The sequence below is a fragment of the Primulina eburnea genome, chromosome 8 (genome assembly GCF_022965805.1).
Source record: "Primulina eburnea isolate SZY01 chromosome 8, ASM2296580v1, whole genome shotgun sequence".
Lineage (NCBI taxonomy): Eukaryota > Viridiplantae > Streptophyta > Magnoliopsida > Lamiales > Gesneriaceae > Primulina > Primulina eburnea.
Window position 1 is genome coordinate 7,429,399 of NC_133108.1, and position 109,558 is coordinate 7,538,956.

Genomic DNA, 109,558 nt, shown 5'->3' on the forward strand with positions numbered 1-109,558 from the left:
AAACAAATAACGAACCATAGAAATCGAGAAAAATAGGTTTCTACTTCGTACCTTTCTTCGATTTCTTCTTATATATAGATGTTTGGCGTTTATTCTCCGTTGTATCTTCTACCGATTTCTCCACGTTTTTCCTCTTTTCATGTGTCTGAGTCGAAAGATTCATTCTTCTTTGTCCCATTCTTATTTGACTTCGTCGAAATCGATTGTTGGGAAATGGAGAGAGAGATAATAATATAGATGTTATTATAATATTATACATGAGTATTATTGGGTTTTACTTAAAAATGAGGGCAATTGAGTATTTTGGTCTTCATCAGGGAGTTATCACAAATATATTGGTTGTCTTGAGTGTGAATAATATATTTTTAGTAGGGGACTGAATGCCAAGTATGAGGAAAATTTGGACAATTTGCTGAATATTTAACATAGAATATAATTACAGTAGTATCTATCATGTAAAAACTTGTATGAGACGGTCTCACGGGTCAAATTTGTAAGACAGATCTCTTATTTAGGTTATCCATGAAAAAATATAATTTTTTATATTAAGAGGTATATTTTATTGTGAATATTAGTATTGTTATATGTACTCCTATTTATTGTTTAGCACGCAATCTCCTTACAAAACTATTATCCATATTCTCACACTTTACCCGTGTTTGTTTATGCCAAAAAAGAAAAAAACAGAATCAATTTTTACTTTAATCTAGCTGCGAGGAAGCATAAAGATTTCGAATATTTTCCTCTCCCTGCCTCTGTTGTTGTTGATCTTGCGCTTTCCTGGACTATTCTACTTCTGCAGGAAGTGGGAGCAGTTGGGATTGCAGGAATTTGTGATGGCTTCGACGTTGGTGTTGGTGGTAGTTTTTGTTCTTGATTTGATTGCTTTTGCACTTGCTGTTGCCGCTGAGCAACGCAGGTCTTCTGTGAGTACAAATTTTCTTTATCTCGCGTCATCTTATTATTTTTTAAAAAATTAATTGATGGATTGCTTCTTTCTTTATTCCTATCACTTTTGTTTTAGATAATGCATGTGGGTTTGGATTTGATGTGTTACTGTGTGCGATTTATGTGAATTTTATGCAGATTAGCTGTTTTTTTTGTGGACATAATTTGGTCGGTCATTAATGGAACTTTAGCTCTTGTTTATTTAAATATAATTTTGATGTTCATATTCTTCCAGAGAAACGCTAAATTGATTTTTGGTTGGATGATCGAAGTTGTAAAGTACAATTGAGTGTACAGGTCTCATATGTTAATTTATGAAATACCTACATAACATTCTTGGGGTGATATAAGGCCTAGTTTGGTTTGGGATTTTCTTGGAGTATGGAGTTAGTTTCTAATAAGAGTGGCATGCTCTTGAATTTTTGACATCCTTTGGAATTACTTTGTCTAGATTATCCTTCAAATTAAGTAGTTTCAATTCAACATGGGATGTTTCTGCTCGACAATTTTGGAAGTATTTGATTTTGTATTTAATCATCATTTGAAACTCGAAACTGCGTAGTTTGTGTTTCACTTCCGAATTTTTATTATTCTCAATGGGACGTGGCCACTCACAGACTTCTTAAATACTTGATCATGGTTATTCATTCTTTGAAGCACGAAGGAAAACATGTAGTCTATAATTCACTTTGAAAAAGTTTTTATTTATGTTTCGATGTTTCCTTGCTCAGAGTTCTTGGATACTTGATTATATTTAATCAACCTTTGTAATAAGTTCAGTCAATCTAGAATTCATTTCATAGGCCAGCGCTCACGCATAATTTTTCATCATCTCGACAGGCCAAGATTGAAACAAGTGCAAATTCTAAATATTGTGTCTATGATTCGGACATAGCTACGGGTTTGGGTGTGGGATCACTTTTGCTCTTAATGGCTAGTCAGGTACTGATCATGGCCGTAAGTAGATGCTTGTGTTGTGGGAGAGCTCTTCGTCCGAGTCGTTCAAGGGCACGGGCAATCACCTTTTTCATCACCTGCTGGTATATTTTTCATTTAAATCTGTACTGCATTCAGAATGTAGCTCAAGAATTTGAAGTGGTTTTATTATCATTTTTATGTCCTAAAATACCTTTCGGGAAGACATTTGCTGATCCACACAATACAGAGTCTAGGTTCAAGGCACAATGAGACTCGGCCTTTGTTCTTAGGTGTGCATGCCAAGCCCACGCCTTTGCCTTGAAATACAAATGTTGGTGGCTATAAAGACTTGATGCGTCTTTTAAGTTTTATGTAGAGATGGTTAATTGCTGGTGAATTACAGAGTGATACCAATTTCTTTTTCATCTGAATTAATGTATAAGTTAAATAGTTTGGAACCTTACACATAGGTAAGGTTACATATATTGAAATATTTTTAAGATCTTAGATGCTAATAACTAATAAGCAATCCTTAAGTGTGTCTAACTTCGGCAGAGGGTGTGTCTTGGTTTGCATCTTGCACCTTAGCTCTACGATATCTTTGGTCTTCATGCACCTTTCCCCCTCTAATAACTATGACCCAACATGCATTCACAGAATTTGGTCTTCTATCAATTTATATGATGTTATTGTTGATAATACAGGGTGACATTTTTCATTGCCGAGGTGTGTTTGTTAGCTGGCTCGGTAAGAAATGCATACCATACTAAGTACCGGACCTTGTTGTCTGATAATCCTCCATCGTGTGAAACCTTGAGAAAGGGAGTCTTTGGAGCAGGAGCAGCGTTCATCATCTTTACTGGCATATTCTCTGAGCTGTATTATGTGAGCTATTCTAAAGCTAATGATGGATTCCTGCCTCAAAGTGGGGATGCTGGCATAAGGATGGGATCCATATAGACAATCCCCACTCGAGGGACAGATTTTTGTTAATTTTCATAACTACTTGCACTCCTCTAAACAAACTGGTGAAATATAGCACCACATACACACCATGCTTTGAAGTGAAATATTGGTCCTTGTACTTCTGGATTTAATTGAGGATCAAGTGAGATTATGTTAAAATAGTTAGATGTATTTTGCCTGGTTCGTTGTAATAATCTCTGAGGAAGATCCGAGAGCGCACCATATCTGACAGTGAAATGATATGGTATGTGCAAAGATTGTCTCTTACAAATCTCGGTTTCTTTATCCATTATATTGGATTTCAGTTCTTATTTTTTTCTAGATGTTGATTGAATGAATTTCTATTCATTCGCTGGTTTGTAGTTATTTGTAGTTATTACTGTGTTTTTTGGACTTAGCTTAAGAATCTAGTTATGCATTTGATTACATTTTGTGTTGAATACAATTCAACGCTCCGGGTAAAGTAAGTATATATATATATATATATATATATATATATATATATATATATATATATATATATATATATATATATAAGTGAGCGTGTGCTCTTTATTAATTGAAAGTATACCCCTTCATGATTATCATGTTTTGACCATTTCGAGTCGAGTTTGAACATTTCCTGCAGTCTCTTATTCACCGTCAGATCTGTCATGCTCCTGTCATATGCTCGTGTTTGCACGATTGTACAATGAATTCTTATAGCAACTATTTCATATTTGTCTTCGTATTTTTGTATTCGTTTTACGAATATGATTATTCAATTTGCTATAAAAGTATATTATAATCTCTTATAAATTATTTTAAACTTTCATTTTTTTTCCTATGATGGATGGGTCATCACAGATTCACAATCACAACCCTATTCGAAACTTGATGCACTAGCATTGATCTTGGAAGGAGTCTACTTGATGCACTAGCATTGATCTTTTTGAAGGAGCTAGACTCTGATATGCTCAAGAGTTGGTTCATCGTGGGGCTTATGTTCGTGTCTGCACAATGTATCCTTGTCGTTTTATGAAAATCATCAACCCAAATTTCTATGAAAATTGATTAACCCTTTATAAATTATTTTAATATTTTATGTTTTCCTCATGTGGGATGGGTATCACCGTTCCATGTATCACTCGTTTATGTCGGATTATGCAAACTATGAACATATAAAAATTTAACAGAAACCGTACATAAAATCTATACAACAGAAATACATGCATATTCACCAGAATCATTTCTCAATCACAAATCTAATTTACCCCAAGTAGACCCTCATAAAAATCCACCCCTGGTCTAACATAAAATACGTGTGCCAATGATTCTTTCTTCTTCAAGAAACTAAGCAGCACAGGGACAACTTACATCGGGAACCACATCATTGACGAAAACAAAAATCGTTCTACTTATGACTGTAGCCAGTAGTAATATTGTATCTGACGTCTTTTAGCCGTCCAAATATCATGTTTAGATCGGTAAGTGATATAACCACGCAGAATGGCAGATGCAATTCGTTGCTACCGACACAATTATAGACCTGAAACTTATACAATGGAGGACAAATTAAACAATTGGCATGTATGGACGATAATTACGCAAAGTTCGACAGCACAAACTACCCAAATTAAATGCAAATCAATGGATATTTACATAGAACTTACTTGAGACTAGAGCAACCACATTAAGATCAGATGGTGCTGGATTTATTTCAGTCTTGAAAAATGGCTTTAGTGTATGATCATTGTCCCATTCTATATTGATATCAGATGAAGTTGACTGCTCAATCTCATTTTTCCAAACACAACTCCAATAGTTTGGAAAGTCTTCTATACCAGTAGTTCTTGTGTCCGGGCCAGGCCATGGGATACTGCTAGTGCTAGTGGATGGAATATTTACTGTGGTAATGATTGATTCTTCCATGGATTCAAAACTACTGGGATAGTACTGATCATAAGCGTTTAACGACTGATAGGAAGTAGGATTCATAATCAAAGAAGAATTCATTTCGAATGTATTCAAACTCGAGAATATAAATTCGGTGTTCAGATTATGAGGCTCCGAGACATTCAAACCTCTTGTATTGTCTGTCCCATTTCTTCCCACTAAAAGCTTCGTGTTGATGTCATTTGTTGAATTATAGGATAAGGGAGACAAGGGGAGGATCATGGAATGATATAGAGCATTATACGTGAATTTCTGGTCAATGATATCGATAACTGGAGGAAATTTTCTGCAACTTTGCGCACTTGGGGCGGAAGTAGTGGTGGTGGAGGTGTTTGAAATCTTGGGCCGCTTGTTTTTCCGGACACCACCAACTGGAACGTTACGAAGAGTGCCACCTTTGGTCCAATGCCTTTTGCAAGATTTGCAAAAATGGCGAGGCTGAGATTTGTTATAGTTGTTGAAGTAACAAAACTTAGTGTTTATTGAACTACACCTCGGACACTTCAAGGATTCTGACAGTGGCTGATTTTGCTGCCGTAGTGGCGGTGGTTTTGGTAGCTCCACCATGCCTGACTGCAGCAAATTATTCTGATCCCAGTCTTCGTCTTGATGATCGTCGCAAACCTGTTTAGTAATCAATCCCATGCTCAAAATCAGATCTCACAAGAACCCAAGTAGCAAATCAAATCAAGATTTATGATTAAAATAGTATCTTTCTGGTACACTCTTTTATGGACGGGAAAACGACCTCTAGAGATTTGAGGTTTGTGTATGGCAGAATGGAAGATGGATACGTAAAACGATCAAGAAAGAGTACGAGGAGTAATAAATTCTCGATATATGAGGTGACGCAGGTTGGTTGTGAGGATATTACATAAGGGATTGAATGATTAAGTTAAAAGGGGAATTTATAGGAAGAAGGTGGCGAGAAATGGACATACTTGTATTTCTTATTTCTATACCTCTTTGGCCATCACTGTCTCTCTGTAAAAATAATGACATTTCAGGGCAAACCAAGGACACACGCGCTCGAGAATTTGGAGAATAACATTTTTTGGTGTTTAATTTATTATCTTAAATTGGTGTTTGATTTATGGGAGATTTTCTTAAATAAACTTCACATAATTACTATAATCAATTTTAATTTTCAATTAAATTAATTTATCAAAATAATCTTTTTATCATATCAAATTGAGTAGGTATCATGTGAGACCGTCTCACGGATCACAATCCGTGAGACGGGTCAATCGTACCCATATTCACAATAAAAAGTAATACTCTTAGCATAAAAAGTAATACCTTTTCATGGATTATCCAAATAAAGATCCGTCTCACAAAATACGACCCGTGAGACCGTCTCACACAAGTTTTTGCCTATCAAATTACATAGATATCCCTATCATTTAAACTCTATTCACCATCAATTTATTTATCTCAAACTCTTTATTTGCTTTTCGCAGTTTCTCGAATAATCTTATGAATTTCATGCATTTGGACATAGAGTGGTGATAATTTGATATAATTCTTTTGTTGAGTATCATTTTTATGCATTTTATTTTTTTGAAGGTTTGTTGTGCATACTCATAAACTGTTAGCATGAAATAAAGTAGAGACTTAATTGAGACCATCAGATTTTTTGTTTATATTTGTGTAAACTCAAATTGATGTAATTACTATGTTTCATAACCATGATGATTGGTGATTTTGTTTATATTATTTTAGATGAGCAACAATCGTAATTAAAATATTATAACCTTGGTGGTTTCGTATGCACTAATTCAAACTAACAAGTCATAATTTTATTAAAATATGTTTATTGATATAAGTAAGTAGTATTAAAAAAATTAATATATTATAAATTAAATAAAACAGAACAGATATCAAATAAATTCTTAAAGAGAAATAATAGATAAGTAAACAAATGAATCACAAAAGTGGAACATGTGTGTTCATAGAAAAATGGTATTTTAGGATATTTAATTAAATAAGACATAATGCAAAATGTGTAATAAAGAAAGTCATTTTTAAAATTATGACTTTGAAATAGACTAGAATAATCAATTTTCCTTGATTTATCGTGTGTGTACAATTTGTGTTTAAGTGTTTAATTTATTATGTTTGATTTATGGGTAAATTTATTTTAAATCCCAAAATCCAAACTTAACTTTACATTCAATACCTATCAGAAAAAAAATATATGTTCGCATTCCCTGATCGAATATAAATGTTTCTATACTACTTGGGCTCATAAGTTTTTTATCGGATGAAAGTCGATACAAAACTTTAAAATATGACATAATATATGATATTTGAGCATCAATTATTTCAAATATGATACTAATATATAATTTTCGAGTACTCAAAAGTGTATGTAATTATTGATATTGATGACACGTTTTTCTTTTTTTGGATGAAAATAAATTGAAAACATTGAAAATATGGTACTAATATATGATATTTGAGTACAAACTGTTTTAGATCCGGTACTAATATATGATTTGAGAACCCAAACATCTATTGCAAGTGTTGATTTAATAAATGTATTCAAAATTTATACTCAAAATATTATCTTTTGTATCATATCTAAACCATTTAGTGCTCAAATATCATTTGTTAATATCATATTTTTAATGTTTCGTACCATTTTCATCCGTGAAAGGACTTGTGGGCTCAAAGAGTGTAGAAATATTTTTTTGTGGGTCTGAGAATACAAACACATTTTTTCTGATTTAGGCTGAATGCAAATTTGAGTTTGAGTTTGGAGATTTACAGAAAATTTACCCTTGAGTTATTATATTTATTTTTTAGATTATTATTAAGTTTAAGTTTGATTTATTGTCTATGCCATGCACAATGGTTTTACATTTTTATTTTAAGGTAGTGTTTACAAGAGATTATTAAGTGATTTCATGCTTCAAGACAATGAAATATTTGAAAATTGTACATAGAAGCTAGAACGACAAACACTACTAAATAATTTATTCCCAAAAATATTAGTTTTATGGTTCAAAATTCACGAGTTTTAAATTTTTCCATCCATATTTGACACCAAAAAATGATAATTTTTATATTTGAATAGCATGATGTTTAAAACATTATGCATGCTCCAAACCTTATGATTTTTCATGATTTCATAGATGGTGAAGACCGATCGTTTTCTGCTAGAACAAAAGTTATAGGTGTTAGCTATTAGTTATATTATATTAGTAATATTATATTTATTAGTGCCTATGGATATTTTAGTCTATTTACTTTCATTGTAAACCTTACCTATATAATCTCTTTATGTTGTTTCTACGGTTCAATAAGAAACCCTATTCTTCTTCTCTGTATGTTATCATGGTATCAGAGCCGTCCTATAAATTTGTTTGATGTTTTGAGAGATTGTTAATTCAGTCTATAGTTATTGGGGATCGAATTACGTTTCTCGAATTTGAAAAGAAAAAGAAGAAAAAGAAGGGGATTTTTCGGATTTTCGGAATTTTCAGGAGCAGCAAAACTAGATTTGCGATTTCTCACGTTTCAGCCGTTGGATCGTCTTGAAATTTTGACAGTTGGTTTAGAACATATAGAGGTACATTCTGAACGGTGGAGATCGTTTTTTTTTCTAAGACTGTTCAGTTATGGAAAAACGAGACTGCAATTTGGGGTTCGGAATTTTCGGTTTTTCAGATTTTTCACTTTGATTTGTTCTCGCTTTGTTTGATTGGATTTTGTCAATATTTGGATTTTTCGACTCTGTTGATTTGGTTATTTGGGGATTTCAAATTCTGTTGATTCAAGGATTTCAGATTTGGGGATTTCTTCTCTGTGTCTCTTTTATTATGGCTAGTCGTAAAGATGATTACTACACGTATTGGAGCTATGTTATGAAGAATTTTTTGCGTGGAAAATCTATGTGGAGCTATGTTACAGGTGTGCGGGTTAAACCTACAGACGACCAGGCAAACGATTATGCGGCCTTGGTCGACAATTGGGAGGCTGATAATTCGAAGATTATTACGTGGATTAACAATTCTGTTACTCACTCTATTGGGGTTCAGTTGGCTAAGTATGAGACGGCTAAAGAGGTATGGGATCATCTGGCTAGATTGTATACGCAGTTCAATTTTGCCAAACAGTATCAATTGGAGTCAGATATTCGCGCACTTCAGCAGAATGATATGAGTATTCAAGAGTTTTATTCTGCCATGACTAATCTCTGGGATCAGTTGGCACTCACTGAGTCTGCAGAGCTGCGAGCATTTGAACCGTATATTTCTCGTAGAGAAGCACAACGTCTGGTACAGTTTTTGATGGCCCTTCGGAATGATTTTGAGGGATTGCGTGGAACAATTCTACATCGTTCTCCTCTTCCATCTGTTGATTCAGTGGTTAATGAACTGTTAGCAGAGGAGATTCGGCTTAAGTCTAAAGTAGATAAGGTGTCTGTCACAAATACGACTCCATCCGTCTTTGTTGCTCCTCAACATTCTCCACCTAGCAACCAAAACAGATCAGCTCCTAAGGTCTCTCTGGATGAATGTGCTTTCTGCAAGGGGAAAGGTCATTGGAAGGCTCAGTGTCCGAAATTGTTGAGTAAAGGCAAGCAACAGCAGCAACAACGACCACCGCAACAACAACGCCCGCCGCAGACTGCTCCATGGTCGTATCGCCCACCTCAGTCCAACAATGCAGTTGCTGCCCCGTCTTTGGATCCATATATGTTTGAGCAGTTTCAGCAGTTCCTTACTTCACAGTCTCATGCCATGTCAGCCTCTTCTCCTAAAGGTTTGTCTTTGTCTGCTAATTCAGGTAAAACGTCTCCCTTATGGATCTTAGATTCAGGCGCTTCTCATCATATGTCTCCTGATATTGATTTTTTTACGTCTGTTACTTCTGCTCCCTCTTTGTCTGTCATGACCGCCGATGGTACTCCAATGCCATTGGTAGGAATTGGCTCTGTTAGCACATCTCGTGTATCTCTATCAGATGTATATCATATTCCTAGTCTAACATTAAATCTTGCATCTGTTGGTCAATTGTGTGATTCTGGTCTCTCAGTTCTTTTTACTTCTACCAATTGTTGTGTTCAGGACCCGCAATCTCAGAAGGTGATTGGGACAGGCCGTAGGGAAGGGGGACTCTATGTTTTGGATGAGCTCCAAATATCAGATATTGCTGCTTCTAGTGTGGATTTGTCGTCTTTTCGTTTGAGTTGTTCGTCTTCTGATTTTTATGTTTGGCATTCTTGTTTGGGTCATGTTTCTGCGTCTCGTTTAAAGTTTTTGTTGTCTACAGGAGTTTTAGGTCATTTATCCAGTCATGATATTTCTGATTGTCGTGGTTGTAAACTAGCTAAATTTTCAGCCTTGCCTTTTTATAAAAGTATTTCTTTTTCTATTGCGCCATTTGATCTTGTGCATTCTGATGTGTGGGGACCCTCTCCTGTATCCACCAAAGGGGGTTCCAGATATTATGTTTCGTTCATTGATGATTTCACTCGTTATACTTGGGTTTATCTTATGAAACACAGGTCAGATTTTCTTACCATATTCAGTAATTTTAGAGCCCTTGTGAAAACCCAACATTCCTCTGTTATTAAACGTTTTCGGTGTGATTTGGGGGGTGAATACACTTCTAACAATTTTTCTCAGTTACTTGCTTCTGATGGGACTATCCACCAAACCTCGTGTACAGACACTCCTCAACAAAATGGTGTTGCTGAAAGGAAACATCGCCATCTTGTTGAAACAGCTCGTTCGTTTTTGTTGTCAGCCGAGGTTCCAAGTGAATTTTGGGGGAAAGCAGTACTTACAGCTGCTCATGTGATCGATAGAATTCCTATATCTCATAATTCCGGTTTGTCTCCTTTTGAAAAGTTATATAGTCATTCACCTGATTATTCATCATTGCGCGTCTTTGGTTGTACTTGCTTTGTTCTCCGACCACATGTGGAGCGTAATAAATTGTCTCCACGGTCCGCCTTATGTGTCTTTTTGGGTTATGGTGTTGGTCAAAAGGGATATCGTTGTTTTGATCCAGTTAGTCAAAAACTGTATGTCTCGCGTCATGTTGTGGACGATCCTCCTCTGCGTCAGTCTACTCCTACGACCACCCAGTTGTCGGATGAGATTGCGGACGATCCTCCTCTGCGTCAGTCTACTCGTACTCGTAAGTCTACTAAACTCCCTGATTTTGAGTACTCTACTTATTCTACTTCCTTTACTTCTTTTGTTGCCTCTGTTCATCGTCTTTCCGAGCCTTTGTCCTATAGAGAGGCAGTTCGTGATCCTCTTTGGCAGGCTGCTATGGCTGAGGAACTTACTGCTCTACACCAGACTCATACATGGGATTTGGTTTCGCTACCGTCCGGAAAACATACCATTGGTTCTCGTTGGGTCTACAAGATTAAAACCAAATCCGATGGATCTATTGAAAGCTATAAGGCCCGACTTGTTGCTAAAGGCTATTCCCAGGAGTATGGCATGGATTATGAAGAAACTTTTGCCCCTGTTGCAAAAATGACGACTGTTCGCACTCTGATTGCAGTTGCTTCTGTTTGTCAATGGAAAATATCTCAGATGGATGTCAAGAATGCCTTCTTGAATGGCGATCTTCATGAGGAAGTTTATATGACGCCTCCTCCCGGTGTAGCTCATCAACCTGGTAAAGTTTGCAAACTTCGCAAAGCTCTTTATGGTCTCAAACAAGCACCACGTGCCTGGTTTGAGAAGTTTTCTATAGTGATCACTTCGTTTGGCTTTCTTCCTAGTCACCACGATTCGGCATTATTTGTCAAGCGTACAACGGCAGGTCGTATTCTATTATCCTTGTATGTTGATGACTTGATAATTACTGGTGATGATTATAATGGTATTGAGTCTTTGAAGTCTGAGTTGGCACGTTGCTTCGCTATGAAAGATTTGGGCGTGCTACGTTATTTTTTGGGAATTGAGGTTGCCTATTCTCCAAAAGGCTATCTCTTATCTCAATCAAAGTATATCGCTGATTTGTTTGAACGTACTCGACTCACTGACAACAAGATTGTTGATACTCCCCTTGAGACTAATGCTAGATATTCTCCATCGGATGGCACTCCTTTGACAGATTTCAGTCTCTATCGTACCATTGTAGGCAGTTTGGTTTATCTTACTGTGACTCGCCCCGACATTGCGCATGCTGTTCATGTGGTTAGTCAGTTTGTCACTGCTCCTACTACAGTTCATTGGGCTGCCGTTCTTCGTATTCTCAGATACCTTCGGGGCACTCAGTTTCATAGTCTCTTGTTCCCTTCTACGTCTTCGTTAGAGTTGCGTGCCTATTCTGATGCGGATTGGGCTGGTGATCCTACGGATCGCAAATCGACCACTGGATTTTGTATTTTCCTCGGTGACTCGCCTATTTCGTGGAAGAGCAAGAAACAAGATGTCATATCTCGCTCTTCTACAGAAGCAGAGTATCGTGCCATGGCCTCGACTACCTGTGAAATCGTTTGGTTACGCCGGTTGCTTGCTGATATGGGTATTTCTCTTTGTCACCCTACTCCGTTACATTGTGATAATCAGAGTGCCATTCAGATTGCACACAATCCAGTTTTTCATGAGCGAACCAAACATATCGAGATTGATTGTCATGTCACTCGCTACCACCTACAGATCGGCACCATCACATTGCCATTCGTTTCTTCTCATCTGCAAATTGCTGATATGTTTACAAAAGCAATCTCGGCTTCACGCTTCCGTTTCTTGTCTGACAAACTCTCAATGCTTATCGCTGCAGCATCGTGAGTTTGAGGGGGAATATTAGTTATATTATATTAGTAATATTATATTTATTAGTGCCTATGGATATTTTAGTCTATTTACTTTCATTGTAAACCTTACCTATATAAACTCTTTATGTTGTTTCTACGGTTCAATAAGAAACCCTATTCTTCTTCTCTCTATGTTATCATTAGCCAATACACAACTTTATTTCTTCATCTTTGTGGCAACTCAGAGTGCACATACTTGACTACTAATGGGTCGAGATGTTAGGGCCATGAGTCCGAGAATGTGCGTGTCTATTTGCTGGTACTATATCATATCCCTTAGAGATCGGCCTGACCATTTCCCTATAGTCGGCTCTTTCCCTAGCAAAGACAGTATTATCCATTAAGATATGACGTCACTCTTTTATGGTTCACCTAGCCAACCAGATCAAAAGGCGCAACGTCAACAGCTTGAAGCGTAAGAACTTTACATGAGATGACTCATCCCATGAAGTATATTAATATGCTTGTTGAGAGACTTGAACTCGTGATCTTTTATCTCATATCAATTTTTGGACCGAACGCTTAACACTTTACGAAAAGCTATAGCCGGTGGTGACAGTGCAATTAAAATATTTTAAACTGCACTACGTACGGCTTAAGAGTCATGTTTCAATTGTTCTAACTATCAGAGACAAATATTGCACTCAACAGATGAGTTTTCAATTATCATTTTAACATTAAACCGAATTCCAATTAAAACTATATTTTTATTGATGCCATTAATATTTTATTTTTTCATTTATTATGATATTTTATTATTTCATTTACTGTAAATATATGTCTTTCTATTTTCCAATGTCCGTTTTTATTTTGTGATGCTATATTTTGTGTGTTAGGCTCTATTGTTTCATTGTTATGTTATTTTCGTTTTTGTCGTTGTATATGCTATGTGGGATTGGAAGTGGTCTTCATCGTCATGTACGGATTGCACATCTTGTAGTGACCATGATGATGAATTTCAAGGTTTATTTCCTTCGTTTTTTGTTTTTCCCTTCTACAATTTTTAAAGTTGTCAAGAGAACTCGTAAACTATCTATAGTGTTATTTAGATGGAAAATTCATGTACTCATGTTATTATGCTATGTGAGTTATTTTTTGGAATAAAAATTTTATGTTTTAGTGTTGATAAATAATTAAAGCAAAACTGAATTAAGTTAAACTGAACTTCAAATCAAAGAGAGCTTACTCAAACCAAACTAAAGTATCTCTTCTCATTCTATCAGTTTTCATGATTTAGTTTCAAGGACATTGGTTTACCTCTAGAAAATCTAAACTGGTGTTTGGATAAGTTTTTACATACAAAACTGACCGCAACAATGTATAATTGTCAGATAATGTTGTCATGGACAAAAGACAAGCCAACATACACCTTTTTTTGAATGGATCTTTTTTGAAACTCGAGACTATTGGATTTAGATACTATAAATAGAGAAGAACTTCAGTTTAGTAAAAAAAAACGACGCTCCTTTTTTTACAGAGATTCAAGCTTTCAAGTATCTGAGCTAAACCCAATCACTCTAGTAAATTGTATCTAATCATTGAGGATCATTAAGTTCTAGGAATTAACAGTATCTTAATTCACTGTATTTGATAACAATATGTATATTTTTATTCATTCAGTTGAAGTGTATTAGGAGATTTAGTTTGACAGTGTGTAATTCCAAACTTAAATGGGATCTTGCAAATTACTTGTACTTTCCAAAGTCTTATAGTATTAGTCTTCCAAAAGGAAGAATGGATGACGTAGGAACTTGAGTTCTTCGAACATCTAGAAATAAACCTGCGTACTTTCCACTTTCAGTTTACCTAACCAAGCCCTTATTTGAATTGTTCTAATCTGTCAGTTTGGCTTCTTTGCGCACTTATTTGTTAGTCAACTGACATTGACCAACAAGAATATATAATTCTTTTGTCAATCCTACTAAATTAATTTAAAGAAGTAAATTGCGTCTAGTGTTTATTCAACCCCTTTTCTAAACACTACCACTGATCTGATCAGTTATCTTTTTGTGTGTGTGCTGATTATGTACTTATTCTATGTGTTATTAGATGATTTGATTTATTCAAACTATGTTATGTCTTTTTAAAATGTTTATAGCCTTTTCTATGTGTTACTGTCTTATGTCCTCTATTTTACTAGTTTTTTTCCTTTTAAAAAAATTTAAATTCAGGAGAAAAAATATATTTCTATAATGGGAAACTTGAAATAAAATAAATTACTTGTTCATTCATTATTCTACCATAAAACTTGATTGTTGGTGCCATGAAGTTGCACGGGTAATGAACGACTCTTGGTAGGCTTTTAGGCGAAAGGAACATGAATGAACCGATCTTATGCCGGAAGGAAAGAGATTCTAAAAATTGTTCATGTATGAGACTATTCAATTGAGAAGTGCTTAAAAAATTTGATAGATACTACTCATATCAAGAAGGTGCATTTTCTTTTCGCTAGCTCATCACATAAGAACTCCAAGGTTAAGCGTGCTTGACTTGTAGTAATTTTGGGATGGGTGATCCTTAGGAAGTTTCCTAGCTTGAATGTGAGTGAGGGCATAAACAACGTGGAAACACTCTTCTTGATATAGTGAGGATAATCGTCGAATTTGGGGCGTTACAGTTGGTACAAGAGCCGATCTCTCCTAGTGCGGTGTGGTTCTGGGACGAACCAAGCGGAATCTGGTAGGTATGTGAGGCACTGGGCTAAAAAAGGCGCGGGTAGGGGGGCGATCGCAAGTTCCATTAGGTTTCAGGGACAATGAGCGGCTCTAACAGGCTTCTAGACAAAGGGTACATGAATGAACTGATCTTGCGCCGGAAGGAGAGGGACTCCAAAAATTTTTCAGGTATGAAACTGTGCAGTTGAGGAGTGCTTAAAAGATTTAATAGGGTACTACTCATATCAAGAAAGTATATCTTCTTTTCGATAGCTTCACACAAGAACTCAAAGGTTAAGCGTGTTTGACTTGTAGCAGTTCTGGGATGGGTGACCTCTAGGAAGTTTCATATGATGCATGTGAGTGAGGACAAAAGTATGCTGGAAAGACTCGTCTTGATACAGTGAGGATATTAGTCGAATCTCGGGTGTTACAGTTGGTATCAGAGCCGACCTATCCTAGTAAGGTGTGGTTCGGGGATGAACCAAGCGAAAGCTGGTGGGCATGTGAGGCCCGGGGCCGAAGAAGACGGGGGTGATCGTCGGTGTCATGAGGTTGCACGAACAATGAGCGGCTTTTGGCAGGCTTCTAGACGAAGGGAACATGAATGAACCGATCTTACGCCGGAAGGAGAGGGATTCCAAAAACTGTTTATATATATATATATATTAGATAATAGAATAATTTCATATGTGTTCAGTGAGCTAGAAAACAAGATTTTTTCGTATAATATTGAACTTCCTCAATATTATTTGTAAAACAAGAAAAAAATAATTGTGTGAAGAAAAAAAAAGAAATATTATTGACAGGTTAAATATCACAAATCCGATGAAATATGAATTATATTAGTTAATATTATTGTTTAAACATGTCAGATGACTTACTTCATTTGATTATTTGTTAATTGTTGTATTTCTTCAACTTTCAAAGATGATGTACATAGAAGAAGTCTATTATAATTAAATCATAGTACATTTAAATGCTTAAATGAAATTATATATGTCAAATGACATATATTGAAAAGACTTTTTGCATGAAAGAAGTTATTGTACAATTTCAAAACAAAACGGTTTTGCTAAGTTGTTGCATAAAACACAAATGACTATATAAGATGAATCATCAATGACCAAACACTTAGCAGTTGATTCCATAGATATAAACTTACAAAAAGTAAATGAAATTGGAAAACCATTTGGTGAGAAGATTGTTGTACTTGGAGGTAACTTCATGCGAGTTTTACCAGTTATTCCAAAAACAACCATTCGTGAAATAACTTATACGAGTTTAATAAAATCATATTTGTACCAATATAAGCGTTATTTTATTTTATCTATAAACTTGATAGTCAAGTCTGAATCAAGATGGTTAGAAAAAACATATTATTAAATTACTTTTTTTCTAGAAAACCATTAACGTATGTGTTCACTTTTAATTTATATTTAATGTTATCATTTGAAAATTGTACTGTAAAATTGTTTCTATAGTTTAGAAAAACAATACAAAAAAAATCATAGCATAAAAGGGAATAACAGTAACAAATGAGCTGTTTAATTATAAAAGTAATTAGATGGGTGCAACTACTTGTTATCTTATTTTTTTATGATGTGGGAACTCGCAGTCGCTACTATTCAGTGCTCATTGGGTAAATTCTCTGATTAATGCGATAGCTTGCGGACTTTGCTAGTCAATTAAATCGTATTAGGCAAGTCATGTGCAACATGCTCGCCCGAAGATGTTTCCAGGGAAAATTGAGCATTCACCTACTCCACCAACTCAAACATCTCTTAGAGGTAACTTCTTGTAATCTTGTTTTAGCTGAAAGACATCATAAAACTAACAAATAATATTATATCATATTTGTGTTATATATTTTTTTTATTGTCATCATGTTCAGTTATTTTTTTGGTAAAATCAATATAACTATAAGAAACTCTGTCGAGATACAGAGAGGTACACTAAAAGAGTGTTCATCTAAAACACTAAATGACATAAAAAAATATTAAACCAACTACGTTGACATAAAAATTTCTCCCATGTTCAACAAGTCATATTTACTAGTATTAAAAAAATGTAAGTTAAGAGATTAAAATTGTGAATTGACTTGTAAAATGACCAAAAACGAAAAATGTGCAAATTATAAGACTAAAAATATTATTCTCCCTTTGTTAACTTATTCAATGTGGAACAGCACGCCTTGATGTGATGTAGCCGATGAGTAATTTTAGAGAGTAAATTTTATATTTTTTTACAAGAAAATACACAACATTTTAAATTGTTTCCTTGAAAGAGATGACTTTTCTTGCTTGATTATTGTGTGTATTCATTGAGAGAACGTCATCACCATTTAATAGCGGGAGTAAATATTCTTTTTTTTTTACCGGGCAATAGAAGTTTCAAAATATATATATTATGATTTTATTATGATTTCAAGTTATATATATATATATAGAGTAGGTCTCATGTGAGACCGTCTCATATATATATATATATATATATATATATATATATATATATATATATATATATATATATATATATTCCACCGCTATATTTACTTGTTACATATATTATTATTATTTTTAAAATATATATATATATATATACACACACACACACACAAAAATTGAAGTAACTGAAAAAATATATTGATTCATGTGGACCATTGATGATATGCAGGATACATGCTATCACATGTGTGCACTTTTTTGGGGTGGGGGTGTGAATTAAGTTGCCTTCACTTTAGGTGTGGTATCCTATTCTTGTGATTTAGCAACTAGCTCTATCTAGTGTGATGGGGACTGATCGAATCCAAGAAATTTAAAATGAAATATTTGAAAAGAAGTTCAGATATTTCCCACAAATTTTAACAATTATTGTCACTTCGGCATAAAATTTAAACTAATGATAAATTTAAAGAATCAATCCAAATAAATTAGAACACTTGCGGTTTGTATATAGCTTCATGAATCTTGTGTTGGTGTTGGATTTTGGAATAAAGTAAAGAATTAAAAATAGAGAAAACTTAGTTCAATTTAGATAATTATATTGATTGGTAGATCAATAAGTAATAAGTCATGCTCAATAATATTATCTCACAAAAATTATAATATAAGCATAACAACAAATAATTAATTGTTTGTACGAAATTTCACAAAATTTTGGTGCAATTGAAGCTTATAAGATTTGCTTGAAGAGTAGGTATCATGCGTCGGGATAGAGCACCAATAAGCCTCATAGAAAATTTTCCAATTCAGTCTAATTCATAAAAGAACATTGTCTTTATATATGCGAAATTCGAATAATGCATAATATGTTCTTATAAAGAAAGTGTGAAATGTGGAAGCTACAAAACTATAAACTTGAAATCAAGGACTTGGACTTCATGACTCTCGATTTCTTCACCAGCACCAAAATTGGACTTATTCGGTTTCTTCCACTTGTTCTTCATTATTATCTGGGGAAGGACGTAAAAGGTGAGAGTTTTGGAAAATACTCAGTAAATGAGAGCCAATTGAATACCAGAATAACAAGTTATACATATACATATCCATAAAAGATCATTTTTCAGAGCAAAAGTTGAAAGTGGAACAGACAGAGTTTAGAACTTATAACGGTCAGATCATATCAAATAGAACAAAATCTTAACAGAACAAATTCTTATCAAATCAGAATCACATCGGAACAGAACCTTATCAGATCTTAAAGAACAAATCATGTAATGATCATGAGCTATCCTTGATCTTTGGCCTTCTATGAGGCATTTTCTTGTAAATAGACTCCAACCGGGAACTTTTCTTGTACCAGGATTTCTCTAAGGCCTTCTCCCATTATCAGACTCCTTTTGAGGTCTTTTACCTAAGGTTTTCTCGATGCACCATTATTCGAATCATATCAAACAGTTGTACCACATCGAAACGAAAAAATATAACGAAGTTGATGTATCAAATCAAAGCAAAATAGATATATTGACCCAAAAACGAAACGGACACATCAAATTGAAACTTATCAAAACAAGACATATCATAGCAACACGAACCGAGGAAATACGTATAGTATTCGATTGAATTTCAAATAATATATAAATTTAAAAAAATACTTAAGCTCACTTATACTTTGTTCAAATGTATGATTCAAACTTAACTGATACTTGAGAAAATTAGGTGATACACTGCCAGCCTTTCAGGCAAACTTGGGCAGAACCTCGACCATGATTTGGGCAACACTTGGTCATGATTTGGGCAACACTCGGACACAACTACAATGGCCAAATGCAGATTCTCTTCTTTGCTTGAAGTGGACAAAGCTAGATAGTGATTTGAGAGAATTTTGATGCAAGGATTTGTAAAAGAGCTTGCATGTATTTATAGGCTACATTGTGGCACTCCAAGATATGGTCTTGGCCGAAAACTTGATGCCCAACTAGTAAAAATTTCATTCACAATCAAGAGTCACCTTGGTTTACTCAAAGGCAATTTCTTGCACAATAAATTTGTCCAATCTTTTAGCTCTTCCCTTGACTATAATTTTGGTTTATTTTGGACATAAGAATGAGATTATTTGAGCTAAAGTTTCAAGTTCATGAGCTAGGAGTTTGCATCCTCGACATACTCGACTTCGATCTTGCGGTTTTGCGACATCCGCAGCTTTACTATGTTGAATCTTGCACACTTTGAAATGTTTCGTTCTTTGAAATTCCGGATCCTCACAGTAGGTGATTGAATCGTTTGGGGGATAATCGTTGACCTATAATAGCTCGTTCTTGAAATATTGAACAGTGAGAAATTAAATCGAGTTTGGTTTTCAAACCAAGCGGAAGAAACTCAAAATAATCCATCGCAAAAATCCATTAAACATTTTGAAAATTATTTAAAATATATGCAAGTTAAATGTATAAAAATATTTTTTGCTGCGATATTTTATCAAACACTTGATATGCAATATTTTAGGTAATTGAATAACACATAAAATGCTTAAAAATGTATCTTAAAAACAATAGCAATAATTAAATTGTATAAATAAATATGCATGAATTTGTTTATGGATATTCGAAGATTAACAACTCCTACTTCTCCCCTTCTTCCACATAAGAAGAAATTAGAAGACTTTGATTTATATAATCATTTGTAAAACTCATTTTAACTTAGAACTTATTTATTACCTAATTGAAATTTCTAGCATACTCGATTGCATGTCACAATCTCACAATCCGAATTATGTTTATGTCTTTTATGACAATATTTCAAACACAATTTTTAATGTCTTGTGTGAAGACTCCTTTATCTAAACTTTGAATATCGACTCTTATGTATATGTGTAAGTGATTTTGTGTGAGAATTTTATGGTGAATGTATATAATAAATGTATCCTCACATTTGAGCTTGCTCTCATTCTAGCTAATTTCTTCTTGTAGGATGCTCAAGTTTCGAATACACTTCCAAAGCTTGTATTTGATCTTCAATATGTTGCATTTATTGCCCCAATAATGATATAGACATTAGATAGAAGAATATGACCGTTTGGAAATGTTTTGTATAGATCCTGACATTGCAACGGGCAAATTCGTGTTTTTTGCCATTTTATGAAATTGAATTGTTATCCGATCGAGCTGATCAACAGTGTTGATTTGATATGGTCTGTTATGATCTTGAGATGTTGGCTTGACCTGAGTTGTTCCAAGTGAGCTGTTGTCGAGGTAGTACAAGTCGATCAGTTGAATTTGCTTTGTTATAGCTCTCGATTCGTCGATTTATGGGCAAAGTGATAAACATGAAAATGTATCTCTTTCTCTTAGCTTTACATGGAATTAAGAATCACTCAATTCCAAGTTTCTATGAGAAAGATATGCTTGACATATTAGACTATTAGCAATATGGAACTTGTTCTTCATTCAGTGTAGAACCAATAATTTCATCGTTATTTATCAGATTCTTATGATATGATTCAGACTTTGACTTGTGAATAGGATTTTTAGATCATTCTTATCTTTGTAACACATTGTATCGTTCCATTTGAATAATTGAGCTGAGATATATGACCAATATACTAGACCTAGTCAGATTGAGTTGGTGGTTGTTTCTGTTTCCGTCATCTCGATTTTGCGACTAATAATTTTCCTAGATAATCTTTCAACCAACCAAGCTGTAATGAGGTATAACTTGTGGAAAATCGAGTTTTCTATTCATTCGTTTTGGCGGCTTATAATTTGCACCATCGAGTTGTGCGATATCATTGAAAGACTTTAGCTCGCCAAATTTTCAGTTTGGTTGATTTTGAGTTTTAGATTCCAACTTTAGATAACAACTTCGCACTTGAGTAAATATATTAGAAACACAATAAAAAATATTTGTTATCATCAAAATCAAGATTTCTTGTGTTTCTCAACCCAACAGTAGGTCTCATATGAGATGGCTTCACAGATCTTTATCTGTGATACGAGTCATCTCGGTTCACATCCACAATAAAAAGTAATGTTTTTTTACATTAAAAATAACATTTTTCATGAGTCGCGTTCGATATCCGTCTCAAAACTTACAAAATTAATCTGCGAAACGGTTTTATACGAGTTTTTATGTTACTAGCACGATGCACGTGCGTTGCACGTAATATCAATTATATTATAAAAATTTGATTTTCTAAAAAATAATTTGAATAATTTTGTTGTTTATTTGGGTTTAATTTCTTATCATATTAGACGATTTATAAGAACTTATATAACTTACTTTCAAAATTGTTTCCAAATTAAAATTCAAGCAGTTGATTTTATGTTATATAATAAATTGTAATAAACATAATATATAAAACAAAATGAGCTGAAACAAATTTTTTAAAATATATATATTCAAACACCATGTATAAAGCATAATAACCTAAAAATCAATCAAATTATGGATTTTATCAATGTATAAATCATAATCTACAAAAACGAAGCATACTAAAGGCAAATATTTATCAATTTAAAATCATTGTGACTAACTCATAAAAACAATATTAAAACAAATGAAATAGTAATATTGATTGTAAAATATAACTTATAATAATTAATTTAACTTCCTAAAGAATTTTTTTACTTTTTATTTTTACAATTCTATATCATGATAATAAATTTTATATATCGATCTTTTGTAAATTAAAATTGATGACTATTAATTTTTTGTTAAATAAGTTTTAATATAATAAATAAATCAACATATGTAAATAAATGCACATTCAAATAAGATTATATGGTAAATATCAAATAAACTCATATCATAATTATTAAATATCGATTTTAAACTATTGGTATGATTTTCATCAATAAAATTTGAAATATAACAAAAGAAATATACTTTCATTAAAAAATGTTATTTTTGTATCTATTGAATTAATTAATTTGATTTTAAAATAATTAAATAAATATATTAAATATCATATGTAAAAAATTCTGATACTTTGACAAATGCTAATCAGTTATCATTATAATTAAATTTATTATAAGGATTATATCATATATATTGTTTTTACTGTAGAAAATAACTTAGAGTCTTTTTAGTTCTTATTAAATCTCTTTTCATGAATTACATATTCAAAATTTTGATTAATGATTGATTTTACAAGCAATACGTGTAATTTTTTAGTTATAAAATTGAATAAAATAATTATGCCTATGACATATATAATCTTTATAGATGGTTTTTTTCCATAATTTTTTTGAAATCGTACTATCTTTTAAAATCAAAATTAAACTCTTTACTTTCCATTCTTTGTTAAAAAACTCATAAAATATGTTAATTATTCAATTATTGCACATATATATAGTTATAAATTTTTTTATATATCTTTTTGTGATACTATAATTTATTACTTAATTAGAAATTGCACTAAAAATATAATTACAAAATATAAAAAATCATTAGAAAAAAATGTAGAGAGAAAATTAAAAAGAGAAAACATTTAAATATAGTATAAAGATGAGTTATTCGATAAAATTAATATATGAGGGAAATTAAAATGTTCTAAATGTCAATTAGTTATTAGTAATGATGAGGCATTTATGTCTTATTTTTATCTTTACATTACAATAATAATAGTTTTTTTGTCCAATTTTGCACGGAGGGTATTGTTATCAATTCAAGTTTGCAAGGAGGGTATTCTTGTCAAAGCACAATCGGAAAACAATGTGTATTATACACACTTTTATAGGTACAAGCAATACATGTAATTTTTTAGTTATAAAATTGAATAAAATAATTATGCCTATAACATATATAATCGTTATAGATGGTTTTTTTTTCATATTTTTTTTGAAATCGTACTATCTTTTAAAATCAAAATTAAACTCTTTACTTTCAATTCTTTGTTAAAAAACTCATAAAATATGTTAATTATTCAATTATTGCACATATATATAGTTATAAATTTTTCATATACCTTTTTGTGATACTATAATTTATTACTTAATTAGAAATTACACTAAAATATAATTACAAAATTTAAAAAAAAATTATTGGAAAAAAATGTAGAGAGAAAATTAAAAAGATAAAATATTTAAATATAGTATAAAGATGAGTTATTCGATAAAATTAATATATGAGGGAAATTAAAATGTTCTAAATGTCAATTAATTATTAGTAATGATGATGCATTTATGTCTTATTTTTATCTTTACCATTCAAGTTTGCAAGGAGGATATTTTTGTCAAAGCACAATCGGAAAACAATACACACTTTTATAGGTATATAGACTAGAAGTGTACACGGCCGTGAAAATTAAAGATTTAACTTTTTTAAAAAATTTGGCAACCCCTGATTAAAATTTACATCTAAAACATCACAAGATCCAACACCAAGTGACAGGGAAATTGTCAGTTGTCCTTTCTTGAAAACGCATCCACGTTTTAGCCATATTTGATCGTGTATGTATGAAGAGATAGCCCCTAGCTGTAGACTTCGTAGGTGCTACTAAAGTCGGCATTTAAGTCACAAAAAGAATCATCATCGGCCTAATAAAATGTCAAGAAACACGATTTCTTGATTTGATTGAGAAAGATTGCGATTGAAGCCAGAGCAACGTGGTAATTTGGAGTGTTGCAAACTTATACATCGATTAATAGAATGGGAGGACTTGACTATTTTCAAAAAACATAACACACATGCATTGTGTTCTTTCACAATAATTTCTTCAACTTTTTTTAATCTGTATATGGATTATGTTTATTTTTTAAAACAAAACACACAATGAATCATTCATGTAGTTAATTACTTGTCGTAACCAATTTAATTCATGTACTATTCCAATGTGCTAGCTTAGCTACATGAATATCATGTAGTCTGATCGCGATTTTTAACATTAGAATTGTGTTTTATGATCAATGGCTTATATTGAAGCCAATATCGTCTTATGTTTGGGATCATAAGTCTTGTTTGAGACCTAATTGTAACAAACCGTTTTTCAAACTAAAATTGAAAGAAAAAATAGAACCTCAACACGTACAATTAAAGAAAATGAACTTGACCATAATTAAAGATCAACCAAGTCATCATTAATAACATGTGTTCGTTGCGAATTATAATGTTAGACAAAATGATGACTAAGTTTACATGCACTTTAAACGGAATAGACAAAACACTAATTACCACTCTCAAGTGGGGTAATCTCTAATTAAGAATTACTATTAAAAAGAAGGAAAAAAAATTGGATTCTTGGGTCAGTTTGGAAAAGTCACTTTTATAAATTTTTCAATCGCAAGTTGTCCGAATCGAATAATTTTCGGACAGGTGGGACTTATTGTGAACCGTAGATTAATAATTGAGAATCATTAGGGGTAACAAATGATTATTTGAGATGAGAATTGATTTAAATATCCATCCAGTCCCTTTTAAAAAAATTGTAGTATTGGGCGACACATTCTTTACCACCCCTATCAGCATTTAAAAAGATTTTTATTATGAGAAATATGAAAAAATTCAATAGAGTGCACATGGGAGTTGGGACTAAATATTGCAAGATTTGATTAAAACATCAATTATATATAATGTTGGGTGTAATAATCGTCCAAAATTCTATCTATAATATATATGTCAGCTTTTTTGTTTAAATATAAACAAAACGAATCTACCCTTAGCAGAGAAGGGAACCTCGCAGAGATCTACCTGGCCTCGTATTTTTCTTCATCTGTTCCGCCCCTATGCTAGAGTAAATAATATGTAAAAAGAAATTGGTAAAAACAATTGAAATGTGATGTTTGAACTGATATATAGTTTAAAATATTTGAGTTTTTTTACCATTAGTTATAGTTTTTGGTAAAGTGGCGAACATTCGACCCTACATATATCTATACTAACTGCTTGATTCGTGTAATGAGTATGATAAATGATGAGATGATCAATTGAAATATAAGAATAAAATACATAATTTATTTAATTATTGTAAAATTTGAACAAAAAACGGGATGCTATAAAGATGTTGAATATCATCGTTTGCACCAAATTAACGGTATTATAGAAGGATGTATATCTTGTATATAAGTGACTTATTGTAATTTGCCATTAATTCAGGTATATAAAAATTAAAACGTAATGTATATATTCCTAAATTATCTCTTTCTTTCAATTCAATATAACCTAATCTATTTAGATTTAATTTCAATAATATTTCAAAGATACTGTTGAAAATTGGGTTTTATAATAAGCAGTACTTAAAATATGATAATTAGCTATTATTACACACACATATATGTATATATTATATGGTTTACGGTACGGTTGTAAGAATTATTTATTAGGTGTCTCGTGTTTTTATGTTGCAGGATGGAGTTTGGCTGCTATGATCTCATATATTTAACTAAGTGATTAACATTTATTTAACTGATTAATGATCCACCTACCAGGATAGTAGGATTATTTAATTTTGTTATGGGGATTCTGTATTATTTGATTATGAAAACACGAGAATTCTTGAAAGACGGTTTCACGGGTCAATTTTGTGAGACATATATTCTATTTGGATCACCCATGAAAAAATATTATTTTTATGCAGAAAAAGGCAAAAACTTGTGTGAGACGGTCTCACGGGTCGTAGTTGTGAGACGGATCTCTTATTTGGATCATCCATGAAAAAGTATAAGTTTTTATGCTAAGAGTATCACTTCTTATTGTGAATATGGGTAGGGTTGACCCGTCTCACAGATTAAGATCCGTGAGACGGTCTCACATGAGACTTACTCGCAGAAAAATATTACTTTTTATTGTAAAAATGTGCATTTATAATCTGTCTTACGAATAAAAATCCGTAATAATATTTCAAAAGAGACCTTATGAGAAATTCCCTCAAACTAAATTAAAATCTCGGCACGTTTTTTTTTCGAAATGAAAAATCTCGGCACGTTAGAACTTTTTGTGTTATTACTAAAAAATATAATCAATTAATTAAATAAGAAAATTTACCATTATTACAATTAACTATCATTACGAGCTTTTCACATCCACGTCTCATTATTAAATGTATTCGGCGGAAAATTCGATATCCAACTCGAATGGAGAAGGTATAGAAGAGACTTTTTAATTGATAAAATAAATAGGTAACCAAGTATGGTGATTTTCGGGTATAGATATGGAGGCAGATCTTACAAAATCTTATACGTACCCGACATGAATACCCGATTAATATATATATACCCGATTAAAAAATATATATTTTATATAATATATGATTTTTTGGCTACGATGTTAATTTTAACATGCTTTTGTTAAATGATATTAGTTGGATTAAATGAAGAAAATTATTATTATATGATTGATGTTATTTTTGTTGAATAATGATGTTAAAATAAATTGTTTATAATATTTTGTTAATTTTTTTCATAATTTTTATATTTTTTTCCTTATTGTTCTTAACAATTTAGTAAAAATCTATAGTTTAACCGAAATAATTCAAATTTAAGAAAATGCAATTATATGTGATAATTGGATAAGGTATGAATATCCAATCTTCAGACAGGTATGAGAATATAGATGAAATTAATTAAATATTCTATGAATATGAATATAACAAATGAGGATAAATCCGAAATGGCTTCCTTCATTTTCTTTTTAGTTTGCTCACCATTCCTTTAGGAAGACTTCAGACTCTCTTGGGAAATAACAATTATGTTGGGAGCATTAATAGTTTATACAGAAGCGTATCTAATTTGGAAATAGGATAGTGTTTGAAGTCTAGAGAGGCAATCATTAGATTACTGGAACCCAGATTTCCTCCCCTTATCTTTCTTGCTTCGATATCTTCTGTTATGATCAAACACGCTTACTATTAAGCCAAAAGTTATAGTTGTTCGCCAAGACACAACTTTATTTCCTTATATTTGTGGTAGCGCAGATTGCACCTACTTTGGTGTTAATGGGTCGGGTTGTTAGGCCCCTGACTCCGGAGAAGTACGTGTTTATCTGCTGGTATTATCTCATATTCTTTACAGATTAGTCTTACTATTTTCCTACCGTTGGTCCTATATCCAACAAAGACAGTATTACCCATTAAGATCTGGTGTCACTCTTTTACGATCCACTTAGCCAACCAGATCAAGCGGCGCAACGTCAGCAAATTGACGCACGAGAAATTCTCAAGAGATCATTCATCTCAGTACTACTATCACTCATACACGCTTAACCCAACATCTTCTCGTTTAACCAACAAAGTTATCCTATAATAAATAGGAATAAACATAACCAACCATCGGAACCGCAAATTATCAGATTGCATTCGATGATTTGGTGGTGTCGAATGCAGCTTCAACATCCATCATTTCCACTCTTGACCAGATGAAAATTCCTATATGCGACGTCGAGGAACAGGAGCTTGGCATTGGTATGGAAGAGCTAAGGTTAATTTTAGCCTTTTAAGTGAAGATTCATTACTCTCACAGCACTTATATATATGCAATGGGATTCATTTTGTTATTGTAGGCTATAAGCATATTGAAGGCCTCTCTTCCTTCAACTCGTGCTTTAACTGACGGTCTCAAACCATTCTTAAAGAAACAGCCAAAGCAGGAGAAGTGAAGCTCGCATTATCCGATCTATATATATATATATGCTACATTTATGTTTAGCTGTCGCGTACCCAAGTTCAAGTTTATTTGACATTTCATTTGTCATTTAGTAAACTTCATAACGTACATTTTCCTGGTGTTCTGTTCATAGGAAAAAAATGCATTTGTGATAATAACCAAGGATTGTGATAATAACGTAAATTTCATTACTTACAAATTCCAAATGAGGATTGAACTGTTTTCCCACACCCTAATAAGCATTATTATCTGTTAAAATTTCAAATAATAACCAAGGATTCTGTTTTCCTCCAAGAGCTTTCACAATCACCTCTAGTATATCATATCTCACTTTAAGATGACTTTAAACTTCTGAGTAACTTGTTAGCATGTAATAGAATAACACAAACATGAGAGAGAGAAAAGTTAATGGGTGGTCGACGATTCGAAGCAAATGTCAGGACAGATGCTTATGTTGTACCTGCTCTAACATGAAAAATATGACGTGTTCCATGATGCCTTAGAGAGTGCCCGGGTCTGGGTCATCTTTGGACTCAGGTGGAGTAAGAAAGACAGGGAGCCCAGAGCTGGTCCCGTTAATCCGATGTACTACTAGGAGAGAGCCAGCTTGAGTAAAGAAAGACTACTTTCATTCTCGGACGTACATCGACCCGGGAAGTCGGTTAGACCGATATATAAAATCGTAATTGTTTTTTATTTAAATTTGATTATATATAATTTAATAGAGATTACTATTATAGGAAGAAAATTAACAGTATTATAGACGATATTAATATACATTCATGTTATGTTATTATTAACACACCATTGTTATGGGGAGTCAAACTATATTTTAAATTTATATTAACATCTCACTAGTGCGATGCACATAGTATTACAATTAGTAAATATGAACATTTAAATAATTATTTAAAATTATTGATATAGTAAATATATTTAGTTATTATATAATTTTTTTATATCACTTGAGATCATATTCAAATCAAGATAACAATCATGTCATCAAATTAAATTATTTATCATTGCATTCAATACATTGATTGTAGAATTGTTACAAAATAGAAAAAGATATTAAAAATCATATTAATATCAAAATTTTAAAGAATAAATAAATATTTTTCAAAAAAATAATAATTTATTAGATGAACATTTTGATTACAAATTTTAATTATTTTTTTAACATTTTAAAAAATATTTATATTAAATTTCTGATTAAATTAATAATAATAATAATAATAATAATAATAATAATATTTGTATCGAAGTATGGATAGTCAGTATACCAAAAATTCATGATGTCATTCTTCACTAAAAAGCTGAAAAACGTATTATCGTATAAAATTTTTATAGTTTATTTAATATTTTATAGAGTATAGATAACTAAATATATAAAATAACACATATCCAAAACTGTAATCAAAATTAAATGAAATAATATGTCCGATGCAAATATTTAAAGGAGTGTTATTTACACTCCATTTTTTTAAATTGCACTTCATATTTATTTCTTTAGTCTAAAATTCCTAATATGTCCTCAAATAATATTTTAAAATATTGATATAAATATACAACATGTTTTATACACTTTTCTTTTATTAAATATAAAAAATATTAAATTTAATTAACAAAAACTCTCATGAAATTGTCTCATGAGTCAATTTGTAATACTTATCTTCGAAAAATATTTTTTATGTAAAAATTATTGTTTTCCACCCAAGAATCAAGATATGGACCGAGTCGACTTGTTCAATAAATATAGATCTGCGAGACCATTTCACAGGAGACTTAATCAAAACTAATTTAAGTAAATTAATTTTTTTCTACCTTGAGTAATTTTTCATAAATATGTAGACAAACGGTTTAATTAGACTATTGATTTCTAACATTTTTAAAGTATAATAACACAACTATTTATAATTGTCTCTATAGACGAAACTATCAATGTATAAAAGGTAAAAACTTATGTGAGACGGTCTCATGGGTATTATTTGTGAGACGGATCTCTTATTTGGGTCACTCATAAAGAGTATTACTTTTTATGCTAAGAGTACTATTTTTTATTGTGAATATGGGTATTGTTGACTCGTCTCACAGATTATGATCCGTGAAACGGTCTCACATGAGACTCACTCCAGAGAAAATATAAGGAAATAAAAGTAAAGTTATTGTTATAAATAATAGTATTTTTTATTCAAAAATATATCATAAGGAATTTTAAGATAATTTTTTTTTCAGATTTTTTTATTTAATATAATTAATAATAAAAAATTTGTAAATGCTTGTGTAATTCGTAATTATTGTGTATATCATTATAGATTTAAGTTTTTCGAATAAATTTGTATGTAGTGAAATAATAAATATTTATAGTCTTATCTTTTAATTATTTTTAAAATATAAATTAATTAATGATTTATTTTTTAATATATATTAAAAATAAAATATTATTAAATACAATACTTAACCTTTATTTTATTTTTTTAATATGTTATTTTTGACCAAACCTAATATATAAAAACAACATGGGAATATATATCACACATGACGCTAAAAAATTAAAATAACTCCACAAACGTTTAAAATAATTGTAATAATAATAACTCCACAAACAAAACGTTTAAAACAATAATTATTATTATAACTCCAAAACTAAAACACCACAAACGCACACCCAATTAAGGGTGTCAATTTGAGTGAGTTGGGTGGGTTGGATTTGGATTGAGCAATAATACTGTTCAAAAATTATTCAAACCAAATAGAGCTCGAACCCGAACTTGAGCAAACCCGAAAACTCTTAATCCGAACCTGAACTCGAATCAACCCGATCAATCCGATTAACCCGATTTTGAATTTTTTTAAATAAAATTAAATATAATTCAAAAAATAATAATATTTTAAATTAAAAACGTAATAACAGAATATCCCTCATATATATGATTAAATTTTAAAATCTAGTTGTAGAAAAATAAATTAAATTTACTAAATCAAATAAACAATTTTTTTAAAAATAAAAAAATGTTCAAAATAAATATAAAATTATGAAAATTTATGATATAAATGTACAATAAATATTTTTTCAGACATATAATATATAAAAATGTAGGCAATCTTTGTCAATTATATTTTTTAAAAATAAATTTAAAATTTTCGGGTGAACTCCGGTTGACCCGAACCCAATCCAACCCGATCATTTTTTCGGGTCAGGTATCAGCTCCAATATGATCTAAACCGAACCCAAAAACCTCAAACTTAAACTTTATTTTTCCGGATTGAACTGTGTCGAGTTGGAAGATAATGTCTGATTTTGACATCCTACACCGAACCCTTCTCCTCCTAGAACACGGCCACACTGATTCCTCCGTTCCTATGCTATTCTTCGATCTTAAACAATTAATCTCCTTCACAACTTAAAAACTCACGCGAGACTAGATTTAGAAGAATCTTAGCATCTGAAAATCGTGAAGGACCGCAATGACGTGAAGGAAATGGAAGGAAGAAGCGAAGTTGGTTTCGGGTGACAGAACGAATCAACTAAATGCTTGAATTTTATCGATTCCAGTGGTCTTATCGGCCTTAAACCTGAAATTCTTGAAGGTATGTGGGTATATGTTGGATTTATGTTTCAAATCTAAGAGGTTGTATTCAATGTAGGAGATTTATTGACTTTTAATGACTTTTGTAGATTTTAAAAGTCTAGACGTATTCAATTAAGACTTTTACAAACTATATAAAAGTCTAGTTGTATTCAAAATAGACTTTATAGAGTTTTAAAAAGTTAAGTGGTATTCAACATTGACTTTTAAAAACTCTATAAAAGTTCATAGGTATCAAATTTTCAGTAGACTTTTAATAACTTCATGGAATTCATTAACATACAAATATTAAAGCCTAAAGTATAACTATAAATTGTCAAAAATTGTATTTGGTTCAACTAAAGATTTGGATGGATTTTTAAAACTTCGAAATCATACCCAATATATTTATTTTTTTCTCTGTCGCTTCACATCACATCTCTTCTTATCTTTTCTCCAATCATCTATCTACATCAATCTCTCAAATTTTTGAAATATATCTCTATATATATTTTCATCTTTCGATATTTTAATTGATTGTTCATTTAATAATTTTTATTTTAATATCATAGGAAATTTTTAATTTTCGTATTGATTTTGTGATTTTTAATTTATGATTTATATAAATTAATGTAATATTCAATAATAATAAAATATGGTCCAAAAATATCACTTAATTCTTAATAATTGAATAGCCTCGCAACAATCATGCTTTTTTAAATTCTTTTTAGCATTTTTAATTAATATGTAAGCTATGGTATTTTTATACAAAATTATATCAACATAATGCAAAATAATATTATTCACATGTACATTATCAATTCAAAAACAATGTTACATATTAATCAATTGATGTGTTTTAAAAAATTTACAAACATGAATACAAACCCACATATATACACATGTTGAAAAACTATTTTTTACACAAGTTAAATTTTACACAAATTTATTTATTAATAAATATCGAAAACTATTTCAAACTGAATATGTTATATATGTCAAGTAATTATTGGTTTGAAAAAATAATAAAAAATGATATGTTATAAATTAAGTACAAAATTTATAAAATTCTATAAAAAAAATATTTCACAAAAGTATATAAAAATCTTGCAAAAAACTCTACATGAATCCACATAAATCTGTGATATTCTGTAAAAGTCAATAAAAATCTATCAAATCTATAAAATTCTATCATTTGAAAAAATTCAATAGAAGTCATCAAAAACTCTGATTTGAATACACCTCACTGCTTATTTGTGCATATGGCTTGAATTTAAGCTGAAACATACAGTTGTATGTTGTAGCAGTAGGAACAGAGCTTATTGGGTCTTTTTTGGTGTTACTGCGACTTTTACATATGGAATTTGAAGTTATGGTCTGAAGAAAGTTTGTAGTGCTCAGTGTTGCTTCGATTTGATGCCATTTTTTCACATCGTTTGGTTGAAAATTGAAAGAGATATGCTCATATTATTGAAACAGGTCCTAAATGAGAATCATGCTCGCTGCAGTGCCATGTGCTTACTGTTTTTTAAAATTTCGGGCATTATACTCTGGAAAATTGGAAATATGATTCCATTGAAAGTTGTAGAACATTGTCTTATCTTCAAAATCGAAATGACACTGAAATCACGTAATTTGGTTTAATGATGAATGAGATATACCCAATTTTCCAGAGACCGTGCAATCTCAAAGAAAGATGGCATACAAGATTAAAAGCGTGTTCTTGTGGACAAATTTAGGTCAGTTAAATGATTTTATTTGCACAAATTTGTGATGATGAATTGTTGGACTTTGAGTTTGCTTGAATTTCCAATTGGAATCACTCGATTTTGATCATGCATGAGAATGTTATGAGTTTTCTACCAATATGCGCCGAACATGAAAATGATTCCACCTTGCTTTGCATATGTGTGCTGGTTTGGGTTGTTTTCCGGCATTGTTAATCAATGAATTTCACTAATTGTTGAACAACTGAAATGTGCGGATTGAGTTAGCTTGCTAAACAAATTATAAGATTCAAAAGAACGAAAATTTGGTGAGTTTTGGTCAAGTTATGGGAAAATTCTGAAGGCATGTAAACTGAAATTTTATAATGAGTTGTTATAGACTAAGCAATTAGGCAAAAAGTTTGATATTGTTAAGGTATTTGGATGAATTAATGATATTATTGAGGATGTATCTCACTGGTAAAAGCTTGGTGTTGAGGATCGTGGAGACTGGCTATCTTGATGTATGATTTTCTTCTTATTGTTGATTTATGTGGCAATCATATGTTGAGTTGCATATTTCAGTTGGGTATCGATGTGCAAAATAAAATAAAATATTATTTTGTTACAAGATAGATTTTGGTTAGTCACATCGACACCACTGGACATTATGTTGAGTCTATAATTGGTTGATACTCATTTATATGTATTTTTGGTTGAAATCTATTGTAGTATGTTGTATGGATCTCTGCATACCTCGATTCTGTTCGACTTAGCTAGTTGTTGGCATCGAGAGTGGAGCCATCTCATGCATGGACTAGGTCGAGCATTATGTTATTGTTGATATTGGTCATTTGATTCCTCATATCGTGAGATTGCATCGCATTCATACACGACATGTATCACATATTCTATGTCATTTGTAATGATTTATTTGTTTTCTCGTATAGGGGTTCTCACTCCAGAGAGGAGGCTATCGTGTCTTTGTGCGTGGGCATGCCAGGGATGCTCAGAAGGAACTAAAAAAGTATCGGGCAGTACCAGAGCTACGTGAGAGCACATTTGGTTCTTACATTGTTGTGTTTGTTCCTAGATATCATCTATATCTACTATATTATAAAGCATGTCACCCTTAGAGTAACTTTTTTGGCGTCTTGTGTCACATTTGTGAAGTACCAAAAATACTTATATCAAACTGAAAATAAACTCAATTTTTATTTAATAAAAAGGGATAATTCCCAATTTAGTCACTCATTTTTTTGACTCGGTCCCGATTTTGTCCCTCATTTTTCAATTGACCCCCGATTTGGTCCTCAATTTTTCTTAAGTTTTGTACAATTGGCCCTTCCGTCCAATTTTGTGTTAAATTAGACGGAATGACTTGTATATCCTGTTGAAGCTACCCGATTCTAGTTGGAAACTAAAAGCACTCGCTTCATGGACATTTCGTCAAACAGTTACAGCCTATAGCTTATACAATGATTGCATGCAAGAGATCAGCGCGACCATGATTCTCTTCTCTCAAAATGTAACTTTCCTTTCAGTTGTCCCATGCAACCTTTTGATTGTGTAATTCAGGCAAAAAAACAAAGAACAAAAATTCCTGAAAAAATTAACCAAATCAAGAACGGAAGAAATTATCCTCAATTGAAATATGCCTTCAATTATCTCCCTTGTACAAAGTACAAACATTGAAAATAAAAAGTTCACAAACGAAATAAAATAACACAAACAATTGCATGCATGTCTAAAATTTGCGCAACAATTTAACACACAAGAAATTGATTAAAGAGGACGGGAGATGGATGAAGTGTGGAAGGACAAGCCGGAAGCAGCCAATTTTTCTTCCATTATTTTTGCTACTGTCTCTACCATGGAAGGGGTGAGATGATTCACCCAATCCCCTACTTGTGCTTTCGTGAACAAGTCCCTGTTCTCAAAATCAGCGATTGCACTATCCCTTTCTTGTTCACTTCCAGCTCTTTCATCTTCTCAAAGCCCCGTCCCGAATTCAGCGGCGAACTCACCGTTGAAGTTGATGGATTCACAGTTGGTGAGGCGATCCTCGGTAAGGGATGAGGAGTTTTTTAAGGTGGAGGGGAGATTGACGGAGAAAATTTCTAAGCTATGATACGGTCTGCCTACAGAAGTGAAGACGATAGTTCCGGTGGGTTCCATTGATGTTTGCAGAAGAAAATATTGAAGCTGGCTGTAGATCATTCGGCCTACACGGTGGCCTTATATCATTCGATCAAATTGAGGAGGAATGATAAGAAGATACGCGCTTTTCCTATCATTTATTTGATTTATATTTAGAGAGGATCAAAATATAATTTTAAAAAATAGTGAGTGATTATATTATAATTTTGATACATATATTAAAAAATAAATTGATAAATAAAAAAATAAAAAAATGACTTCGAGAATTGAATCTATAGATTAAATCTCAATAAACAATGATTCTATCTGCTAAATAACATATAAATTGCATTAAAATTTTAACATTTTATTAATATATATATAATTATTAAAATAGACCAGACACCTAAAATTAGTTACTTTAAGTATCTCAAATTTATAAGATAGTATAGATAGATGATCAAATTGGGAAATGAGGGATTAAATCGAGATCGTGTCATAAAATTAGGGACTAATTTGGAAATTATCCCAATAAAAAAATCATAAAAATTAATTTTAGTAAATTTATAATTTATCAATAACTAACATATTTTTTCTGCTTTCAAAAATCTTTTAAATTTCAAAAAATATTTATATATTATTATCTATATTTTAAATTTTTAGATGATTATATCACTTATCCCTTGTAATTATGATGGAAAAATATTAAATATCACTAATTTGAAAATAACAAAATTATTATGTTTATATAATTATTTCAACTATGTTACCTGAAAAGAGACAAGACAAAAACTTATGTGAGACGGTCTCACGGGTATTATTTGTGAGACATGATCTCTTATCTGGGTCACCCATAAAAGAGTATTACTTTTTATGCTAAGAGTACTATTTTTTATTGTGAATATGAGTATTGTTGACCCGTCTCACATATTATGATCCGTGAGACGGTGTCACATGAGACTCACTCAAGAGACAATACTATTGTTGTGTGTTTTCACTACCGCAAGTATACGGTGTCAAAAACTTGTTGCGTGTTTTCACTACCGCAAGTATACGGTGTCAAGTTTTAGTACTGTATGAGTACATATATCGATCCCACGAGGAGTAATTATTCAAAGTTGTATATTAATTACCATAATTGACATAGCTCAACTTTATTTAGACAAATCGAATGGTTGGTATGTAATCAATTCAAATAAAATAGCAATCACTGTAATTCTAGCACGCAGTATAGAATTCACTGAAGAAATAAATCTAGAGATATGATTTCGTCTGGCTTCCCCTATGCTAAATCGGCATTAACTAACATGTTATTAAATTGCATCGCATTTATAACCAAGAACTCGCAATGTTTCTACTCCCTCTGTCGAGTGATAAATAGAACTGTATTACCTATTACCGATATTAATATGTCTATTCAAAATCAAGCAATATGTAATAAATGCAACCAAGGTCCTCTTATGGATTCGTCAGAGTTATACGTCTTTTGCACGTTATAAATATCTAACGATATGATTTCTCATGTCCTAATTTCAATCTCATCTTTCGAGTGTTAGATTTTAATTATTCAATCAATCGAATTATGGCCAGTAATCCAAAAGCATTAATCACAAGAAATCACAAATAAACACGACGAATTAATTAGATGAAAAGTTAAAAAGTCAATAACATAGGTTCAACCAAGACTACATCAATCTCTAGAAAATAGAATTAGTTCATACTCGCAATTAAATCAATACAAAACCTGCTTGTAATCATAAAAAACGTAAAAGTAAGAAACCGAATTAAGAACGTGTTGGTAAGAGATGGAAGTGCGTCTCCGTGTCCGGATTCAGCGTCTTCTATCTCCGTTCTTCGCGTCCCGTGCTCCGTGCGCTCTCACTTTTTCTCCGCTCTGTCGAGTGGTGTGACGGCTGTGCTAAATAATATTTCGGAACCCTTTTAAGATCCACGCCGAACCCTTTTTATTTCTGAATCTCGCGTCGCGCCCATATGCGCGCCATGAGCGGCGCATATGCGCGCAGCTCTCGGCAATGTTCTTGGGGCAACTCTCGCGCATATGCGCGATCTTACTTGCGCATATGCGCGAGTCACACTGTTTGGGCCGCGCATGTGCGCGGATTTGGGAGCGCATATGCGCGACTCTTTCTGCCAGTTGCGTGCATGTGCGCGGGAATACGCCGCGCATGTGCGCCATTGCCTTGCCCTCGGCTCCTGTTTTTCTCACTTTTCTTCCCATGAGTACCATTTTAATGCATTTTCATGCCCGCGTCGTGGTCGTACCTAAGTTCCTGCACTCACACCAAAAATAACAAAAAAGCGTAATTCCGCCCGAAAAGACTAACAATCTATATGAAATATAGGACTAATATAAGTGCATAAAATGCACTTATCAACTATATTATTGTTGTGGAGTTTCTACATTTACCGGGGGTATGTCCGAGTAGTTGGATCATGTTAGTTGGCGTATTTCTGGAGTATGATATTGTAATATATTTGTTTCGAGTATGATGTTGAATGGTTTATTGTTGTTGTTGTGCCTGGCCGAACTTAGTCGTGGCTTAATAAGATACTATTGAACCGTCTTGTATAATATTTTTATAATTTATTTGATCTATTCGTTGAACTACATATAATTTGAATTAAAATTTTAATATTTTATAAATATATATAATTACTAAAATAGACCATGACATCAAAGTTAGTTATTTTAAGTATCTCAAATTTAATAAAATAATAATATAGAAGTATAGATATGTTGAGTACTTGATTTTTTGGTATGCGCTTGGGTCAAAGTTATGTCGAAATTTATTTGAGTGAGTCTCATGTAATATGTGAGACGGGTCAATCCTACACAAATTCACAATAAAAAGTAATACTCTTAGCATAAAAAATAATAATTTTTCATGAGTGATCCCAAATAAGAGATCCGTCTCACAAAAACTGACCCGACCGGCTCACACAAGTTTTTACCAATTTATTTAGGGTCCGAAAGGAAAATTTTAAATTGTTTTCTGTTTATGTAAATATTACTAACTGCATGTTATTAAATTTAAATTAGAATAACAGGGTCTCGCAACTTTTGTTGGCGGCGAAGGAGTGGAGAAATGGGGTCGGAGGGGGAGAATGGCCAGCTAAGCTCGCGGATTCTGGCATCTTGGCTAATTGGAGGGCTGGTAATTGGGTTGTCATTGCTAGGTTTAAACTTTGCCCTACCGAAGAATAGGAAGAAGAGGCCGATAAGGGTGTATATGGATGGGTGCTTCGACATGATGCATTACGGCCACTGCAACGCCCTTCGTCAGGCTCGAGCCCTCGGTGATCAATTGGTTGTTGGCGTTGTAAGCGATGCTGAAATTATTGCCAACAAAGGCCCTCCAGTCACGCCTCTTAGTGAGAGGTCTGGGTTAATATTCCCCTCTTCCTTTCCTCTCATTATATACTCTTCTTTTCTGGCGTTGGCGGCTTCATTTTATTGATGATTTTGTCTTATATTCACCCTCTTTTGCATACACACCGAATTTCTGGCGTTCTGCGTGATTATCAATTCTGTTGCGTCATGATTCGATTGAATCCCCAACCACCCAAATATCACAGCACCTTTCCACCCTCACAACGTGTAGAAGGCTTGGTTTGTAGATTACGACTAATCATAAGTAGTTGGTGAGCTATGCTGTTGACCTACTAATCGTCACTCACTGATTGTTGTTCATGGTAGCTTGATTGCTTTATGCTAGAAATTAATAAAGCGTTGTCTACATCTATTATTGCTACATAGTTTTCTGTCTTAACTAGATCACTATGTCACTTCTTTTATTTTGTTAGCTCATTACTCAGTCCAATTGCTTTTGTTCGTCAATCTTCTTGAGTAGCCTTCTGCAGTGCAGCTTTTCTAACCAACTAACTCCTGCACTTTGTGATTTTACTTGTCATAGGATGATCATGGTAAGTGCTGTAAAATGGGTGGACGAAGTTATTCCTGATGCTCCATATGCTATCACTGAAGATTTCATGAGAAAACTGTTTGATGAGTACAATATTGATTACATTATCCATGGGGATGATCCCTGCATTCTTCCAGATGGGACTGATGCTTATGCCCTTGCCAAGATGGTTGGACGATATAAGCAGATTAAGCGCACTGAAGGGGTCTCAAGTACTGACATTGTCGGTTCGTTCTTGCAACTTCTCATAGATTTAGTGGCATGTGATGTGACTATTCCATTAATATTTCCAAATCCATATATACATATATAGACGGGACTTAAGAGCACAGCGGAAGGTCTAATTTGTAGTGGTTTTCCAAGAAAACTATTTGTCACACATTGATATCACTTCAGCAGTCACTCTTTTAGCGCTTGTGTTTGGAGACTTCCCGTTTTTTGGTCAATTGTAAAACTTAACATTAGACTCCTAGATGCTATTAATGTAATTGTCTACGACTTAAAAGTATGTTTTTGTGGCTTTGCATAATAGGTCGTATGCTTCTCTGTGTGAGAGAGAGGTCAACTGGTGGCAGTCATAACCACTCTTCTCTGCAAAGACAATTCAGTCATGGTCATAGTCCACAAATCTGAAGATGGTGGTTCTGGTAGTGGAACAAGAATATCTCATTTTTTACCTACATCTCGCAGGATTGTCCAATTTTCCAATGGAAAGGTACTAAAATTCACCAAGGAGTGCCTTCCACGTAAACCAAATGATACTTCTATCTATTCACATTTGCAGGATCATTTTGAAAACTAGCCAAAGAAATGTAGCTCTAGCTATTGATGAAGTTCTCTATATTACCAAAATAATTCAAAATTATTTCTTTAGATTAAGCAAATATATTTTCTTTGCCTTCAACCATTACAGCTTTTCTCTGTCCATAACAACCAAAAAAAAATGACTTCATACTGCCGTTTTCCTTATCCAACTATCTGTCTTTTCTTGTATAAGCTCCAAGAAAGCAAAACTTTTCAGTTCAAATGGCATTATCCATTAGCCGGTATGAACCAAGCTGTAGTCTACCTGTTGTATCAAGAAATTATTCGGATATTAACACCTGAACTCACCCAAATTATAAGTGAAAAAAGGTAGCTCATAATTCTACTTGGGTTTTTGTACACAATTTGCGTCATCCGTTTAATTTCCCTGCTGCGTTCATTTCTAGCTTTGAATTTCACCTGGACTGATATGTTGAGATCCTGATTCATGCTAATATGTATCTTCCTACTGTATTGCATGATATTTAGTTCCACTCTGATTGCCATGTTGAATGATGTTGCTTAATATCTGAAGTTTACGACTTTTGACTTTTCAGGGGCCTGGACAAGATGCTCGTATAGTTTATATAGATGGTGCATTTGATCTATTCCATGCTGGACATGTGGAGGTTGGTGATTGTTATAACTCGATTTGTTGACTTGAAAAGATTTTGTTGTGGATAACAATGGTGAAATGCATGCATTTGATGGCTGACACATATGGCTATTTATTTTCTAACTATTGGTTATATCTTACCCGCCCTTTTTTTTTCAACATGTTATTAGTTTTTTTTATGCGCTTGAAGAGCTTGTTTATGCTTTTAGAAAATTATATCCCCCGTTCATGCCTACAGTTATGCATATAATTTGATAAAAGTGATGGTTTCCTTACCAAGGTTTTTCCATGTTTACTCTGTATGCTCATATTTACAGATACTTAGGCTTGCCAGGGGGCTTGGTGACTTTCTGCTTGTTGGTATCCATACCGACCAAACTGTCAGGTGGAAACATTTTTCAGATGCTTTATATTTTTGCCTTCCCCAATTGTCCTATTCCTCGAATGAATATGATTTTCTATCCCGTATTTCACTAAATTGATGACTTTTTGAGCCTTACAAATGGGCAAGCTATAGCTCAAGGCTATGTTATCGTGTCATTATATAAAAATCTACATTCCAGGACAAATGTACTAAGCCAATCGTGTTTGGTCTACTTATAGAGCTCTTTGTATCAGGTTCCCTAAATTACCTTCATTTCCTCCCAACAAAAGCCCCTGTTCATTTCTTAATTTTGCCAGGAAATTGATGATCCATTTCACATCAATATTTTTCGAATCTCTGTTTCTGGAAATGAGTACCGTAAGAACACTTCACTTGCTCTAGATGCTTGATCATTTGAGTGGCTAATTCAACTGATTAACATGTCAATTTCTATTCTTTTTGAAGGTTTTACACATACTTATGTCATTTTTCCATATACATTGGATCCATTTGTTTCATAGTTCTGTATATTTCTTTTCCATGTTCCTAGTATGATTTCTTTTTTCAAAACAACAGATTGTATTCATTCTCAGCATGTTAGCTTTAATACCAGGTAGTTGATGTATGGGGACTGGATCTTGTTACCTTGTTACCATTTATTGCATGTTAGTCTTGTCATCATTCTAATCTTTTACCTCGTGGCCTCGAAATGTGGTGTGGATATGTATCTTGTGAGGCAGTTTGAGAGTGTCATCTGGCTTCAACCTTAATTTTCTAATGCTGGAGAAAATTGATAATAACCTTTTAAGCTTTATTTGATGTTTTCTGTCGAATGCTTGAATGGGTGGTTTTAGATATAGTGGAAATGGAAGGCTAAATGCCTAAATCCATTTTTTGGTCTGCCTGGCTTTTGTCTTTGGTCACTTCTTCAATGTCTTAGGGTTTCAGGGAGCTCCTAAAGTTGAATTCTGAATCTTAATTGCTCTTCCTAATAGTTATTGATCTAATGACTATGTAGCATTTGCAAATGCTTTAAAAAAGTCAAGGTTCTAAAATTTGCTAGGCGCTAGTAGAGCGTTAGGCCGTGTCTAGGCACGACAGATTCCACGATATCAATATAATAAGATGAAGTTTGATGTGTTAGAGTAAGCTAACAAATTGCATTTCTTGTTGGACTTTAGTTTATGGTAAATAAAAAATTACTTTTCATTTTTTTTTATTTTGTTGGGTTTTTAATTTCTTTTTTTAAAAAAGAAAAAAAATATCATAGGACCACCTAAGGCCGCTTGGGCGTCCATGCTGCCTAGGTTGGCTGACTAGCACTTTTCGGTGCTGTCGGCCAGCACCTAGCGCCTCAACCTCCCTAGTCCAATTTTTAGAACACTGAAAAAAAGTTATCATGTATTTGTTCTTTATGAAAATTTTCAACCTTTGTAAAGAAAAAGTCCATAATCACTTTTTCTAAACAAATGCAAACAGTACCAATATTGCTTTGAGACAGATGGTACATTGTATTGCTATAATTAACAATCCCAATTTCCTTCAATTGTCTTCATTTTTGGTCGTTAGCTGAAGCCATATAAAAAAATTGTCATTATTCTTGTACAACTGGAGGGGTATTTTATGACTTATTGCCATTGTGACGTTCTGCAGTGCAAATAGAGGAGCACACCGTCCAATTATGAATCTACACGAACGAAGCTTGAGTGTTTTGGCTTGTCGCTATGCGGATGAGGTCATAATTGGTGCTCCATATGAGGTTTCAAAAGATATGGTGAGTATGGTTTATCATAATCTTGATAAATAGTTATCTTAATTGAAAGTATCTCTCTTGGTGTCTAATGTTGATTTGAGAAAACAAGAGTCTTCTAGAGAAAACAATGAGACCACCTATGTTGGAATGAAAGAAATGAGGAAGGAATAAAATAAGATTATTTTTAATAACTAAATCACTTTTTAATTAAAAACTTTGAGATAATAATTATTTGAGAATTTATTATTATCATTACTAGCACTCAAGCACACATCGTGTGTGCGAAATAATAAATAAATATAAATTTATATTCAATAATTTAATATTTTAGTATTTTTTTACTATAAATTATGCGAAGAAAAATTATTTTTATGTAATAGGAAAAAATTAAATTAAAATAAACTTAAAAGATGATGAATTATTTACAAAATAATTTCAAAAATAATTTCCTATTATTGTTGTGAAGTTATTTTTATTTTACAAGTCATATTAATATTAATTTTATTTCAGTATAATAATAATTTGTTTATTTAAAATAATTATTTTGCAATAAATTATTGTTAAATAATAATCATTTATTATTTATTTTTATATACATATATTTATTGGAAATACATTATTGTTAAAAAATTATTACTGATTTTTTTTATTTTTCTACATATCTATTAGCATGATTATTAGATTATTATTTTTTTTTATCATTTTTATTATTTATTTAGTATTATGATTGTTATTAAATTATTATCATTTCTACATTATTAAATATTTATTATTTATTCTTGTTATTTACATACTTAAAAACGAGAGCCGACGCATGACTTAGCCCAAGGGCTGTGTAAGGCGCAGAAAAGCGCGCCTTTTGGATGTATAAGGCGTGATACAGTTTAAAAGCCGAGCTCAACCAATTTTGAAGTCCAATTACTAAAGCCCATAACTATTTGATAACCGGAAAACCTTGACTGCATTTATTGACATGTCGACTCTTGATCTCCCCCAATCTCCCTCAAACTTCAAACTCTAATTACACCAGTAAACAACAGAAAATCAGAAATAGCAAGTGCAAAAAAACAGGTTTGATTTCTCGCTTTCTACCGATTCCAACAAGGCAGTCGTTAACCCTTATTGGAGTTTTATTTCTTAGCAAACTATGCACTTACGGGACGCTAATGAATTTGAGATGTTGAAGTTTTTCTTTTTATGATTTACTTTAGTTGATTTTTTATTTATATAGTTTGATATCTTTGTAAAATATATTTACTTATGTATTTATGACATAATTCACTATATATGTGGATTTTTTAAATTTATGTCAAATACGCTTGATTTCGATAAAACGTACGCTTTGCCTCGCGGCTCAGACCCCAAGGCACCCTAGCGTTTTAGTGCGTCTTGCGCCCCAAATAATTATAGTTATTTATAAGAATGATAATATCATTATAATTAAATTGTCAATGCGGTAAGGTTTAGATAGTTTAAAATAAATAGAAGAGAGAATCATTTTGTAAAATCGGTGGAATGACTATTCCATAAACATGGGAATAGCCATTGTCATGGGATTCCCATGGCATACAAAGTATTGGTATAGGGAATGAGTTAGGAATGTCATCCATTTCAGCTCCATTCCCTCGTACCAATCATGACTTGCATTTAGAAAACATTGACAATAAGGACGTGGACCTTCTGGTTTTCCCATATTGCTTCATTCCCTCATACCAAGCATGACTTGAGTGTAGAAAACATTGAAAATAAGGGCATGGACCTTCTAGTCTTGCCATATTTCTTGTTTGGATGTATAAGGCGTGGTACAGTTTAAAAAGCCAAGTTCAACCAATTTTGAAGTCCAATTACTAAAGCCCATAACTATGTGATAACCGGAAAACCTTGCCTGCATTTATTGACATGTCGACTCTTGATCTCCCCCAATCTCCCTCAAACTTCAAACTCTAATTACATCATTAAACAACAGAAAATCAGAAATACTAAGTGCAAAAATAGAGGTTTGATTTCTCGCTTTCTACCGATTCCAACAAGGCAGTCGTTAACCCTTATTGGAGTTTTATTTCTTAGCAAACTATGCACTTACGGGACAATAATGAATTTGAGATGTTGAAGTTTTTCTTTTTATGATTTACGTTGGTTGATTTTTTATTTATATAGTTTGATATCTTTGTAAAATATATAATTTATGCTTTTATGACATAATTCACTATATATGTGGATTTTTTAAATTTATGTCAAATATGCTTTAGTTCGATTAAACATATGCTTTGCCTTGCGGCTCAGACCCCAAGGCACCGTAAGGTTTTAATACGTCTTACGTCCCAAATAACTATAGTTATTTATAAGAATGATAATATCATTATCATTAAAATGTCAATGCGGTAAGGTTTAGATAGTTTAAAATAAATAGAAGAGAGAACCATTTTGTAAAATCGGTGGAATGACTATTCCAATTTTTTTTTTTTTTTGATAGGAAACAATATTTTATAAATGAAGTGTTAAAAATGATTACAACAGTGGACTAGAAATTCACTGTCATCAATTATAGAAGATGATGACTGTCCTAATATAGCATCCTATAGCATTAATAATTTACTAATACACATAATCCCACTGTCTTATCAAATCAAAAACTGAGACATTCTTGAAATCTTTGTGAATTCCAATCCACATGGCAACGTTAATCTTGATTTTCTCCCAGCATTTGTCGATATCCGTTTGTCTTTCTTCGAAGATTCTTTGATTTCTTTCCAACCAAACCGTCCAGCAAATGCAATGAACCACAACTTGCCAAAATATTCTTCCTCTCTTACCCGTGATCTGTCCCAAATCCATGCTGAATAAATCTTTGGTTGATTTAGGTGTTACCCAAACCAACCGCAGCTCCTGCAAAGCTTTAACCCATAATGAAAACGAGAATGAACAATGGATGAGAATGTGGTCCTGAGTCTCCGAATCATTTCTGCATAGAACACACCAATTGGGGCACAATGCAAGCCCGGGGCATCTTTTTTGAATCGTCTCCGATGTTGGTAGCTTACCTAGAGTTGATGTCCAAGAAAAAAGCTGGATCTTACTAGGAACAGGGACTTTCCAGATAGCATCGAAGAGTAGAAATTTTGGGTGAAAGTTATCTGAGAAAAAAGACTCGTAGAAAGAACTAACAGAAAACAAACCCGACGAATCCCCGCTCCACTGAATAAAATCGTCCACCCCCTCAACTAATCTAACCGGCTCTAAAACTTCTAATAACCCTGTCATAGTTAACAAGAATGTGAGCATTTCTCTTACCATCCGTTCAATTTCATCCATCTGATGATGAGCATATCGATAAGGTCTTATACTGATACCGGCCCACGACCTTCCTTTATACTTTATAGCATGATCTTGTCGCCTACTATGGGGTAATTCACGAGGTTCTTGGAATATCCCCTCATAGTTAACAAGAATGTTGTTCATTGCTTCCTCACCTTCCCTCTTGTCTGCCCCACCCTTCTCCATTCCTCTCCGCTTGAGTAATATTGCTCCGTAGAGTTCCACCTCACTCAACTTGGCGATCCCCTTGAAGGAAACCATGGACCTGCTAAGGGATTGATCCGTTTTTAAGATTACTGTTTGATCACGCCAGCTAAATCGCATCTCCATTTTATTCCAATTCAACAAGACTATCACCCAATGTACGAAGCCAATCAACTCAAATAAGATCAATACCTCATAACTCAAACAAATATCCTTCAATCTGAATTCGACATTGCCCCATATCCTACTCCAACTCTCTGCACACCCCTGACCCGACACCGGAAACCCATCCCCAAGACACAACCCAAAAAACACACTCTCGTCAATTACGATCCCTAACTGCGCTATTAATTTTTTTGAGACGAAGTTGTGGCTTGCGCCACTGTCCACCATTGCTACTACCTCTCGTCCAGCCACCTTCGCCCTCATTTTCAATGTTTGTGGGTGGTTTATGTCATTAACAGAATACAACGGTAACTCTAGAGTGTTGTATTCAGCATTGGGTTCCCCTGTCCCCACTGCTTCCCGCATAGCCTCCATTTTTTCCTCTAACTGGACTTGCTCTTACTCGCCGTCTTCTCCTTCCTCTTCTGCTTAAATCGTCACTCTCAAACTCTCGTTGGCACATCAGTGCATCGGGTGGTAGGGTTCTCCACATTTAAAGCACAATCCCTTTTCTCGCCTGTGCAAGAATGTTGATGAGATACAACCCTGCCATCAATATATTTTTGATATGCTATCCTTGTCGTCCCTCCACCCCGATCTCCTCCACCACTTCCTCCCGAGTGTCCCCCAGACTCACCACCGTAAGATTGCGGTGTAAGTGGATTTCATATCCTTTGCTCTCCTAGACTCACTGTCCCCAGACTGATATTGGGCCATGGGTAATTTTTGTTACATTCCCTATCATGCACTTGGGCATGATTGGCCCAGCCCACGTTAGTTACTGATTTTTGTGCATACCCCAGGCTCGATCCCAATTTATTTCTTCGCTGATCCACTGTCGTCCCATACAATTCCCTATCCATCCCCCTTGCTAACATCATCATGCGATCCACTGTTCGGGGTGCATGCACAATCATCCTCTGACGTATCTCCTCCCTCAACCTTCTCATGAAATTGCCCCAACATTGATCCTCCTGGACATCACCAAGCTGTGCAATCAACATCTCAAAGCGCTCGATGTAAGCGTTTATCAACCGCGGGCCTTGGTTTAGTGACGCCATTAGCTCGAAAGGATTGGCATCATATCCACCGTAGCGTTTGATTAGTTCCTTCACAAATGTGTCCCAATCCATGTTTGGGATCTTTACGTTCATTCATTGAAACCAATGCACCGTGGTACCATGCATACAAATGTAAGCCAATTTGAGAGTACATTCCAGTGGTGTATCATGAACTTCGAAGTACTGCTCCATCCTCCCCAGCCATCCCAACGGGTCCTCTCCTTCAAACCCAGTAATTCAATTTTTTTTAATGCTGCCCTCACTTCTTCAGCAACTTCTTCCCGTCCCCCTGCCTGGCGCGCCACGCTCTCATCCCTCTACCCCTTGTTTCTCTCCACCGTCATTGCTCATAACAGCCGCTCCCCCTTGTGCCTTGATTATATGTTCCGTTATTTCCCTCAGGCTTAGTAATCCCTCCACAGCCTTATCGATCTTATCCAATCTACCCTGCAATTGCGACATGTTGTCTTGCACCCCCATCAATGCCTTTTCCATGCACTTGCACCAATTGTGTTTACCATGAATCTATGTCAAAGTTGTGTACATGAGAAGTTTGTTAAGTTTTTTTCCCCTCTGAAAAAATGTTTGGGGTAGGAAAGGTGGGGAGGGGTTAAAATGGCTCAGTGTAATAAAATCCAGATGACATCTCTTCCATGGCATACACGCTTGTTACAGTTTCGATCTCATTTGAAGTTCTGGTTGCTGTAGATAACGACCTTCAATATCTCGTTGGTTGTGCATGGAACGGTGGCAGAGGATAATGATTTTCAGAAGGTATATTTATTGGACCCTATTGATCTCTGGAGGTACATTGTTAGTTACAAAAAGTTGTTTATGGTTGTTGATTTTATAGGAGAAGAGGAATCCTTATTCTGTCCCAATCAGCCTGGGTATTTCCAAGATCTTGGAAAGTCCTTTGGACATTACCACTAGCACAATAATCAAGAGGATTGTATCAAATCATGAGGCATACCAGGTTTTATTTCTGATATTGTTTTAAGAGAAGAAAGATTTCTATGAAATGTGATTCTTTAATGATGAAGCTGGCGTCTGGTTATTGCGCAGAGACGAAATGAGAAAAAGGCTGAAAGTGAGAGAAGGTATTATGAAGATAAATCCTTTGTTTCGGGTGATTGAGATTCACTTGACAATATTGGAGGTAAACACATGAAACCATCTATTTTTGCCACAATCCGGGAACTTTTGCTAGTGGTTGTGGTCCTTGTGGATCTAATTTTACCGTTTTTAGATTGCCGGTTACTTGATAATTTGGTGCTATCTGCTGCTGTGGCCTGTGAACATCTACAGATATTCAAGATAGTTCTTGCAGTTTTAAAATCTTCATTATTTTGTTTCTGTTGGAGTCTTAGAATACGCGGCATGTTAAACTCCTTATCTTTCGAAGAAGAATGCAAGGAAACTTTGAGTTTAATTGTTGAATTAATTTTCCTTTCTTTCTTTTTTTTTTTGGAGAAGACTAGGAAAAGAAAGGCATGGACAGTTTAGACTTTCTTTCTTTGATATAACCCGTACAATTTCCTATGTATTGTATGTTCTTTTTTAATATCAAACTCTAATCATTCAATTTTCTGATTTCATTCATGCGTTAAAATTTTAATATGTATGATTTAAACAGTGTGTGTGTGTGTGTGTGTGTGTGTGTGATATTTACCGAAGAACAATATTATATAACAAATAGGATAATGAATACTTGAGGTGTTTTTAATGTGGTTGATAGGAGGGTTATTGAATGCTTAACTTACGCCCAGCCCAGCATAAACGCCAAACACAATATAATTAATCATAATGTATAAATTACCTATATTATTTTTTCTACTGGTGATAGTACATAGGATATTCCTTTCGAATAACATGTTGGGTGTCATAATTGTCCTTGCTTGGTGGAGCGATCGAACCGTAGTACTTGAGTTGTTGTGGGGTTTAAAAGATTTGACTTGCACCATTATCACCAGCTATAGCTTTTGGTAAAGCGGCAAGCGTTCGATCCTACATAACATATATGGCCAGTTATGAATCTCATACTTCGATTATTGAATCGGAAATACATGTGGCAAGTTTTATAGTAAGGATTTTTTAATTTGGGAAAAAATTTGTTATAATTGACTATCGAACCATACAACATTATAAACCATCGACGATTCGACTCCTCATCGGGGATTTCTATCCCATTAATGAACTAACAAGTGACTTCAGGGAGGTGTCGTTCAATTTGACGTACCAGAATATTTCGACATTACATGATATTTGCAATATAATAATTGTTGAAGCTATGCGTTGGAGCGAAAGTATAAATATTCCTTTATTGAATCAGAAGAATTAATTGGATTGGACTACTGTACAAACACTATTTATAGGCTTACTATAAGTGGAAGAAACGTCAAGTCTACAAACACGATTATTAATATGCCTTCACTATACTCAACACTCCCCCCTCAAGGTTGCAACCCAAAATAACACAGCAACCTTGAGAGTAAAACATACAGAATACATGCAACCTTGAGATTAAAACATACAGAAAGCATTTCAATAGTTGCTGCAGGGTTGATGTAAGTCACGAACACCAACTTTGGAGATCAGATATGAATGTTGAGAACTCCCTAAAGCTTTGGTAAAAATATCACCCAATTGTTCAGTGGTTGGAATATGCGCAGTAGTTATAGTTCCATCTTTAACCCGTTCACGCACCAAATGATAATCGATTTCAATGTGTTTCGTGCGTTCATGATACATGGGATTAGCTGCAATTTGTATAGCAGCAGTGTTGTCACAAAACAGAGTTGTGGGAGCTGTCAACTTAAGACCCATGTCTGCCAAGAGACCAGAAATCCATACTACTTCACAGGTCGTAGAAGTCATCGCATGATACTCGACCTCTGCAGAGGACCTGGAAACAGTGTTTTGTTTCTTGGTCTCTCAAGACAATAGGGAGTCTCCCAACTTAACATAATATCCTGTGAGAGAACACGAGTCATTGGGCATGAGGCCCAATCCGAGTCACAATAGGCAGAAAGAGAAGAAAACTTGTTCACAGACAGCATGATACCCAAACCAGGTGATCCCTTGAGGTATCGAACCACACGAATAGCTGCATCCATGTGCGATTGCTTTGGGGAATGCATAAAATGAGTCAAGTGTTGTATTGCATAACATATGTCGGGTCGTGTAATTGTTAAATACAACAAACGACTCACCAATCGTTTATAAACACTCGCATCTTTTAACAAATCATCTTCAGAGCCACCATGATCAGACTTATGCATGATAACATCTAGTTCATGGGTTGTGAATTTCTTATTCTGTTCCATTGGCGTGTCAAATGGCCGAGCTCCTGCTACTCCAGTCTCTGCAATGAGTTCCAGCGCATATTTGCGCTGATTCAAGTAAATTCCTTCTTTAGATCTCGCAACTTCAATCCCTAAAAAGTATCTTAGACTCCCAAGGTCTTTAATCTGCAACTTAGAGTGTAAAAAACTTTGAAGAGCCTGAATGCATTTCGCACTACTCCCTGTGACAACAATATCATCCACGTAAACAACAAGGAGAGTAACAGAATCTGGTTCATGCTTGAAAAATAATGAGTAATCATGTTGTGATTGACGAAAGCCTGCCTCAAACATAACATCAGCAAATTTATTGTTCCACTGCCGTGAGGCTTGACGTAAACCGTACAAGGACTTCCTTAACTTGCAGACTTTACGTTCCCCTTGTATCTTATAGCCTTCTGGAAGACTCATATATATATCCTCGTCTAAATCGCCCCTGCAAAAAATCATTAGTAACATCCATTTGCAACAGGGGCCAGTGATTGACCGCTGCAACTTTCAATAGACATCTAATAGTCACAATCTTTGCCGTTGGCGAAAATGTATCATGAAAATCGATCCCTGGATGCTGTGTATAACCCTTAGCCACAAGTTTTGCCTTAACTCGATCCAATGTCCCATCAGACTTAAGCTTAATCTTGTAAACCCATCGGCATCCAATAGATTTGACATTTGGTGGTAATTCAACCACGTCCCAAGTATGATTACTCTCCAATGCTGCCAATTCTAAGTTCATAGCATTTTGCCACCTAGAATATGTGATAGCCTCATGGTAAGAACTTGGCTCTCTAACTGAAGACATGGCAGCAAGATAGTCTTGGTATGATGAAGAAAAATTCGAATATGTAAGGTACTTAGATATAGGGTAAGAACAAATGGCTGAATTGGTTTTGGATGAATTAGAACAAGAGAAATCCTTTCAACCAAATGGGAGGAACAATGGTTCTACAAGACCTGCGCAGTGGTGGATCGACTGAAGCCTCAGAATGAGTGTTGGGATTTGACCCAACAGCTTCCAAGTCAATGAATAGAGAAGAGTCTTTTATAAAAGGAGTGGTCCATGGAATATTATCAGAAACTTGACAAGGTTCGGGCACAAAGGGAAATATGTTCTCATGGAAGGTTACGTCCCTAGAAACAAATACCCGTCTCGAATGCAAGTCGAAAACCTTATACCCTTTTTGGACAGTAGAATATCCCAAGAATACACGACGAGCAGCTCTAGGAGAAAATTTGTGTCCAGCTGGTAGAATAGAAGCATAACAAAAACAACCAAATGTTCGAAGATGGTCAAAACCAGGAGTTTTATGGAAAGCACCTCAAAAGGAGTCTTATTTATAAAAACAGGCGTAGGAGTTCTATTAATCAGGTACACAGCTGTTAACACACAATCCCCCCAGTATTTTAACGGGACATATGACTGAAATCTCAATGATCTAGCTACATTGAGAATGTGTCTATGTTTTCTTTCAACTAGCCCGTTTTGTTGTGGAGTATATGGACAAGAACTTTGATGGATTATGCCAAGGGATTGAAAAAGATTATTGCAACCAGAGTTGAAGAAATCTGTTGCATTGTCTGTTCGAATTGTTTGAACTTTGGTAGAAAACTGAGTGTCAATCATGACAAGAAAAATCCGAATCATACCAAGTGTATCTAGCTTGGAATGCATAAGGAACACCCATGTACCTCGAGAAAACTCATCTACAATGGTCATAAAGTATCTTTCTCCATTGTATGTAGGAGTGTTGAATGGACCCCATCCCATATATCCATATGCACTAACTCAAACACCCTAGAAGTCTTAGTATAACTTTCAGAAGGTAAACTCAATCTAGGTTTCTTTGACATGGGGCAAACAGAACAATGAGGTAATGTATCAATTCTAGACACAAATGGAAGTAATTTCATTCTCGAAAAAGACATATGACCCAAACGTGTATGTCAATCATAAAGGCTGATAGAGGAATTAGAAACAAAAGGTTTTTCTACTGTCAAAGTATTACATCTTGTTTCAAAAGGAAAAATTGTGGTTGCAATGTTGAAGAATTTGGAGCGAAGTGATAGAGACCACCCTTTTCTCTACCAATCCCCATATCCTCCCAGTCTTGAGGTCCTGAAACAAACAGAAAAGTGGATAAAAGGTGACAAAGCAGTGATGATTCTTGGTGAGTTTGGACATGGATAAGAGATTGAATCGAAAATGGGAAATATATAACATGTTTTCGAGTGTAACAGCACTTGTTAGAGGCATTGTTCCTATCTTGCTTATATATGTTTTACTACCATTTGGCATCCTCACAGATTTAGTGGATTCTGCTATGAGCTTCGAATTTTGCAGCAGGGAAGGGTCTCCAACCATGTGTTCATTTGCACTAATATCTACAATCCATGCATATGGAGCACAATTTGAACTTTTATCTGCCATATTCACCATTGGAGCCTGTGGTTGATTGAATAGTGGAATTTCCAAGCAATTTCAGAATCTCCGCATACTGTGCAGCAGTGAAAATTTGAGACCCACTCGGTGTGCTTGCTTGTTGAGTTTCAGCAGATCCATCATCCACCAAATTGGCTTCTCGTTGAACCTTTTTGTTCTTCTGAAACTCCTTGCCAAATTTCTTATTGTAAGCTTTTCCTTGGGATGGTTTATACATCTTATGCCCCAGTGGATAACCATGAATTCGGAAGCTGTAGTCTATTGTATGTCTAGTCCAAACACAATGATCACATTTCATCTCTTTCTTGTAATCTGTACTCTTATCCTTATTTTGCATAGAGTAAAACACTGAGGTTGGAACTTCAATTGGAGAAAGCGATCGATGCAATTCTGTGAGAGCATGGAGAATGCCTGACCAACATTTGGCAGAGGATTCATTATAAGGATCTGGCTCCTGATGTTTACGTAGCTCTCATTCAACCCCATCAAGAACTGAAGTAGACGTTGTTGTTGATCATGCTCCACGTACTGTCTGGTCGTAGCACACTCACATGAAGGTAGTGTTATTAACGAGGAATACTCATCCCATAGTTGCTTCAATTTGCAGTAATAACTCGAGATTGTGTTATTGCCCTGAACTAAGCGACCTATATCGCGATGAAGAGAAAAATTTTGGAACCGTTTACCTTATCAAATTTATCCTTCAGATCTGTCCAAACAATCGAAGCGTCTGTGGAATACACTATTCCTCCAAAAATCTCCGTTGATACGGAGTTCATAAGCCATGATAGGACCAGAGCATTGCATCGTTCCCATTGCTGTAACATGAGATTGCCGGCAGCTGGTCGCCTACACGTACCGTCGATGAACGCAATTTTGTTCTTCGCACGCAGCGCAATTAGCATTGCTCTGCTCTAAATCCCATAGTTTGCAACTTCAGTTAATTGTTCAGTAATTAGATTCAAACCTGGAGTGTCCGAAGCATGGATGGTCATCGGATCATTGAAATTGCTTGCATTTGCCATGCTTGCAGAAGTAGAGAAATCAAATGTTAATTGTCCCACATCGGTTGGATAGATAACCTGGGAGTTGTATATATTGGCTTGGACAATCCTCCACCCTTGAGCTAGCTTTTGGGGTTGAGTTAGATCCAAGTTCCAATCTTAACATGGTATCAGAGCCCGGGTTCCACCGTTATGTGTTGTTGGACTGTCTATAATTAGGCCACCCATTCTGCCCATAATTGGGTCATTTGTAAACTCCACGCTCCAGATGTTCATTCCTGGGCGTGAGAGGGGTGTGTTAATTGTCCCACATCGATTGGATAGATAACCTGAGAGTTGTATATATTGACTTGGACAATCCTCCCCCCTTGAGCTAGCTTTTGGGGTTGAGTTAGGTCCAAGTTCCAATCTTAACATGTTGAGTATAGTGAAGGCATATTAGTAATCGTGTTTATAGATTTAGCGTTTCTTCCACTTATAGTAAGCCTATAAATAGTGTTTGTACCGTAGTCCAATCCAATTAATTCTCCTGCTTCAATAAAGGAATATTCATACTTTCGCTCCAACGCATAGCTTCAACATGGTATCAGAGCCCGGGTTCCACCGTTATATGTTGGACTGCCTATAATTAGGCCACCCGTTCTGTCCATAATGGGGTCATTTGTAAACTCCACGCTCCAGATGTTCATTCCTGGGCGTGAGAGGGGTGTGTTAATTGTCCCACATCGGTTAGATAAATAACCTTTGAGTGGTATATATGGGATTGGACAATCCTCCCCCCTTGAGCTAGCTTTTGGGGTGGAACCTATTTCCCTTTGTACCTGAACCTTGTCAAGTTTCTGATAATATTCCATGCACCACTCATTTTATACACTATTCCTCCAAAAATCTCCTTCGATATCCATGATAGGACCAGAGCATTGCATCGTTCCCATTGCTGTAACATGAGATTGCCGGCAGCTGGTCGTAGGGATGTAAATGAGCCGAGCCGAGCTGAACAGTAGCTGGCTCGGGCTCGGCTCGTTTAACTATTTTTTCGGCTCGGGCTCTGTAATGCCCGAGAATTTGATTACCGTAATCTGAAATGATTTGGGTATGATTACCGTAATCTGGAATTAATCTGAAATGATTTATTGGATCAATTACGGTAAATATAGACGGAACGGATTAGCCGGAAAAGACGGAAAAATACACGAAAGTTGTGCGAGGGAGCTGCCATGCGCGCACATGCGCGATATAGTGCGCGAACATGCGCGCATTGGGCAGAAGACCCCGCGCATATGCGCGGCGAGAGGGCGCGCATATGCGCGAGGTGTCCAGTAGCATGAATGCTGAGACTGTAAGTCTCGCGCATATGCGCGAGGTTAGTGCGCGCATATGCGCGAGCACTCCAGTAGGTCTCGCGCATATGCGCGACTTGTGTTCGCGCATATGCGCTAGCAGTCTGGTGTGCGGTAAGGCTCTCGGCGCATATGCGCGGAATTGTGCGCGCATATGCGCCAGGCATGCAGCGCGAAATTATGCCACTTATTGCTTGTGTGCGAGGTGTGTATATATATATATATACATACAATCGAATTCATAAGGAAAAAGAAAGAATCGAGGAAGGAGCTCAAAGTTTTCTTTGAAAATTTCTATCGTGATTTACGAGCGATCAGTCCGTCAGAATTTAAATCCGACTTCAGTACCGAGTTCCTATCACCGTAGACTACAACTGGACGTAAGTTTTGCTACGTTTAGACATGTTTTGAATTTATGATATTGTCTAAATTGAATAGGAGTTAGATATGATGTTCTTGACACAGTAGATATCGTATATCTGAAGTCAGACTGAAGAACGGACTGTGTATGAAATTGTTATGAATTTTCCTAGTTTATTTGATTGTAATATACTGAGTTGATATCAGAATCATGGTATTGTTGATTTTGTGATACTGGAATTAATATCTGATTTGTATTGTATCACTGGATATATTGATATTAACCAGATTGGGATTAGATGAGTTGTTGAATTGCTTGTACTGATATTGTATTGCCGGGATTGCGGGATTGTACAGAATTGATATAGAATTTAGTATTGATATTGATTATGAGTTTCTGTATTATATCTGTGATGTTGGGATTGACAGGGTTACTGAGATTGTATTATTATACCGTCGAAATATCAGTGAATTGATATTGATCAGACTCAGTGTTGATTGTGATTATATCGTGATATTGTCGATATGGATTGGATTGTGTCTTGTTTCGATATTGATCAGAACAGGCTTTGAATTGAGCTGTAGATTGACACAGCCTATTCAATATTGTGATTTCAGATTGATATGGACAGACGTGAATTTGAGACTTCGTCTTCGTCAGATCATGAAGACAAAGGTATAAGTCAATGTGGTATTGGGAGATGGACTTGAGTCGGTGTAGACTTGGGTTTCCCTAAATCACATACTTTACTTTATTGCATTGATGTTTGCATTGATTGATTGATATAATTGTTTTCTTGAGTTATAGATTACAGGTATTAGAAGAGTAATCTTATGACAGAAGTGCCTGTTAGTGGTGGGATCACCACGGGCACATTGCACGATGTCATAAGATGGTGTATTGGCGGTTGTGCCAAAGACTGTCACTGGATGTTTGGTTATCGATGTGGGTAGATGGATAGCTTCTTCTTTTACTGTTGGTTGATATTATATCGATGTGGATAGATGTATAGCTTCTTCTATTACTGTTAATTGATATTATATCGATGTGAATAGATTCATCGTTCCATCTATTACTGTTAATCGATGTTATATCGATGTGAATAGAATTGGACTTTTGTAATCGATATCATATCAATGTGAATAGAATCAAGGCTTGCTCTATTACTGGTAACCGATAATATATCAATGTGGATAGAATCAGGGCTTCATCTATTACTGTTAATCGACATTGTATCGGTGTGGATAGAACTGAAGCCTTTTCTATTACTGTTAATCGATACCATATCGGCGTGGATAGAACTGGAGTCTTTTCTATTACTGTTAGTCGATATATGCATGCCAACTTCTGGAATCGGGATCCCTAGACTAGGATTGAGTCTAGTCTGAATTATGTAGCTACGAGTATTGTTGACAGTGTGCTATTGATTATGTTTCAGATTTGTACCTGATTTCATGCTTTATATTTGTTTATATGATTGCATGTTTCATTGATTTATACTGGGAGTTATTCTCACCGGGTTATCCGGCTGTTGTCTTGTCTGTATGTGTACTTGACAACAGGTGGGACAGGTTCAGGGTCGAGGAGATGAGGAGAGATCGAGTTAGAGTGGAGACTTCGGACTTTGATCTTAGATAGGGTTTGAACACTTGATATTAGTTATTAAACTCTAGTTTGAATAAATGTTTTGTAATACAGGATTTGTATTTTATATACTGAGAGGTATATATGTTTTATTTCACTACGTTCCGCAATTTAAAAAGAAAAAAATTTTTAGACCCTGTTTTATAATTGATTAATTAGTCCCAATGATGATTAAGAACTTGATTATCGTCCGGGTCCCCACAAAAGGTGGTATCAGAGCCGTAGGTCCTTTTTCCTTAGCACTGAGATAGAAGTTAGTGAGCGGGGTAGATTGAGTTTTCTTTCCCTGCATGTGAGTGCTAGCATGTGATTTCATATACTGATGATTTATATGTATGTTAGCATGATATTATGTTTTATTGTCTGGATTGATATGGCATAGAAATGCATATAATGTTGAAATAACATTGTATCTGCTAAGATTTCAGTATGTTTTTACTGTGTATTAAGCTACATGTTACCTAGATATCAGAGATGATTTGGTAATATGTATTATATGAAACTGGATCATAACCAATTTTTGATCAGAGGTAAGCTGATCAGGATTGGGATTGAGACGGAATTGTCTCCTGTTATTGCTGACACCTGTGATTATCAGATATTCCTCCTAGACGAATTCCAGAACGGGGTAGTACATCGTATGATCAGATGGATGTGTCTGAAACTCTGATGGAAACACAGATGATAAGGTTTCAATCGTTTCAACCACCGATTTTGAGGGGTGTTGGACACCAGCTGAGTGTGAGACTTGGCTGGAGGAGATCGAAATGCTGTTTGAATTTCTGGGATTCACAGACGAGTACAGAATTAAACTGGTTGGGAATCAACTACGGGAAGTCGCTAGGAGTTGGTGGCTGATAAACCGGGAAGCAATAGCACAGCGTGGTTTCACGATTACGTGGAAACTTTTCAAAGTTGAATTTTATCAAAGGTTTGTATCTCTATCATATCGAGAGAACAAAAGTGCAGAATTTGCAAATTTGAGACAGGGTCCATTGAAGATCGATGAATATTTGGCCCATTTCTTCACCTTATTACAGTTTGGTCCGCAAGTGGCTAGAAATGATACAGCTGTAGCTGATCAGTTTATCAAGGGCTTGAATCCGGAAATACGCACCTTGGTGACTGTGAAACAACCGAGTAATTTTACTGATACTTTGAATCGAGCCAGAAGAGCAGAAACCGTTCTAATGAGACAAAAGGAAGCTTCATATGTTCTTCCAACACCGATACCACAACAACTGCCTTCCAGAATCGAGATTGGCAGCGGTAGTGGAGGAAAGAAAGAGATGTTGAAAGTTCAAAAGAAGCAATTCAAGAAGTTTGGGAGCGGTTCATCTAGCTCTAGCGGTTCTAGTCCGAGTTATACTGGCATCTATTGCAGAAATTGCGGGGGAAGACATTCCACAGAACAGTGCCGAGGAGTGTTTGGCAACTGCCGCATTTGTAAACAGCAAGGACATTTTGCTAGAGTGTGTCCGCAGAAAAGCTTCCGGAGATCTTATGGAGCAGAACCATCTGGTTGTAAGGACCAGGAGACAGACCCAGGACAGACTTGATGAGATTATAATAGGTAACTGTTCTTTTATGATTATGTTGGATATGTATTGTGAAGTATTCATACATTCTATACATGATTTTGTATGAATAACATTGATATATGTTGTACCTGTTGGGTCTGTGTATACTGTAGTATTGAGTTTTGTGTTAATCTTTTGGAGGAAAAGATTGTTATCAGTGAATTCTGTAAATACCATATACTGAAGTAACAGGAGAATGAGATGGAATTAGATAGTGTTGTACTTATGTTGTTTGATTTTAACTACATTATTGATATATAATAACAAGTACAGAGTGAGTATAGATTCTTGCCAGGAGATGGTAAGATACTGACCTGAAATGGCCAAAGAATAAATAATGTACGGTAAGAATTCTCGATTTTGAATTCCTTGATATCCATATTATTTGACTCGATGATTCTTGAAAGGAATGGAGTAATTCCTTATATATATTCAGTTGATTACTGAAATTGAGCATATCAGGAGCTGATTTGTCGATAGCAGGAGATTTGCTATAGTCTTGCAGATTTAGATTTTAGATTTGCTTTGTATCAGGGAGATTGATTACAGCCTTGATTCTATACCAGGTACTGGTGTTATTTTAGAATTCTGTATAGAATAATATCGAATGAATTAAAAGAATTGAGATATCAGTTTGATGATTTATGGCTTGAGAGTTAGGGTTATATCTGAATATGTATTTCTCTATGAGATATCTCAGTTCTGTTATGGGTTGATGAATCCTGTGTTCAGAGGTATTCTGATGATTTTATACCGTGTATCTAGGATGCGTTGATATACTCGTGATATAAGATTGACTGAATCGAATATCTTGTATGGAATATTCTGGGAGTCCAGATTATTGTATACAGAATGATTTGGATATGAAGATAGTTGGGGGCAGTGATTACTGACTGAAACAACAACGATATCAGATATTTATATTTGCTGGAGTCTGGTAGATTATTATATCCGATTGTTGTTTTGAAATTGCTTGCGAATTGTTATTGTTCCAAAACAGTATTGAGACAGATTATATTGTTTGGGGGACATTACATTCGAAGAAGATATAGCAGTTGATTTAAACGACTTGACGATGTAATCAGTTAGTCAGCATTATCAGATATTGATATTATTCTGAATCTGGATATGATACCGATTGTGATATATTATTGTGATTATATACAGTGCAACCGAATATGAGCGTCGATCAGAACATCAGGTAGGTATTACTGTTATATATATATATCTTGTTTGTGTCGAATATTCCGAATCTGGAATGATAGACATGATCAGAAGTGCACAGTGATTGATTCAGTATTCTTTTCGGTAACAGAACAGGTATGAAATTTGAAAATATGGTTTTGATATAAACAAAGACGATCAGTTGTGGCAGAATATGTATTGAAATATCTGAATTGCCAACAGTTGAAGACAGAAAGATATAAACAAGGAAATTAGTTATCTTGATTGTCGATTCTTGAATAGAAATGGGAGTACATTTCTATAAGTTATGTGTTAACACTATTGAATTCTTGTTTTGATTGTACTGTGATGTGATTATGAATGACAGATTGTTCGAATCTGCCTCTATTATGTTGTACAGGACGACGTACAGATATGATCAGACGATTGAAATTGTGCTAGAAAAGAGGTCAGATTGTATTGAATGCCAAAGTTGAATATATCATACCAGGAGTTTGGTTGTTTTTATACTTTTGGCAGTATATACAATTAAATCTTTCCTTTATTGTGCATAATTGAAGGATAGTCGGAGCGAACTATCCTGATACTGGAGGATATTCAGTAATTGTAGTGCGTGATTTTAACACTAGTTGAAATAACTGAGTGTTATATATGAATTTTCATACGACGATAGCTACCAAATGCGTATTGAGATAGCATTCTTTGAGATTTTGGTACAGTGAGAACTGTTAATTTCCGTTGTATGAAGGATCTCTGAGATTTGATTTGAGAGAATCAGGAGTATGATTCAAAAGAAAAATGAAAACAGCTCGAAATTTACTTTGACATAGGCCAATGTCGGATGATGACGATTGGTAATTGGAGCTGGAAGTTGATTATATCCTTGACTAGGATTGATAAATGATGATACTGATTTGTTATAGAATTATTGATTGGCATATACGGATGCTGTATAGCCAATATTTTACGATTGATTCTGTCACGAATCATTTCAAGTAGTATTATGACATTATACTTCTTGAAAGGGTGTTTTCCGTTTGGAGTCAAGATCCGGGAAAGAAAGATACCTCAGAATGATGTTAATGAAAGGAGTTTGGATGTTAAACTCTATTATACATTTCTTCTGATAGATCTGAATTAATTTAGTGAGATTTCGAGGACGAACTCTGATTTAAGAGGGGGAGAAATGTAATGCCCGAGAATTTGATTACCGTAATCTGAAATGATTTGGGTATGATTACCGTAATCTGGAATTAATCTGAAATGATTTATTGGATCAATTAAGGTAAATATAGACGGAACGGATTAGCCGGAAAAGACGGAAAAATACACGAAAGGTGTGCGAGGGAGCTGCCATGCGCGCACATGCGCGATATAGTGCGCGAACATGCGAGCATTGGGCAGAAGACCCCGCGCATATGCGCGGCGAGAGGGCGCGCATATGCGCGAGGTGTCCAGTAGCATGAATGCCGAGACTGTAAGTCTCGCGCATATGCGCGAGGTTAGTGCGCGCATATGCGCGAGCACTCCAGTAGGTCTCGCGCATATGCGCGACTTGTGTTCGCGCATATGCGCGAGCAGTCTGGTGTGCGGTAAGGCTCTCGGCGCATATGCGCGGAATTGTGCGCGCATATGCGCCAGGCATGCAGCGCGAAATTATGCCACTTGTTGCTTGTGTGCGAGGTGTGTATATATATATATATATATATACATACAATCGAATTCGTAAGGAAAAAGAAAGAATCGAGGAAGGAGCTCAAAGTTTTCTTTGAAAATTTCTATCGTGATTTACGAGCGATCAGTCCGTCAGAATTTAAATCCGACTTCAGTACCGAGTTCCTATCAACGTAGACTACAACTGGACGTAAGTTTTGCTACGTTTAGACATGTTTTGAATTTATGATATTGTCTAAATTGAATAGGAGTTAGATATGATGTTCTTGACACAGTAGATATCGTATATCTGAAGTCAGACTGAAGAACGGACTGTGTATGAAATTGTTATGAATTTTCCTAGTTTATTCGATTGTAATATACTGAGTTGATATCAGAATCATGGTATTGTTGATTTTGTGATACTGGAATTAATATCTGATTTGTATTGTATCACTGGATATATTGATATTAACCAGATTGGGATTAGATGAGTTGTTGAATTGCTTGTACTGATATTGTATTGCCGGGATTGCGGGATTGTACAGAATTGATATAGAATTTAGTATTGATATTGATTATGAGTTTCTGTATTATATCTGTGATGTTGGGATTGACGGAGTTACTGAGATTGTATTATTATACCGTCGAAACATCAGTGAATTGATATTGATCAGACTCAGTGTTGATTGTGATTATATCGTGATATTGTCGATATAGATTGGATTGTGTTTTGATTCGATATTGATCAGAACATGCTTTGAATTGAGCTGTAGATTGACACAGCCTATTCAATATTGTGATTTCATATTGATATGGACAGACGTGAATTTGAGACTTCGTCTTCGTCAGATCATGAAGACAAAGGTATAAGTCAATGTGGTATTGGGAGATGGACTTGAGTCGGTGTAGACTTGGGTTTCCCTAAATCACATACTTTACTTTATTGCATTGATATTTGCATTGATTGATTGATATACTTGTTTTCTTGAGTTATAGATTACAGGTATTAGAAGAGTAATCTTATGACAGAAGTGCCTGTTAGTGGTGGGATCACCACAGGCACATTGCACGATGTCATAAGATGGTGTATTGGCGGTTGTGCCAAAGACTGTCACTGGATGTTTGGTTATCGATGTGGGTAGATGGATAGCTTCTTCTATTACTGTTGGTTGATATTATATCGATGTGGATAGATGTATAGCTTCTTCTATTACTGTTAATTGATATTATATCGATGTGAATAGATTCATCGTTCCATCTATTACTGTTAATCGATGTTATATCGATGTGAATAGAATTGGACTTTGTTCTATTACTGGTAATCGATATCATATCAATGTGAATAGAATCAGGGCTTGCTCTATTACTGGTAACCGATAATATATCAATGTGGATAGAATCAGGGCTTCATCTATTACTGTTAATCGACATTGTATCGGTGTGGATAGAACTGAAGTCTTTTCTATTACTGTTAATCGATACCATATCGGCGTGGATAGAACTGGAGTCTTTTCTATTACTGTTAGTCGATATATGCATGCCAACTTCTGGAATCGGGATCCCTAGACTAGGATTGAGTCTAGTCTGAATTATGTAGCTACGAGTATTGTTGACAGTGTGCTATTGATTATGTTTCAGATTTGTTACATATTGTTGATACCTGATTTCATGCTTTATATTTGTTTATATGATTGCATGTTTCATTGATTTATACTGGGAGTTATTCTCACCGGGTTATCCGGCTGTTGTCTTGTCTGTATGTGTACTTGACAACAGATGGGACAGGTTCAGGGTCGAGGAGATGAGGAGAGATCGAGTTAGAGTGGAGACTTGGGACTTTGATCTTAGATAGGGTTTGAACACTTGATATTAGTTATTAAACTCTAGTTTGAATAAATGTTTTGTAATACATGATTTGTATTTTATATACTGAGAGGTATATATGTTTTATTTCACTACGTTCCGCAATTTAAAAAGAAGAAAATTTTTAGACCCTGTTTTATAATTGATTAATTAGTCCCAATGATGATTAAGAACTTGATTAGCGTCCGGGTCCCCACAGGCTCGGCTCGAGTTCGTTACGAGCCTTTGGTTTGAAGCTCGGGCTCGGCTCGTTCGGAAGTTATGACGCTCGAGCTCGGCTCGTTAATGGCGGTTCGCTAATAGCGACGGGTTTTGAGTAAAAGCGTCGCTAATAGCGACAGGTATTGAAAAAAACGTCGTCGATCTAGATCGGCCACGTTTTTCTTAAACCGTCGCCAACAGCGACGGTTAAGCATAAGATCGGCGACGTTTTTGTACAACTGTTGCAAATTAGCGACGGTTTGAACAAAAAACCGTCGCTAATTGTTTTTTTTAATGATATAATTATTTAAATCTGAAATAAAAATATATTGTACTGTATAATCGAAAAAAAATTAACAAAATTTGAGAAATGTAATTATATTATTAATCTGCAAATAATAATACAAGTGTTTCATACAAAATGAATCAGCCATGTAGCAGTCCATCTCCTCCTATGATGTTGATTTAAAATGAATCAAATTGAATTTTCTTAATGTAACGTTGATGAGAATACCGAAATTTAATAAACTTACGTGGAGCAGACGGGATCCTGTGTCAACGAAAGATCCATCTGCATGTCGATGTGTGTGAACGTATAGCTCCCATGACGTTGGATATCTGCCATGTCGTGCTCCCTAAAATAAATTCAATAATTGTAAAACATTAACATTTATAATTAATGAAATATATATTTTTTCCAAAGTACAATTCAATAAATGTCACGAACATCGTCGCTCGAATATTGAACCTCTTCTGTTTCACTTTCAGTTCAAATCAATTTCGTTGTCGTACATAACATTAACATCGACTAGATTTTGAGACGATAAAAGAAATTGAGTTGAGATGTCATGAGGTCCACTTTCGTTGTTTTGAAATGCATCGTTCGCATCAATTTGATTATGCTCAGTATTTGGCTCAACATCAGTGACATAAGCTCGCCTACGTAGAGTACTCACATGCATCCAATCTAATTCTGCTCTCTTCGTTGTTGGATAAGTCAAATACACAACTTGCAAGGCTTGAGTAGGAAACACAAATGGTTCGTAGTATCCAAGACTCTTTTTCGATTGACATCAATAATTTGTACTTTTTATTAGGAAGCACAAATGGTTTGTAATTTTGTCTAAATATGGTTTGTTCTGACATTTTTTTCGATTGTAAGGACAACGGATATATCTATTTAATAAACACTCAGGATGACTAAGTGCAAATGTTACAAACGACTCTAAACGCGACAATTTATAGACAGTTTGCTAAAACCCTGAACCCTAAACCCTAAACCCCAAAACCGTTGCCATCAGCGACGGTTTGCTAAAACCGTCGCTTATATTAATCGGCGACGGTTTATTCATAACGGTCGCTACTATAGCGACGGTTTGATACAAACCGTCGCTATAGTAGCGACGGGTTTTAATAAACCGTCGCTTAATTTAATATGCGATGGTTTTAATGCAGACCGTCGCTATATAGCGACGGTTTAGTAAAAACCGTCGCTGATATTTCCGTTTTTTTGTAGCAGCGCCCGTGAACCACTTAAACGAGCCGAGCTCGAGCTCGAGCTCACGAGCCAGCTAAACGAGCCGAGCTCGAGCTCGAGCTAAACGAGCCGAGCTCAATTTTGAGCTCACGAACCTATTATCGAACATGTTCACGAGCTAACGAGCCGAACATCATTAATCTCAAGCTCGGCTCAACAAAATTGTCAAGCCCAAAATAAGGCTCGGGCTCGGCTCGATAAGCTTAACGAACGAGCCCGAACGAGCTTTTTAACGAGCCGAGATCCGAAAAGCTCGTGAACAGTTCGGTTCATTTACATCCCTAGCTGGTCGCCTACACGTACCGTCGATGAACGCAATTTTGTTCTTCGCACGCAGCACAATTAGCATTGCTCTGCTCCAAATCCCATAGTTTGCAACTTCAATTAATTGTTCAGTAATTAGATTCAAACCTGGAGTGTCCGAAGCATGGATGGTCATCGGATCATTGAAATTGCTTGCATTTTCCATGCTCGCAGAAGTGGAGAAATCAAATTAAAACTCCAAATAACAGCTGAAAAAAAATTTTGTGATCTATGGCAATCACCAGTCACGCGAAGCTTGCCAGAATCCCCAGATCAGATTCCGTAGCTCTGATACAATGTTGAAGCTATGAGTTGGAGCGAAAGTATGAATATTCCTTTATTGAATCAGAAGAATTAATTGGATTTGACTACTGTACAAACACTATTTATAGGCTTAGTATAAGTGGAAGAAACGTTAAGTCTACAAACACGATTACTTATATGCCTTCACTATACTCAACAATAATATTTCTCTATTAATAAATAATCAAATTTATCTTACATTCCACTCAACCAATAAAAACACAATTAAAAAAATTCTGCGGGAGTCCACGTTCTTTCATGGTTTTGAAAAACACTCCACTTGCGAAAAAAAAGAAGGGCGACTTACGTTAAAATCCCTTTACAACATGTTTTCTTGTGATTCAGTATCAATCAATTCTTTTATTAGAATTGACAAACAAATTTATTTTATTTTTTTCTTATGATTCGGTACCAATCGATTTTTTTTAATTAGAGATGACAAACAAATGTATTTTTATTTCTCATCCGTACGCAGCAATTTTACACATATATGTTGAAAGTACCTGGTGTGCTTCTCGAAAATTCTGAACAAATTAACAGCAACGATTCTTTAAGTCGAGGCAAGGATAAATCCTTTATCCGCAAGACGATATTGCCCGTGTACTAGTGCTTCACGTTAACGACAATCGTCTCTAAGATACAACGACTAGTGTCAAGAGAGGTAGCACAACGATCTCTTGATTCCAACGAACACAAAATGCTATAACTTTCAAGTGAGTATAAAAGAAATCTTGCAGCAATATGGAGGAAGAGATTGATGCAAAAAACGTGCGCAAAATAATGCAGGTAGGGGATATTTATAGAACACCAATGCTTGGCTCGAATGGACACACCCTATCGTCCAGAAGATGCAACCTTGGTTGACTAGATGTGTTGTTTCGGTGAAGGAGTACAACATTGGCGTGTGTGGCGTTTCGCACATTCAGAACCAGAGGCGCGCGCGCACCCGCGCGACATGACGCGCGGCCGCGCGCATGGTTCTGTTCTGCGTGCACTGAATGTCAGTGTGGCGCGCGCGCGCGCGCGACTTCATGCGCTGCCGCGCGCTGGCTTCTGTCCGCGCACACCGAAAGACCAGTGTGGCGCGCGCGGCTGCGCGACATCATGTGCGGCCGTGCGCTGCATTCTGTTCGCAAGCAAGAATGCCGCATCCGCGCAGGAACTCGCGCAAGGGCGCACCATCTACTGTTTTGAACACCAACAAAATTTATTTCATCAAATAATTTTGGTCCAAAAAGATAAATATTGGTCAAAGACCACACCTCACCGCACCGCACCGCGCCGGGCCGGGTCGGGCGGGCGCGCGCGTGTGTTTAAATCACCGAGACCTAGCCTAGTAGCGTCTCCCCCCTTCTAAAAGCTTTGGTACCCCTTGGGGCCCAAACCCTTAGTCCACACTAGAACTAATAAGGAGGAAAACTTTTCTGTAAGCTTCCAATGTGGGACAACCACATTTCCATTCACATTTCCATTTTATTCACATTTTCTCTAACAATCCCCCACATGAATGAAATTTATGCATGTATGCAAATCCACTTGAAAATTCTTTTGAACTACTATTGCATCGGGAAAGGTAGCTTTTGGCTTTGAACCTTCCGTAGTAAAATACTATCGGATTTACTAGTTGCTTGGTGACGCGATGTCTTGAACCATTCAACCGTTTGTGTAAACCAAGACAACAGCATTTACACAATAATAGCTCTAACATATTTTGTTCTCATGTTGTGTCCGTTTCGGCCCTGGACCATATCTTAGATTCATAAGCGTTCTTGAAGCGGCCATCACTTCGCACTTATATAGGTGATCTCCTATCAAGAGTATCCTGCCATACTCTACCTCTTAGGTATAGGAATCACTAAAAGAAAACTTAACCTCACCACATGTTGCAGGTACATTTTACTTGGACGTTTTAAGAATGAGACTTCATTGTTTCCAAGTGTTCAACCAATGTTTATAACTTAGTTTTCCCATTGAACCAAAGTTTTGGGATCTCCAATTCACAAGGTTGGGTTACCGCTATAAACATTTTTATTTTGTGGCTTTCAAGCCCATTCCCCTTATTAGCTTGTACAATTGATCTCGATTTATACTTTTAGTAAACGGATCCGCTAGGTTTTCCTTTGATTTCACATATTCAACAGAAATAACCCCATTAGAGATCAATTGTCTTATGGTATTATGTCTCCGACGAATATGTCGAGACTTACCATTGTAGATACTGCTTTGTGCTCTTCCTATTGCTGATTGACTATCACAATGAATAACAATAGAAGACACTGGTTTATTCCAACAAGGAATATCTTCTAGGAAGTTTCTTAGCCACTCGGCTTCTTCTCCTACTTTGTCCAAAGCAATAAACTCGGATTCCATCGTGGATCGAGCTATACATGTTTGCCTAGAAGATTTCCATGACACCGCCCTCCACCAATCGTGAACACATATCCACTTGTGGACTTGGAGTCTTTTGTGTCAGATATCCAATTTGCATCACAGTATCCTTCCAATACTGCTGGATATTTCGTATATACCAATCCAAAGTTCATGGTGTATTTTAAATATCCAAGCACTCTCGTCAAGGCTTTCCAATGGTCCTTATTTGGATTGCTTGTAAACCTACTTAACTTGTTTACGGAATATGCAAGATCTGGTCGGGTACAATTAGTCAAGTACATTAGACTACCGATTATCCGTGCATATTCTAGTTGATCAATAGGTTCTCCTCGATTCTTTGCTAAATGAACACCCAAATCTAAAGGTGTTCTTGCCGAAGGATTGTCGAGTGCCTTGAATCTTTCAAGAACCTTTTCAACATAATGAGTTTGTGATAATGTAATTCCTTCAGAATTCCTAGAGATTTTAATCCCTAATATTATATCACATAACCCCAAGTCTTTCATATCAAAATATTTTTTCAACATTTTCTTAGTATTCATGATCAACTCATGATCATTTCCCATGATTAACATGTCATCTACATATACATATACATTTTCATTTCCTTTAATGTAGACGCACTTGTCACACTCATTGATTTTGAAACCATTTGATATCATTGTGGTATCAAATTTTTCATGCCACTGTTTAGGTGCTTGTTTGAGTCCGTATAGGGACTTGACAAGTTTACAAACCTTTTTCTCTTGTCCGGGTACAACAAACCTCTCGGGTTGTTCCATATAGATTTCTTCTTCCAATACTCCATTTAGAAACGCTGTTTTAACATCCATTTGATGAATCTCAAGGTCATGCAACGCTGCAATGGCTATGAGAACACGAATGGATGTGATTCTCGTAACTGGAGAGTATGTGTCAAAGAAATCATATCCCTCTTGTTGTCTAAACCCTTTGGCAACCAATCGAGCTTTATACTTATCTATAGATCCATCTTCTTTGTATTTCCTTTTAAGGATCCATTTGCATCCTAAAGGTTTACAACCCGGAGGAAGATCAACTAACTCCCATGTGTGGTTGTACATTATGGAATCTATTTCACTTTTGATTGCTTCTTTCCAGAAAGGATCTTCTGGATTTGACAGAGCCTCTTGAATAGTTCTTGGTTCATTATCTAACATGTATGTTAGAAAATCGGGACCAAATGACTTTTCAACTCTTGCTCTCTTACTTCGCCTTATATCTTCATTGCCTTGAACGGGTGCAATCGAAGTTTCATAAGGTCTTTTGTTTAGACGGGATTCTTTCCTTTCTTTACAAGGAAACATATTTTCAAAGAACACGGCGTTCCTTGATTCAATTATCGTTCCCTCATTGATATCAGGAACTTCAGATTTGTGCACTAAGAAGCGATATGCACTACTATTAGTTGCATATCCAATGAAGATGCAGTCAATTGTTTTAGGCCCAATCTTAACTTGTTTTGGCTTTGGTATTTCTACTTTAGTCAAACACCCCCAAACTTTGAGGTATTTGTAAGATGGTTTACGCTTTTTCCATTTCTCATATGGAGTCTCATTGTTTCCTTTGAATGGTATCTTATTGAGAATGTAGTTCGCTGAGAGAATCGCTTCCCCCCACAAGTTTTGGGGTAAGCCTGAGTTTATCAACAACGCATTCATCATCTCCTTAAGAGTACGATTCTTGCGTTCTGCTACTCCGTTTGATTGAGGTGAGTATGGAGCTGTAGTTTGATGAATTATGCCATTGTTTGTGCAAAATTCTTCAAACGGAGCAACATACTCTCCACCTCGATCACTTCTTATCATTTTGATCTTTGAACTTAGTTGATTCTCGACTTCATTCTTATAAGCTTTGAATGTTTCTATTGCTTCATCTTTGCTTTTCAACAAGTATACATAGCAAAACCTTGTGCAATCATCAATGAATGTTATGAAATACTTCTTGCCACCTCGAGTTTGAACATATTTCAAATCACATATATCAGTATGGATTAATTCAAGCGGCGTAGTACTTCTCGTTATCGAATGGAAAGGGACCTTTGCCATTTTTGCTTCAACACAGATCTCACACTTGTGTTGTGGATCCTTTTTAAATGTAGGTATTACATTTTGATTAGCAAGTCTTTGCAACGTGTTAAAGTTAACATGTCCCAATCTTTCATGCCATAAATTTGGACTTTCAATCAAGTACGCAGAATTTATAACTTTATTCTTCGCCTCTTGGCGGATAACATTCATTACATTCATCTTGAAGAGCCCATTATCTTGGTACCCTTTGCCTATAAAAACACCACTCTTGGTTAACACAAATTTGTCCGATTCGAACACAAGCCTAAAACCGGCCTTACTCAACAAAGAACCAGAAACCAAGTTCTTCCGAATGTCCGGCACATGTAGTACATTCTTGAGCGTTACTTCCTTGCCTGAAGTCATCTTCAGCACTACTTCTCCAACTCCTACGACATCAGACGTTGTAGAGTTCCCCATAAATAGTTTTCTTTCACTGTTGGGAGAGTAGGATGAAAACATCTCCTTGTTGGCACAAACGTGGCTGGTAGATCCAGTGTCTATCCACCACTCTCTTGGATTGTCCACCAAGTTGGCTTCACATATAACAGCAGATAAATCAAGTTGTGACATATCAATTGGTACATACCGTTCTTCGACGACATTTGCTTGCCTTTGTTTCTGCTTTGTATTGTCTCTTTTTGGAAGACGACAATCTTTTGCCATGTGATTCGGCTTGCCACAATTGAAGCAATTCCCTTTGAACTTCTTGGCTTTTCCTTGTTTCTTGTCATCGTTCGATCGCTTTCTCTTGTGACTAGTACTTGATTCCGCTAGATTTGCTTTAGCTTCAGATTCCATCGCCTTTTTATATGACTTGGCTTCACAGTTTCGGTTGTCTTCCTCGATTCTAAGTCTCACTATTAGATCTTCAAGTTTCACTTCTTTTCGCTTGTGCTTGAGATAGTTTTTGAAGTCCTTCCACATAGGTGGTAACTTTTCGATGAGTGCTGCTACTTGGAAGGGCTCATTCAATAACATTCCCTCAGAAAGCAAGTCATGGAGAATGATCTGAAATTCCTGCACTTGGCTAATAACAGTTTTGGAGTCGGTCATTTTGAAGTCTAGGAATTTACCAACAACAAACTTCTTGATGCCCGCATCCTCCGTCTTGTACTTTTTCTCCAAGGAATCCCACAATTCCTTAGCAGTCTTTACTGAGCAATAAACACTATAAAGTGTGTCATCAAGGCCATTTAGTATGTAATTCCTGCATAAGAAATCGCTGTGATTCCAAGCATCCACAGCATTTCTCCTTTGGGTATCGGTATCATCTTCTGCAATTGTAGGTGGATCGTCCTTCAAAAATCGAGACAGGCTTAGGGTAGTGAGATAGAACAGCATTTTCTGTTGCCAACGTTTGAAGTCGGCACCGGTGAACTTCGATGGCTTTTCACCATGAGCAGGAGCAGTAGCAATGGGAGAGAATGATGTGCTCGACATTTTCAGAATTCAGAGATAGTAGAACACGAATATCGTCTTGCGCTTGTTGAAAGTACCTGGTGTGCTTCTCGAAAATTCTGAACAAATTAACAGCAACGATTCTTTAAGTCGAGGCAAGGATAAATCCTTTATCCGCAAGACGATATTGCCCGTGTACTAGTGCTTCACGTTAACGACAATCGTCTCTAAGATACAACGACTAGTGTCAAGAGAGGTAGCACAACGATCTCTTGATTCCAACGAACACAAAATGCTATAACTTTCAAGTGAGTATAAAAGAAATCTTGCAGCAATATGGAGGAAGAGATTGATGCAAAAAACGTGAGCAAAATAATGCAGGTAGGGGATATTTATAGAACACCAATGCTTGGCTCGAATGGACACACCCTATCGTCCAGAAGATGCAACCTTGGTTGACTAGATGTGTTGTTTCGGTGAAGGAGTACAACATTGGCGTGTGTGGCGTTTCGCACATTCAGAACCAGAGGCGCGCGCGCACCCGCGCGACATGACGCGCGGCCGCGCGCATGGTTCTGTTCTGCGTGCACTGAATGTCAGTGTGGCGCGCGCGCGCGCGACTTCATGCGCTGCCGCGCGCTGGCTTCTGTCCGCGCACACCGAAAGACCAGTGTGGCGCGCGCGGCTGCGCGACATCATGTGCGGCCGCGCGCTGCATTCTGTTCGCAAGCAAGAATGCCGCATCCGCGCAGGAACTCGCGCAAGGGCGCACCATCTACTGTTTTGAACACCAACAAAATTTATTTCATCAAATAATTTTGGTCCAAAAAGATAAATATTGGTCAAAGACCACACCTCACCGGGCCGGGCCGGGTCGGGCGGGCGCGCGCGTGTGTTTAAATCACCGAGACCTAGCCTAGTAGCGTCTCCCCCCTTCTAAAAGCTTTGGTACCCCTTGGGGCCCAAACCCTTAGTCCACACTAGAACTAATAAGGAGGAAAACTTTTCTCTAAGCTTCCAATGTGGGACAACCACATTTCCATTCACATTTCCATTTTATTCACATTTTCTCTAACAATATATCTTCAATTATCCGTATTAAGTGCACATGCAACTCCCTTCTGCTCCATTGACTTATCTTTTATAGGGATGGAAACCGAATCCCGTATGAATCCAACTTCATTTGGGGCTTGTTTTACCCGGTTTAGCAGGTTTGGGATTTAGTAAACCTACTCCGCTCCATCACACACACACACACACACACACAAATATATATATATATATATATATATATATGTATGTATGTATAATATTGTTAATATAAAGTTGAACTAAAATTTTAAAATTATATAATATTTAATAGGTCCAACAAGAATTGAACTCACTGGATCTCGGGGTGGGGTCCGGATTTGGTCAATCATGTAGCTGTCCTTAAATACTTACTTCTCATTCTCTCTTCCAAAGCTAGAAAATCCACAGCTCAAAATCTCCACACAAATAAAAGTGAAATTAGTTTATGGTTTTTGAATATAACAAGCTCAACTTTTCTCCAGGTAAATGAGAAAATCGAAGCTCAAAATCGCGAAAAAAATGGGCCAAATTTCCAAGTTAGAAGGGATAGAAGATAAGCTGATCAAAATGTTCCATTTGATAAAGTTTCTATTTTTTATTTCTCATGGATTATATTCCCACTCTTGTCCCTTCTTCAAAGTTAAAAAATCAGAGCTCAAAATCTCGCGATTTTGCCCTATTCAACGTGAGGATGTAGAAGGCCATTGAAAATTCGGCATACTAAATCTGGATAAACTTTGTAAAGGCAAAAATAAGATGCCCAATTTAACCAAGCAGCATTTGACTCCATGATCATATACCCATTTCATAGCTGTTTGACCATGATTCAATTCTGAATATCATCAAAACTAAGTTTCAAAACAAAATAGTGGATGATTTTTTCTCGGACGCATTGATGATATTTATTGAAAAAATTTGCTAAAATATTTGTATCGATGTTATCATTGAAAAATTTAAAATGTCAAATTCTTTTTAGTAAATTTTTGTTAAAACAAATATACGATGCTTAGTTGAATAAAAATCATGAAATATTTTTTTTTATCATTTGTCAATCTTTTATAAACGGATCCCTGAGAACCTAAATCCTAGATCCGCCTAGTAAAAGATAATTTACATGATCTGAAAATAAAAACAAACGTGTATTTTTGTATAAAGAAAGTTCGATACTTCTCATTGTTGTTTGTACCTGGTGTCCTTCTAGAAATTCTAGAACAACAAGTCTTTCAGTCGAGGCAAGGATAAATCCTTGATCCGCAAGACGATATTGCCCGTATACAAGTGCTTCATGTTAACGACAATCGTCTCTAAGATACAACGAATCCTATCTAGAGTAGTAGCACAACAAACTCTAGACTTCAGCCAACAAAATTATGCAACAACTTTCAAGTATCGAAGAGAGAAGAAATGCAACAATATGAGATGTAAATTTTTCCAACCACACCAATGATGTAGTAGAGGATTATTTATAAAAGATGACTGGATGCGTAGTAGAGACGCGACTATCCATACCGGATGCTTAGAAGAGCCACAACTGTGTGTAATGGACACATGGTTTGGTGCAATAGCTGCCAAGAATAGATGCTTAGATGCCAATGGACGCGCACGCTTTCAGAAACATCGCCGCGCGCGCAGCTGCGGGACATTACGCGCGGCCGCACGCGACCTACTGTTCTCGCCCAACAGTTGGGCAGAACATCGCGCGCATCCGCGCGAGAAGCTGCGCGCGGTCCTCTAGGCACAACAATGCGCGCGCACCCGCGCGCATTACTCTGTTCGTTGGCCACCGAACCAGGGTGCAGGAAGCGGCGCATACGCGCTCATACTCCTGTCCATATGCATCATCTTGGCGCGAGTACTCCCAATAAAATTTAATTTCCAAGTAAACTTGGTCCAAAAAGATTAATATTGGTCAAAGTCTGCACCGTGCCGAGCCGAGCCGGCGCGCGTGTGTTTAATTCACCGAGATTTAGCCTACTAACGTCTTCCCCCATCTAAAAACTCCTGGTACCCCTTGGGGCTCAAACCCATAGCTCAAACTAGGAGCTAATGAGGGAGACTCACCTAAGCTAATCTTTCAATGTGGGACAACTCCCACTTGCTTTATTATTCTTCTCTTTTATCATTTCATTTATCCAACACTCATATGATCAACTGTATATGCAGTTAGAAATTGATATGATACAACATGCACTATATATATGTTGTAATTCTCTGATCTCCAAGCTGTAAATAATACAATCTGCTCTCTTTTTTTCATTCAAAATTTTACTTAATTTTAGTGCAGTAAATTTCAGAAGTTTGATATTGTAAAGCTGAAAGCGAAAGTGCTTAAAGGTCACATGGAAACAATGAGACCACCAAGTTAGGGAGAAAGGGATATATCATGAAGGTTTACCCCGAATGCTAGTCGTGGTGGTTGGTTCTATTAATTAAAGCTTTTCTTTGCTTTTATTATTATTATTATTATTATTATTATTTGTCCAACTTAATTTGATGCACTTCTTATTTTTAAACATTAAAATACTGTTGTGCTCTCCAATGCTAGTATGAAGCCGTAAAATCTATGTATATTATATTAGCTTTTCAAAGCTCCCGAAGTATTTTATTATTTTTTCGAATATCTAGTACTATTATATATTAAAATTTTATATCTAAATATGTTAGAATTTTTATCAAAAAAAAATGTTTCTACATGTCTATAAATATGATAAACAATATGCAGAGACCAATGAATAATTTGTAAGTTTTATGTTTTCCTCCGATTGATGTCTTATAAGCACTCTAACTCTCTGTAGATGATTTATATCTTTTTATGAGGTGTATGCTTAGGGATCTCAATCACTGCTATTTATAGGAATTTCTCATATCATCAATGAGTTTATCGGGATATCGAGAGTCAAAAAAAGAGGCACATACGCGTCTCAATATTCTAAAGTTGAGGCCGTGGATGTACCATTTTTAAGAAATGTAGGCTATGGCCGTTGCCATTTCCTGCACATCTTTTTTTCTTTTAATATGAGCCATTTTTTCTTACATTGTCTCACTTGACCCATATATCTCTTTTACCATATGAGAAAACAAAACACATGAATCATGACAACATGTCCTCTAAAAGCGAGTATTATCTTCCATTTATTACAATGCTTTATGTATCTCAAATCTGTATAACTTAATGAATAAACATTATGCTTATTCAAGGTCCAACTTTATTAATATTGCTCGAAATAATGAATTTGTGCACAACAAATATGAGAAAATATCACATCAAGGTTTCATTAAATTGTTTTTAATGACCTAGATATATAATCCATAATTCTAAGCTTAGAAATGAAACTTTTCAATCGTACACCATGTGAGGTTATCTCAAAACAAGTTACGAACTCAACTTCCATAGTGGAAGTAGAGTTCATAGCACATGTCTGCTTTGCACTTCTCCAAGATACAGCTCTACCATCTAGCATGAAAATATGTCCTAAAATGGATTTTCGTGAATCAATACAACCAACGTAGTCTGAATCAGAGTAGTCAATTACTTCTACTCAGTTTATTTGAACATAAGCATATAATCTATGGTCCCTCGAAGATACCTCGTCACTTTCTTTGCAGCTTTCCAGTGTTCTAAACCTAGATTACTTTGATATCTTCTTAACATCCCAACAACAAATGCAAGGTCAAGTTTAGTGCAAAACTGAACATACATCAAACTTCCGACAGAAGAAACATAAGAAATTTTTTTTCATTTGTTCTCACTCTAGATTATGTAAAGAAAGCGGGGAAAAGAAAAAGTAAAAGAGAAAGATAGGGCCATTTCAATTAAATAAAGGCAGGAAAAAAAAACAGAAAAGAAAAGTTCCTAAAAAAGAAAATTTTGTTAGTTCCTGAGCATCAAATATAGGAAATGCGATTTTAATTTTAATTTTTTTTAAAGAAAAAAGTGGGAACGCTATATATGTTCAAAAAAAGATCTGCACCTGCTAAGCACTAAAGTGCAGAATCCCATTCTCATGTAATTAATCTTAGGGACATCTCGATGGACAATTTCGAACACCCAGCAAAAAAACCTAAACAGATTCAAAACTAAAACATTTAATTACAGCAAGCATCATCAAAAATACCCAGATGAATGACGTTTCAAAGTTCACGCACATACATTGCACAACAGAAAAAAGAGAAGAAAAGAAAAGACAGCATCAAGACTTCACAACAACCCCCTTCGCCTCTTATAGTCGCTGATGGTCAATGTCAGTGCGTGCCTCCTCCCATCGTTCTCTGGAACTTTACAACCCACGGTGGCTTCAATCCAGTGTTTCCTCGCCATAAATCCACCTTGGGCTCCTTGAGGTCCACCAAACTTCTGAAGCACAGCCAAAGATATAGGCAGATGAAAGTTATGAAGCATGTTAGATTCAGTGCCTTTATCTACCGGAGCACTCGTATCCACCAGCTTTCCAGCACCGGCTGCAGCTTCAAGGGCTGCGGCAGTAGCTACAATTCCAGCCTTGCTATCAGCTAAAGCAGCACTTTCATCAACCTTCATTCCATCAGCTGCAACTTCTCCTCCACTGGAATTTGCCACATAATAATTTCTCGATCGAGTCCACCTCCTAGAAAAGGGATCATACCCAGCCTCACCAGCTTTTAAGCCTGTATTCACCGGCTTCATTTCGGATGCATTTTTGAAATTCTCAACCCTGTTCCTTCTGTTCATTTCTGCCAGCTTAAACGCCTTAGTATCTTTATCTTGGGCATGTCGAGCTGCATCTAATTCTTTCAGTTTGGCACTGATCTTCTCCATCTCTACCACGTCATGCTTCTCTTTGGCGATTTCCAAATTCCTCCTCAGACGATCTTTCTCTGCTGCAACATTTAGTGGCCTCAACGTGGCAGATTTTTTCTCCTGCAACATCTGTTTCACAGTGGCAGCAGAGTACACAAATGAGTTTGTTTTCTTTATGGCCTCTTTCTTTTCCATGACCTCTTGTTTTGAGAGCATGTGTCCGCCACTGCGCTCTACTTCCCTAAGCCATTGATCAAACTCTGTCTTGGCTGGTGGAGAATCAGAAACCATCGCCATCTGCCACCTAGCGGCAGAGCTTTCATTGCCCCAAACTACATTCAAGAATTTGTGAGTGGTTTTGTTGTCGAGCTTATACTGTCGATCAGGGTCCGTCGCATCAACATTACGTACCATACAAAGTCTATAAATAGGACCGGACCGTGATTTCCCAATCCCAACTCGTACAAAACAGCCAACAATCAGTTCATCAAAAAACGGTTCCATGAACCATTTCGCTAATTTTGACCTTCGAATTGTAATGTCTTTGATGTCCTCATATGTAGGCAACTTGGACTCGGTGGACATTTTTTCTTCATCACTATCTGCCATACCACCATCACCAGTTGATTCTTCTTCATCACTCTGCGACTCACTTCCACTCCTACTAGGGCTACTAAGAGTTGCTGCAGTGAAAGTTCTCCTCTTGACAGGTGAATATCTCCTCCCAGAACTCCCCTTAGCAGCATCTCTTCTTCGTTTTACTAACTCATCAAGCGCACCAACCCTTTCAGCTTTGGAGCGCATGCCACGAGTATGCGAATTAGGAAGGATTCCTTTTCTATCTTGGCTCTTCCTTTTCTTGAATTTTTCAGTCAAATCTCGATCACTTCTCTTTGTTGCACGGGCTTCTAATATCATCTCTCGCTCAAGCTCAGTAAGCTTTGAGAGCTTTTCCCGATCATCTTCATTCTTGTACAGATCACTCCCAACAGAATCATTGTCGCTGTCACGCTCATTATCAGAATCATCATCTTCATCACCTTCTTGACTGCCACGATCATCCCTTTCTGTGGGATCCAACCTCTTCTTTAGAGGCACCTGCGAGCCAGAAGGTTTTCTGTTTGAGTAAGCGCGATCATCATCTGAATCATCATTCTTCGAATCGCTTCCATCATCCGAATATGGACCCTTTCCCCTTCTTCTAGATGGGGGAGATGAATGGCGGCTCCTCCCGGTCTTGGTTGTCCTTCCAGCTGCTTCAAGAAGCAATTTCTCTAAGTCTGCCATTGACTCTTACCCCAAATTCTAAACAGAAAAAGCTGCATCAATAATAACACTGCATAATCAGTTGCATCAATTGAGTATTGTGTGAAGATCCATGGATCAAAATTTGGATACAGAAGCACTTGGCTTTAAAGGTGATTGACCAAGTCGACCATATTTATGTGTTTTTTTAAATCAAAAGATCTGTTTGGATAAAGTAGTGAAAAGAGATATAATTGATGCATAAGCCAAAACAATTTTTCTTCTAGCTTTAAGTACATTTTCTTCCCAAAAAGGCCCATCCAAGCATTATGTTTCTTAGCAAATGCAGGGTTTTTTTTTAAAAAGAAAGAAAATGCATTTACCCAAAAGTTTCTGTATCAAATCACACTCAAGATACTGTGCAACACAATCACCTAAAGCATACAGAAAACATTTCAAGAATAAAATTATGATTCTTGGGTGTAACAGCAGGAAGTAGGTGTAATATTTAACAAAATAACACATACTCATGACATCCTTTCCATTTTACAAAAAAGAAAGAGGGAGAATTTTGCTCTTATCCATTTCCTGATACAGAAAAGGTACTCGAATGGTGCCTGGATTTAATTTTCCTTTCATTTGAAACTATGCACACAAAAAATGAAATCCAACACACTGATTGCAAGTTTATCGAAAATTTAAAGCATTCTATTAAACAAGTGTGCCCAGATACATACACTCCATGCAGGAAAAAAGAATAATCTATCGACCGAAACTAGAAGTTTAGTTGCTCTTTCATAGGGCTTATGGATAACGCCATTACGGTTTTTCACGTTAAAGCAGAGCCTCAAAACACTACAAGTCTCGAAAAAGTTTACAAAAAAAAACATTGAGAGAGAATATTGCTAATATCCATTTCCTGCGGCAGAAAAGGTAATTGACAGGTGCCCGGATTTATTTTTCCTTTCATTTCAAACTATGCACATAAAAAATGGAATCCCACTAGCTGATTGCAAGTTTATCGAAAATTTAAGGCATTCTATTAAACAAGTGTTCCCAGAAACACACTCCATGCAGGAAAAAACAGACTAATCTATCGACCGAAAAGTAGAAGTTCTAATTCTCTTTCACGGGGCTTATGGATAACGCCATAACGGTTTTTCGAGTTAAATCAGAGCACTAATGCAACACGTGTCAGCCAACAAAGCAACTGCTAGGCTGCTGTAACCAGCAAAAGTGTCAAACATTAGAGAGACATCGCGAATTAAAAAATGGTAGCAAAGCCTTAATAATTTTCTGTTACAAACTCACCCCCAATTGTGTATTAAATTGGATTGCTCTCCATGTATACAAACTTCACTGTAGTAAAGAGTACAAACAAAAACAATCTTGGTTGTAATTATCCTAATCTCTATTCTCGTCTCGTATGAGTTACCTGTATACGTTAAAACCTACCTAAAGGGAGAGAAGTATGGGTTCAAACCCACGTAAAAGTAAAAAAAAAATACCCCTCCCCCTCCCCCACCCCACCCCCATGTTGTAACAAAGAAAAGGTTAAAACTTGGTTCGAAAGGGTAAATCTTAGGCTACATAAAACTCCAAATAAAGATCCAAATTTCACCTGAAAGAAGAAGAGCAAAAATGCTATTGAACTCCTCTGGACAAAATGTAGAAAAAAAAATGAATTGCAATCAATCCGTGATTCGAAATTATACTGTTCTTCGTACTACGTAAAGATTAAAAAACAAAGTTATTTTTTGTGATAGATAAATCAACGCAAGCAATTAAAACACATCATATAAGTGTAAATCAACATCAAAGTGTGCATGCCCTGGTATCACAGCAAAGGCTTTCTTTATCGACCCAAATGCATACGATCTATAGAAATTACACATCAATTTCATTTAACAGGCGTTTGAGCTTTGTATAAGATGATATAAATCAAGGAAAGGAACTTACGCGATGTATGAACGAACGAGAGAAGCCTAACGCTACCGGCAGAAATCTGACAAAAAGTACAAGGCTTGGTTAGAATCGAGTAATTTGGCTGTGTGCAAACCCTAATTCACAATATCAGCGTGATACATCAAATGAATGAATAATTACTCGATTGGGCTTGCGTTCAGCTTTGGCCCTTGAAAATTTCTGGAAGTCCTCCCGGGGTGAAGCCCTACAATATACACACGTGCAACAATTTGTTATTTTCAGAAATGTAAAATGAAAATTGGTTCTATGTTATGTTTTAAAATTTTATGTGAATCATATATTTGTTTATGTTGAACAATGTATAATTTCCTGTTCCATTACGATGTCTCTCGATTATTTATTACTCAGATGTCCGGGTTTCGTTCGACCAATTTTGGGGGAGGACAATGTTCTCCACTGGTTCGTCTATCGGGTACATCTAGATATGTGACAGTTATACACTTTCGGAGTAGATGTTTGGAAACAAACCAAATACAACTCCTTGTTTTACATACTTTTTTATTTACTCGTTATGTAGTCTCAGATTGAATGATTGTTTTTTTCTCTCAATATCGAGTTCTCAGAATTCTAAAATAGTTTCAGAAAGTTGTCTTAGATATTATAGACACCAGTCAAATTTTAGTTGAAACATTCATGTCTAATTATGAACATTTCTCCACGTTTATTATTATTATTATTATTATTATTATTATTATTATATATGAATCATTATATCTATGCATGCAAATTTTATATGTAATAAAATAAATATAATATTTTGATTGAGTTGTATTTTGATGTGATTTTGATATTTAAGTCTAATCTGGATGTAGATCAATAATTACTTTTAAGTCTAATCTGGATGAAATACAAGAATTACTTTACTTTGAGAGCAATCAATATATGTGACGTGACACTTGAGATATTATACAGTTTAAAATATTGAAGTTATATTATTATTACTAACTATAATTTTTTTTTTGATAAAACAATATGTTTTTTTTTTCCATTTAAATTATTATAATGAACTTATTTTATACCTACCAATAGAATATCATCATCAGCATCATCATTATAATTATTACTATTCCTACAAATTTAATAAACAAAATTACTTGATTATTATGAATTACATGTATATTAATTATTTAATTTCCCGTTTAAAATTAAATATAATCTAATTTTATAACTATAAGAAATATAATTTATTCGAAAATGTTAAAAATACTATACTTAAAAAATTTAAATAATTTTAAATTCATCTCTTGTAAACAATCCTTATTGTATCTATATTGGTCGTGAACAATGGACATTATAACTATTTATTTCAAAAAGAAGTCAAATAATTAACAAAAGAGTTTTAGTCCAACTCAATATGAGCGGTTATCTTATTAATGATACTTCAAATGAAATGGAAGCTTTAATTTCTTGTTTCTCATCCTATTCAATTAGTATTGAAGTAAATTATACATCAACAACATATATGTATCAAAAACAAAATATACATCAATTTAATAATGAAACTGATATCTTATCTGTGTATTATCCAATATTTTTGGTTGTTCATTTCATGCTTCTTGCTCTTACTTAGATTCATTAATTTCTTTCATCAGTTGTTAGCTTTAATTTGATAAACATTTTGCAAATTACAAAATATATATATATATATATAAGCCCATTCACTTTACCTTGTATAGATATAACTTGACATCTACCATTAACTATTCGACACTAAACTTGTCAACCACAAAAATAGGGAAAAAAAACTATATAAATTGTGAACAATTTTTTTTTTAGTTCAAAGATCAAATTCCACTACACATTTTGAAAATATAACCGTATCAAATCAATATTATTGCATGCATACCAAGTGAGCATTACCTAACATCGGCATTCTTGTCTTCAATACCTTCTTAATTGCAAATTACCTCCCAAGTTGATTATAATTTAAAACTATTTTATTGTTTATAACAATGTTCATTCCATTGATAGATAGCATGAACAACTTCTGGGTAACTTTTCTAGGACATTACATGTGGCATAAATCAATCAAATAATGTGATGACTTAAATTTATACTTCAAATAATAAATTATAACATAACACGTCAATAGTTACAGGTGACTAAACTACTTGTGTTAAAGTGCACAAAACCAGTCACAACATTTGTCATAAATTATCTATGAATCAACCTATTTCACATAATATATGAAAATTCACTTAGCTTCCTCTATTTTACCTTATATATATTTACATTATTAGTTATTTGAAGGTTAATGTACTTACCATGTTATAATTTTTCAATATTTTTCTTTTACTAACTATAATTCAGTTTGTAAATCAAATCCAATAAAAAACAATCCTTATTGTATTTGTATCGAGTGTTGACAATATCACCTACAAGTATCTATTTCAGAAAGAAGTCGAAGAAGTAATAAGAAGATTTTACTCCAATCCAATATGGGTCGTCATCTTACGAAAAGTACTCGAGATGGAATCAAATCTTTTTTTCCAACTAGACTATGCAACTGGTATTGAAACATAATTAAATATCAACGATATCCATTAAAACCAATATGTACATTAAATGAATAATAAAACAATTATCTTGGGGGGCGTTTGGTAGGGGTGATTAGGTGGGTTTATTTTTTTTAACCCACCTAATCAAATGTTTGGTACGGATGATTATTTAACCAAGTCTAACTCTCCTATGAATGATTAAGTTATATTAGGTAGGTTAAAATAATACATGCTCACCCCCTAGGATTATTTATCCAACTCTTAATCCTTCCAATTTTACCATTCTCCTATATCCAAACTCACCACCACTTCCCGTCACGACCGCCGCCACTGACCACCGATCGCCGCCGGTCGCCACCGACCCCCGTCGTCGGCCGCCGCCGACCACCAGACCACTGCCGGCGCCACCGTTGCCGGACCGCCGCCACTGTTGCCAGACCGCCGTCGGTCTGCGTCGTCGGACCGCCGCTACCAACGACTGCCGCCGCCGCCACCAGCCGCCGATAGACCGCCGCCGCCGGCCGTCGTCGTTGCCGGACCTCCGCCGTCGCCGTCGCCGTCGCCGCCGGAGTGGAAGAAGAAAAAAAAAGAAGAAAGAGCAATTTTGTCCTTTAATCAAAAAATTCAAAATTATCCTACACTTAAAAATCATACCAAACGTAACATCATATATTACATTCCTACAACAATCATTTTCTTTATCATTTACTTACTAATCATTAGTTTATTTTATCCTCCAAACAAAACGCAGCCTTGTAGTATAGAGACTGCTTAGGTGTAAAATATATATATAAACCTATTAAAAGCTTTAGATTGTGTTATATCAAAGCTACATATATGAAAATTGCTTTTCACTTCTATTTACTTTTTTTCCTTATAGTACATTCACCACCTCTATAAGTTTCTTTCACTTATATCATACTGAACTTACTTTCTTCTCACCACGAGGTTCGAACAAATTCTGTTTGTATAGTTTAATTTCTTTCATTAGTCTCTCATTGTAGTATTCTAATCGGTTGTTTTACGAATTAAATTAAAGTTCATGTATTCATGTCTTAAAAAAATGAAGTTATTAAATTCATATATCTATCAACTAAATTCTTAAATATAAAAACCTTGTAGATAAATTAGGTTTTAAATAACATCAATAAACATCTTGCATATTACTACATGTATATGCAACTCTAACAAAATTAAACTTTTAAATTTTACAAATTCTTAAATTTATAAATCTCTACATCTAATATATTATCTTACATTCAAGCATGTCACATATGCATAAACTCATTTACTTCCATTTATTTTTATATATTACAATACTGGTTTCTTTTTTTCCATATTTAACATTGACGGAAGTTATTTCTCATGTTTTGTTTCTTTAATATTTTTACTCGAACATATTAATTTTGATTAATACTTTAAAAACTTTATTTTTAATTATATCAATTAATTATGAAGGAATCAATAGTCGTTTTATTTTAGTTTAGATTTAATTATTTGTCACACATTAACAAGAAGTAAAGTATAAAATAAGAGATATACAAATAAAAACACAGGTTTAGTTTCTTTAAAAAAAAAGAACGATCATCTATTACACTACAAATCTGGGTAAACACTTCAAGAATTGAGGTGATCCCGTCTAGTTAGCATTCATGATAACATAAACTAATTTATAAAAAATAATGTCGAAAATATTATTTTTAATATTATGTGTATGAAATAATCTCACGAATCTTTATATTACGACCCAATTACGAGATGTGAGACTATCTTACATACATTTTTACCAATATTGTGTAAATGAAGTTGATCAGACTCATATATATATATATATATATATATATATATATATATAATATATAACATGAATGATTCTGCACGCCAAAGAATTTTCTAGAGAGAGAGAAATGGCATCGTTCGACGCTTTCAGCACGGACGGGGAATCGTCGGCGCGTCCTTTTGACGATGGCGGCGGCGAAGCTTACGCTGAATATGGCGATTCCTACACTACCTTCTCATCCGAAACTCCGCCATACTCAGCTGCCCCTTACACTTCAAGTTACGGCGACGCCGAGGAGGTTACGGTGGATCACGTCAATAGCTCCGATCCATTCCGTTCGAATCCTGAACCGTTTGTACAGTCAGGTCCTGTTCCGATCTCTAATGGCAACGGAAAATCGACTTATGACTTGGGGGAAGATGCGGAGGGAACGTTCAGCTCGGATGGCCCTGTACTTCCACCTCCTAATCAGATGCAAGAAGAAGGACCAGCTCTTCGGGAGTGGCGGAGGTCATAATCTTTTAACTTGTTTCTGTCTACTTCGGTTGGATCTTTTTTCCGTACTTAATTGGGCTATAATCGGTGCAAAGTTGAGGTTTTATTGATTGATTTGTTCATTCTGTGACAAGTTTTCATCTACGATCTGAACAACTAGGACTTCGAGCGATTTTGAAATTTCGATGGAAACTGTTAAACATGCAGTTTAAATCCTTTTCCAATATGGGTTTTTGAATGGCGGATTGGGTCTTCAATGAATCTTAGCAAAGTAGGATCGCTCAAGAATATATAAATTCATTGCTATATAATTTTTAGATAGGCCGTTGGAATAGGCTTTTTGACTTGGATAGTTAACTTTGTTTCTTGAAGATCTAGCTGCTTGAAGCTATTGTCAAGGATACGATTATATGATTTCCACCAAAGTTCATATTTAGTTCGTTTTCAAAACTATAAATTGGTGATCATTTATAGGTTTAGCCGTTCAAACTAGCATGGAATTAAGAGTGAATTTATGACATTCAATTATCCTAAGTTGAACTTCACTAAAAAGACTAAAATTAACACATGAAACGGATATATTAAGAAATGGGTAAGTTGATCTATTAGTCGAAATAATAGCCTGAGAAGAAAATCTCAAGACAGTTGCTACTGAAGGTTTCGCCATATTCATTGTAAAGCGGTTGAGTACCCTAGTGGGAAGATTATGTGGAAATGATTTTTATGGTAAACCTAGATGAATCGAAGTAATAAAAACCAATTTGTTTGAGAGTTTATCTGAATCATAGATTACTTTAGATGTACCTCAATGGAATGCCCTAGTGGGAAGATTATGTGGAAATGATTTTTATGGTAAACCTAGATGAATCGAAGTAATAAAAACCAATTGTTCGATCAGAGTTTATCTGAATCAGAGATGAGTTTTAGATATACCTCAATGGAGTGGCATAAATATATGGGATTCATGTAGTCACTTTGGATTCCATATCCACCATTCATGTAGTCACTTTGGATTCCATATCCACCATTCATGTAGTGTAGTATACATCTTTTTAACAGACTTGCTTAAAAGAAAAATCATGTGCGTTATCAATATTCTTACGTCTTGATACAGGCAAAATGCCATTCGACTGGGAGAGAAGGAAAAGATGGAGAAGGAAATGAGAAACCAAATCATAGAAGAAGCCGACGAGTATAAAAAATCATTCTATGAGAAAAGAAAGCTTAACGTGGAGACCAACAAAAATATCAACCGGGAGAAAGAAAAGGTTCAGTTTTCAGTATTATCACCTTGATTTACTCTTGTTGTTTTTGTTTCTTTGCCTTAAAATTAGAAGATATTGAATGAAAAATTCCTCTGCATTCTATATTGAACAGTTATACCTAGCCGGTCAGGAAAAATTCCACAAAGAGGCTGATAAACAGTATTGGAAAGCCATAGCGGAGCTCATACCTAACGAGTTCCCACTATCGAGACAAGGGGTAAAAAGAAGGATCAAGACAAGAAACCATCAATCTCGGTCATTCAAGGGCCCAAACCTGGAAAACCAACCGAGCTTTCAAGAATGCGAGGAATATTAGTGAAGCTTAAGCACAATCCACCGCCTCATATGTTACCACCTCCACCGCCACCTCCACTTCCCCCACCTGCTCCTGCTAAGGATGGAAAAGGTGGAAAAAATGCTAAAGACTCTAAAGAGCCAGGTTTACCTACAAAAGATCCCGTTTCAAATAGTGTTCCACAAACATCAGAACCTGTTGCACCAGCCAAAGAAAGTCCTGATAGCTAATTTTTTCCAAGAATTTATACTCTTTGCCCCCATGTTTTATATATTCTTACTTTTTATTCGCAAATTTTCTTTTCTTCATGTGCCCCGTTCGAATTGTTTGCCATTTTGATTTCTAGCCCAGGCAAGTTTCACTCCTTTTGTGTTGTAATTGTTTGTTGAACATGTTTATGTTGTAATAATATTTCGCGTTTTTTCCCGAGTTGAGAAGCCAGCTGAAGATGTTATCCACTCCACTACGTGTAGCCCCAATCAGAACCAGGTGAGTGTCATTCTTCATTTTCATACTGCAGGATAGCCATAGAAACTAATTGTTAAGAGAATTTGTCTAAGCAGTGGAAAAGCACGACAGTTTCCATTAATAACCAATTATTGAATTTTTAACCTGCTGCTTTGTCGAATAGGCGACTTGGGTTGGAAGTTTCCTGAACCACCCAAATAGCAGGTCGCTCCCCCGTGGGTTGTGGCTGGTCGACCCGTTCTGTTAAATAGATGGATTCGATTGTCAATATCTCAACAGTCCCAAATGGTTGGTTGGATGTCTTAATGGCTCGTTATGACAACTTTATTTATGTGGATATTAAATTGTGGAGAAAATGAAAACATTTAATACACATGCGTCTCGCATAGGATGGATGGATCATAGAGTTTACATTCAGTTTGTGGACTTTTCTTACCGACTAATAGCGACTAGCATGAAATTCGTGTAAAATACGTTTACACTAATTAGATATAATATAAATTAAAAATTTTGGTTTTTTTTAAAAATAATTTGAATCATTTTATTATTTATCTGATTTTAATTTTAATAAATTTATGAAAAATCTGTGCGTCACTTTTTGACTTCAAGAGCCATATCTCTTTGTTCTTTGACAAGTGGCAATTGATTTATTTCATTTTCCCGGTGAATGAATAAAGAAAGATTTCTACCATTCATTTGCTGCCCTTCTTGTTATGTTAAGAAGTGACGGTACTTAGATCCCCTCAAAAGAAGGGGATTCAACAAGGAGTTTTGAACGACTTTTGTTTACTAAAGATAAAGACATCGACGTATTGATGTCAATCGATTGATACTCATATTCCTATGAGAATGAAATGAGAGTAGGACTTCTATCATTTTCTAAGCTCTTAGCGAGAACCATGTCTTGATTACCACCCGACTTGATGACCTAGCTATTCTTAGCATGATATTGGAAAATATTATTGCTATTACTCCCCTGCTTTTTCAGAGTAAGAAGGGGTAGAGAAAATGTCTCGAGGAAATGTATATCAGGTACATCAATTAGTATTTGCAGTTCTTCCACATTCTTTTCGTCAAAGAGTTCTAAGTTACCAAACCTAGGAGGAAAAGGTGGCTGGCGCATAAGAATTGTTGTGAATCTAATCACAATTTTTTAAAAATCAGCACCTGACAATGTTATAATTTTAGTTTTAATTACCTACAAACTCAAATTTACATTTTTGCACTTTTATTTAAATAAATATATAATTTTATCTAAAAAAATTACACGTGACTTCTCCATCTAAAAAATATATTTTTTTAAATATTATTTCTCAATTATCATAAAATAAGAGTAAATATTTATTTTGACATACAAAGTATCTATTTTGGAATTTCAGTTATTTGATTTGTGATACTTTGAATACTCTAAACGTGTAAGAAAATACTAGATATCCGAACGATCACTATAAATTCAGTCATTATTCGTAATTTTTTAATGCATGAAAAATATAAGAGAACACTTTTATGTTTACATGATTTATTAGTAAATATTTTATTACGTGACGTACGGTTTTAAATATTTTATTATGTGTTAAATGCTTTTAATTATGTGCTACGAAATATGCATGTTTAAATTTTAAATTGTGAGGTTTTATATAAACTAGTATTTAACCCGTGCATCGCACGGGATGATATTATTAAAATTAGTGAAAAATGAATAGATATTTAAATCGAAAAAAATATTATAATTATAAAAAATAAAAATAAAAACTATTTTTCGCTAATTTTAAAAAACTTTATTAAATACAACGTCTGTCGATTAATTTTTTTGCTAATAATCACTATCATATATCAAAAGTTTAGATTGTGATAGCCTAAGGCAATGACATGATGCTTATCATGTTTAGTGTATTGATGTCGGCCACCAATCTTAATACATATTTAATTCTTTAATTTTCAAAAAGCAGTATATTTTTATTTTTTTAACATGTGATAAAAAAATATTTTTAAATCACATTCAATAAAATTAATGAGAAATATTTTTTTAAAAATTCAATAATTTCGTCTAAATCTACATTCACAAGCAATTATGTGATATGACATGTGTTCGACACATTTGAATGATAACAATAATTGTTTCATCAATATATTTATCCAAATGAGTTGTGATTTTATTTACAAAATATCTTCATAATATGCACAACAACCTATTATTTCGAAAGAAAAATGAAACATGTAATCATAAGTAAATTATGTATAAATCAGAAAAGTTATTTTATTAACATTTACTATGTGTATTCCAAAACAATGTCGATAAATTTTATAATGTATCTTCTAATAAGATGTTTACTTTCTTTAGAATGGGTTAAATCATTTACATTACGGGACATTTATTGTGGGGACCCGGACGCTAATCATCTTCTTAATCGTCATTGAGACTAATTTAATTTAATTAGAATAAACAGGGTCTAATTTTTTTTGTTAAAATGCGGAAGGTAATAGAATCAAACTCCTATACATATCAGTATAAAAGTATAAATCTGATACAATATACAATCATACACATCTCAGGTTCAACTACTAACTATCAAGTGTTTAAACCCTATCTTTAGTCCAAGTCCGTAGTCTCCACTCTAACTCGATCTTTCTTCACCTCTGTGACCCTGAACCTGTCCCACCTGTTGCCATGCACACATACAGACATGACAACAGCCGGATAACTCCGGTGAGATACAAATATCCCAGTATAAACCATGTATTAATGCAATCATATAAAACATATATAAAAGCATAAACAATCATAAAAACATGTATTCAATCTGACTACATGAACAAATACGAATCTGTATTTAAATCAATGACTTCTTATCTTATCTCTAACCTAGGGATCCCAATCTAATTTAGACTTTGGTATGCTGTATCGAAGGTCTACAATAGACGTCGATCTACATCTAAGCTCATCGATACACCGTAAGTCTAGAGTCTTCGCGGTTCTGACAAAGACTCGGCGGTTCTGCCCTAGCTAAGCTGATCTGCCCTAGACTCAAACTCTGACTCTGCTCTAAGTCAATAGATTAACATATCAATCTGATAATATGTAAATATCAATGCAATAAAATAAAGTATGTGATTTAGGGAAACTCAAGTCAAACCTAACTCGAGTTGTGCAATCCCGAATCAACATTTATTTATACCTTTCTTGTTGTCGCTCTGATACAATCGAAGTCTCGACCCAAAATCTGTCACTGTTCAATCTGGCAATGACAATATCAATATTCTGTATCAATATTCTAATCCAGTCATGACATCTCTGTTTTATCAAATTCTAACGGTACAACAGTACAATTTTGCGATACTGGTAATATCATATCAGTCTATACCAATTTCATTAATTTATAATCAACCACTGTACAAATCTGATATCAATTCTAGTCAATTTCATTCTGAAATTCATAACAATTCCATACTCAATCTGTTTCTTAATCTGACTTTGATTTTATGCTTTCTACTATGTCAAGAACACCATATATGAATCGTATCTGATTCTGGACATATCATAATTTCAAATCTTAACAAAACGTAACAAAACTTATGTCCTGTTGTAGCTGTCGTTGCTAGGAACACGGTGGCGTACTCGGATTCAAATTTAGACGAACGGATCAAAATATAAAGGCGTAAGGATTTTTCACAAACTTCCCTCGACCCTTTTTCCCATTTCTGAAGAAATTCGTTGCTTGTATATATATATATATATATATATATATATATATATATATATATATATATATATATATATATATATATCACAAGCTGCATGTCTAAGCTACGTGTCTCATTTTCATGTTTCTCAAGCGGCGCTCGGGCGGTGGTAATTTACCGCTCGGGCGCGGCCCTCTATGTCCAAACATTTCCGAATGCACCCTTGGCGCTCGGGCGGTCAAAAACTACCGCCCGGGCGCCAACTCTTCTGTCCGCAACGTGATCTTATTGAACATTGGCGCTCGGACGGTCAATAATTACCGCTCGGGCGCCAACAGTTCTGTCCCAAAAGTTGTGTAATTTATATGTTTGGCTCAATTTGGTCTCGTAATGGCCCGGCTATAATCACATTAGCTCAACTTCAATAATCTCAGGTTAATATAATCAAAATCTCATATTAACAGAATCAAGATCTTGGCCCTTACATTTATACTATCATATATACATGAATTTTATAATATAGAAGAAAATTATCACATTAGTAATACGTAATAATCAAAATTTTGTACAAATATAAGAATACTATTTTTTACTTCTCGATCATGAAAGACATATTTCAAACTTAATATATGTTGTTCTCGTTGTTTCCATATGTAGGTAGTTCATAACAACGGACAAATCTAAATTTAAACGAACATTACATCTTGGAATGATTCAACTCATATATGGTGCTAAAAAGATGAGTCATTTCAGAATTCAATTTTGGAGTAGATAAATTTAGTAAGATAAATATAATAAAATTGATTTCTAATATAATATGTAATATTACATTATTTATAATTTAAAATTCAAATAAGACAACCCAAAAGACAAAAATTATAAATTGGATGCTTTTGACAGAATTATACCATACATTAACTCTTTCAAATTATGAAATCTCAAATGGCATGCATTGGGTGTCAAACATTTCTGATTATTGAGGGTAATATACATGTTTATTGAGAGTAGTTTAATGTTCATTTGAAAATCTTTTGAATATATCTCTTTTAATTTTCTAATGCTCTCTTATTTGAATTTTTAAGAAGACAATTTAAGATATACAAAATACGTATGGTTTTGGAAGAAAATTCAATGTATTAATTCTTTCAAATTAAGGTAATTTCGAAATAATGTGTATCTGAGATAAAAAAATTTATGATTATTAAATGGTAAATTAATGTCCATTGAAAACCTTGATATAGTGATAACTCTTAACACTCAACCAACTTTTTTTTTTTGAAAAATTAAATATCGTATTTCTTTTTTAGTAAGTAATTTGGGCAGAAAATTACTTAAAATAGCAAAATTTATTTTTGAATGATTTACTTCATTAGTGATACTGATCATTGCAATCATTTGTATTTTAAATTTATTTATACAGTTTTTAATTAAACTGATTGATATAATCAATACAAAAATTTTAATATAGTTTACGTTTTCAATAGAATTTAGTTTTAATTTGAGTAAAAAAATAAAAAACATATAATACATAAATTACATTTGAATTAATATAAATTTAATTAAATTCAAATTTGAATTAAATGAATTGATATAATCAATGTAAACAATAATTGAAATGTACACACATATCAATATTCATTATAAATATTTCTTTTTTTAGTAATGACATTTTGGCGAGAAATTACTATTTTTGTCAAAAACTATGCTTTTATATATATATATATATATATATATATATATATATATATATATATATATATATATATATATATATATATATATATATATATATATATATATATATAGATTAAGGTTAGTTTTTATATTTGTCAAGATATGGGCATGATTCTGAAAACGAAGGGAAACGATACTAGTCAACGAACAAGATTTAGGGGTGATCACGGTGCGGTTTTGCGGTTTTTTTTAAAAAAATTCAAACCGAATTGCCATATGCGGTCGATTAGTATTTTGAAAAATTAATCGCGGTTTTACGTAAAAAATCAGCCTTGCGGTTTTGAGCGGTTTCAAGCGGTTGCGGTCGGTTTTACGGTTTTTTTAATGAAAATATTAGAATATATATTCTAATTTATTTGAAAACAACAATAATATATTGTTTTCAAATATAAAATATAGTTCAAAGCATATAAATATCAAAATAGATTAAACAATAATCAAGATTCAAAACTAAATTAATAATTTAACAACACAATACATTCACAACAAAAATGACATTTACACTATTTTATCATTTTTTTACTTTGAGACTACAAAAAAAATATTGTAGCAAGAAAAATAAATACTTCAATAAAAGACTAATATGAAGAATAATTAAGAAAAAGATAAGTTTTATTTGTAAGAATAAAATTTTTTAAAGAGAGTTAGGATATAATGAATGATGAATTCTTTATTTGAATATTTTTTTTACAAATTATTATAATTCTAGGCCAAATATTATGGCAAGCGGTTTAGGCGGTGCGGTTCTTGGCCAAAAAAATAACCGAACCTCGTATGCGGTGCAGTTTATGATTAATATTTTTAATCGCGGTTTTTATAAAACATAATGAAAAACGGTGCGGTTCAATTCGGTTCGGGCGGTTAATAAAAAATTTTGATCACCCCTAACAAGATTTATAGATAATATATTAAGAAAAGTTTATGCCTGAGTTCTTATAAAAATAACATGTAAGATGTTATTTTTAAGTTTAAGGTATGAAAAATGAAAAGTATTTTAAACTGTTTATCCCAGTGTCTTCTCTATCTACCAAATTGGTTCTTATTGTGGGGTTCAGATATTTGATTTCGCTCTTTGAATATTCCAAATGTGTAAAAAAAAAATATTATATTTTTGAGCAATCACCATAAGTTTATTCATTGTTGATCTTTAATGAAAAATACATTAGGATGACTTATTTGTGTCATTATATTTTTTTTAAAAAAACATAATTCTCACTCATAATGAAATAAGATTAAATACTTATTTTGACTTATAAAGTATCTAGTTTGGAGTTCTAGATGTTTGATTTGGCTATTTGAATAATCCAAATGTGTAAGAATATACTTGAGTTTCAAGTAATATTAAGTAAATTTTGATTGTATCATTTGTGAATTTAGAATGTAATACTCTAATTGTTACAAGAGTATCTAATTCGAGTATACAAATACTTGATTTTCCTCCCTAAATACTCATATCCAATTATTTGGAGATGTCAAAATATAGTTTTAAGTTAATATTGAGTGACATTATTGATGACATTTGTGAAATAAAAAAGTGATACCTAAATTAAGACAAATAAGACATAATTTGAGTCCACAAATACTTGATTTTTTTTCCTTTAAATCCTCAAATTTGATTATTTGAGGATGTCTAAATATAAAATTTGAAGTTAATATTAAGTGACATTTGATGGTGAGATTTGTGAATTAAAAATGTGGTACCTAAATTGGTACAAATAGTACCTAATTCGATTCCACATATATTCGATTTTACCCTTTTAAGACTTAATTTTGATTATTTTGGGATATAAAAAATATAGTTTCAAGTAATATTGAGTGACTTTGATTCGTCTTTTGTGAAGTTAAAATGTTACATAAATTGATACAAAAAGTTTTTAATTCGACTCTATTAATATTTGATTTTACTCCATAAATACTAAAATTCAATTAATTTTTTATATCAAAATATATAATTTGAAGGTAATATTGAGTAGCCTTTGATGATTACATTCGTAAAGTAAAAATATGATACCTAAATTAATACAAATAGTACATACTTCGAGCCCAGAAATATTTGATTTTACCCTTCAAATACTCAAATTTGATTATTTGATAATGTCAAAAAATATAGTTTGAAGTTAATATTTTTTATGATGTCATTCGTGAAGTAAAAATGTGATATCTAAATTGGTACAAGGAAAACCTAATTCAAGTTACACATAGTTGATTTTACCCCCTAAATACTCATATCTGATTATTTGGGGATGTCATATATTGAATTTATAAATCAAAATATATCATGCTACAAAATTTTGTATATTGAATTTATACTTTATTTGATATATAAATTTTTTTAATAAAAAAAGTGCCACTATAATTCATATATTAATATAAAATAAAATAGATTTACAATATGTGAGACAGTGAAACAAACTGTTTAACGATTATATCATAAATTTATAATATGAGAACTGAATTTAGAACTTAAACCAATAAAAGATTTTAGTTATGATTTTGGTTCCACCATTCTTGAGAACCATGGTCGGGTTTACTTTTTATAAAGTGTTTCTAAAATCTTTAAATTTTAATTATAACTAAACTCTCCGTATTCTTCTAAGATATTCATATTTTATGAGATTATTAATATATTGACATTCATAATCGTTATAAATTCTCCTAAATAATTTATTAAACTATTTACTTTCAATTTTTTGTTAAAAAACCATAAAATATGTTATTATTAAACTTCATATTAATATCATATTATTATATATTTATCATTTTATTCTACTATTGAATATATAATTAATTTTTTCCCTATATTTTCTTATGACACTATGATTTATTAATTAATTAAAAATTACACTAAAAATATAATTACAAAATTATATTAAAATCATTAAAAAAAACACGTAGAAGGAAAATTTAAAAGCTAAAACATTTAAAAATATATTATAAAGATGAATTATTTGAGAAAATTAATATAAGAGTTACATTTTATTCTAAAATTGATATAAATTACTACAATCAATGTATATTGTAGTAATAATTCACTAACATTTGTTAAATATTCACATATAAATCCTCATCGGATTTTCATATTTATACTGATAAAGAGGTTATTTTAATCTTTTCACAATTAAAAAACAACTTTCTATATTTGCCCTTTTGTTATCGGTGCTTGGTTTGCTCTCTCGACATTGAACACGCTTTTAAAAACAAATACAGTAGCTCGGTCAACTATTTAATTAAGAAAATGACATCTTCAAATACACACGAGGAGGTAATTTTTTTTATAAAATAGTTGACCGATGTTATTTTACAAATTTCCTTTTATATTAGAACATCATTTCTCTCTCTCTTTTTTTTTGAAAAAAAATAGAGGAAGAAGATTGAATCAGAAACTTTCTTAAATTTAGAAATTAGTATGAGATGGACTATATGTGATGGGTCAATTCCGGACCCGGATCACCTACAGTGGTACCACCACTGTAGGTGATGCTGTGCCTATTTTTTTTAAATTTTTTTAATTCTTTTTTTTTTTCTACTTTTCCCCCTCATTTTTTCTTTTGTTTTTCCTCCATTTTTCCATCATTTACAAACATTTTTCACATAGTTTTGTTTTTTTCTCGGCTATTTCATTTCGTCTTCTTTTGTCTATTTTCTTCTTTTTCTCATTTTTTTCTCTCTCACTCAAATTTATTATTTTTTTACAAGAAATATACATACAAGGTTCGATTTTCTTGTTTATTTAAATGTCTAATTGTTTTTCTAATTGTTTGGCTATCGAATTTTTTTATTTGATTTTGTTGGTTTGTATTTTTATGGTGTTATTAATCTGAAACTCTTATTTATTGTGTGTATTGCTTGCGGTTACCGATGCTATCTTTAAATATCATCGTTGTAAGAGATTTGTGTGTGATATATATAATTTGTATATATATATCATCGTTGTAAGAGATTTGTGTGTGATATATATAATTTGTATATATATATATATATATATATATATATATATGCATGTATAACTATGTAAGATTAGGTTTTAGCTCATGATATTCAATAATTTTAGGTAAGGATGATAAATTTTTCTTGGCTTTCTTGCTTGTGGCTTTGTTTTAACATTTTTCAATTTTTTTTAAAAAAATATATATGGTTCTGATCTGTATTAAATTAGTAGATTATATATGTATCAAATATTTAATCAATAATTATAAAAAAAATATTGAAGAATGTATCATGATTTTAAATTATGAATTTTCCTATCGTTTTTGTATAATTTTGAAAATTGGTCGTGATGTATTTTTAATAGTTAGTAAAATATTAGAAAAAAAATTATTGTTATAATTTAATTTAAAATTAATTTTTTTTAGGAAGAATATTATATTTACTACTAATAAGGATATCATTTGAATATGAATTTTGTACGAATTTTACATCTAGTAGGGTGCACATGGAGCAATACAATCATTATTAGTGGAAGTAATTCAATTTCACTGAATTATTGATGATACGAACTTTAATAATATCTAGAAATTTTTTAGTGGGTAAAAATCTTAATCCAAATAAATATTAATTCTTATATGGTAAAATTGATTTTATAATATTTATTCTTATTTAATGTAGGCACAATTTGATTATCCTCGTCATTTTTTTGAAGCCATGGATTTCAATGGGATATATCCAATAATGCTCTTGAGTAGTTTTTTATTTAAAGAATAGGTGATTAACATTGTTAGTTGAAATGAAGTCTCAAAACGTATGAATTATTTATTTTTGATGAAAATGTGGTGTTGAATTTTAGTTTTTGATATTGCATGATAGAAATGTTCTAAATTTAATTTAAGCATTAACATGTTAATAGTTTTATATTGTTAAAAATTTTGTTCATTGAAAAATAAAATTAATAATACTCATCAAATTCGGAAAAAATTAATATAGTAATTTTTAATTGCAAAATTATTAATTTAATATAAAATAATTAAACTGTTTATATTATTTCACATAAAATTGTTGGCTAATATTTGTGAAAGAAGGAAAAAAATAGATGGAAAACAAAAGAAAAGAAGAGAGGGGAAAAAAGTAGAAAAATAAAAATTTTAAAAAAAAGGCACAGCATCACCTAGAGTGGTGGTACCACTGTAGGTGATCCGGATCCGTCAATTCCCTAGTTACCCACCCAAAGAATGTATTGGGGTTGGGGGCTCGCAAAAATCCCTTTAACTCAATATGATAAGTTATATATTATTAAAAAAAATTACATTATATTGTTCAACGAAGTTGTGCTCTATGAGATTCTTAAAATCATCAATAATAGAATTTACATCAATATGTTTAGCTAAATCTCGTTCAATATAGAGTGTCAAATAATCGACAAAAAGAAAAAAAACGAAATTCATGATATTGAGTTTTTAAAAATTGAAAATTCATCATACATATTTAAAAAATTTCATTCACATCATGCAATTTTTAAATAAGTACCGGATGGGTTCGAGTATCCTATTGTTCCTCCCTTCCAACAACAGACATAACCAAAACATTTGTGCTTCCATTTTTTTGTGAGATTTGGTCCTCAATATTTTTTCCATGTTCTTCTATTCCAGCACATGTTTGTTAAGAGGATCTCAGATCACTTTTATGTTTCTTACAGTTGGATCTGCTTGTAAATGGGTTGGGCTGGACTGGGCTGGGATTGGATATGACATTGGTGGGCGGACTAAAATTTAACTTTAGTAAAAAAAAATGAGTTGGGCTACAGCCCAGTATAGCCCTTTAATGGATCCGCCCCTGTCCACAGTCATCTCTATTCTTACTTCCTTAGATTCAAGTGGTGAACAACAATTAGTCAACAATACCTTGGAGGAGTATTCTGGGCAAGATTTTATGTCAGCGATGTCGCTGGTGCTCACATGTCAGCATCTGATGCATTTTAGAATCAGTGAAGATTCGAACAAAATTTTTGAAACACTTCTACCTATTACAACAGTAACTTTCTAAAAACTATATATGTCACGCCCCGGGACAGGGGTTGGTTGACACTGGCGTTGCTCTCAAATTTATATTCGAAAACAACAAGCCTCAGAAGTACAAAATTCAGAAACCAATCTTTTATTCATAATAATCATTGTCTGATACAAACTCAATGACAAATGTTTTGCAGCATAAATGTAAAACCAAACATAATACAGTCTTAACAGATGCAGCGGAATCTAATTATATAAATCAGAGCTGAGAAAAATAACAATATTCTTCACCAGCCCCAGAACTGATGATGTTCTTCTTCTTCTAACAATTCTTTCTCGCTCTTATCTGAGATGGATTTGGTGGGTGAGTGATATGGTTGTCACTCAGTAATTGGGGGACGGAATAACTCCCAGTTTTCAAAATCATTTTCATACCGAAATAGTAATACGAATAATATACAGAAATTCTTTTTTCATAACAGAAATCAGTATTCAGTAATCAGTAGTCGGAAATTCAACAAGTAAGCACTAAGCACGTTCGTGAATTTCATGGCTAAACTGATATCAGTTCCCTATATGTTCTCCTCTAAGGGGTGAGGTCGGTAATCAGTAATCAGTAATCAGTAATGTTCAGAATATATATTCCTACCATTAATTCACTAAGTTTCAGTGCTTCAAATATTAGAGATTAAAATACAAATACTTTGCTTCAAACAGGAATTATCAAACGATTTTCATGACGTTTATACATAAGCTCACTTACGGAATTTTCTTAAAGAATTTCGGTTGAAGTCTGGAAATTTGCTTGCCCCGTTACTGGATTTTACAGCTTCGAAAAATGCACTCTCTTAGCTCTAATTTCAAGTGATAACTCAAGATTTTGGTAACACAATTTCAGGGATTGAGGGTGATATTTATAGGCCAAAATCTGATTGTTAGCCTTCCAATTAATGACCATAATCTGCCATTAACAATCTTTATTCCATGTTAAATGCTTCAGTTACAAGTCCTGGGTAGAATCAGTAGCTATCTGCTGGAATCTCGCTACTGAACTCTTCTGCTGCTGGATTCTGTCTGCTAGATTTTTGTCTGCTGAAAAATATCATCTTCTGAAATATGAGTTACTGCTGGAATTGTTAGCCTGCTGGAATTTGCTAGCTGCTGCTATGCTGGAATTTCAGGTTCTCACAATATCAAAAGTGAAGGATGCTTGAAGTCTTGAACACTGAAGTTGCGGAGACCTGTGGGTGTGGAATTTTGACAAGGAGATTGTTATCGGTTGAAATATTATGATCAAAAAACAAAAACCCAAACCTATAAGGTTGCATTTGGATGGATATTAATATAATTATCATGCTGAGGAGTAATCTCACCTTTTCTCTACTTTTCGGTGTAAATACTGGCTTCACTACTCAGTCAATTTATCCAGTGATGACTGAGGAGCTTTGAGACCAACCCATGTTGTCTGAGTTCTTGGAAAGCTGTGAGTGTAAAATATACCAACATGGCTAAATCTTCAAATCGCAATGTTCACTAAAAATGCCAAGAACGTCTGGTTGTCATCATCACAGAAATTATTATGAAATTTTTTTATCGTTTTTAAGGTAGAATCACCAAGATTTATTTCACGAGGTTATTATTACAGTTCAACTATTATCTGATGTAAAATGACTTCAAAAAATGAGGAAAATAGCAAAAAGAGAAGTTTAGGAGCAAAAATCACCAAGTTTAGGACTGTATGAATTGCCCTGATATTATTCAATCCATAGCTAACCACACCGATGTTCTATCTCAGATACACAGGTAGATAAGGCCTCTCGTAGTTGGGGATTTCCTGAATCCACGTGAAGTGCATCTTCATACAAGCGTCGATCCTGCAGCAGTAATCTCACCTCCTCTCTACTATTCGGTGGCCTCAGCCGAGACCTGTGCTGCAATACTGAGTCCCATTTGAAAAGCGCTGCAGGAAATTGGGTTTTTTTCGAGAATATGGACAACAAAGAATCAAAACAAGATTCTTTGACCTACATTTTTTGACATGAAAATGTGTATAGTAGAACACTGAACAACAAAAGTGATTTGTGTGGACATTTTAGTCGTAACAGAAGCTTGAGCGAACTAAAACTAGACCGGTGAGTTCTAGTTTTTTCAGGGGATTGGTTATTAGAGTGCTGGAAATTGTAAACTTCTTTAGTAGAACTAGTAGCAAATCACGTACGTTGCATTTGAGTAACAGATTTGAGTGCATTGTCAACTGTCCTAAGTTTGTAAATCAATATAGAAACATATTTTTTTCACAAATTTTTCAATAACAAATATTATTTCACAGTTTATCTGTAATTTCAAACAACCATGATTTAATTTCTTCAATATTTTTCTTATTTGATTTTTGAATCATTCAATATCTTTTACGTCTTTTTTAAAAAAATTCCTTGCTTCTTTGTTCTATTAAATTCAAATCATATCTGATTTCCATATTTCTTTTTCACTGTCGGAATTATCATTGTGTTATATTGATGTTATTTAAGGAAACTATATATGACTCTTATGATTTTTCTATGTTTTAACTATTTTTTATTTCAAATAATATTTTTTCTTTTCATTCAAATAGAAATGTATGCATAATTATTATCATTTATTATTATTAGAAAATTATACGATTGAGTGAAATATTGAGTTGCTAATTGATATATTTTTAATATCATTGATTTGATATATAAAAAAAATTGAGAAAATGTGATGTATTTGAAAAAATAAAAATATAGTAATTATTTCTTGATTCTTGATTATCTTCCTTTTTTCATGTCATTTTCTTTTGAAAGATGATTGTAAATCAAAGTTCATATCAATGAATAATTAGACTATAAAATCAAAGTGAATGTCATTTTTTTAAAAAATATAAACTATCTAAGTAAAGAATTTAATTTATATTTTAGATTTGGTATATATGTGTGTGTTCATCTTTCTCACACTTTATTATTTGTATTTAGACATGATAAGATAAGATGAACTTATATCCCCTGATTTTTTATTATTGATTTGTTTGTTTCGAATTAGTGGATGCTGTCAAAGGTAGTGGCGATGTAAATATTGAATATCGAGATGTAACTCTGGAATTAAATCGACCAACCAAAAACAAAAAAAGAATAAAATTCAAAGTTAAATAGACATATGACAAAATAATCATATTAATATCTAAAAACAAACCTATAATGATACCAAAAGATGAACCATAAAGTATACCAAAAAACAAATACAAGACATGTGAGTAATTTAGTAAATAAACAATGATATCGACAAAAAATTGCTTGGTTTTTTATGCAACTAATTCATATTCATCATCTTATTTTTCTTATAACGTAGATATATTCAATTATATTTTTCATTGTATTATAATTTCATATGATGATTCAGATAATTTGAATCTTTTTTGACAATACAAATTTCTCAACTTGATATTGTATTGTTTGTCTTCATTTTTTTCCAAACAATTAAAATTTTTATAACATGTGTTCAAATTTTTTTTCCCCGAGATTGGATATGCAAAATTGTTTAATTTATTTTAAATTATCACAATGTTAAGTTGATATTATTTAAAGAAAGTATATGACTCTTATGATTTCTCTATGTTTTGAATTTTTTTAGGTTTCAATTCAAAGTTTTTATTTTTCATTCAAATAGAAATGTATATATAATGATTATTCTATTTTATTATTAAACAATTATACATTGGAATGAAAAATTAAGTTGTCAATTGATAGATTATTTTAATATCATTGATTTCGTGAAAATGTTATGTATTTCAAAAAAAAAAATTATTTTTTGATTCTTAATTCTCTTCATTCATTCCTTTTTTTCATCTCATTTTGTTTTAAAACATGATTATAAATCAAAATTCATACCCATGAATAGTTGGACTATGACGTCGAAATGAATTCCATTTCTTAAAAATAGAAATTATACAAGTAAAAAATTTAATTTATATTTTAAATTTGCTATATAGATTTGTGTTCATCTAAGCAATCATACATTGAAATGAAATATTGAGTTGTCAATTGATAAATTTTTTAATATCATTGATTCGATAAAAATATTGAGAAAATGTGATGTATTTCAAAAATAAAAAATATAATTATTTCTTCTTAATCCTCTTTATTCATGCTTTTTTTCATCTCATTCTGTTTTAAACATGATTGTAAATCAAAGTTCATATCTATGAATAATTGGACTATGACGTCCAAGTGAATTTTATTTCCTAACAATAGAAGCTATAAAAGTAAAAAATTAATTTATATTTTAGATTTGCTATATAGATTTGTGTTCATCTTTATCATCCTTTATTATTTATATTTTAGACATGATAAGATAAAATAAGATGGACTTATATCATTTGATTTTATATAATTGATTCGTCTTTTTCGAATTAGTCAATGCTGTCAAAGATAGTCATCTTCCCAGCATTCAGAATACCAATAATGTTTATCTGGCACTGTTAGATAAGTGATGAGTAGTGAATTAAAGGAAGTGAGAAATGTCCCACATTGAGAAATGAGTCAGGTATAGTCTTTCTTATTAGCTCCAAGTTTGAGCTAAGAGTTTGAGCCCCAATGGGTACCAGAAATTTTTGGAAGAGGACGTTGATACTTGATAGGCGGTGTCTCGATGAAAACACACGTGCACGCGGCCGTCCCGATGCAGTGTGGTTACTTGACCATATTATTCTTTTTTTGTGTCCCTTCTGAACTAGTGTGTCCAAAAGTTTGACATTCCAATCCGAACTAGTGCGTCTCGTCTGAATGTGCTTTATCATATAAGGGTGTGTCCTGTAAAATCCGATATCTCGATTTTATCGTGATAGTAGTTGTAATTTTTAGATTGGATAATTCTACCGTGTACAATAAATTTTCTCAAGAATTTAAATAATACCGTGTATATTATTTTTCAGATTTTGAGATATGCAGAATTTTACCGGATATAGATCTAAGATTTGATACACCTGGATAAAGATTTAAGCAAGAAGATAACCCAATCAAATCTTGAGGATTTTATCATGGGATTTTCGAAATATTGGAAGGATTATTAGGGATTTTCGAAAATCATTAGAAGTCTACGCGATAAATACAGACTGGGAAAAAAAGTTCAACTACCAGGATTTTAGGAAAAATAATCAAAATCTTATTTGTGGAAAAATACCAATAATTTCGGATTTAAGTAAGCAAATTTATGGGATTTAAGAAATATAATTTTTATTATTTTAGGAAGTCAAAAATCTACCGAATATTGGGAATTAGACACAAAAGTCGAAATTTTACAGACTGAGCAAGGCATAATTTCGAAAATTACCTTGGGATATATATATATATTCGAAATTTAGGATAGAGAATAAATGTAGATTTGATCACGATTTTAGATAAAGATTTGATTCAGAATCAAACGCGATTTGGTACACGATCAGGATAGCAGCCAACCCCTATAAATAAGAGGGCTCAGTGTCTCGAAAATCACACCACTTCTTCCTCAAGTTTTCGAGAATCCCTCCCCTCTAGTTCTTAGGATTTTTCGAGCACAGCGAAGCGCTGCCGCAGTCCAGCCACCGCAGTTTTTTCGCGTTTTTCTTCAAGAAGTTCAAGGTAAGTGGGCTATTTTTAATGTTTAAAACTTTGGTTATGCATGTGGGACTAATTTTGAAAACTTTTGAAAGAAAAATATAGTCGAGTACAATCTTTCTTCTACTCCGTTCTTGTATTGTCATACGTTTTTAGCACTGTGAGGAGTCAACCGTATATGGGTGGGAATCCCAACTATGACGTACCCTTACGCGGTGGGGGACATAACCGCTATACGGCCTCGCCCCCTTAGAGGAGTAAAAATTAGGGACTGACGTCAGTAAACCATAGAAGGTAGATAAATCGCAGTGCTTGGTAAAGGTTATGCATGTGAACATTATTATGCAAGTATGTTTTTTTTTTTCTGAAAATTATGCATGTTGTTTATTGTGCTCGATTTTCCCCCACTTGCTGAGTATTCCCCAAATACTCACCCCTTACAACCTTCCCAGATAAGTCAGAAGAAGAAATTGAGAATGAGGAGTCCGAACAGTTTTGGGGATGGTGAACGCTAAAGGAATTTAGTTCAAGTTATTTTTTTTTACGCTTCCGCATTATCAACTCTGTCGTTTTAGTGATTTCATTATTGTAAAGACAATATTTTTTTCGTTTGAATTATGAGTTATAGACTGGTTTCGGTTTAAACTGTGCTACAAAGGCTTGTTGTTTTCAATTTCGTGATTGTTAAACGACGCTGGTGTCAATCCCGAGTTTCGGGCGTGACATTTTAGTGGTATCAGAGCCGCCAGGTTCAAAATCCGAGTGGAAGAATCGAGTTTCAAAAAAAAAAATTCTGAAATTTTCGGAAATTTTCGGCCAAACAGCGCCTTAGCGCGCCGCCGCGTTTTTCGCCGATTCCGGCCGCATCCGGTAGTATTTTTTCGATCGGCGACCTGTTCTAGAATTTTCTCTACAAAACGAACAAAAGCCCTTAATCAATTTAGAATTTCGTGTGCGGGTGAAGCCGTAATTGCAGATCTAAAACTTGGGCGTATAAACCATAAACGCCGAAATTATTTTCGACCAATTACCCTATCAATCGTACTTCGATTTTCAATTACTTTCACCCAAAAAATCTACGATCCATGGGTAACGTTTCGCAACAATCAATTTTGGAATCGGATCAAGAACCCAAAAACGCCCAATTCAAGGGAGTTGACCATTTTGAGTGAGTTCCGGCCAAATTAAGCAGTTTTCCGACCGATTTTGGCCATACCGTCACCGGTTCTGTGACCCTTACCCCGTCGCCGACATACGCCTCTGCTCCGACCGTACTCCGACGAGTCAACCCGGCGAGTCAACTCGGCCGAGTCAACGAGTCAAACCGCCAGCATGTGTTCTTCGATTTTTTCGTAGGAAACTCCGAATTCAGTTCTGTCAACTGTTCTGGAACCCTCTCGACGTAATCTTTCAATCCATATGTTAATCCCTAAACTTTCTATTTTTGGAAAATATCTCGAAAAATCTCGTTCAACGCATTTCTTGTAGTGCTTATCGGATTTTTATGGAATTTTATTAAGGAAAACTATTAGTATTGACCTATATTGTTGGATTGTACTTATCTGAGATAATTTGATTTAAGTTTCTGACGTAAGGTAAGATATTTGATTGGGGACAATAAATTATTTATGGGAAGAAAAAAAAAACTAGTATGTGAAAATCTGAGATAAGAGTTATAATAAGTTTTGGATATTCCAAGATAGAAGTTGATTTTGGGCAATAGTTAAATGGTTAAACGTTAATTTGGGGTCTTAAGAATGCTAAGCGTTAACTTTAAATATGCATGATTTTGGGTTATCTTGTTTAAATGAATTGGGAGACAATATCTTAAGGTTTAGTAATTTATATTACTTTGGGATAACCTGTAGATTACGACCTTATGTAAAATAATTTACGAGATATTGTTTGGTATTGAGGAAAAAGACAGTATAATAGGCTTTGAATTTTGTTACGGTACTAAGAATAATTAAAGGAGAAAGACATTTAGTAGAAATAGTTGTGGTAGAGCTCTCTAAGCTAATGGTCTCGAGGAAAGTAAGGTTTAGTGCAAGTAAGATTTAGAACAAGAATTAATTGAGGATTAATTTTATTCGTACAAGGTTGAATAAGATTTTATTTTATGATGAATGAGTTATAATCTTTGGGATTTAAATCAGTAGAGTATAGATTGATATTGAGTTAAGTTCCAAGATTTTGTATGAGCTTTAAGTTTTGAGATAGTAATCATAATAATTTCAACGTAAAATAAAATCATCATCTATTCGCGTATATTCCGTGCCGACTTGATTCCAAGTACTTTGGTAGATTTCAATGTCATCATATGGATGGTTTGGTAATCTAAGAGCAGTGCAATAGCAGATTGCCGGAGTAAGAATTTCAAGATCCAAACCGTGAACCAAGAAGAAATCAGGTATCATGGCAATGCCAAGAGACAGAAATACATTTTTTCTGCTTCCCAGACTTGGAAAGCCATAAAATCAGGCAAAGAAGTTTACCTAGAAATGGTGAACGAAGTGCAGGAAAAAATTGAGCTCAAGCTGGAAGATACCCTAATGATGCGAGAATTCCAGAACGTTTTTCTGGAAGAATTCTCAAGATATTCTCAGACCACGAGGTTGATTTCAAATCAATGTGGTTCTCAGTGCTGCACCAATTTCAATAGCACCATACCGAATGATGCCAACTGAACTCCAAGAGCCAAAAGAACAACTCGAGGAATTGCTAGAAAAGAAGCAATTTCAACCGAGTACGTCTCCGTAAGGAACTCCAGCACTGTTTGTGAATAAGGAAGATATAAGTATGAGATTGTGTATAGATTATAGAGAACTCAATAAGACCACAATCGAGAATAAATATCTTCTTCCAATGATAGACGATCTTTTCGATCAAGTTAAAGAAGCTACAATATTTTCCAAGCTCGACCTGAGAAGATGCTACCACCAATTGAAGGTCAGGGCTGAAGATTTTTCCAAAACAGCCTTCCGAAAAAGGGGTTCAAGCCATTACTTGACAATTTTTTAGCGTTGTTCACTGAGGAGATCTTCATTTTCTTACCAAGTGAAGAAGACCAAAAAAATAATATGTCACTTTTCATAGGTCAATGGAGAGGAAATTTTATTCCAGTTCAATAGTAGTGAGTTTCGGCTACAGAACGCCACAGACATCAGGAGCTTTCTTGGACTGACAGGTTATTACAGAAAGTTTGTCGAAGGTTTTCCTCAATCGACATACCACTGACTAAATTCACTCAGAAGAATTCCAAGTTCGTCTGGGACGAAGGTTGCGAGAAAAGTTTTCAGACATTGAAGGAAAACTTGCATCCACGCCAGTGCTAATCTTACCTACTGAAGATAAGGAATTCACCATCTACAGTGACGCATCTAAAGAGGTCTGAGATGCGTACTCATGCAAGAGGGAAGAGTGATCGCCTATGCGTCAAGGCAGTTGAAACCGCACGAAAAGAACTACCCTACGCATGATCTTGAGTTAGCAGCAATTGTCTTCGCCTTAAAAATTTGGAGACACTACCTCTATGGCGCCAAGTGTGAAATTTTCACGGATCACCAAAGCCTCAAGTACTTGTTCACGCAAAAAGAACTAAACATGAGGCAAAGGCGATAGGATCGAACTACTGAAGGATTACGACTTGACTATAAGTTACCATCCAGGTAAAGCGAACAAAGTGGCCGATGCTCTGAGTCGGAAAAATTGAGGCAAGATCACTCTAGCTTCACTCTCCGCTCGGCCATGTCTGCAAGAGACCGTCAAGTTAAATCAGGATCGATACCCCGAGCTAAAGAAACTTAAGGAACAAGTCGAAAGCGGGAAGTCTCAAGATTTGAAAATTGATGACAAGGGAGTCGTTTGGATGAAAGGACGACTGTGGGTACGAGACAGCGATAACCTACGCCAAGAAATATTATCAGAAGCGCATAAGTCAAAATTCTCAGTCCACCCAGGCAGTACGAAAATGTACAGGGACCTCAAGAATAGTTCTTGGTGCAATGGCATGAAAAGAGATGTAGCGGAATTCGTCTCCAGATGTCAAGTATGCCAGCAGGTCAAAGCAGAACACCAGCGACCTGGAGGATTACTACAACCTCTGGAAATTCCCGAGTGGAAATGGGAACACATCTCCATGGATTTTGTGGTAGGATTGCTAAAGTCTAGGCAGAGCCACGAC

At 34.2% G+C, this 109,558-nt stretch overlaps 3 protein-coding genes, 1 long non-coding RNA gene and 2 pseudogenes across 7 annotated transcripts; 3 read left to right on the plus strand and 3 right to left on the minus strand.

The window, feature by feature from the left end:
- The first annotated feature begins 614 nt into the window (after nucleotides 1-614).
- LOC140838787 (uncharacterized) lies at nucleotides 615-3,139 on the plus strand. The gene is made up of 3 exons (XM_073205341.1): nucleotides 615-926; nucleotides 1,789-1,988; nucleotides 2,571-3,139. Exons 1-3 carry the CDS (start codon nucleotides 837-839, stop codon nucleotides 2,824-2,826), a joined length of 546 nt encoding a protein of 181 aa, XP_073061442.1. The 5' UTR covers nucleotides 615-836; the 3' UTR covers nucleotides 2,827-3,139.
- Nucleotides 3,140-3,454: 315 nt separating this feature from the next.
- On the minus strand, nucleotides 3,455-5,912 carry LOC140837757 (uncharacterized). 2 transcript variants are annotated; one of them, XM_073203866.1, is made up of 2 exons: nucleotides 4,485-5,912; nucleotides 3,455-4,366 (listed from the first exon to the last, which is right to left on the minus strand). In XM_073203866.1, the coding sequence occupies exons 1-2, from the start codon at nucleotides 5,410-5,412 to the stop codon at nucleotides 4,353-4,355; spliced, it is 942 nt and encodes a 313-aa protein (XP_073059967.1). In that variant the 5' UTR covers nucleotides 5,413-5,912; the 3' UTR covers nucleotides 3,455-4,352. The 2 variants fall into 2 exon arrangements, with proteins under 2 accessions (XP_073059967.1, XP_073059969.1); XM_073203868.1 differs by having other exon boundaries at nucleotides 3,456-4,360; nucleotides 4,485-5,910.
- A 25,656-nt stretch (nucleotides 5,913-31,568) lies between these two features.
- LOC140838788 (ethanolamine-phosphate cytidylyltransferase-like) lies at nucleotides 31,569-49,490 on the plus strand (annotated as a pseudogene).
- A 28,166-nt stretch (nucleotides 49,491-77,656) lies between these two features.
- LOC140838790 (protein RTF1 homolog) lies at nucleotides 77,657-81,736 on the minus strand. Of its 3 annotated transcripts, XM_073205343.1 has the most exons (3): nucleotides 81,585-81,726; nucleotides 81,247-81,503; nucleotides 77,657-79,699 (listed from the first exon to the last, which is right to left on the minus strand). In XM_073205343.1, the coding sequence occupies exon 3, from the start codon at nucleotides 79,665-79,667 to the stop codon at nucleotides 77,802-77,804; it is 1,866 nt and encodes a 621-aa protein (XP_073061444.1). In that variant the 5' UTR covers nucleotides 79,668-79,699; nucleotides 81,247-81,503; nucleotides 81,585-81,726; the 3' UTR covers nucleotides 77,657-77,801. The 3 variants fall into 3 exon arrangements, with proteins under 3 accessions (XP_073061444.1, XP_073061443.1, XP_073061445.1); XM_073205342.1 differs by lacking the exon at nucleotides 81,247-81,503 and having other exon boundaries at nucleotides 81,585-81,736; XM_073205344.1 differs by lacking the exon at nucleotides 81,247-81,503 and having other exon boundaries at nucleotides 77,657-79,685; nucleotides 81,585-81,727.
- A 4,242-nt stretch (nucleotides 81,737-85,978) lies between these two features.
- On the plus strand, nucleotides 85,979-88,371 carry LOC140838791 (clathrin light chain 2-like; annotated as a pseudogene).
- LOC140838792 (uncharacterized) lies at nucleotides 86,986-87,481 on the minus strand. Its single transcript, XR_012119658.1, has 2 exons — nucleotides 87,243-87,481; nucleotides 86,986-87,116 (listed from the first exon to the last, which is right to left on the minus strand). It is a non-coding gene; the product is annotated as an uncharacterized lncRNA (long non-coding RNA).
- Nucleotides 88,372-109,558: the final 21,187 nt, after the last annotated feature.

Bases quoted from the DNA above. Each gene is read 5' to 3' on its own strand.
- LOC140838787 (XM_073205341.1), top strand. From the start codon at position 837: ATGGCTTCGACGTTGGTGTTGGTGGTAGTTTTTGTTCTTGATTTGATT. The intron at 927-1,788 runs GTGAGTACAAAT...TCATCTCGACAG, and splicing joins CTGAGCAACGCAGGTCTTCT to GCCAAGATTGAAACAAGTGC. The intron at 1,989-2,570 runs GTATATTTTTCA...TTGATAATACAG, and splicing joins ACCTTTTTCATCACCTGCTG to GGTGACATTTTTCATTGCCG.
- LOC140837757 (XM_073203866.1), bottom strand. From the start codon at position 5,412: ATGGGATTGATTACTAAACAGGTTTGCGACGATCATCAAGACGAAGAC.
- LOC140838790 (XM_073205342.1), bottom strand. From the start codon at position 79,667: ATGGCAGACTTAGAGAAATTGCTTCTTGAAGCAGCTGGAAGGACAACC.